Source organism: Taudactylus pleione, unplaced genomic scaffold (genome assembly GCF_031769625.1).
Source record: "Taudactylus pleione unplaced genomic scaffold, aTauple2 ptg000070l, whole genome shotgun sequence".
Lineage (NCBI taxonomy): Eukaryota > Metazoa > Chordata > Amphibia > Anura > Myobatrachidae > Taudactylus > Taudactylus pleione.
Window position 1 is genome coordinate 4,784,379 of NW_028284472.1, and position 144,179 is coordinate 4,928,557.

At 45.9% G+C, this 144,179-nt stretch overlaps 1 protein-coding gene across 1 annotated transcript; it reads right to left on the reverse strand.

The window, feature by feature from the left end:
- Window positions 1-6,798: 6,798 nt before the first annotated feature.
- Window positions 6,799-98,707, reverse strand: RHAG (Rh associated glycoprotein). The gene is made up of 10 exons (XM_088467320.1): window positions 98,471-98,707; window positions 63,085-63,268; window positions 49,041-49,188; window positions 47,539-47,686; window positions 32,638-32,804; window positions 28,312-28,449; window positions 26,368-26,489; window positions 25,517-25,590; window positions 23,979-24,052; window positions 6,799-9,404 (listed from the first exon to the last, which is right to left on the reverse strand). The coding sequence occupies exons 1-10, from the start codon at window positions 98,634-98,636 to the stop codon at window positions 9,333-9,335; spliced, it is 1,293 nt and encodes a 430-aa protein (XP_088323446.1). The 5' UTR covers window positions 98,637-98,707; the 3' UTR covers window positions 6,799-9,332.
- Window positions 98,708-144,179: the final 45,472 nt, after the last annotated feature.

Genomic DNA, 144,179 nt, shown 5'->3' on the forward strand with positions numbered 1-144,179 from the left:
TAGTCAGTATAACATAAACATTCCTTCTACTAATAGTCACTGTAACATATGCATTCCTTCTACTAATAGACACTGTAACATAAGCATTCCTTCTACTAATAGTCACTGTAACATAAGCATTCCTTCTACTAATAGTCACTATAACATAAGCATTCCTTCTACTAAAAGTCACTGTAACATAAGCATTCCTTCTACTAATAGTCACTGTAACATAGGCATTCCTTCTACTAATAGTCACTATAACATAAGAATTCCTTCTACTAATAGTCACTGTAACATAGGCATTCCTTCTACTAATAGTCACTATAACATAAGCATTCCTTCTACTAATAGACACTGTAACATAAGCATTCCTTCTACTAATAGTCACTGTAACATAATTATTCCTTCTACTAATAGTCACTGTAACATAAGCATTCATCCTACTAATAGTCACTGTAACATAAGCATTCCTTCTACTAATAGTCACTGTAACATAAGCATTCCTTCTACTAATAGACACTGTAACATAAGCATTCCTTCTACTAATAGTCACTGTAACATAAACATTCCTTCTACTAATAGTCACTGTAAAATAAGCATTCATCCTACTAATAGTCACTGTAACATAAGCATTCCTTCTACTAATAGTCACTGTAACATAAGCATTCCATCTACTAATAGTCACTGTAATATAAGCATTCTTTCTACTAATAGTCACTGTAACATAAGCATTCCTTCTACTAAATAGTCACTGTAACATAAGCATTCCTTCTCCTACTAATAGTCACTGTAACATAAGCATTCCTTTTACTAATAGTCACTGTAACATAAGCATTCTATCTACTAATAGTCACTGTAACATAAGCATTCCATCTACTAATAGTCACTGTAATATAAGCATTCCTTCTATTAATAGTCACTGTAACATAAGCATTCCTTCTACTAATAGTCACTGTAACATAAGCATTCCTTCTACTAAATAGTCACTGTAACATAAGCATTCATCCTACTAATAGTCACTGTAACATAAGCATTCTTTCTACTAATAGTCACTGTAACATAAGCATTCCTTCTCCTACGAATAGTCACTGTAACATAAGCATTCCTTCTACTAATAGTCACTGTAACATAAGCATTCCTTCTCCTACTAATAGTCACTGTAACATAAGCATTCCTTCTACTAATAGTCACTGTAACATAAGCATTCCTTCTACTAAATAGTCACTGTAACATAAGCATTCCTTCTACTAATAGTCACTGTAACATAAGCATTCCTTCTACTAATAGTCACTGTAACATAAGCATTCCTTCTCCTACTAATAGTCACTGTAACATAAGCATTCCTTCTACTAATAGTCACTGTAACATAAGCATTCCTTCTACTAATAGTCACTCTAACATAAGCATTCCTTCTACTAATAGTCACTGTAACATAAGCATTTCTTCTACTAATAGTCACTGTAACATAAGCATTCCTTCTACTAATAGTCACTGTAATATATGCATTCCTTCTACTAACAGTCACTATTACATAAGCATTCCTTCTACTAATAGTCACTGTAACATAAGCATTCCTTCTACTAATAGTCACTGTAATATAAGCATTCCTTCTACTAATAGTTACTGTAATATATGCATTCCTTCTACTAATAGTCACTGTAACATAAGCATTCCTTCTACTAATAGTCACTGTAATATAAGCATTCCTTCTACTAATAGTCACTGTAATATATGCATTCCTTCTACTAATAGTCACTGTAATATATGCATTCCTTCTACTAATAGTCACTTTTCAGTGAAAGAGGAAAAAAAACTACCAATGTAACATATTGTGCAGCTGCAGTTATACCACAAGAGAGTTACTTTTACTCTGTGGGAATACTAGCTCCTAGCTCTGGCTTTCATTTAGCTACAATGTGACATGCTATTGTTATTTAAATATACTTACATGCTAACAAAGTAATTTAAACAGGCGTAGATACTGTAAATTACCCTAATTGGGTTCTAGTTTATATTTGGATTACTACAAGAATAAAATCCAATATTACTCACAAGGATTTCAGATACCTATACAAGTGGAACATTTAAGCTGGGTGCACACAGTACAATGTGTAACCAGCAATGCGATCCACAACCGGAGGGCCGACATATCGAGCAGTCCCCACACAAGGAGCGATGAGATCGTCCGTCACTTCTCCAGATGGAATCGGTCAGGTAAATATACTTACCCACCCCCCTTCTTCCCCTAACCCTCTCTTCTTGTAGGCTAACCCTAACCCTCCCCACCTTGCACCCTAACCCTAGTTAGTGCCTAAACCTAAGTTTACCCTCTTCGTGCCATAACCTAACCCTCCCCCCATAGTGCCTAACCCTAACCCTCCCCCCTAGGGGTGCCTAACCCTAACCTACTCCCCCCAAAACCTAACGCTAACCCCGCTATGCTACCTAAACATAACCCTCCCATCGCGGCGAACACTAAGGGGTAAATTTACTACAGTGAGAGTTTTTAGAAGTGAGAGTTTTTAGAAGAGATGTTGCCCATAGCAACCAATCAGTTTCTACTTAACATTTAACTAGCACCTTCTAGAAGATAATAGCTAGAATCTGATTGGTTGCTATGGGCAATATCTCTTCTAAAAGTCACTTCTAAAAACTCTCACTTTAGTAAATTTACCCCTAAGGGTGCCCTGGATTTACCTAATTCGGGCTGGCGTCCTTCTGTGTTCTGGCGTCGGGATTAAGATAGGCATCTGTATTTCGACGCTTATCTTAAATCGCTTGTCGGGCTTCCCCCATCGGGATTTAGATCGGCGGCATCACAGCTGCCGGTCTCATAACTGCATCCCCTCCAGATCTCTTGTGAATGCAGAAAGATCTGAAGGAGCAAAGGACAACCCCATAGGGGATTGGCTGCTATATCGCTCCGTTTGGGCGGGCCTTTATAGTGCTGAGTGGTTGGATAACAAGGAAGACTTGGATTATAGTTACCAATTACTTACCTTTAACAGGAGTTACAAATAGACTTTTACAGTATATTTAAAATGAAAGAAGAAAAGTTCTTATTTGCATGAAAGGTTGTATTGTAACACATTGGTCAGATACAATTATAGATTTGAATATGTACCAAATTGTATACTTTAGTGACATGTAAGAATATAAATATATGTTCTTAGCTACTTGTATTTCATCTATAAAGTCAAGTTATTATTATTATCATTTATTTATATGGCGCCACAAGTGTTCCGCAGCGCCTTACAAAGTACAGAAACAAATTGTAGACAAGCGACTTACAGAACAATACAATACAGGACCAGGACATGGATAATATATATTGCTACATTAGCGACCATAACACCCAGATAAGCAACAGAGCATATACAACCAAGTGTTAGGTGCCCTAGTGGGGAGTAAGAAGTAGATGAAACTAAAGTAGGGAGAAGCACAAGAGGGTAGAGGGCCCTGCTCGTAAGAGCTTACATTCTAAAAGTTACATGCGTAGGTGATGGTGTTTATTATTTGGAGGTATATACAAGAATTCAAGAAAACCTGGTAAATATAATTATCTGGGTATAATATTTTAATGTGTTAAACTATCGTCTACGACAACACCCCCTTCACCACACATAGAGAAGGTTATTGGGCTTTTCCAAGCAAACCTAAATTATTTTATATGGGTTTTCCCATGGAGGCGCATCCATACAATCAATACTTGGGTAGAGGCGCTGATAACAGTATGTGTTCCAGTTAGTGGAAGTATAGGTGGGTACATTAGACCACAAGGGAATAAATAAGCCGGGAGTCCGTTTTAGAGAGTAAAGGTGGGTTACATCAGTGACCATACAGTGTGTAGAACATTGGAGCAGCTTAAAAAAAATTAGCTGCCAAGCTACCAACTGAAGCAAGAGATAGTAATAACCAACTGTAGTAATGAGGGGAAATGGAACAATTTACAGTATATGCTTTTGCAGCTGGAGGCATTCTAGACCTGCACATCAAGCCATGTACAGGGTGGACGTGTAACCTTACTGTCAGCATTATGCAAGATACTCAAAGCATTTCAACTGTTAACAAATTAAGGGCCTCATTTATCAACAAGTTTTATCAAATGCAACGAGTAATAAAACTCATTGCTTATGACAATGGTGCTCCAGCCAATCAGCTCCCAACTGTCATCTGTTTGAAAAATGACAGTTGGGAGCTGATTGGCTGGAGCACCATTTATCATAGCCAACAAGTTATATCACTCATTGTGAATGATAAAACTCATTGATAAATGAGGCCCTAAGTGAGTACAGATGCTGCCAGTCTGTGGCACGTCACATGGCTAATCAAAGTTCTGGAAAAGCAGCAGGAAAATCTGAAGGAGGATATGACAATCAGCAAATCTGCCAAGTTGGTATTGTGTGTGATATATATATATATATATATATATATACTGTATATATATATATATATATATATTTATAGTCAGTCAACCCGGCGGCACTCAGGACGACTTGTAATAAATACTTTACAGCCCGCTCTTGCTTGTCAACGTTTCAGAACTTTTAATATGTTCTTTCGTCATGATCCTGACGAAAGAACATATTGAAAGTTCTGAAATGTTGACAAGCAAGAGCGGGCTGTAAAGTATTTATTACAAGTCATCCTGAGTGCCACCGGGTTGACTGACTATATTCATTTGTCCCTCACTGGAGTGAGAGGTAAAGCGGAGGGCACCGGACGCAGCTGTATTTTCTTGGTAAACCAGGAGTGCCAGTCGACTAACATTGCTTTATATATATATTTATATATATATATATATATTGTTGACATTTCCATTAGGCTTAGGGTTAGCATTTGGCTTACCGTTTGGGATAGGAATACACTAAAAAGACTTTGTCGACATTTCAACAATGTCTACATGACATCAGTGTCGACATGATATATGCTAACATGGTTAATGTCAACATAATGAACATGTCAACAAGTTCAATGTTGACATAAAATCCATGTCGGCTTTCTCATGTCGCCCTAATGAATATCAGGATTTTGAAATCCAGAATTCAGTTGTTTGCTGATGAAGTGAGCCACAGACTGATGGAACGCATCACATCCTGTATAAGTGTGCTACTGTCTGTGTCATTACACCTGCACTTTTCCCCATTGTTCTCTACTTGCACTGTTGACCAAGAATGAAGTCTCAGGGTGGTTTTGGATTGGCCAAAAAACAAATGGATAACACTGTCAGTTGGACATCATGGTCTCTTTCCTTTCCTCTTTTCTGTCAGCTATATAACTGTATTTAGTCCAATTTATAACAATTTTAAGTCTTTTGAAAATAGGACTGCATAGAACCCAGTGTGCAGATGAAGTTAAGTAGATTACTTTAAAAAATTCTGTTTTGCACCATTGTGTAGACGTCACAGGGCCTGATGGGCGTAAATGCGACAGCAGCCGCGATTTTGTACACAATGCAGCTGCGAGAATATGCTAATGGTTGCAAAGATCACTTCAGCTTAGGGAAGCCGACTGCTACCTTCTCATCTGTGTACAACGTCACTTACCCGCGTAAATATCGGTAACATCGACAAGCATCAAGCAGCCATCTTGAGCTTGTGGCAGGTCTGACCAGCCTCAAACACTCTGCAGCTCCCCTCGCAGGCTAAGAGCTGACTACCAGTTGCTCACTCTGCGAGTGGATCCTCTGTGCATACGTAATTGCAAAGCAAACGCGGCATGTGCGCATTGCGACTTATGCACGTGCGCACTGGCTAACAATCACTCGATCTGCGTCCATCTCCTCTGAATCAGACCCACAGTTAATAGTCCTCCACTTCAAATGGAAATGTATGATAATGAATAATTTTAGTTTGTTAGAGAACTTCGGGCCTGATTCAGCAAGGAACGCAGTTGCTAGTACGCACGCAATCGGCCGATTGTTGCGTACAGCGCATGCGTATGCATTGTGGGTGGTAACGGGGGGAAGAGGTTGGCCGGACGCAGGCGTGCCAATGCTTTTGAACGGCGTTGCAGGGGCGTGTATAAATTAGCCCCTGCAATGCCCTACGCCGCTGAGACCTCATAGCATGCACTGAAGTTAGCAATTTCTGAGTAAGGTCTGGGCTTGTGCAAGTGTGCGTGAGGTTGCAATGGTACTCCATGTTACCGATGGTTTTGCAGCCTTGCTAAACATTACGGATGTGTGTAAGGTAAAGTGGGCGTCCTTATGTGTGCTGCCGTGGCATTGTGATCACAATGGATTAGCATACTATCGCAGTTGAACTCGCAGTTGCGTTCCATAGTGAATAAGGCCCTTAGTTAAATATTACTCATACAGTAAAACTTTTTCACCTGTTGGTAGGTTAAGTGAAAGTTATCCTTCTTCATTACACAGGTTATCACTGTACAGAGGAGGCCATTACATTTCTCATGTAAAATCATCTTGGGACTGATTCCAGCGCATTTCTTTTCATGAACGTAAATAGCGAGTTGTAGCGTACAGCGCATGTGCAGAAGCACATCTACGCATTTTTGTGTATATCCGGCCTATTATGAGTCACGCAAAAACAGCCATTTTGCATCCAACTCAGAGACAAACCCATTATGTCAACATTTTTCCATAAACCATTTAATAGCGTAATACAATGTTCTCCTATTCCCTTTCACACTGTGGTGCAGGTGATGTACACTTTATCCGCGTACAGTGTGACAAGCGACATGTTTGAGTTGGCATCAATTGCGGGACAGGCTGTAGTTAGATATTGCTGACGGCAGTTACTGCATTGTCATCTAGAATAAACAGAATTGCGTCACAGAGAATGGCAAGGCTCCAGGTCTTAGGAACAGCTTAGTTTATTTAGTACAGATGAGTATAACACATATACAGAAAACGACATTGAGGTACAGGTTGTTGTGAGTAAAAACAATTATTATATCATTATATAATTGTTCATCTAGCTGATAGTTTTATGGGTGGTTTCTAGGTTCCTATAAAAAAAAAATCACATTTAAGTAATATTTGCAGTAAAAAAGGTTAAAAAGGATTACATTTATTTTTTTGCAAAATTGTATTTAGCGTTGGATAGTGATTAGTCTACTGCAGTACTCCAATGCTATCCTCAACCCTTCATCAATAATGTTGTGTTATGACTGAAGGTAGAAAAGTGAATGCAAAGTATTCCGCCTTCTGATAATATTAGCAATTTTAACACTTTCAGATCAGTTTAATCAGGGACAATGTGCAGGTGCACACATATTTCACCATTACGGTACCAAATGCGTTGAATTTCCTGTGCAAAGTCACGATATCAGCAGATGTAATATGACATCCGATAGGCACGTTGCCAGCAGCAACACACTAACTGAATTGACCCCTTCATTTACTGTTTCATATTATAAAGCCACCAATGAACTTACTGGCGTCACTGGAGTCGGAGACACCTAGTGTGTGTGACCTCGCAGTGAAGGGGCGTGGCCTTGCAGCATGGTTTCATCACTATGGGGGCGTGCCAGCAGAGGCTCCTCCTGCACTGCCGGCTCCTCCTCATTGACTGGGAGCTGGGCACAGCACAATAACATCAGCCCCCGGATCCGGCATTTTGGTGTCACCCCATTGGAATGTGACACCCGTTGAGGTCCGCACCCTCCTAGTGATGCACTGATGTAACTGTGCATCGTTGCAATTGGTTTCATTCTATCAAAAACTTGTGTGAAACCCATTTTCAATTCTGAAAGGGTAAAGTTGGGGGCAGCACTGCTACCGCTGCTCTGCAATGCATAGCAGAGCGGCGGATGACTAGAAGCCATGCGCATGCCCACAACACCTGTTCACAGTCCAGGGACCCGAGCCTGGGGGCAACCCAGCATCTCTGGAGTGGTGCAAACTGGGGCGTGCCGTGAGGACACGGCCCTACTGGGAAGCCTTCTTTTTGGTCGCACAAGGAGTCCCGAATTGACTCTACAAAATGCTGGGAGTTGTGCATATCTGCTCATTCTAAACTAACATATATCATTAGTACATGGAAAAATCTATACATTAATCATGCCTGTATTTTAAATGCCTTGGTTTTCTTTTGAATTATAGGCATATTTGTTACCCTTCCATTAACTAATGGTAAATCCTCCCTAAAGTAAACGATACTGTACGATAGCAATAAGCGGGACTGCGATTCATCATGAATCCTAATATTTCAAAGAGAAGAAAGATGACTTCTTCATTACAAATATTCCCTTCTATCTCCTAAACCACAGCCTTCTACATGAATCATTTCTTTACTATATTATCTACATGGGTGCGTGCTGGCAGGTCCGTGCCAACGGCGGTGTGACCAGAACCTCCACGCAGTGCACAAGTCCACGGGTGCGGGCCGGTTGCTACCTTGGCGGCTCATGCTTCCGCATTGGGGGTGCGTTGTGAGGCGCGCTGCTGCCAGGAGAGGTGCTCAACATCCAGCTTCCTGCGCCTCTTTGCCGGTCCCTTATCATTACCACCCAGATAGCTGTAGTGCCCTGGTACGACACGGTAGCGTGAACATGTCTGCTTTAATTATTCAGTTACCAACATGCAAAGCTATAGGGAACATTACTCTAGGACAGGGATGGGGAACCTCAGGCCCGGGGGCCGTATAAGGCTCTAGGAATCATTTGGTCTGGCGCTCTGAGCTTTTTCTGGTAGCCTCATCTGGCTAGCAATGTGCCTAGAATGGCACCCTACAGCCAGAATCTATGTAGCAGTGCCACCTGGAGCGGCCTTAGAAACCTTCAGATGGTCACACCGCTGCTCTTACATCCCCCCGGAGCAACCTGAGATTGCCCTGGGAATTGTTGTAATCACCGGAGATTGTGGCCCTGCCCCTTATGACATCATACGGAGAGGGGGCGTGGTCTGCACCAGGCCCGTGAGTAATGTTATATATATCAACATGGCCCTTGGCAGAAAAAAGGTTCCCCACCCCTGCTCTAAGAAATTAGAATTGGAAGTTTACGTTAGTTGGCTTAGCATTTACGTGCGAGGGGTTTTGGGATATTACTGTATAATGTAAGCGAAAAAAAAAATTTCTCTTAAAATGTCACCCAGTGTTGACCAGTTACACCTTATGTAATAAAAAATAACAATGAAAGACTAACAACGTGAAATATCCTTGATGTGTAATATAGATGTAAACCTTCCCAATTCTCAAAATATAATGAATCAGGCACGGCGCTTTCCCAAGGACATAACTCTTGGAAGATGCATTTATACATTAATTAGTAGTCTGTCTTTTTACAGCTATCAGTATACTGTAAAACAGACAACAATTTAAGTCTTTACTAAACTCAGTTAAAAAAACGTCAGGGAGAGGACAGGAGCCGATAACGATGTTCCCGGTTTATGCGTCCACCTTGATCTTGCCATGTTCTCCATGATATTGGTTTTCTTGTTCATCCTCCTCTAGAGGAACCTAGAAGAAAACACAGCGTTACTTACTACCTTGGCTAGTGAAATCACAAGGAATAACTAATATGCAGTAATGTTAGGGCAAGTGCAAAAGGACAGATGGAAACAGGGCTGTAGCAGGGCTAAAATACGCCCTGTGCAGGCCCACTTCACGTGGAGAGGGCAGGGCCACCAAGATCAGGAGGAGTGTCCAGTATGCAGGAGAATGAAGGAGGGATGTACTGGGATTTTATTGTGCAAATCGCAAATCGATACTCGTGCATTTACGTTCTACCAAATGTCACTTTACTCATGTTCCCATCATTTGAAGTACATGCAATCCAAACTTTCATACCATTTTCTGTGTGTGTTTTTGCGATCTATTGTCCTCATGCACCAGGCCAACAATTCCTTTAGAATCTCTGTTTCCTTCTCGCATTTTTATTTATCCACTGACATTCTCACTGTCATTGGGGTCATTCCAACATTTCCGTTGAGTATACACTTACTGCTTGTGCCTTCAAACTATTTCCCCTGATCTCCTGCATCCAAAAACTTTAACAGAAGTGCCAGCGCTGCTCCCATAACACGCCCATCTCCGTACATGTTCTAAGCCACCTCCCTCTCACCGCCCAAGAACACCAGCTACAGTTTCAATATACTTCTCCCTGTGGGGTTTATTCATCATCACTTAATTTATAGAAAAGCAGGTGAAAAATAACATCATCACCTACTTTTGTATAATTTAAGTGTCAGCCCCATTCATCATTCCTGTAACGCAGGAGATATCTCCTGGTGACAACTGTGCCTCCATAATTTCCACAGTCCCTATACTTTAGTGTATACTTTAGAATGGGGATGTAGAAATTATGAAATTCATCAAGTTCTGAAAATGCTTTTTTTTTTCAGGTACTTGACTGAGAAACTGTACGGCACCCTAAGATGGCGTACAGCCCCCGATAATCTTCTCAGGCTGCTGTTTACACGGTAGCCTGTGAAGATTTACATGCAAGTCCAGCTAAAGAAAGTGGGGAATAGGTGGGGGGCAGACACAGTGAGGAAATGTTTATGGATACTTGTCCTGTATTGCTTTTCCATAAAACTGACTCCACAAAAACTGCAGATTTTCAGAAGTGATACTTTTGTTAGGGAGGCATGATGAATGAGGCATGATGAATGCCTCCAAAAGATTTTTTAAACACGCAGCAAGTTTAAATCGTAATTATTACTAGTGATAATAATGTCATGATGAATAGGCCCTAGTATGTCCCTGAAATTGCAACTACTACTCTGCACAGACACAATCGGGATGCACGCGTGGTGCAACGTAGAAGCGATTGCAGTAGCAAATAAATGCTCCACTACGTCGGACCTAGGCAGTGAGTCCACCTTGAATCGTGTCCCAGGTGTAATTTAGCCTCATGTATCAAACTCTGATTGTTCTATAGAGTGTAAGCTTGTGAGCAAGGCCCTACGACCTCTCTGTCAGTCTTGTTTTATTACTGGATTTGTACCTAATTGTAAAGTGCTGTGGAATACAGTATCTTGGCACTTATTATATATATTTATATATATATATATATATATATATATAAAATTATACTTTGAATAAATAAATGAGAAGTATCACTGACTATTAGGCTGCCATCATTAACAAAGTATGTCCACCCCCATGCGCTAAGACCTGTATTTGGGAGGGTCGGACTCGGCCATCACAGATGGTGTAACTGATCCAACCATTTTCTGTAAGAAACAAATCCTTTATGGTATGTTCAGCGTTCTGTAACCAACACCCTGCTTGTAATCCATCCAACAGTAATAAAAGAAAGTTTGGTGTTGCTCCAAAGTACACATTGAATGTGTTCAGAAAACAGTTTTCTATCACGCAAGTCCTCATGATTAAATTGGTCACTAGACCGTAAAACCAATGCAATTAACCATTATGGGTCTGATTCTGAGATCCACGTAGGCCGAATGCTTCTGGATTGGAAGGATTTAGGACGCCATTTTCAGACAGATCTCCTGCACCTGGCATGGGGCGGGGTGTAAGTGCCGATGACGATGATTGGTGCAATAAACGTGGGATGGTGCATTCGCAATCCCTCATTAACGCGTGTATAGCGCATTAGGATTCCATTTGCAATCCATTTGCACTCAGGGGTCTATTTACTAAACCTTGGAGAGAGATAAAGTGGATGACGATAAAGTACCTAGCAATCAGCTACTAACTGTCATTTTTCATAGCCTGTAAAAGTGACAGTTAGGGGCTGATTAGTTGGTACCTTATCTCTCTCCAAGGGTATATTTAATAAAGTGCGGGTTTTTAGAAGTGGAGATGTTGCCCTTAACAACCAATAAGATACAAGCTATTATCTTCTATAAGGTACTAGATAAATGATAAGTAGAATCTGATTGGTTCCTATGGACATCTCCACTTGTAAAATCTCGCACTTTAGTAAATATACTCCCGAGGCTTAGTACTCAGAGGACCTCATTCAGAGTCGGGAAAAGGGTCCGGATATGCAAATGATTCCCTCGCAAGTTGCGTCCCTAAGTTCTGATCGGTAGCTGGCCGACCAAGGGGAGGAAGTGGCCGGAATTAAAAAAAAAACTCCCCCTTCTCGTACGCATTGCACGTCATCTCCGGGCATATAAGGATTAATCAAGACCATCGGGAACTATCAGAACTGGTCGTAGAGCTTAAGGTTGACCATACCCTCTCTTAAGCTCTACGATCATGTCAGTGTAAAAACCTCCCATGTCACATGTGCCATGACGCTATTTTGTTAATTATGCACTCCCATAAACCGTATGCACTCCCATAAAACACCGTTCGCATAATGAGGCACGCCTGCGTTCGGATCTCCACTCCCCCGTTTTCAAGCACCTTCCCCTGTTACCACCCACAAACGCCTCCATCTGTCACTCAAACTACCGACCTGGCTGTGTTCAAGGAGAGAGAAATTTCTGATCGTAGCGGCTAGTTTGCGCACGCGCATTGCGAACTTTACGCATGCGCAGTACAGCGAACATCGATGACGTACGACCATGCGGCTGCTTTGACCGACTCTGAATGAGGTCCAGAATGTGGGCTCATTGGAAACCATGTGCAAATTAAGCTCTATAGGGCCCATTTATCAACAAGTTTTATCATACACAATGAGTTTTAAAACTCGTGGCCGATGAGAAATGGTGCTCCAGCCAATCAGCTCCCAACTGTCATTTTTCATAGCCTGTAAAAGTGACAGTTAGGGGCTGATTAGTTGGTACCTTATCTCTCTCCAAGGGTATATTTAATAAAGTGCGGGTTTTTAGAAGTGGAGATGTTGCCCTTAACAACCAATAAGATACAAGCTATTATCTTCTATAAGGTACTAGATAAATGATAAGTAGAATCTGATTGTTTCCTATTTACATCTCCACTTGTAAAAACCCGCACTTTAGTAAATATACTCCCGAGGCTTAGTACTCAGAATGTGGGCTCATTGGAAACCACGTGCAAATTAAGCCCTATGGGGCCCATTTATCAACGAGTTTTATCATACACAATGAGTTTTAAAACTCGTGGCGGATGATAAATGGTGCTCCAGCCAATCAGCTCCCAACTGTCATTTTTCAAACAGATGACAGTTGGGAGCTGATTGGCTGGAGCACCATTATCATACACAGCGAGTTTTATCACTCATTGCGTATGATAAAACCCTATGTGTGTCTGTTCCTGGAGTGAAGTGAATTCAATAACAGTGATAAGAGTGCAGCTATACCAAAAAATTATGCTTTACACTATATTGTGTGTTATTTGTCTGCATTTTGATTATCACACATATTATTGCTAACAAGTGTGTAATATAATGTTTGTAAGAATCATTCGCACAGAGCCGATAAAGCATGTTTTGTGATGAATTGCAAGTGTGTCTGTTTGTCCTCCCAGTGTGTCAGATTTTCCACTAAAAGCTGGAATATGAATATTTACTTATTAATATATGATAATCCCAGCAGTTACTTATTCCCAAGCTTGAAGGGATCCTGAATTCCTCCTATAGTAGTGTATTAGAACCCCCTAAGATCATTATATGGATATTATCTGACATCTTAGTGTCATTATTTTAGGGTCCTGGTAGATTTGGACTGAAAGCCTAGATTATTCAACTTCAATTCGAACCAACACCTTAAGCTGCCCATCCACTAGGCGATTAAACCTAGTGATTGAGCGATAACGACCGTCATTATCGCTCAATCACTTGGTAATCGCCCGCAAATCGGGCAGTAAAATGTTACAAACGACCAGCGATGCGCTTGTGCCCGCTGGTCGTTTTTAATATCTATCATCGCCTGAACATGACGGTCAACCTGACGACCGCCGTCAGGTTGCCGTGTTCGGGGATGATTGATCTGCATACACTGAAAGTATGAACATTCAGTGTATGCACTTCACCCCTAGGGGTACGATGGCACGATTATGATGTGGTAATCGTGTGGTCGTCCCCGCATCTAGTAGTGGATGGACAGCATTAGGCTTTTCGTCGGAAGAGATTTCCTACTTCATTAGGGTGACCACCATACACCTCTACCTCTCCTTACCTTCCGCTAGTCCCTCCCCCTTTCTTCAGGTTATTTTTTTCTGATATAAGTAAAGTAAGAAAGAAATAGTAATATAATAACATACATTTACTTCTGACTTATCCATTCAATTGTACAGTTTGGACTATGGGGGAGATTTAATAAGGCTGGAGAGAGATAAAATTGGAAATAAATAGTACCAACCAATCAGCTCCTAACTGTCATTTTTCAAACACAGCCTGTAAAGTGACAGTTAGGAGCTGATTGGTTGGTGCTATTTATCTCCAATTTTATCTCTCTCCAAGCTTTATTAAATCTATATGCTTTATATCCATAATGAAAATCTTTGGACGGTTACATCAGATTATTGATAAACGGATTCCTTGGCTGTTTGATCTGAATTTTATTTATTTTTCATTTACATTTTTGTCTTACATAACATTTCTATTATTTCTTTTGGACTGCTGTAACATAGATCTGAAAATCTCTTCTGTTAATATTAGTATTTTATTAGTGTATATCTTTTCTCATGTTACTGTTTACATTTCTAGTGATGGACTTATTCTATGGATATTTTTTATTTACTCCTGACATACAGTATATCTGTGTCTGATCAAATAGATTCTTTCTTTGAATATTAAATAAAAAATAACTAATTTGAAGTACAGACATAGTTTATGTCTGGGTTCAAGTATACTGAATATTATTATGAGGAATATGATTATTACTATTTGTATATATCTTGTCTGTCTTGATAAATAACAGAGTTACCATTTTTATTATCTTGGTGAAACAATGTGAATATACCTATTCGATCTGAATGATCATCCCAAGTGATATGTTTGACTGGTACTACATTTTTGGGATGTTTTATATAATTCTTGGAAATAATGTTTTTGTATTTATTTTGTATGGTGATACCTGTCTATTATAATTATTTTTCTTAGAATAATAATAATGCTAGTAAATTTTCTTTTTTCGGTTTTAATCCTCCCTATAACTAACCTCCCCGCCCTAGTGCCTAACCCTACTCTACCCCCGGGGGTGCCTAACCCTAACGCTCCCTTACCTCTCCCTAAACCTAACCATTTAGGCCTTGCGGCCACCGGTCACATGACTACATCCCACAGATAAGCCTCTTCCACTACAAGTCACAGTTGTCTGATTTGTGTCCATGTTCTAATATTACAATCTCTGGTGAATGTTCAATTTATAAACTGAGGTCGGTACTTTCTCTCTGCAGGTGACTCCAAATTCATAGGAGATTTAACACCGGTGTTTTATTGGGAAAATTCATATATTTTCCTTGAAAGCTCTAATTATTTTTTCACCAGATGAGATTATGTGCAAAAGGACTGAGGACCTCATTCAGAGTCGGTCGAAGCGGCCGCACGGTCGTACGCCACCGATGTTCGCTAAACTGAGCATGCGTAAAGTTCGCAATGCGCGTGCGCAAACTAGCCGCTACGATCAGAAATTTCTCTCTCCTTGAACACAGCCAGGTTGGTAGTTTGAGTGACAGATTGAGGCGTTTGTGGGTGGTAACAGGGGAAGGTGCTTGAAAACGGGGAGTGGAGATCCGAACGCAGGCGTGCCTAATTATGCGAACGGCGTTTTATGGGAGTGCATAATTAACAAAGTAGTGTCATGGCACATGTGACATGGGAGGTTTTTACACTGACATGATCGTAGTGCTTAAGTTAGGGTATGGTCAACCTTAAGCTCTACGACCAGTTCCGATGGTTCCCGATGGTCTTGATTAATCCTTATATGGCCGGAGATGACGTGTAATGCGTACGAGAAGGGGGCGTATTTTTTGTCTTCCGGCCGCTTCCTCCCCTTGGTCGGGCAGCTAACGATCCGAACTTAGGGACGCAACATGCGAGCACATTATTTGCATATCCGGCCCCTTTTCCCATACGACCGTGAGGCCGCTTCGACTGACTCTGAATGAGGTCCTGAGACCTGTTGAAATCCCTTTAAGCAATGGCTATTATATGCATATAAAATAAATCCAACCAGTTTGTTCTGACACTCAGAAGTGGGAGTGAGAGATTGGAGGAGTTACCATTCCCTTACATTGTATCTGTTTTAGGACACAATTGATACGAACTGGCAACAGTGGGCCTGATTCAGAGCCGCTCGTAAGAGGCCGCTCGTTCGCTCCGAGCGATGTTTGCACATCTGCGCATGCGTATGGGTCGTAATGCGCATGCGCCAACCAGTCAGTGCAGTCGGAAATCGTGTACTCGCAAAATAGCGAATGCCTGCTAATTTGAGTGACAGGATGAGGCGTTTGTGGGTGGTAACAGGGGAAGGTGCTTGAAAATGGGGAGTGGAGATCCGAACGCAGGCGTGCCAAACGGTCAAAACGGGCGTTTTAAGGGTGTGCATAATTAACAAAGCAGCGTCATCGACCACGTCACTTGGTTGTCTTTTAGCCTGAACTGCTCGCATTATTGCGGTAGGAAAATACTACCACAACAATAGCGAGCAGTTCATACGCCTTTCGATGTACTCGATTAATCTAATAAATAGCGGAGATGACGTATGATGCGAGCGGCCAGGGGACGTCTTTACAAAATAGCGAGCGCATGTTTCGTTCGCTCGTTCAGACATAGAGGCGTCAACAGACCGCAAAGAGTGAGCTCTCTATTTAAATATCCGGCCCCTTTTTCAGAACGACCGTCCGCAAATAGCGTCCGGCTCTGAATCAGGCCCAGTGTTCCAAACTAGCACAGATTAAATAAAAAGGGTCCACATGTCTAATTTAACTGTGAATGTGAAAGAAGCTTTTTACAATTCTAATCTGCATGTATTTTTTATTGTAATATTTGTATGTATTTTTATATTGCCTTTTTATTTGTTTTTTTGTGTTCTCTTACTATTCTCTACCTTTTTTTTGGTCCACCATGGATTACTAAACTGTTTTTATTGCCTATTTTCAGGTGTATTGATTAGGCCTATTTTGTGATAGCGCTCCATTGTTTGTGTATTTTATGGTGCAGATTTCTGCCTGGAAAACGGACGTGGCCTGATGTGTGGTAATAATTCATCACACCACTTCCGGGAGTTCGGTCTACTAATGCGTTTCTCAACCAATCGGAAATGGTAGTGTCACAGTGTGCCGGACACCGGTCATCACTTACTGGTTTGGGAAGCACTAGTTCCCCGGCGGGCAGGGAGATCCCGGTACCCGCTGCCGATGAAGCCCTCTATGGCTTCCTGTCACATTTCCTGTCACAGATGCCTGCTGCCTCTGGCTCCCGCTGTTGTGGCTGTGCGCAGGCGGCCGCGGCTCCCCTAGCGGCACGCACGCCGTCCTGCAGGTAGATTTAAAGGGACAGACGCACCAAACGAGAATCACGTTTGGCGCGAGATTTGAACTCCTCTCTATAAGACGGAGTCTCTGGCAACTGACAGGTGCCGGAGTATAGGCTCCAATTCCTTGCTCCAGCATTCCTGTGTATTTGACTTATGACTCCTGACCTTTGCTCTGCTTGTGATTTCGTCTGCTCCCTTGGTACTGTGTTTGATATCTGGTTCTGACCTCGGCTATCCTCCGTGACCCGCATACGTCTGCTCCCTGGTACCGTCTTGCTCGTTTGGTTCTGATCCGACTTGTCGACTATGCTTATTTTCACTCCATCCAGAGTACATCAGCGCCTGAATAAGGGAGCCTTATCTGAGTGCCGCGACCTGTGTGTTGGACGCAGCCAAGTCCATACCTTCTTGCGAGGATCCCTGGTGAATACCGCTGGCACATTAGACTCTGCTCCTCAGAAATAGGTTACGTCAATCCCTAAATATGGGTTGCATCCGCTACCCTCCTGTGAGTTGTGACACGTAGTTTCATCAGAGGACTAACTTACATATGGTGGAGTATGAAAATGGCTATTGGTACTTACCTCATGTCAGGGGAGTTTCTAGAGAGGAGGGGGCCCGTGTGCAGTCTCCGACATGGGCCCCCTCCTCTCCTCCCGGCGGCCGGCAGTGCACTGAGCTGTGCGCGCCCAGCGCCAGAGTAATGGACTCTGGGCACTAGAGTGTGCCCAGAGTCTATAGTGTATGCAAAGGTCACTGGGAAAATGGCTGCGGGGGCCATTTTCCCTGTACTGCGCATGAGCAAACAACGGGAAAATGGGCGCCGAGACCATTTTCCAGTCGTTTTACAGCCCGGACGCCCGCGCCAACGTGGGACTCCGGAGAGGTAAGTATTATTATGGGTGCAGGGTGTGCGGTGCGGGGCCCTCCTGGACCCAGGGGCCCGTGTTCCCCGCACACATTATAGATACGCCCCTGCCTCATGTACTACCACTGGCTTTAAGGTGCTCAGCTATATTCCATTGGAATCAATAGTTTTTTTTGTGTGTGCACACATTACACTTAGGGCTTGTTACAGAGATGGTCGGTATTGCACAGCAAGCGGCCTACGCAATACCATCCAACTGAAATTAAAATGCAGCATTTTATGTAGGAAATACACATCTCCTTGCTGCATGTGCGATTCGAGAGCATCGTCCACAGACACTGCCACAGATCGCCATCGCAGTCAGATCACCATTGCTGCTTTGGCCCGGCTGGTAATCCAAAGCTTGCTCAGCCTGGCGCTTGCAAGGCCAGGAAATCTGCGTCCTGAGACACAGGCCCTGATTCAGAGCCGGACATTCTGACAGAGTGCTCGCTCTGAATCAGGGCATCTTTTTTTTTATGGAGCGGCCTCCTGGCCGCTCGCATTGCTGTGGGTTGCCACCCACAGCTAATGCGAGCGACCAGGATGATGGTCGCGATGGTCAAGACCATCGCGACCATCGGGCTTGCGGCGAGACCCTTCTGGTAGGGTCTCGTGGCCGCAAGCCCCAGAGAGCTTTCGGCTCAAACAGAGCCGAAGCTCTCCCACTGACATCACTTGTGATGTCAGTGGGGCCGCCCCCAAACGGTAGGCATTCCCATGTGAACGCCTCCGTCTGGGCAGCCACCCCCCCGGCCTGCCCACCAAACGGGGCGTGCTGTCACTCAACATCGACAGCACTTTGGTGCGAGACCCGGAGCGAAGGATTGCCCGTCGCTATCTGGGTCTCGCGCATGCGCACGACGAAGCCGGCTCCGTCGTGTGCATGCGCTCTGGGCCACCATCGACCCACTTGCGAGCGCTCAGTGCTTGCGACCGGGTCTGAATCAGGCCCACAGTCCCTGGCACTCCCAGGAAAAAGGGGTGACATGCCTTCTCCCTGCCCCCCAAATGACACACTGCGGCTTGGGCACAGTACATGCTAACACCCAGGACTTGCTCCACACATGCGTGGAACAGTTCATGTGCATACCCTGTCCCCCAACAACTGGATTGTGTACACTCAAACCATCATGTCTGCGTACATTTCTGACTAAGGGGTCTATTTACTAAGCCAGCTTGGATGGAGATAAATTCAGCGGAGATAAGGTGCCAACCAACCAGCTCCTAACTGTCATTTGTCAAACTCAGTATGGGCAGGGGTTCTAGACTGCACCCCCTAATAGTAATGAGAGGTGCTATCATGCAGAGATTTTAAAGCTATATACACAGGAAAAGGAGTTGCAGATGCACTGTACGATCATTACTGTTCAAAATTAAATGTATTTCGTAATTAAACACAATTACATAGGTAGTTAGCATATCAGTGGCCAATGATACGGGCCTGCCCCCAGCATCCAGGTTACCTCGTCGTACAGGTCCCTAACACTCTGAGGTTCACATCTGGGGCGCAGGGCACCCCGAAAGACCTCCCCAGGGTATCACACGAAAAAATAGACTGCCAGTGAAGTGTTATGATGTATCAGGTGCGTGAAAGTAGCTAATGAGTGTTGGAAATAGTAATAAAGGTAAAAAATATATGTGAAAAAATACATGAATAATAAACAAATATAAGAAGTGTTATAAAAAGTGACTGTGTATTAAGTGGTGATGCTCTGAAGAGGCCCAGCCAGAACAGCTCAGGGGGCCCCACGCCCTAACGGTCACCCCAAATAAACTGACACTATATAAATATAGATAGGACTTTCTTTTGATTCTGCCTGTTACTTGGTGCAGTCAAATGCTAGGTCCCTGCATAAAAACACATAGAGGGAGGTGGGGGAGGGTTTTTTTCAAACACAGGGCCTGATTCAGACCCAGACGCTATTTGCGGACGGTCGTTCCAAAAAAGGGGCGGGCTATTTAAATTGAGCGCTCGCTCTTTGCAGTTTGTTGACGCCTCTATGTCTGAGCGAGCGAACGAAAACATGCGCTCGCTATTTTGTAAAGATGCCCCTTTGCCGTTGGCATCACACGTCATCTCCGGTATTTATTAGATTAATCGGGAACATCAAAAGGCATCTGAACTGCTCGCAGTGCTTATGGTAGCTTTTTCCTACCGCTATCACTGCGAGCAGATCAGGCTAAAAGACAACCAAGTGACGTGGTCGATGACGCTCCTTTACTAATTATGCACTCCCATTAAACGCCCTTTTGACCGTTAAGCACGCCTGCGTTCGGATCTCCACACCCCCGTTTTCAAGCACCTTCCCCTGTTACCACACACAAACGGTACATTCTGTCAATCAAATTAGCAGCCCCTCGCTGTTTTGCGAGCGCACGATTTCCGACCGCAATGACAGGTTTATGCATGCGCATTACGACCCATACGCATGCGCAGTTGTGCGAACAGCGCTCAGAGCGAACGAGCTGCCGCTTACGAGCAGCTCTGAATCAGGCCCACAGCCTGTGACATGACAGATAGGAGCTGATTGGCTTGTACCTTATCACCATTCACTTTATCTGCATGTAAGGCTTAGTAAATAGACCCCTTAGGGCCTGATTCAGAGCCGCTCGTAAGCGGCCGCTCGTTCGCTCCAAGCGATGTTTGCCCAACTGCGCATGCGTACGGATCGTTATACGCATGCGCGAACCAGTCAGTGCGGCCGAAATTCATGTGCTCGCAAAATAGCGAATGCCTGATAATTTGAGTGACAGAAAGAGGCGTATGTGGGTGGTAACAGGGGAAGGTGCTTGAAAACGGGGAGTGGAGATCCGATCGCAGGCGTGCTTAAAGGTCAAAACGGGCGTTTTATGGGTGTGCATAATTAATACAGCAGCGTCATTGACCACGTCACTGGGTTATTTTATAGCCAAAACTGCTCACAAAATTGTGGTAGCAAAAACCAACCACAAGAATAGCGAGCAGCTCATACCCTGGTCGATGTACTCGATTAAGCTAATAAATAGCGGACATGACGTAGGATGCGAGCGGCCAGGGGGCGTAGTTTCCCTAAAAACGACCACAAGTTTTGTTCGCTCGTTCAGACCTAGAGGCGTGAACAGACCGCAAAGAGCGAATGGTTCATTTGAATAGCCACCGCCTTTTTTTGAACGAACGACCGCAAATAGCGACCGGCTCTGAATCAGGCCCTTAGTTCATTGTGACATATTCACACATATGTACTTTCTGGTTCCTTTATTGTGAGATGTTTGTTATTATAATATGTATGTATTTTAAATTGTGTATCTAAATAACTAATGGAGTATAAATAACATTATTACCACAGTTTAGCGCTGCTCCGGTTTGTCTTTGGTTTTCCTCTATTTTTCATGGGTTCCGCCCTCCCCCCCTTCCCTTTTCATGTGAGTAGCAAGTGCTGTATGTGATAATTTATGATACTGTTGTGGTATTGAATAAACATTAGTGCCTGGTATCTCTATTGATGCAGGGTACAGCAGATCGTCAGTGGCAGTGTTACTTGTCAGCCTGTAGCTGGGAGTGGCAACATTTATCAGGTAAATTCCATAAATGATGGTTTACGTACAAATACGCTCTTTAGGACCATGTCTGCGTATTTGCAGAACGGGTTCTGCGTGATCGCTCGCAGTACCCTTAGCTGCAGTATGATTGTCGTGGCGTAGACCAGGAGCCGTTCTATGCCCCCCGTTGTGCAGGTATGCCGAGCCCAGAGTCTGCCATTGTCGAACGCAGAATTCCTGGACCCGGGTGACCAGTTTCTACGGCCAATCTGAGTGAGCTTCGGCTTACACAGACTGGCCGGGGGCTGCTACCGATGGTGGTGATGGAGATGACTTGGAGAGCAGATGCGTGCAGGTGTCGGGATATGGTCAGTGTCCCGAAAATGTGGATGCTGGCGCTTAGAATACCGGCGCCGGAGTCCCGATACCTATCAGAATCCTGGTGCAGCCATTCCGACAGCCGGCATCCCGGAGCTAAGTAACGAGGTTAAGGGGAGGATTAAGGTTAGGCACTAAGGGGGGAGGTTAGGTTTAGGGTGCTGGGAGAGGGAGGTTAGGTTTAGGCACTACGGGGGAGGTTAGATACAGAACTGGCTACTTGCCATTGCATCGCTGTATTTGATGGCGGAAATCCGGCAACCATGTGATACCGCGCTTCCAGTGTCCATCCCTGGGAGTTAGTCACTCTAGCGAAAACTCCTCAACAGGTCATCCCATACCCAACCCGAGGTGCTTATCTCCTGCACATGCCTTTTTGTGTACATTGGCAAAGTGAAGATGACGATCTTCACGCAACTTTACTAAAATCCTTTTGCCAGGAGACGGGTTTCGACAAGAGCCCGTCCTGGGCAGTGTGATAGCGTAATGCCATCCCCCTGCTTCCTGGCTCTGGTCCCCCACAGTCAATGTTTGGCTGTTGGAGATAACCTCAATGGTACAACGGGGAGGGTTCCTTAATATTTGAGGGTAACAGCAGTATTTGGGGGACATCCGGCAAATAGTAAATTATAAGTAGGCCCCAGAGCATGGGGTAGGGTAGGTGTAGAACATTATCTGATAATTAACTTGAGAATCGCGCTAGACATCTCTGCAGGCTTACCTTTATACCGAGTGACAGGGCATGCAAGGTGTTTGGGTGACAGTAGTACTGAATGTTTTATGAATATTTTATGAAGGTTGTTATTGGTTGCTACAGCCAGCCAATATTATGTTACTGAGTACCCAGACTTGTCTTAAATGCTTTCCATAGACAGCTAAAGCAACAACTTCATCAGGGTATCCTCCATAGCATTAAAGAGGAAGTGGCACTAGGGGGAGGGTTAGAGGTTAGGATTAGCAATATGAAGCATCAGCCAGTAGTCACCATCGGACCCGGAAGACACCGCTGCAACTTCCGGAACCACCGGAGCAGGTAAGCCACCACTAGGTGACCAGGGATGTTTTGTTGACATTCTAATCATGTCGACATTATATCAGTTATCAGCATATAACCTTTATTAATGTCAACATCATGAATGTTTTCAAAATATACCACATCTCTTCTATTGTGGTGTGTGGTCTTGATTGAAGAATGAATGTGTTTTGTGGTGGACAGCCCCAGCCATTTACCAAACAGTGTGTGGGCAACTCCGGACTCTGATTGGAGAATGGCCTGCTCTCTCCACCAATCAAGATGCTTGGAGCCATATACCAGAGATGATGGCGGCCATTATAGCTGGTAACTGTGTGGCTCATGGCTGCGTCCAGTACAAATGAAGCCTGCAGAAGATGTTCCCCCGCTGGTACTAATTAATCAGAGGAGGAGGAAGTTTCTCTCTGCATCCATGAACTGTCCAGCTGCAGTTTGAGAAGTTCAAGCCATAATCACCGAGTTGACCCTTGTCTGTATTCCTTCTCCCATTATTAGAAATATTATTAATCTGATTATTATTATTAATTATGCATTTTACATTGCAATTGGGGCTATTTAAATTGTGTGTGTGGGGGTTTCTTTAATGGCAGAACTATCACCACAGCATGGGATGCGGCTGCTACTGGACCCAGAGGTGAGGGGGGGGGCTTGCCAATGCCTGTGCCTTGAAGGCTGAGTAGGGGTTAGGTTGGGTGGCGCAATAGCACTGGGCCCTCCCCCAATTTTATCATGGGACCCATCAATACCGCGATCCGCAACCGAGGTTTCTTATTCAAAAATAGGAGCGTGAAAGCAGGAACAGAGCATTGCGGACACGCTCACAGTGCGACTTCAGTGCATGTAAGTCTAATTTTAGCCATTTTAATTGGACTTACTTCCCAGTAGATTGAATCATCGTAGCAGCTCTGATCAGGTGGCTGGCCCCAGAAAGGTAATTTTAGGATGAATCCTAGAGAGACAGACAATAGAAAATGTCATGCATATTCAATATACACTCATTATTTTGTATTCTATATAGTGATAGCTCTACCAAAGGCCTATAAAATATTTTAGGAGCTCATTCACTATTAAAGCAACGATACCGACCCCCAAAAAACAGAGACCCCCCACTTCTTCATATCACCCCCAGCTAGACAGTTGACTTTTCAATTTAAATTACGTGAAGATTTATAGTTGCAAAGTTCATGAGTGGCTGTACTGTGTTTTTAATAATTGCTGAGAGCAAAGGGACATCACTGTCGTACATAGGGCCTGATTCGGGTTGGTTCGCAATGCTGTGTTCCGATGTTTGCAATCTGCGCATGCGTACAAGACACAGTGCGCGAACAAGTCACTGCGATCGTGAAGCGATCGCAGCCAGTACACAGACGCTGTGCAAGCATGAGTGACAGGACGTGCAGTTTGTGGGTGGTGACAGGGGGTGGTCGATGGTAACGTGGGTGTGGTGGAGCGATTGCAGGCGTGTCTGTGCATTGGAACGCCATTTCAGGGGTGTGCATAATTAAGACGCAGTGTCAGCATACACGTCACGTGGCTGAATTACACACAGCAGCACTCGCAGTGCTTGCGCTAGGGTATGGTCAGCCACAAGTGCTGCGTATGGGTCCGATGTCAGTCGATGTTACCGATTGTTTCATACACTTCCTGGAGATGACGTGTATTACTAAGGGAAAGTGGGCGTCTTGTATCGGGCATCTACTTTCATACCCTGATCGCACGGCAAAACATAGTGGGTGTGCTAATGTATTCCTAGCGATCGCGGGATTTGCATACTTTGACTGTGGACGGCTGAGTGCGATCGCAGCATTGCGATCCAACCTGAATCAGGCCCATACACAACCATTAGCTGCGCTGATGGTTCACAGTTCGAATTTTGAGGTTTCGATGCGTAGGTAAATGAGTATTTAAAAAAATATTTACACAGTAGTTTAATAATATTTTGAAATAGTAAAAGAGGACACTTCTTATTTGAGCAGGAAACAGGGCTGTGTTTAAAGTTAAAGTGTCACCTTTTGAGTTTCAAAATATATTAGCTGTATCGTGATGGCCTGCGCACTCAATCAAGGGCGATCTGGCTCGTATAATGTACATTGACTTTCCATTGAGTTTTCTCATTTTTTAAATCTATTCCCGCAAAAAAAATACTCATTTATTTAAATGGGCACAAATATATTGTGTATAAAATATGCCTAATCCGCACGGTGCTCGGTGTCTGCTAGTTTGCCCAGTTCCTACCGTCGGAAGATGCAAAAATTCGCAACCGTCACAGATGTCTGTGCAGAACTGCGCATTGCCCGTAAGCACGTGTGCGATTCTATAGACGCCGTCAATGACATCAAAATACTTTTTTGCAGCTTCATAAAAGTGTTAATATGTCCTTATGCCAGAGAATACATCTCACACTTTTACACACCTGTAATAACTCCTCCAACAATAGCGATACCAAAGGTTGCAGCCAAAGCAGCTCCTTGAATGACGGGACTATATCTGGAAAACAGGTCACAAACAAGCACATTTAGACATCTGAGGACTGGTCCTGAATCGCACTGAGCTTCAGATGCTGTAAACGCCCATGACACTTATTCCAACAGGTCAGGTTCTGCGCTCTCGCATTGTCCTAGCCCAGCTGCTGTCCTGAATCGCCCCAATTTTACACAAAGTCAGATCTGTCCTTTGCGCTGTGAGAACTTATGATCCTGGAGTCCTTCTGTGCAGGTGCAGCCGTCAGCCAGCACATGTCCTGACACTGGGAGGGGTCCTATTGGATCCTTCTCGGAGAATTATGCGGTAAGAAGCTCATAGGCTTCTATTAGGCAACGCCATGTATAGATGGGTACAAGTTCCGGAAAGTTCAGTTTTCAGGAGCTTGATGTATATGGGGAATGCAGTCACACCTCCAGAAACAAAAGTTTTTCTAAATTTTGACAGCATTTTGCCGTTAGTACATCCCAGCCAGAATGAGATAACGCAGTCAGAACACAGCACAGCACAGCACAGCACAGCACAGCACAGCACAGCACAGCAAGTCAGACCTCAATCACGTCTGACTTGATTTCACAGAGCTTCACTCTACTTCTCCCTGTGGGGATCATAGCAAACTATGGTGATGCCCCCCCCCACAAAAAATAAAAATAAAATAACAATAAAAAAACGTTGATGTGAGCAATCACACTTCATTAACCCCCACTTAGAACCTCATTTCAATCAACTCTGACTGTACAGCTCCGCCTCCAGCGCAGTCTGAAATGAATGATGTCCACTCACTGGGGTTTGACTCCAAGTGCCGTGGCCACTACGCCTGCGAGACCTCCAAATAGTCCTGGCAAGCCGTGTAGGTTGTGCACGCCGCACGTGTCCTGGACCCTCAGCTTGGAAGCGACAATTGGCTGAAACACACATACAGTAATCTGATTATTGCATGTCACATGGGTTGGAAATTTCCATTGACAAAAATGGTTGAAGCAAAGGGGCTCATTTACGAAAACTAAAAGAACAGACACTGTAGGTCAGTGGTTCCCAAACTTATTTGAATCACGGCGCCCTACAGTATCAGCATTGTGTTCAGGGCACCCTTAGGCCAAACGTTTGTTATTGAGAAATTCAGAAAAAATTTAATAAAGTGAAGTAAATTGTGCTGACCTGTCATCCTTAGGGTCAGTTATGTGGTGGGGGACAGGTTTGATCTTCTGTTTGTCCACATATTTAAATTACATTGCCCTAAATAATTTTATTTGGTGCTAGATCACCAACTGGAGGCACCCCTGCAAGTGTCCCGAGGCGCCCCAGGGTGCCACGGTGCACAGTTTGGGAACCACTGCTGTAGGTGCTCAATGTTGTCAGAAATACTGCCTGTAACATGTACAGAGCTGAGCTTAGTCAGTAACTGGCTTTATACAGAAATAAATACTTTTTATTAGTGATAGGAGGGCCCAGTAACACATTTGTAGAATACTATTATTATTATTATTATTATTATTATTATATAACTAGTTTAACAAACCCTCGGTAACGTCAGTCTCCATCCCCGCTAGGCCCTGCCCCCTCTCTGGCTGGCTCCGCCCCTCTCTGCTGTTGCTCACTGAAGGGGAGATGTATTAAACCTTCAAGCATTACACACTGACACTATGCAATCCCCTAAATTTGAACTGCTATCACACTTACCTACTTGTAACTGCTCCCATTGGGGCTATGGCAGAGGGGAAGGTCTAGGATGGTGGTGTGGGGGGCTCGGGATGTGATCTACACCATCATTACCCTGCTCCCTCATCAAAATGGTATGATGCGTGGCACCCGCAGCACGGGATGGGGCTTAGCGACATGGTTCACAGAGAAACGTGTCAGCCCACTTCAGGAGGAAGTACAGTAGGTGGCATCGAGGAAGGTTGTGCCGCTCTCGCAGGTGGTAACGCATCGAAATTCTAGAGTTTTCCAAAAACTCTGGGGGTGAGGTGTTTCAAATCTTCGAAAAGGATAAAATGGAGAAGTTGCCCATAGCAACCGATCCAGGGTGTGTCCAGGGTGGGCCCATATCGCACACCCTGCACCCACACGTTTTTATACTCCCCTCTCCGAAGTCCCACGTCGGCCGAAATAGCGCTACACAGAACGCCTGGAAAATGGCCGCCGCTGCCAGTTTCCTGGCGTTTTGTCCATGTTCAGTAGGGAAACCGCTGGGAAAATGGCTGCCGCGCCATTTTCCCGGTGTCCTATGCATGCACAGTAGACTCAGGGCACAGACTAGTGCTCGGAGTCTACTGCTGCTCAGTTCGCTGGTGGCCGCCGGCGAGAGATGAAAGGGGCCCCGGACGGGAAATTAACACAGGCCCCCTCCTCTCTTAAGACGGCCGTGCTGGTATTTCCGAAACTGGAGTGAATAGAAACAGAGCCGTAGGTTACTTCCACGTCCCGTGTTGGCTGAAACTAAATCATGTACTGTTTGGGGTCCTGGGGTGAGTTTGGGAACCAGTGTAGTAATGAAATAGAATGTAAAGCAATAATTCTATAAACTTTAGGAACAGAAGAAAATAAATTTAAATAGTGGTCAGCCCCCCTTTTTCATGCCCTCTCCCTCGTCCCTATGTCAGGTATGTCACCAGGGCGGTCACAGCCTGTAGGATTGGGGACTGATGCAGTCCTGTGTATATACCGTGCATTAGGAGAAACAGATTGAAGTGTCGCTTTTATATAACGATTTCTGTGTAAACTTACAGTCAAAAACTTAAATCCCACGGTGGATATGATTCCAGCGATGAAGCCGATGATCATTGCCCCGAATGGCCCGATGTTCATATCGGCGCAGGTGCCCACCGCAACACCTCCGGCCAGGGTGGCGTTCTGGATGTGGACCTGCGTGTGGAAATGGCATTAATTAGCTACATGAAGAACGCTGATTGAAATAACATTTACTATTACATAACTGTTAACATGCTTAGGGAGTCTATGTACTAAGCCATGGAGAGAGACATGAAGTGGATGGAGATAAAGTACCATCCAATCAGCTCCTAACTGTCATGTCACGAGCTGGGTTTGAAAAATGACAGTTAGGAGCTGGTTGGTACTTTATTTAAATCCACTTTATGTCTCTCTCCAAAGTCTAAGCGGTCTATTTACGAAGCCTTGGATGGAGATAAAGTGAACGGAGATAAAGTACCAACCAATCAGCTCCTAACTTTCAAGTTTCAAACACAGCCTGTGACATGACAGTTAGGAGCTGATTGGATGGTACTTTGGGTCTCATTCAGACCCGCTCGCAAGCGTCTGAGCGCCTGAGTGCTCGCAAGCGGGTTGATGTTGGCTTCTGCGCACGCACAGCGGCCGCACTGCGCGTGCGCAAGCCACGGAGCGAGAGAGAAATTCTCTCGCTCCGGGGCTCACTACAAAAGGAGCGGCTGTCGATGGTGATCGACAGCTCGCCCCGTTTTGTAGGCGTGGTGGGGGGGTGGCTTCAAAAACGGAGGCGTTCCCAAATGAACGCCTGCCATTTGTGCCCGGCCCCACTGACATCACCAGTGATGTCAGTGGGAGCGCTTCCGGCTCTGTTAGAGTCGGAAGCTCTCTGGGGCTTGCGGCAGATGAGACCCTACCGCAAGGGTCTCGTCGCAAGCCCCGATGGTCGCGATGGTCTTGACTATCACGACCATCATCCTGGCGCTCGCTAAAGCTGTGGGTGGTCACCCACAGCTTAACGAGCAGACAGGAGGCCGGCTCTTTTTACAGATGCGGCCGCCCTCATTCAGAGCGAGCGCTCACATTTTCCGAGCGGCTCTGGATGAGGTCCTTTATCTCTACCTTATCTCTTTCCAAGACTTAGTACATCTCCCCCATAGACCCCTTACTTTGGGAGAGTCTATATAGTCTATATAGTCTGACATGATGCTGCTATATTATTAGCTTGGCCGGTAACTCAAACAACCGCAATGTATTATGCAGCGCCACCATAGCACTGCCCAGTGTATGTATAAAGTGCCTCCATTGTGCGCATAGACAGCACAGCCTGATTCAGAGGTGGTCGCAGATGCGGTGCCGGTTTTTGCCGCTTGCGAATACCACTACAAAGCCCTTCCCTGGTGTACATCCGTGCGTCCGAATGTGCAAGCACTGAGACGCCCTTGTTCAGCGCCCGTACACTGTAATGCCGCCTGGTCGTACCATCGAGACGTGCACCAGCCCTATGGCAGACGTAGTGTCTCTGTCCGAGTCCTCTGTCATAAGTGAGCGGTCGAACAACTGTGGGCCTGATTCAGCAAGGGACGCAGTTGCTTATACGCACGCAATCAGCCGATTGTTGTGTACTGCGCATGCGTATGTATCGCAGTGCGTGTGCGCGAACTAGTCACTGTGGGGGTCATTCAGACCCGCTCGCGAGCAAAGTTCGCTCGCTAGCGGGTCGATGTTGTGAGAATGCGCATGCGCACGATGGAGGGAGCTCCGTCGTGTGCATGCGCGAGACCCGTCGAAATACGTCGAAATACGTCGCTCGGGGTCTCACACCAAAGGGGGCGTGCTGTCGATGGTGACTGACAGCACGCCTCCTTTGGTGGGCGTGCCGGGGGCGTGGCGGCCAGACGGAGGCGTTCCCATAGGAACGCCTACCGTCTGAGTCCGGCCCCACTGACATCAGTAATGATGTCAGTGGGAGTGACTTTGGCTCTGATAGAGCCAAAATCACTCGTGGGCTTGCGGCAGCGAGACCCTACCGCAGGGTCCCGTCGCAAGTCCGATGGTCACGATGGTCTTTGACCATCACGACCATCATCATGGACGCTCGCATAAGCTGTGGGTGGTAACCCACAGCTATGCGAGCGTCCATAAGGCCGCTCCACATTTAAATAGGACGGCCCTGATTCAGAGCGAGCATTCTGCTCAGAGCGTTCAGCTCTGAATCAGGGCCCGTGAGCGGGTCAGTGATCGCAGAGGGTACGCAGACCGATGGCAGAGTGATTGACAGGAAGTGCCGTTTGTGGGTGGTGATGGTGGGTGGGGGTCGGGAGAACGCAGGTGTGCCAGCGTGTTTCAACGCCATTGAAGGGGCGTGCATAAATTAGCCACTGCGATACCTGAGGCCTCATACAGTAGCTTTCACTGAAGTAAGCAGTTCCTGACTGAGGTCTGGGCTTCTCTAACTGTCCGATGTTACTCGATGTTACCGATGGTTTCTCTATGTTGCCCAAGTATACGGATGTGAGTAAGGGGAAGCGGGCGTCCTTATGTCAGGCTGCGATCGCAATGCGAATGCAAACATTTACATGTCACAGCTGATTTTAGCAACTGCGTTGCGTGCATATAAGCAGAATAGCGATCCGTAGTGAATCAGGCCCAGTGTTCGCAGCTACTTTCACCATCACGCCTGCGACACTCACATAACATGCCCGTAAGACGGACCATTTCCGTGCGTCCGGGTAGTCACCGCCCAGGAACGCCCAGAACTTTTTCTGATACCATGCGTCTCAGGCGCAGATATGCTGGAGACATTCTGGAACGCAGTGACATACAGTGAGGTCAATGGCTGGGGAGGCAGACATGGAGATGGGTCTGAGTGCTGGGAGCGGGTCTGAGTGCTGGGAGCCTATCACACCCCCTACTCAGTGTAATTCTCCCCTCACTACACTAAGCTTCAGTGTCCATTGATTCTCCTACCTGCATCACTGTGTCTTCTCTTGCTGCTGCTACTGACAGCTCCGATCTCTAAACACTGCAGTGCACTTCCTGGTCACGTGACACATCCAAGGTGTCCATCAGTGCTCAAGGCACGCCTCCCATACTCAGAGGCATGCCTCTATTAGCTCTCTTTCTGTGCATCTTACTGCCTGTGGTGTGGCCCCGCCCCCAGCTTTGCAAACAGTGTCTGACTATACAGAGCTGTTGCTGCCTCATCTCTTGTCTCCCTGCAGTCCCAGGGAGCTCCACAAAGCTGGTGAGTGTTAACTATAAAAATGATTACAATAAACAAAGATGTTGTTATAAATATCTTGTTTGTATTATTCTAATCGTTTGTATATCAAATCTCAGGAGTATGACAGTGGAGGCCTACCCTGACTGCACGTCCCTGCTGGAATGCCGGTGAGTCTGACTTTTCAAACCATCACACATCGCCAAACGGTTGTCGAGTTAGTGGCTAACTCGCAGCCTATAGCAGACAGCGAGTTTCCACTGACACTCTCCGGAAACTCTCTGCATGTTCCAGTGACTTTATAATCGCTAGAAACCTGCACTCTATTTAATTCCTCCCTTAGCATTCAACACCCGTCGTAAGCACTTTCACGACTGTTCAATACTGCTGTAGGAGAGTACCACAACTGTACAGGCTATAAATGAGTATACTGCACTTAAATCATTTAATTATTTGCTAATAACACATTAATTAATAATAAGAGGTCCAACAAATACACATTATCCATATTTTTAAATATAGAAAATATTGGATCCATTCCAAGCCACACAACTATAAAGTGGGGGATGTACAGTAGAGAGAGTGGGAGGACCAAAGAGTTGGTGGCAGCCGGCAAGACCAATGTGCCGACATAGCTCATAGGCAAGTTGGTCGATTTAGGCTTATTGCTATTGTTCGCTCTCTGTAACTCAATAAATAAGCACATTTCTCTTTTCATTATAAAATATTGAAGCCTAAATTCAAGTCTAGAACTTACTTGTCTAATTCAAGTCTAGAACTTACTTGTCTAATTCAAATCTAGAACTTACTAGTCCTAGCTGGTAAATCTTCCATTCAAAATCCTCTTATCGCGCATGGCACGCGGGCCGGAGATGGCTAAACCCTGATGTAGATGGAGCTTAAGGCATCCCATAGGGAAACTATTATGTTCTGGATTACATTACTTACAGATGCAGTCAAATTATTAAAACACAGTATTTATTTATTTTATTCTTAGACACTGTACTGTAATATCACCTAGGAATTCAGCTTAGTAAATGGTTTTAGAGCTAATTATGTGGATAATCTGTGTCACTTTAGCTGAACGCTGCCGCCACCTGTATGTACAGTACCCAGCAGGGTTGCTGTTTCGCTCTTTGGCTTACCATGTCAAACTTCCCTTTATGTTCTACCAAGCTGGAGAAGGCATATGCCGCTAGTACACAGGCCGCCAATGAGAAGTACGTGTTAATAATGGCCATTTCTTGCTCAGCTCCATGCGTCGCAATGGCAGAATTGAAACTTGGCCAGAACATCCACAGAAACAGCGTTCCTGCAAATATCAGGGAGATTAGTTATTGCGTACAAATATAACGAATGTTCAGAATCCTTGTAAAGACAATACAGCAATGTTTAATTTAGTATAGACCGCCATCTAGTGCTGATATTGTCTAATTACTTCCTAGTTTCCATTCACTCTCAGAACTGCACCATGGAATATTCTCCTCATCATGCATTTGGCTGCAGAATTTCGTACATTTCTTTAGTGGAACTTGTCCATGGGAGGAGATGTATCAAACCTTGGAGGGAGATAAAGTGGAGAACTTGTACATATACACTTGCCTACTTTTGAAAAAAACATTTCAGGGAGATTGTGAAAGTAACACCTATGAGCACAGCGGTACAGTGGACTGTACTGCTACATCTGACAGGTGTGCCATAAAACTGACTTACATCCAAATGTAAATGGGTCCCAAAGCAGTTACTAAGATCTACGTGTTGATGAAAACTAGGGGTGAGCGGGTTCGGATTTCTGAAATCCGAACCCCCCCGAGCCCCCCCGATCCGAGTCAGATCCGAGTCAGGCTCGACTTTTCCCGCCTGACTCGGATCTGAAATCGAGGCAAAACGTCATCATCCCGCCTTCCGGGTCTCGCGGGTTTTGGATCCTATATAAGGTACCCACGTCGGCGCCATTTTCTCACTCAGCTGTGGACAGTGAAGAGGGAGGGTGGGAGTTAGGGCTGGCTGGGCTGTGTAGTGTAGTGTAGTGTAGTGCAGAGTAGTGTTGTGCTGTGCTGTGCTGTGCTGCTGTTGTCCACTACTTCAAAGTCCATAGGGGCTGGCTGTGTTGTGCTGTGCTGCTGTTGTTAATAGGGGCTGTGTCCACTACTTCAAAGTCCATAGGGGCTGGCTGGACTGTGTTGTGCAGTCAGTTCTCCATAGGGGCTGTGTCCACTCCAAAGTCCTGTGCAGTGTCCCAGTCCTAAAGGGGTGCTGTAGTGTTGTCCAGGGGGTGCTCTGTCCATCAGGGGTGCTCCCCCCAAGTGCTAACAAAATAATATTTTTTCTGCGTTTGTGAATTGTGTGTGCAGTAGCCGCACGTGCATCAACAAAGTAGTGCCAAGCGTGCACCTGTGTCATAAGTAAAGGGCCGGCTGGCTTGACCGTTAAAGGGTGCTGTAACCCCCAAAGTACACTCCAGTCCAAACCAAAATAAAAAATTTCTGTGTTTGTGAATTGTGTGCGCAGTAGCCGCACGTGCATCAACAATGTAGTGCCAAGCGTGCGCCTGTGTCATAAGTAAAGGGCCGGCTGGCTTGACCGTTAAAGGGTGCTGTAACCCCCAAAGTACACTCCAGTCCAAACCAGAAAGAAAAATATTTTCTGTGTTTGTGAATTGTGTGCGCAGTAGCCGCACGTGCATCAACAAAGTAGTGCCAAGCGTGCGCCTGTGTCATAAGTAAAGGGCCGGCTGGCTTGACCGTTAAAGGGTGCTGTAACCCCCAAAGTACACTCCAGTCCAAACCAAAAAAAAAAATATTTTCTGTGTTTGTGAATTGTGTGCGCAGTAGCCACACGTGCATCAACAAAGTAGTGCCAAGCGTGCGCCTGTGTCATAAGTAAAGGGCTGGCTGGCTTGACCGTTAAAGGGTGCTGTAACCCCCAAAGTACACTCCAAACCAAATAACAAAATATTTTTTCTGTGTTTGTGAATTGTGTGCGCAGTAGCCGCACGTGCATCAACAAAGTAGTGCCAAGCGTGCGCCTGTGTCATAAGTAAAGGGCCGGCTGGCTTGACCGTTAAAGGGTGCTGTAACCCCCAAAGTACACTCCAGTCCAAACCAAAAAAATATATATTTTCTGTGTTTGTGAATTGTGTGCGCAGTAGCCGCACGTGCATCAACAAAGTAGTGCCAAGCGTGCGCCTGTGTCATAAGTAAAGGGCCGGCTGGCTTGACCGTTAAAGGGTGCTGTAACCCCCAAAGTACACTCCAGTCCAAACAAAAAAAAAAAATATTTTCTGTGTTTGTGAATTGTGTGCGCAGTAGCCGCACGTGCATCAACAAAGTAGTGCCAAGCGTGCGCCTGTGTCATAAGTAAAGGGCCGGCTGGCTTGACCGTTAAAGGGTGCTGTAACCCCCAAAGTACACTCCAAACCAAATAACAAAATATTTTTTCTGTGTTTGTGAATTGTGTGCGCAGTAGCCGCACGTGCATCAACAAAGTAGTGCCAAGCATGCGCCTGTGTCATAAGTAAAGGGCCGGCTGGCTTGACCATTAAAGGGTGCTGTAACCCCCAAAGTACACTCCAGTCCAAACCAAAAAAATATATTGTGTGCGCAGTAGCCACACGTGCATCAACAAAGTAGTGCCAAGCGTGCGCCTGTGTCATAAGTAAAGGGCAGGCTGGCTTGACCGTTAAAGGGTGCTGTAACCCCCAAAGTACACTCCAGTCCAAACCAAAAAAAATAATATTTTCTGTGTTTGTGAATTGTGTGCGCAGTAGCCGCACGTGCATCAACAAAGTAGTGCCAAGCGTGCGCCTGTGTCATAAGTAAAGGGCCGGCTGGCTTGACCGTTAAAGGGTGCTGTAACCCCCAAAGTACACTCCAGTCCAAACCAAAAAAAAAATATTTTCTGTGTTTGTGAATTGTGTGCGCAGTAGCCGCACGTGCATCAACATAGTAGTGCCAAGCGTGCGCCTGTGTCATAAGTAAAGGGCCGGCTGGCTTGACCGTTAAAGGGTGCTGTAACCCCCAAAGTACACTCCAGTCCAAACAAAAAAAAAAAATATTTTCTGTGTTTGTGAATTGTGTGCGCAGTAGCCGCACGTGCATCAACAAAGTAGTGCCAAGCATGCGCCGGTATCATAAGTAAAGGGCCGGCTGGCTTGACCTTTAAAGGGTGCTGTAACCCCCAAAGTACACTCCAAACCAAATAACAAAATATTTTTTCTGTGTTTGTGAATTGTGTGCGCAGTAGCCGCACGTGCATCAACAAAGGAGCAGCGCCAAGCGTGCGCCTGTGTCCCATAAGTAAAGAGCCGGCTGGCTCATTTCTTAAAGGGTGGTGTAACCCACAAAGTGCACTACTCTCCAGCAAAAATAAAAAAATATTTTCTGTGTTTAGCCGCACGTATATATCAAATCGATATAACATAAATGGAGGACCAAACTTTCTCCGATAAAAATAAAATAGAGAAAGATCAAGAACCACTTCCTCCTAGTGCTGAAGCTGCTGCCACTAGTCATGACATAGACGATAACTTGCCATCAACGTCGTCTGCCAAGGCCCATGCCCAATGTCATAGTAGAGGGCACATACAATCCCAAATGACAAAGTTCAGGAAAATGACCTTGAAAAAAACATTTAAATCATCTGAAGAGAAACGTAAACTTGCCAATATGCCATTTACGACACGGAGTGGCAAGGAACGGCTAAGGTCGATCCCTAGTATGTTCATGACTAGTGGTTCAGCTTCACATGACGATGGAAGCCCTCCTCCCACTAAAAAAATCAAAAGAGTTAAGCTGGCAAAAGCACAGCGAAGAACTGTGCTTTCTAAGAAGATATCACAAGTCCCCAAGGAGAGTCCAAGTGTGGTGGTGGTTGCGATGCCTGACCTTCCCAGGACTGGACGGGAAGAGGTGGCTCTTTCCACCATTTGCACACCCCCTGCAAGTGCTGAAAGGAGCACCCACAGTCCACTTGCTGATATGCAAATTGAAGATGTCACTGTTGAACTACAACAGGATGAGGATACTGGTGTAGCTGGCGCTGAGGAGGAAGTTGGCGAGGAGGATTCTGATGGTGATATGGTTTGTTTAAATCAGGCTCCGGGGGAGACAGTTGTTGTCCGTGGGATGAAAAAGCCCATCACGGTCATGCCTGGGCAGAAGACCAAACATTCCACCTCTTTGGTCTGGCAATATTTCTATCCAAATCCGGACAGCAACTGTCTTGCCATATGTACCATATGTAAAGGTGGAATAAGTAGGGGTAGGGACGTTAACCACCTAGGAACATCCTCCCTTATACGGCACCTGCAGCGTGTTCATAATAAGTTACTGTCAAGTTCAGAAACTTTGGCTAAGACCGTAAGCAGTCCAGGGACACCTAAATCCTGTTGTCCTGTTGTATCCAAGCGCCTGCAAACCACACCGTCAACTCCCTCCTCGTCAATTTCCTCCTTAGTCAGGATCGGAAGTAGTCCTGCAGGCCATGTCACTGGCATGACTGACTCTCCTATCCGGGATTCCTCCGGAGGATCCTGCATTGCTACGCCTCCTGCTGCCGCTGCTGCTGTTGCTGCTGCTGGGAGTCGTTCATCATCCCAGAGAGGAAGTAGGAACACCACTACTTTTACTAAACAATTGAGCCTCCAACAGTCCTTAGCGAAGAGGATGAAGTACGACAGCAGTCATCCTGAAGCAAAACGTATAACTGAGGCCTTGACTGCTATGTTGGTGTTAGACGTGCGTCCGGTATCCGCCATTAGTGCAGTGGGATTTAGACAATTGATGGAGGTAGTGTGTCCCCGGTTCCAAATCCCGTCTAGATTCCACTTCACTAGGCAGGCGATACCGAGACTGTACAGAAACGTCAGAAAAAGTGTCCTCAGTATCCTGAAAAATGCCGTTGTACCCAATGTCCACTTAACCACGGACATGTGGACAAGTGGAACAGGGCAGACTAAGGACTATATGACTGTGACAGCCCACTGGGTAGATGTATCACCTCACGCAGCAACAGCAGCAGCGTCACCAGTAGCAGCATCTCAGAAACGCCAGCTCGTTCCAAGGCAGGCTACGCTGTGTATCACCGGTTTCAGTAAGAGGCACACCGCCGACAACCTCTTAGAGAAACTGAGGGAAATCATCGCCCAGTGGCTTACCCCACTTAGACTCTCCTGGGGATTTGTGATATCTGACAACGCCACCAAAATTTTGCGGGCATTACATCTGGGCAAATTCCAGCACGTCCCATGTTTTGCTCACACAATAAACTTGGTGGTGCAGAATTTTCTGAAAAGCGACAGGGGCATGCAGGAGACGCTTTGGGTGGCCCGAAAAATTTCTGGCCACTTTCGCCATTCAGCGACTGCGTGCCGAAGACTGGAGCGCCAGCAAACACTCTTGAACCTGCCCCGCCATCACCTGAAGCAAGAGGTTGTGACGTGGTGGAACTCAACCCTCTCTATGCTTCAGAGGATGGAGGAGCAGCAAAAGGCCATACAAGCCTATACATCCACCTATGACATAGGCAAAGGAGGGGGTATGCACCTGACTCAAGCGCAGTGGAGAATGATTTCCGTGTTGTGCAAGGTTCTCCAGCCCTTCGAACTTGCCACACGTGAAGTCAGTTCAGACACTGCCAGCTTGAGTCAGGTCATTCCCCTCATCAGGCTTTTGTAGAAGCAGCTGGAGAAAGTGAAGGAGGAGCTAAGACGGAGCGATTCCGCTCGGCATGTGGGACTTGTGGATGAAGCCCTTCATTCGCTTTGCCAGGATTCCAGGGTGGTCAATCTGTTGAAATCAGACCACTACATTTTGGCCACCGTGCTCGATCCTAGGTTTAAAGCCTATGTGGTGTCTCTCTTTCCGGCTGACACAAGCATGCAGAGGTGCAAAGACCTGCTGGTGAACACACTGTCAGCTGAAGCGGAACGTGACACGTCAACAGCTCCTTCTTCATTTTCTCCTGCAACTGGGGCTGCCAGGAAAAAACTTAGCTATCCTAAGCAACCCGCTGGCGGTGATGCAGGGCAGGCAGGACCAAGTTTGGACATCTGGTCCGGACTGAAGGACCTGGCAACAATTTCTGACATGTCTACTGTCACTGCATATGATACTGTCACCATTGACAGAATGGTGGAGGATTACATCGGTGACAGCATCCAAGTAGGCATGTCAGACAGTCCATACCTGTACTGGCAGGAAAAAGAGGCAATTTGGAGGCCCCTGTACAAACTGGCTCTATTTTACCTGAGTTGCCCCCGCTCCAGCGTGTACTCCGAAAGAGTGTTTAGTGCAGCTGGGAACCTTGTCAGCGAAAGGCATAGGAGGTTGCTTCCACAGAATGTGGAGAAGATGATGTTCATCAAAATGAATTATCAGCTCTTCCAGGAAGACCAGCCTCCAGAACTTACAGAGGGACCTGTGGTGGTGGATTCCAGTGGGGACGAGTTAATACTCTGTGAGGATGAGGATGTACACACTGAAGAGGGTGAGGAATCGGTGGATGAGGAGGATGAGGATGACATCTTGCCTCCGTAGAGCCAGTTTGTGCAGGGAACACATTAATTGCCAGCTTGTTTTGTGGGGGCCCAAACGAACCAATAATTTCAGCCACAGTTGTGTGGCAGACCCTGGCGCTGAAATGATTGGTTTGTTAAAGTGTGCATGTCCTGTTTATATAACATAAGGGTGGGTGGGAGGGCCCAAGGACAATTCCATCTTGCACCTCTTTTTTTTCTTTGCATTATGTACAGTTTGGGGCCTAGTTTTTCAAACTGCCATCCTGTCTGCCACTGCAGTGTCACTCCTAGATGGGCCACGTGTTTGTGCCGCCCACTCGTGTCGCTTAGCATAGTCATCCAGCTACCTCGGTGCAACCTTTTGGACATAAAAACACTATTGTGAGGTGTGAGGTGTTCAGAATAGACTGGAAATTAGTGGAAATTAAGGTTATTGAGGTTAATAATAGCATAGGAGCAGAAAAACCTACAAAAAAATACAGATCCAAAACACAAAACCCAGAACCCAAAACACGGAAGGGTGGTTTTGGCAAAACCAATCCAGATCCAAAACACGAAGAAAGATCCAGATCCAAAACCTAAACACAAAACACGAAAAGTGGCCGGTGCACACCCCTAATGAAAACACACTGATACTTTTCAGAAAATGCATGTAGCCATAGGGATCATTGTGCCTTATACCCAATGCAGGGAAAATATACTAATCATCCCATTTGAATGTACATAGCTGTTAGTTTCTTTTATATAACAGCTTCATAATAGGGGTAAGGTGCATTCAGGGAGATTGCTAGACTCTTCAGGGAGACAGGGAGATTGCTACTATTTCAGGGAGAGTTGGCAATTGTGTGTACATAGCAACCATCAGCTTCTAATAAGATGATTGGTTGCTATGGGCAATTTCTCCACTTTATCACTCTCAAAGGTTTGATACATCTCCCCTTATAAGTGTTGGAAAAGGAATTTCTCCTATGCTATTTTAGTTATACCCCCAACTACGCCATCATGCATTGACCTGTATCTCATCTCTTTCTATAGGCTATTGATAACTAAAACAGAATGAATTGTCATTTAGCAGAACAGCAAGGAAATAACGGAAATCAGAGATTATATTGGCAGGGCTTCCCTCCTTTACAAATCAGCACTTTCCACCCTGGAAATAGTTAATCACCCATCGCAGCATCACCCATCCTCTATGCTCCCTAAAATTATGGATAACAGAAGAGGACAATAGCTTTGTAATAGATATAAGGTAACAGATACAAAGGGGCCTGTTTATTAACATTATTTTTACACCCTTTTCACATTATTTTAGTTTCACCTAAAGTTACTAAAGGGCAATTGGAGTAGAATTCGTAAAATTCGACTCCAACCCCTAAGTATCACTTATTTTTAGTAATCAGATCGCATTTCCCATAATTGGAATGGGAAATGTGATCTGCCCAAATTTACTAAAAATAAAATGTGAAAAAATACAGGAGTAAGCCCTGTATTAATAACGCCACCTGGAGATGGCGGTATCTAGGGTTTCCCCCGGTTCCCCGACTCCTGCTCTGCTCTAACAGGCAGAGCAGAGCCGGGAGCCAGTGATCAGCTGTGTGCAGGGGTGTAGAGAGGCCGTCCGAGCCCGTGTGAGAGGAGGGGCGTGGCCTATTTGCAGGAGACGTGACCACGCCCCCTTAGGATTTGTTTACACACAAAAAAAATCTTGATCGCTCCCCCCCACTGAAGCCCAGCACACAACAGCTGTGTGCTGTTGTGTTTTAAGAGGGAGGGGGAGCAGCGCTGAGCCCCTTCAGCAGCCCAGGCCTGGGTAATTATCACACTACAAACGCATTTTAAATGCGATTGTAGTCAATAGGGACCAAAGTAACAGATGTACTAAGAGCAAAAATGTGGACAAACCCCCTGAAACTGGCGTTTTCGGGGGTTAGACCGCATTACTCATTTGAAACCAAGCTCCAGAATGCGAAACCTTCTGGAGCTTGGACCTGGTTACCCTATAGAAGCCTATGGGCATCTTATCTGAGGAGCCAACTGGATCCCTCCCAGCACCCACGGAGGCAAGCGCGGAATTTTGCGCATGTGCAGCAGGATCCCAGAGGGACTTCTGGGTCACAAACCCGGAAGTCTCTCTACCGCAAAGGACAGCTCTTATCGGGAGAGCTAGGTACATACCAGCGTAATTAATACCGGTATATACCCGAGAAGTGGCGGAATGTACGGCATTGTGCATGCGATGCTTAGTACATCCCGTACATGATCTTATATATTTTCAGTCTGTTCTCTGCATGAACAATTGTGCGGTTACAATGCTGAAAGTTTCAAATTGTATTATCTTATGAGTTATATTTAACACTCACTTAATATGATTCATGGCTTAAAAGATGCGGTTGGTCAATTGAAAGTTTCCCCTGTGATTAGAATTAGGCTTTTATGACCATACTCCAATTTTTACTCCACTGATTTGTTACTTCACTTTTCATTACATATTCAATTAGCCACGTTAAAATTTTGGTTTGCTTAAATGAAAGCGCCTATTGCTCTGGCAATATCACTTAAGGCAGCTATGCGTGCTAGCGCTTAACGCTCAATCCAATTGTAAAAGTTGGATGCGTGGTAATTTTCATGATGTTAGTAGCATTAAGTATGTGGTGAAATGGGGAAATCAGCCTGTACCCCAGAAAAGTGCAAACTAATATTGGATAACACCATAGACATATATTAGGGGCCAAATGCAAAGTAATTGGGGCTCCTAAAAGGTGTCAAATGGCAGATTTTTGCATTGTTTAATAAAACAATGAAACAAATGATAGGAAGCAGATATTTCTCAGCAGATTAAATAATCTAGATGAATTTTGGGTGCATAAAAATTCCTATCAGTTGATATGTTTATCAATTTAAGCAACTTTTAAACTTTTAAAAAACACCCCATATACCTGTCCCATCCATACAACACCCCCATATACCTGTCCCATCCATACAACACCCCCATATACCTGTCCCATCCATACAACACCCCATATACCTGCCCCATCCATACAGCACCCCCATATACCTGTCCCATCCATACAACACCCCATACACCTGTCGTATCCATACAACACCCCCATATACCTGTCCCATCCATACAACACGCCCTTACACCTGTCCCATCCATACAACACCCCCATACACCTGTCCCATCCATACAACACCCCCATATACCTGTCCCATCCATACAACACCCCCATATACCTGTCCCATCCATACAACACCCCCATATACCTGTCCCATCCATACAACACCCCCATATACCTGTCCCATCCATACAACACCCCCATATACCTGTCCCATCCATACAACATCCCCATACACCTGTCCCATCCATACAACACCCCCATATACCTGTCCCATCCATACAACACCCCCATATACCTGTCCCATCCATACAACACCCCCATAAACCTGTCCCATCCATACAACACCCCCATATACCTGTCCCATCCATACAACACCCCCATATACCTGTCCCATCCATACAACACCCCATATACCTGCCCCATCCATACAGCACCCCCATATACCTGTCCCATCCATACAACACCCCATACACCTGTCGTATCCATACAACACCCCCATATACCTGTCCCATCCATACAACACGCCCTTACACCTGTCCCATCCATACAACACCCCCATACACCTGTCCCATCCATACAACACCCCCATATACCTGTCCCATCCATACAACACCCCCATATACCTGTCCCATCCATACAACACCCCCATATACCTGTCCCATCCATACAACACCCCCATATACCTGTCCCATCCATACAACACCCCCATATACCTGTCCCATCCATACAACATCCCCATACACCTGTCCCATCCATACAACACCCCCATATACCTGTCCCATCCATACAACACCCCCATATACCTGTCCCATCCATACAACACCCCCATAAACCTGTCCCATCCATACAACACCCCCATATACCTGTCCCATCCATACAACACCCCCATATACCTGTCCCATCCATACAACACCCCATATACCTGCCCCATCCATACAGCACCCCCATATACCTGTCCCATCCATACAACACCCCATACACCTGTCCTATCCATACAACACCCCCATATACCTGTCCCATCCATACAACACCCCCATACACCTGTCCCATCCATACAACACCCCATTACACCTGTCCCATCCATACAACACCCCCATATACCTGTCCCATCCATACAACACCCCCATATACCTTTCCCATCCATACAACACCCCCATATACCTGTCCCATCTATATAACACCCATATACACCTGTCCCATCCATACAACACCCCCGTATACCTGTCCCATCCATACAACACCCTCAATATACCTGTCCCATCCATACAATGCTCCCATACACCTGTCCCATCCATACAACACACCCATATACCTGTCCCATCCATACAATGCTCCAATATACCTGTCCCATCCATACAACACCCCCAATATACCTGTCCCATCCATACAACACCCCCGTATATCTGTCCCATCCATACATCACCCCCGTATACCTGTCCCATCCATACAACACCCCCATATACCTGTCCCATCCATACAACACCCCCATATACCTGTCCCATCCATACAACACCCCATATACCTGCCCCATCCATACAGCACCCCATATACCTGTCCCATCCATACAACACCCCCATATACCTGTCCCATCCATACAACACCCCCATATACCTGTCCCATCCATACAACACCCCCATAAACCTGTCCCATCCATACAACACCCCCATATACCTGTCCCATCCATACAACACCCCCATATACCTGTCCCATCCATACAACACCCCATATACCTGCCCCATCCATACAGCACCCCCATATACCTGTCCCATCCATACAACACCCCATACACCTGTCGTATCCATACAACACCCCCATATACCTGTCCCATCCATACAACACGCCCTTACACCTGTCCCATCCATACAACACCCCCATACACCTGTCCCATCCATACAACACCCCCATATACCTGTCCCATCCATACAACACCCCCATATACCTGTCCCATCCATACAACACCCCCATATACCTGTCCCATCCATACAACACCCCCATATACCTGTCCCATCCATACAACACCCCCATATACCTGTCCCATCCATACAACATCCCCATACACCTGTCCCATCCATACAACACCCCCATATACCTGTCCCATCCATACAACACCCCCATATACCTGTCCCATCCATACAACACCCCCATAAACCTGTCCCATCCATACAACACCCCCATATACCTGTCCCATCCATACAACACCCCCATATACCTGTCCCATCCATACAACACCCCATATACCTGCCCCATCCATACAGCACCCCCATATACCTGTCCCATCCATACAACACCCCATACACCTGTCCTATCCATACAACACCCCCATATACCTGTCCCATCCATACAACACCCCCATACACCTGTCCCATCCATACAACACCCCATTACACCTGTCCCATCCATACAACACCCCCATATACCTGTCCCATCCATACAACACCCCCATATACCTTTCCCATCCATACAACACCCCCATATACCTGTCCCATCTATATAACACCCATATACACCTGTCCCATCCATACAACACCCCCGTATACCTGTCCCATCCATACAACACCCTCAATATACCTGTCCCATCCATACAATGCTCCCATACACCTGTCCCATCCATACAACACACCCATATACCTGTCCCATCCATACAATGCTCCAATATACCTGTCCCATCCATACAACACCCCCAATATACCTGTCCCATCCATACAACACCCCCGTATATCTGTCCCATCCATACATCACCCCCGTATACCTGTCCCATCCATACAACACCCCCATATACCTGTCCCATCCATACAACACCCCCATATACCTGTCCCATCCATACAACACCCCATATACCTGCCCCATCCATACAGCACCCCATATACCTGTCCCATCCATACAACACCCCCATATACCTGTCCCATCCATACAACACCCCCATATACCTGTCCCATCCATACAACACCCCATATACCTGCCCCATCCATACAGCACCCCCATATACCTGTCCCATCCATACAACACCCCATATACCTGTCCTATCCATACAACACCCCCATATAACTGTCCCATCCATACAACACCCCCATACACCTGTCCCATCCATACAACACCCCCATATACCTGTCCCATCCATACAACACCCCCATATACCTGTCCCATCCATACAACACCCCCATATACCTGTCCCATCCATACAACACCCCCATATACCTGTCCCATCCATACAACACCCCCATATACCTGTCCCATCTATATAACACCCATATACACCTGTCCCATCCATACAACACCCCCGTATACCTGTCCCATCCATACAACACCCTCAATATACCTGTCCCATCCATACAATGCTCCCATACACCTGTCCCATCCATACAACACACCCATATACCTGTCCCATCCATACAACGCTCCAATATACCTGTCCCATCCATACAACACCCCCAATATACCTGTCCCATCCATACAACACCCCCGTATATCTGTCCCATCCATACAACACCCCCGTATACCTGTCCCATCCATACAACACCCCCAATATACCTGTCCCATCCATACAACACCCCCATATACCTGTCCCATCCATACAACACCCCATATACCTGCCCCATCCATACAGCACCCCCATATACCTGTCCCATCCATACAACACCCCATATACCTGTCCTATCCATACAACACCCCCATATAACTGTCCCATCCATACAACACCCCCATACACCTGTCCCATCCATACAACACCCCCATATACCTGTCCCATCCATACAACACCCCCATATACCTGTCCCATCCATACAACACCCCCATATACCTGTCCCATCTATACAACACCCCCATATACCTGTCCCATCCATACAACACCCCCATATACCTGTCCCATCTATATAACACCCATATACACCTGTCCCATCCATACAACACCCCCGTATACCTGTCCCATCCATACAACACCCTCAATATACCTGTCCCATCCATACAATGCTCCCATACACCTGTCCCATCCATACAACACACCCATATACCTGTCCCATCCATACAACGCTCCAATATACCTGTCCCATCCATACAACACCCCCAATATACCTGTCCCATCCATACAACACCCCCGTATATCTGTCCCATCCATACAACACCCCCGTATACCTGTCCCATCCATACAACACCCCCAATATACCTGTCCCATCCATACAACACCCCCGTATATCTGTCCCATCCATACAACACCCCCATAAACCTGTCCAATCCATACAACACCCCCATACACCTGTCCCATCCATACAACACCCCCATACACCTGTCCAATCCATACAACACCCCCGTATACCTGTCCCATCCATACAACACCCCCAATATACCTGTCCCATCCATACAACACCCCTGTATATCTGTCCCATCCATACAACACCCCCATAAACCTGTCCAATCCATACAATACCCCCATACACCTGTCCCATCCATACAACACCCCCATACACCTGTCCAATCCATACAACACCCCCATATACCTGTCCCATCTATATAACACCCATATACACCTGTCCCATCCATACAACACCCCCGTATACCTGTCCCATCCATACAACACCCTCAATATACCTGTCCCATCCATACAATGCTCCCATACACCTGTCCCATCCATACAACACACCCATATACCTGTCCCATCCATACAACACCCCCAATATACCTGTCCCATCCATACAACACCCCCGTATATCTGTCCCATCCATACAACACCCCGTATACCTGTCCCATCCATACAACACCCCCAATATACCTGTCCCATCCATACAACACCCCCGTATATCTGTCCTATCCATACAACACCCCCATAAACCTGTCCCATCCATACAACACCCCCATACACCTGTCCAATCCATACAACACCCCCGTATACCTGTCCCATCCATGCAACGCTCCCATACACCTGTCTTATCCATCCAACATCTCCAATATAACAGTCCCATCCATATAACACCCTTATACACATGCGCCATCCATAAAACACTCCATATATGTGTGTGCCATCCGTACAACATCCCCATATACCTGTGCCACATCAATTAACCCATTATCTGGCATTTTACATATCATCCCAAAAGTGACATTCATTATAGGCCAAATTAAGCTAGTTAAAAACTTCTGCCTAATTCATAATTAAGGGTGCTGTCCCAGGTGTTAGGGATGTTCCCAAACTTTTCACCGCCCAGAGGCTGTGAGTAAAAAGCAGATTTAAATAATATGGAAAGTTACAGAGGGTTAATGTGCGGGACTAATTGTATAGCAAATAAACTCAAACAACTGCATTAAGTTGAATTTAGTAAGGTTGACCCCTGAAATCAGGTTAATGAGGCTAATGGAATATATCCCAATTTCTGAAATGTCACCATATCGGCAGACGAGCAGAAGACCTGGCTCCTTACCAATCATAGCAAATAGGTCCGAGTGATAGACGGATCCTTCGTTCTCGTGTCCTTTTTTCAGGCCAGATCGGTACAGAACTGCCGACACGGCCAAACCGAAGTAGGCTCCAAAAGCATGGATAACCATGGATGCACCAACATCAGTAGCCTGCAAAACCAGACGTGCATATATAACGTGTTGTTGGGACAACAAATCATACATAATATAAGGAGACATCATGCTACTACGCCATAATCCGCTGCGTCGCCATTTTCATAACGTTAGATTTCAGGTTTATGGCCCTCCAGTAGGTCTAATTGTCTAATTTAGCAAGAAGAATTTTATGACGATAAATACTACACTACACTAATAGTGTTCAATTGTCAGTTCTCCATATTACAATTGTTTGATTATTTAAATGTGATTTCCATCCGTGATTGGGATTGAGATTGGGAATTGTTATGTTATTCGATGGGAATGTTCCAGGGTCCCAACCTGGCTTCTCTATTTGCCACCCTTGTGTCCTGTGTCTCCAAAGAAATATGGACGAAAGAGCCGTGTATTTCCATTCTGTCCTCCATATTTGCCGCCAAATGGGCACTTTGGGGGTCATTCAGAGTCGGTCGCAAGTGCTTAGCGCTCGCAACCAACCCGATGTTGCCCCACTGGGCATGCGCGAGACTCGGCTAGCGACGGACGCTCCGTCGCTAGGGGTCTCGCAGCAGACGGGGAGAGCTGTCAATGGTGAGTGACAGCTCACCCCGTTTGGGAGGCGGGCAGGGGGCGTGCCTGCCCAAACGGAGGCGTTCCCGCCGGGAACGGTTGCCGTTTGGGGGTGGCCCCACTGACATCATTGCCCAGTGCCCAGACCCAACATTAGGATCTGGTCGTAAGCCCCGATGGTCGCGATGGTCTTGACCATCGCGACCATCACCCATGTCGGTCGCTAGAGCTGTGGGTGTTAACCCACAGCTTAGCGATCGACATGGAGGCGGCCGTTCAGGATGCAAGCGGCCGCCCTGATTCAGTGCGACCGCTTGGAACTAACGACCGCCTCTGAATGAGGACCATTGTGTGGCCATCCATTCGGGGCCTGGTAGGAGGAATAATCAGGTCTAAATGAGGGGGCTCACACAGCGGCGTAACGAGGTATTTGAAGGCCCCATAGCAGCTGTACACCTTGCACCTATGGTAGTTACACCCATGGCATTACACATGGTCAAGTAATGAAACATACACCCCCCATGCTGCTTGTTGCGTTGCTTCTAGGGGACCAGACCTGTACAACACACTTGTATGCTCCTGCATTAATGCTATCAGACCAGAGAACAACGGGCAGGGATAGAGAGCATCTCCCGTAAACCACAATGCCCAATGGCCATGTAACACCCATGGTTATATTATTTGTGGTGGACTTTTATGGAAAGGTATACTTGCAATTCTTCAGTTTCATACGGGGGTATTATACAGTCTCAACAGCTATGTCCTACACTGTGACACATGAATGACAAACACAACTTACCTGCAAGTAGGCTACAAGATGTTCATTACACGCAAACACAAAGATCTCCAGTACGGCCATTATCAGCATCTGGACGGGGCTGGTCTTCCCCAGCACTGCTCCAAATGATATTAACACTGTTGCAGTACTGAAGTCGGCATTTATCATGCTGGTAAGCCAAAAGAGAAGTTACAATTAGGAAACAATACATAAAGTGTACAGCACCTTGCTAAATATGTGACCTATATGCATGTATTGCGCTACCACAAGATACAGTGATTCAACAGCAGAACTTGGACATCAGAGATTATGTCGAAAAAATAAATTATTTCTGAAAGTTGATTAAAATAAATTCTACAGCGGATCATTTTTGACTGTGTGTATATAAAAATATTGTATAAAATTACCTTCAGGCTTTATTTATAAGGCGTATATGAAATATAAATGAATTTCATGTACTGTATGTACTAGGGGTGAGCGGGATCGGATTTCTGAAATCCGAACCCCCCCGAGCCCCCCTCGATCCGAGGCCGATCCGAGTCAGGCTCGACTTTTCCCGCCTGACTCGGATCTGAAATCGAGGCAAAACGTCATCATCCCGCCTTCCGGGTCTCGCGGGTTTTGGATCCTATATAAGGTACCCGCGTCGGCGCCATTTTCTCACTCGGCTGTGGACAGTGAAGAGGGAGGGTGGGAGTTAGGGCTGGCTGGGCTGTGTAGTGTAGTGTAGTGTAGTGCAGAGTAGTGTTGTGCTGTGCTGTGCTGTGCTGCTGTTGTCCGTAGGGGCTGTGTCCACTACTTCAAAGTCCATAGGGGCTGGCTGTGTTGTGCTGTGCTGCTGTTGTCTATAGGGGCTGTGTCCACTACTTCAAAGTCCATAGGGGCTGGCTGGACTGTGTTGTGCAGTCAGTTGTCCATAGGGGCTGTGTCCACTCCAAAGTCCTGTGCAGTGTCCCAGTCCTAAAGGGGTGCTGTAGTGTTGTCCAGGGGGTGCTCTGTCCATCAGGGGTGCTCCCCCCAAGTGCTAAAAAAATATATATTTTTCTGTATTTGTGAATTGTGTGCACTGTGGCTGCACGTGCATCAACAAAGGAGCAGCGCCAAGCGTGCGACTGTGTCCCATTAGTAAAGGGCCGGCTGGCTTGTCCGTTAAAGGGTGCTGTAACCCCCAAAGTACACTCTACAAAAAAAATATATATTTTCTGTGTTTGTGAATTGTGTGCGCAGTAGCCGCACGTGCATCAACAAAGTAGTGCCAAGCGTGCGCCTGTGTCATAAGTAAAGGGCCGGCTGGCTTGACCGTTAAAGGGTGCTGTAACCCCCAAAGTACACTCCAAACCAAATAAAAAAATATTTTCTGTGTTTGTGAATTGTGTGCGCAGTAGCCGCACGTGCATCAACAAAGTAGTGCCAAGCGTAAGCCTGTGTCATAAGTAAAGGGCCGGCTGGCTTGACCGTTAAAGGGTGCTGTAACCCCCAAAGTATGCTCCAAACAAAATAAAAAAATATTTTCTGTGTTTGTGAATTGTGTGCGCAGTAGCCGCACGTGCATCAACAAAGTAGTACCAAACGTGTGCCTGTGTCATAAGTAAAGGGCCAGCTGGATTGACCGTTAAAGGGTGCTGTAACCCCCAAAGTATGCTCCAAACAAAATAAAAAAATATTTTCTGTGTTTGTGAATTGTGTGCGCAGTAGCCGCACGTGCATCAACAAAGTAGTGCCAAGCATAAGCCTGTGTCATAAGTAAAGGGCCAGCTGGCTTGACCGTTAAAGGGTGCTGTAACCTCCAAAGTACACTCCAAACCAAATAAAAAAATATTTTCTGTGTTTGTGAATTGTGTGCGCAGTAGCCGCACGTGCATCAACAAAGTAGTGCCAAACGTGCGCCTGTGTCATAAGTAAAGGGCCGGCTGGCTTGACCATTAAAGGGTGCTGTAACCCCCAAAGTACACTCCAAACAAAATAAAAAAATATTTTCTGTGTTTGTGAATTGTGTGCGCAGTAGCCGCACGTGCATCAACAAAGTAGTGCCAAGCGTAAGCCTGTGTCATAAGTAAAGGGCTGGCTGGCTTGACCGTTAAAGGGTGCTGTAACCCCCAAACTACACTCCAAACCAAATAAAAAAATATTTTCTGTGTTTGTGAATTGTGTGCGCAGTAGCCGCACGTGCATCAACAAAGTAGTGCCAAACGTGCGCCTGTGTCATAAGTAAAGGGCCGGCTGGCTTGACCGTTAAAGGGTGCTGTAACCCCCAAAGTACACTCCAAACCAAATAAAAAAATATTTTCTGTGTTTGTGAATTGTGTGCGCAGTAGCCGCACGTGCATCAACAAAGTAGTACCAAACGTGCGCCTGTGTCATAAGTAAAGGGCCGGCTGGCTTGATCGTTAAAGGGTGCTGTAACCCCCAAAGTATGCTCCAAACAAAATAAAAAAATATTTTCTGTGTTTGTGAATTTTGTGCGCAGTAGCCGCACGTGCATCAACGAAGTAGTGTCAAGCGTAAGCCTGTGTCATAAGTAAAGGGCCGGCTGGCTTGACCGTTAAAGGGTGCTGTAACCCCCAAAGTACACTCCAAACCAAATAAAAAAATATTTTCTGTGTTTGTGAATTGTGTGCGCAGTAGCCGCACGTGCATTAACAAAGTAGTGCCAAGCGTAAGCCTGTGTCATAAGTAAAGGGCCGGCTGGCTTGACCGTTAAAGGGTGCTGTAACCCCCAAAGTACACTCCAAACCAAATAAAAAAATATTTTCTGTGTTTGTGAATTGTGTGCGCATTAGCCGCACGTGCATCAACAAAGTAGTGCCAAACGTGCGCCTGTGTCATAAGTAAAGGGCCAGCTGGCTTGACCGTTAAAGGGTGCTGTAACCCCCAAAGTACACTCCAAACAAAATATAAAAAATATTTTCTGTGTTTGTGAATTGTGTGCGCAGTAGCCGCACGTGCATCAACAAAGTAGTGCCAAGCGTGCGCCTGTGTCATAAGTAAAGGGCCGGCTGGCTTGACCGTTAAAGGGTGCTGTAACCCCCAAACTACACTCCAAACCAAATAAAAAAATATTTTGTGTTTGTGAATTGTGTGCGCAGTAGCCGCACGTGCATCAACAAAGTAGTGCCAAGCGTAAGCCTGTGTCATAAGTAAAGGGCTGGCTGGCTTGACCGTTAAAGGGTGCTGTAACCCCCAAACTACACTCCAAACCAAATAAAAAAATATTTTCTGTGTTTGTGAATTGTGTGCGCAGTAGCCGCACGTGCATCAACAAAGTAGTGCCAAACGTGCGCCTGTGTCATAAGTAAAGGGCCGGCTGGCTTGACCGTTAAAGGGTGCTGTAACCCCCAAAGTACACTCCAAACCAAATAAAAAAATATTTTCTGTGTTTGTGAATTGTGTGCGCAGTAGCCGCACGTGCATCAACAAAGTAGTACCAAACGTGCGCCTGTGTCATAAGTAAAGGGACGGCTGGCTTGATCGTTAAAGGGTGCTGTAACCCCCAAAGTATGCTCCAAACAAAATAAAAAAATATTTTCTGTGTTTGTGAATTGTGTGCGCAGTAGCCGCACGTGCATCAACGAAGTAGTGTCAAGCGTAAGCCTGTGTCATAAGTAAAGGGCCGGCTGGCTTGACCGTTAAAGGGTGCTGTAACCCCCAAAGTACACTCCAAACCAAATAAAAAAATATTTTCTGTGTTTGTGAATTGTGTGCGCAGTAGCCGCACGTGCATTAACAAAGTAGTGCCAAGCGTAAGCCTGTGTCATAAGTAAAGGGCCGGCTGGCTTGACCGTTAAAGGGTGCTGTAACCCCCAAAGTACACTCCAAACCAAATAAAAAAATATTTTCTGTGTTTGTGAATTGTGTGCGCATTAGCCGCACGTGCATCAACAAAGTAGTGCCAAACGTGCGCCTGTGTCATAAGTAAAGGGCCAGCTGGCTTGACCGTTAAAGGGTGCTGTAACCCCCAAAGTACACTCCAAACAAAATATAAAAAATATTTTCTGTGTTTGTGAATTGTGTGCGCAGTAGCCGCACGTGCATCAACAAAGTAGTGCCAAGCGTGCGCCTGTGTCATAAGTAAAGGGCCGGCTGGCTTGACCGTTAAAGGGTGCTGTAACCCCCAAACTACACTCCAAACCAAATAAAAAAATATTTTGTGTTTGTGAATTGTGTGCGCAGTAGCCGCACGTGCATCAACAAAGTAGTGCCAAACGTGCGCCTGTGTCATAAGTAAAGGGCCGGCTGGCTTGACCGTTAAAGGGTGCTGTAACCCCCAAAGTACGCTCCAAACAAAATAAAAAAATATTTTCTGTGTTTGTGAATTGTGTGCGCAGTAGCCGCACGTGCATCAACAAAGTAGTGTCAAGCGTAAGCCTGTGTCATAAGTAAAGTGCTGGCTGGCTTGACCGTTAAAGGGTGCTGTAACCCCCAAAGTACACTCCAAACCAAATAAAAAAATATTTTCTGTGTTTGTGAATTGTGTGCGCAGTAGCCGCACGTGCATCAACAAAGTAGTGCCAAGCGTGCGCCTGTGTCATAAGTAAAGGGCCGGCTGGCTTGACCGTTAAAGGGTGCTGTAACCCCCAAAGTACACTCCAAACCAAATAAAAAAATATTTTCTGTGTTTGTGAATTGTGTGCGCAGTAGCCGCACGTGCATCAACAAAGTAGTGCCAAGCGTGCGCCTGTGTCATTAATAAAGGGCCGGCTGGCTTGACCGTTAAAGGGTGCTGTAACCCCCAAAGTACGCTCCAAACAAAATAAAAAAATATTTTCTGTGTTTGTGAATTGTGTGCGCAGTAGCCGCACGTGCATCAACAAAGTAGTGCCAAGCGTAAGCCTGTGTCATAAGTAAAGGGCCGGCTGGCTTGACCGTTAAAGGGTGCTGTAACCCCCAAAGTACACTCCAAACCAAATAAAAAAATATTTTCTGTGTTTGTGAATTGTGTGCGCAGTAGCCGCACGTGCATCAACAAAGTAGTGCCAAGCGTGCGCCAGTGTCATTAATAAAGGGCCGGCTGGCTTGTCCGTTAAAGGATGCTGTAACCCCCAAAGTACACTCCAAACAAAATAAAAAAATATTTTCTGTGTTTGTGAATTGTGTGCGCAGTAGCCGCAAGTGCATCAACAATGTAGTGCCAAGCGTGCGCCTGTGTCCCATAAATAAAGGGCCGGCTGGATTGACTTCTAAAGGGTGCTGTAACCCCCAAAGGGACTCCAAACAAAATAAAAAAAAATTTTCTGTGTTTGTGAATTGTGTGCACTGTGGCTGCACGTGCATCAACGAAGGAGCAGCGCCAAGCGTGCGCCTGTGTCCCATAAGTAAAAGGCCGGCTGGCTTGACCGTTAAAGGGTGCTGTAACCCCCAAAGTACATTGCAAACAAAATAAAAAAATATTTTCTGTGTTTGTGAATTGTGTGCACTGTGGCTGCACGTGTATCAACAAAGGAGCAGTGCCAAGGGTGCGCCTGTGTCCCATAAGTAAAGAGCCGGCTGGCTCATTACTTAAAGGGTGGTGTAACCCACAAAGTGCACTACTCTCCAGCAAAAATAAAAAAATATTTTCTGTGTTTGTGTGCGCCTTAGCCGTACGTATATATCAAATCGATATAACATAAATGGAGGACCAAACTTTCTCCGATAAAAATAAAATAGAGAAAGATCAAGAACCACTTCCTCATAGTGCTGAAGCTGCTGCCACTAGTCATGACATAGACGATAACATGCCATCAACGTCGTCTGCCAAGGCCGATGCCCAATGTCATAGTAGAGGCCACATACAATCCCAAATGACAAAGTTCAGGAAAATGACCTTAAAAAAAACATTTAAATCATCTGAAGAGAAACGTAAACTTGCCAATATGCCATTCATGACACGGAGTGGCAAGGAACGGCTAAGATCTTTCCCTATGACTAGTGTGTGTCATACTAGTATGTTCATGACTAGTGGTTCAGCTTCACATGACGATGGAAGCCCTCCTCCCGCTAAAAAAAATCAAACGAGTTAAGCTGGCAAAAGCACAGCAAAGAACTGTGCGTTCTAAGAAGATATCACAAATCCCCAAGGAGAGTCCAAGTGTGGTGGCGGTTGCGATGCCTGACCTTCCCAGCACTGGACGGGAAGAGGTGGCTCTTTCCACCATTTGCACACCCCCTGCAAGTGCTGAAAGGAGCACCCACAGTCCACTTGCTGATATGCAAATTGAAGATGTCACTGTTGAAGTACAACAGGATGAGGATACTGGTGTAGCTGGCGGGTACAACAGGATGAGGATACTGGTGTAGCTGGCGCTGCGGAGGAAGTCAGCGAGGAGGATTCTGATGGTGATGTGGTTTGTTTAAATCAGGCTCCGGGGGAGACAGTTGTTGTCCGTGGGATGAAAAAGCCCATCACGGTCATGCCTGGGCAGAAGACCAAACATTCCACCTCTTTTGTCTGGCAATATTTCTATCCAAATCCGGACAACAACTGTCTTGCCATATGTACCATATGTAAAGGTGAAATAAGTAGGGGTAGGGACGTTAACCACCTAGGAACATCCTCCCTTATACGGCACCTGCAGCGCGTTCATAAAAAGTTAATGTCAAGTTCAGAAACTTTGGCTAAGACCGTAAGCAGTCCAGGGACACCTAAATCCCGTTGTCCTGTTGTATCCAAGTGCCTGCAAACCACACCTTCAACTCCCTCCTCGTCAATTTCCTCCTTAGTCAGGATCGGAAGTAGTCCTGCAGGCCATGTCACTGGCATGACTGACTCTCCTATCCGGGATTCCTCCAGAGGATCCTGCATTGCTAAGCCTCCTGCTGCCGCTGCTGCTTTTGCTGCTGCTGGGAGTCGTTCATCATCCCAGAGAGGAAGTAGGAACACCACTACTTTTACTAAACAATTGACTCTCCAACAGTCCTTAGCGAGGAGGATGAAGTACGACAGCAGTCATCCTGAAGCAAAATGTATAACTGAGGCCTTGACTGCTATGTTGGTGTTAGACGTGCATCCGGTATCTGCCATTAGTGCAGTGGGATTTAGACAATTGATGGAGGTGTCCCTGGTTCCAAATCCCATCTAGGTTCCACTTCACTAGGCAGACGATACCGAGACTGTACAGAAACGTCAGAAAAAGTGTCCTCAGTATCCTGAAAAATGCCGTTGTACCCAATGTCCACTTAACCACGGACATGTGGACAAGTGGAACAGGGCAGACTAAGGACTATATGACTGTGACAGCCCACTGGGTAGATGTATCACCTTACGCAGCAACAGCAGCAGCGTCACCAGTAGCAGCATCTCAGAAACGCCGGCTCGTTACAAGGCAGGCTACGCTGTGTATCACCGGTTTCAGTAAGAGGCACACCGCCGACAACCTCTTAGAGAAACTGAGGGAAATCATTGCCCAGTGGCTTACCCCACTTAGACTCTCCTGGGGATTTGTGATATCTGACAATGCCACCAATATTGTGCGGGCATTACATCTGGGCAAATTCCAGCACGTCCCATGTTTTGCTCACACAATTAACTTGGTGGTGCAGAATTTTCTGAAAAGCGACAGGGGCGTGCAGGAGACGCTTTGGGTGGCCCGAAAAATTTCTGGCCACTTTCGCCATTCAGCGACTGCGTGCCGAAGACTGGAGCACCAGCAAACACTCTTGAACCTGCCCCGCCATCACCTGAAGCAAGAGGTTGTGACGCGGTGGAACTCAACCCTCTATATGCTTCAGAGGATGGAGGAGCAGCAAAAGGCCATTCAAGCCTATACATCCACCTATGACATAGGCAAAGGAGGGGGTATGCACCTGACTCAAGCGCAGTGGAGAATGATTTCCGTGTTGTGCAAGGTTCTCCAGCCCTTCGAACTTGCCACACGTGAAGTCAGTTCAGACACTGCCAGCTTGAGTCAGGTCATTCCCCTCATCAGGCTTTTGTAGAAGCAGCTGGAGAAAGTGAAGGAGGAGCTAAGACGGAGCGATTCCGCTCGGCATGTGGGACTTGTGGATGAAGCCCTTCATTCGCTTTGCCAGGATTCCAGGGTGGTCAATCTGTTGAAATCAGACCACTACATTTTGGCCACCGTGCTCGATCCTAGGTTTAAAGCCTATGTGGTGTCTCTCTTTCCGGCCGACACAAGCATGCAGAGGTGCAAAGACCTGCTGGTGAACACACTGTCAGCTGAAGCGGAAGTGACACGTCAACAGCTCCTTCATTTTCTCCTGCAACTGGGGCTGCCAGGAAAAAACTTAGCTATCCTAAGCAACCCGCTGGCGGTGATGCAGGGCAGGCAGGACCAAGTTTGGACATCTGGTCCGGACTGAAGGACCTGGCAACAATTTCTGACATGTCTACTGTCACTACATATGATACTGTCACCATTGACAGAATGGTGGAGGATTACATCGGTGACAGCATCCAAGTAGGCATGTCAGACAGTCCATACCTGTACTGGCAGGAAAAAGAGGCAATTTGGAGGCCCCTGTACAAACTGGCTCTATTTTACCTGAGTTGCCCCCCCTCCAGTGTGTACTCCGAAAGAGTGTTTAGTGCAGCCGGGAACCTTGTCAGCGAAAGGTGTAGTAGGTTGCTTCCACAAAATGTGGAGAAGATGATGTTCATAAAAATGAATTATCAACTCTTCCAGGAAGACCAGCCTCCAGAACGTACAGAGTGACCTGTGGTGGTGGATTCCAGTGGGGACGTGTTAATACTCTGTGAGGATGAGGATGTACACAACACTGAAGAGGGTGAGGAATCGGTGGATGAGGAGGATGAGGACGACATCTTGCCTCCGTAGAGCCAGTTTGTGCAGGGACAGATTAATTGCCAGCTTGTTTTGTGGGGGCCCAAACGAACCAATCATTTCAGCCACAGTTGTGTGGCAGACCCTGGCGCTGAAATGATTGCTTTGTTAAAGTGTGCATGTCCTGTTTATACAACATAAGGGTGGGTGGGAGGGCCCAAGGACAATTCCATCTTGCACCTCTTTTTTTTTCTTTGCATTATGTACAGTTTGGGGCCTAGTTTTTCAAACTGCCATCCTGTCTGCCACTGCAGTGCCACTCCTAGATGGGTCACGTGTTTGTGCCGCCCACTCGTGTCGCTTAGCATAGTCATCCAGCTACCTCGGTGCAACCTTTTGGACATAAAAACACTATTGTGAGGTGTGAGTTGTTCAGAATAGACTGGAAATTAGTGGAAATTAAGGTTATTGAGGTTAATAATAGCATAGGAGCAGAAAAACCAACACATTCTGTGATTTTAGCTGTTTTTATGCTTTTTTTAAAAAAAAATACAGATCCAAAACACAAAACCCACAGCACAAAACACGGAAGGGTGGTTTTGGCAAAACCAATCCAGATCCAAAACACGAAGAAAGATCCAGATCCAAAACAGAAAACACGAAAAGTGGCCGGTGCACACCCCTAGTATGTACACAAACTTTGTTTGAGTCACAATATTATTGAAAATATTGTATAAAATTACTTGCAGGCTGTGTGTATAAGGTGTGTATAACACATAAATGCTTTCTCTGTTTCATTATGGTACGCAAATATTCCAAAATATGGAATATTCCGATATCCAAAATTCCCTTGGCCCCAAGCATTTTGGTTATGGGAGACTCAACAACTATAGGCAAAATCTTGCAAGGAATGAAATTAAAAACATAATTCAGTGGTTCAAATCTGTTGGTCCCTTATGGAATAGAGAGGGGTGTGGGAATGCAGATCCCATAGGGAGCAGGAATTAGTACTTTGTGATTGTGATGATAAGTATATCACTGATAGCACCATTCCTGAATGCCGAAGACAGAGATAAAGGCCTATAGAAGGTTATATCTGTTCCAAGGTGAAACAGTTCCCGGGAAAGGACGTATCCATTGTTTTGTGGGTGACAGGTAATAGACCGGTGAGAGAGCTGTTGTGGAGAGGTTTACGGCTAAGACTGGTGACTTGTAATATCAATCTGCAATGAATAGGAAACCAATGGCGGAATCATCGTAAAGCAGCTCAGAGAAAATGCGCCTGACAGACGCGGCTGATCCCAGATTGTCTATATGAGAAAATAAAATGCAGCTATTGTTGCATAATATAATACACAGCCCTCCATTATAATTAAACACTATAGGGTCTATATACTAAGACTTGGAAAGATAAAGTGGACTGAGATAAAGTACCAACCAGTCAGATCCTAACCTTCAATTTAAAGGCCGTGTTTGAAAAATGACAGTTACTGTAGGAGCTGATTGGTTGGTACATTATCTCCGTCCACCTTATTTCTCTCCAAGGCTTAGTACATAGACCCCTATGCGTAATATTTATTAAGGCCTTTTTGCAGAAAATTCTCAGATGACCGCTGTTTTCAGAAGATTTATGAATTCATTAGGTTTACCCTGAATGTATTAAGAGTGCCCCTCTAATTTCAGTTGCAAATACAGTAGCCATAGAAGTCTCGCACGGTCGCGAATGTGGAGAATCTTTGTCGGGTTCAAGAACCGGAAGTTATATTTTTTATATTTGTATGACATCGTTCACACATTGCCTCAATGATTCTTACTGCCGCGATATATGGCGAAAATAAACTACACTTAGGGGTAAATTTACTAAGATGGGAGTTCTATTAAGAAATGATGTTGCCCATAGCAACCAATCAGATTCCAGGTATTATCTTCTAAAAGGTGCTAGATAAATGAGAAGTAGAATCTGATTGGTTGTTATGGGCAACATCACTTCTTAAATGTACCCCTTACTGTATTAGGGTTTTTTTTTTTTTGCTGGGCTTGAACAATTTACCCCAACGTCACAGAGCAATTTTATCTGACACCATTTCTCATCACATATTAAGGTTATATTTTACAGAAGTGACATCACTACTCACCAAACATAAGTATATATTCTGCAGGATATTTTACATTTGTTTATGCGGCTGGTACGTCCCTTAGCTTTGGGCCTGATTCAGAGCCGAACGCTCTGACCAGAGCGCTCGCTCTGAATCAAGGCCCTCCTCCATGAAAATGGAGCGGCCTCCTGGCCGCTCGTATAGCTGTGGGTGACCACCCACAGCATATGCGAGCGGCCAAAAAGATGGTCGCGATGGTCTTGACCATCGCGACCATCGGACTTGCGACGGAGACCCTACGGTAGGGTCTCCCTGGCACAAGCCCTGGAGTGATTTTGGCTCTATCAGAGCCAAAATCACTCCCACTGACATCACTAGTGATGTCAGTGGAGCCGGCTTCAGACGGTAGGCGTTCCCATGGGAACGCCTCCATCTGGCCGCCACGCCCCTGGCACGCCCACCAAAGGGGGCGTGCTGTCAATCAACATCGACAGTACGCCCCCTTTGGTGCGAGACCCGGAGCGATGGAAAGCCCGTCGCTCCCCGGGTCTCGCACATGCGCACTTCGGAGTTCCCTCCGTCGTGCGCATGCGCAGTGGGGAACATCGACCCACTTGCGAGCGTACTGCCGCTCGCGAGTGGGTTTGAATGACCCCCTTTGTCTTTTCATGCTGGAGTGGTATGTTCCTATACAGGATCTAACCTCAGTCTAGAAACCCAGTTACGCTGCCCTGAGCGACATGGTGATGTCGTATGTAAGTGAAACAGTTACACATTATAAAAGATGCTTATACCCAAACTGCATCGTGACTGCTTATGTGTCTGCCACTATTAAGGCCCCCATACACACTGCAATTTTTTTTACATGATTTGGCCATTTTCGATCGATCAGAACGACCAACCGTGTAAAAAAGTGCCGTCTGTGTGGACGATCACGATGCCGATGCGTGTCCACGGCGTCGTGTATCGTCATCGTAGATCAACTGAACATGCAGTAAGATTTCGACCTATCGTACAAGATTTGACACACATCGTTGCGGTGGACGATGGATGATGGACGATTTGCCGTCACTGATCCAGGCCACTCCCCTTCACTGATCTTAAATGTTCCAGCAGATGAATTGTGAGGTTGTTTTTTTGCTACAAACTATATATCGTCTATAATCTGCAGTCATTTACAACCCATCTATATGGAATGGTCATTTGTACATTCGTGTGTGTGGGCACAATATCGTATGACCGGGAGAGTTCAGGAATTCAAGGGAAATCGCAATCGAGATTGGATCGTTAGCACATCGCACCATGTATGGGGGGCCTTTAGACTGTGGAGCTCATTCAGAGTCGGTCGTGAGCGCTGAGTGCTCACGACCGACTCGATGTTGCCCCACAGCGCATGCGTATGATGGAGCTGGCTAACGACGGGTGCTCAGTCGTTAGGGGTCTCGTTGCAGACGGGGCGAGCTGTCGATGTTGAGTGACAGCTTGGCCCGTTTGCTGGGCAGGCCAGGGGCGTGCCTGGCCAAACGGAGGTGTTCCAGTAGGAACGCTTGCCGTTTGGGGGCAGCCCCACTTACATCATCAGTGATGTCAGTGGGGAGCTTCCTGCTCGATCAGAGCAGGAAGCTCCCTGGGGCTTAAGGTTGACGAGACCCTATCTTAGGGTCTCGTCGTAAGCCCTGATGGTCACGATGGTCTTGACCATCGCGACCATCACCCTTGTCAGTTGATAGAGCTGTGGGTGTTAACCCACAGCCTAACGACCGACATGGAGGCGGCCGTTCAGGATGCAAGCCGCCGCCCTGATTCAGAGCGACTGCTTGCATCTAACGACCGCCTCTGAATGAGGCCCAGTGTGCCTAAGCTCTACCGCACTATTATTTTTCTACTATCTCCCAAAGAAATTTCTTCAAAATCGTCTCCCTGTCCGCATTTTTATTATTATAATTATCTCAATCTCCAAAAGGAAATCCAGTTTCAGAACTACTCTGCACAATTGGGTGCAGTATGGTGCCAATTCCAAACTTTGCTAGAAACTCCTTCCCTATGCCCAAAGCTGGGTACAGACTGGAGCGATGAGCATTCATTATGACATTGGAACGAATGCCCTTGAAAGGGGATTGCCCATACACATTGGAAAGAGGTAATGAACGACGGAACGATTACTGGGCCTGATTCAGAGCCGGACGCTCTGAACGAGCACCCGCTCTGAATCAGGGCGTTTTTTTTTTATTGTTGCAGCCTCTTGGCCGCTCGCATAGCTGTGGGTTGCCACCCACAGCTTATGCGAGCGGCCATGATGAAGGTCTCGATGGTCAAGACCATCGCGACCATTGGGCTTGCGACGAGACCCTTGCGGTAGGGTCTCACTCAACATCGACAGCACGCCCCCTTTGGTACGAAACCCGGAGCGACGGCTTGCCCATCGCTATCCGGGTCTCGCGCATGTGCACGACGGAGCCGGCTCCGTCGTGCGCATGCGCACTGGGCCACCATCGACCTGCGCTCGCGAGTGGGTCTGAATCAGGCCCACTGTTCCATCCTCCAGTAACTTACTACAAGTCGCTAGCGATAGTACTAGGTTTGATGTGCAGCACATCAAACCTAGCGACAATTGCTAGCGACAGTGTGAGCGCGCAATCGCTGGTACACACTGAGCGATGTAGGTGTTTTGTCGTTAGGAAATGGCAAATTGGCCCGACATCGCTGCAGTGTGTACCCAGCTTAACCCCGCAGCAAATTCTGTTCTGTTGCTCTATAAATCCAAATGCCTCAGTGGAAATCGTGGTGCGCTTGTGTTAATTGGGCTGCTCAGTATTTCAGCACTGTCTAATTGATGTATCAGATCCAGTGATGGACTGTGTCATGAAGGGAAGACCAGGGAATGCAGTGGTAGGAGCTCAAGCTTAATAGGTGTGTCCATCCACCACAGAGATACTTGGCCAACCAATAGAGAGGACATGCAAAGAAAAGGGCCCCTCTTATATAAGAGGGGACAGGGGGTGTGTCAGGACAAAAGACTTTTATTGGCGTAGAAACAAACCAAACACCCAAGTTCATCCATGATCATGCTCCACCAAGTTACTGACCCCTAGAAGAGGTGGTGGGGCCCTCACACAGTGGGACCCACCAGGTATTTACCATGTCCGACACTGATCAGATCTACCACTCTCATCTAGGAGGTTCCACAAATAACTTCTGTTGTAAACAATAATTGTTTATTTATAAGACTTTCTTGAAACAGTAAAATACCTTTTAATACCAATTTCAATTTTCCCAGCATGGAGATGCCAGAAGCCTTGCATTAGAATTCCCCACTGGAGCCCAAAAGCTGCAATAAGTAAGTTGATTCCGACACTGCTGAAGCCATATCTTTTCAGAAAGGTCATCAAAAACCCAAATCCGACGAAGATCATCACGTGAACGTCTTGAAAAACTGAGAAAACAAAGAAGATACATAAAATAATGTTTCAGCAAATAGTAAAGCATATTTTGGAGAAGGAACTTTTCTCAGTGTATCACATCTTGGTTTCACCTCCTGATATTTGTTGTTTAACCGATGAGAGGGCATAGCCTCTGTAAAATGATCACATAGCTGCGGGCATTGGGGGTGTGGATTGGCAGATTGGTATCCAACGCACCCTGCTACTGCACTCATTGTAAAAGTCTGAGGTTCCTACCTGCTTTTACATTGGTTTGCAAGAACTATAGCTAGTCTGCAGAACTTTTGACAAAAGGTGTAGCCAGCTTTTGATATGAGGGAAGGCGAAGTTAGAAAAATATCTATATACATTATTTGCATCCAAATTACATGAATAATTGCATCTGACATTACAATAATACCCCCACACCCACCCACACACTACAGAAACAATAAAAAGCAACACAGCCAGAACTGATCGCCATACAGTACACACAACATTCCAGTGACTGCCATATAATACACACAGCATTCCAGTGACTGCCATACAATACAAAGCGCATTATTCATGACTGCCACAAAATACAGAAAGCATTTTCTTGGAACCGCCATACACTACAGAAAACTGTTTTGAGACCCATTCAATATAATTAGCCCCTTAAATAATTAAATCCCACACTTAATAATTAATTACTCCCTGCATCATCAATTAATTTAATCTATATTCATTAATACCCTCATTACCACAGTCTAATAAAAAACCTTCACCCTATTTAATCCCAATAAAATAATTTATCCCTTCATCTTAAAACATTTTATTAAAATATTAACCCATTAATCCCTTCACCCTCATAATAAAATCCAATTAAAACTTACTGCCTTATACTTATTAACTTCCTTAAACTATACACATTCTACCCCTGTCCAGGTTCAGGCTGGTCCATGGGGGTTCAGGGGAAATCCTAGATGGGTTCCACTGCCTAAGGGCCCCACCCCCTCCTCTAATGTCAGGTTCCAGACCGTAGACTTGAATTGTACATTGTTACTCTATGATAGGGTCAGTTAACTGATACAACAAGAACATGGATGAACATGGTTGCTTGCTCTGTTTTTATTGAAACTATAACGAGTTCCAAACTCCTACCTATCAAAATTAGTGGTTGGGTCAGATCTGGGAGATGTTTAAGCCTTGGGGAGAGATAAAGTGGAGAAACCCAAATCAACCAAACTGCTTCTACAGTAACTGTTATTCATTTAACATACTTTAAAACATGACAAAAGCTCATTGGTTGCTATGGGCCACACCACTACTTGTCTGTTTTAGAAACTTAAAAAAATAAAAAAGTAACTAACACTTACAGTAAGGCTGGGTACACACCTAAAGATTATCTGTCCAACCATCCAACTAGTTGATTGGTTGGAATGAAAATCTGGTAAGGTATGAGAGCAAATGACAATCAGCAATTTGCTCAAAAAAAATTTGTTTGAACAAATTGTTTAGATCAAACATTTAACAAACTTGTCTGACCGACCATTTTCATCTGTTTTCCTGCATTTAGGAGCAAATTGCTGATCATCAGTTACTCCCATACCTTACCAGATTTTCATTCCAACTAATCAACTAGTTGGATGGTTGGGCAGAAAATCTTTACGTGTGTAGCCAGCTTAAGTCATCCCAGTGGTAATAATACATATAATTTGGGTTGGGTGTGGATTGCTGGCGGTCGCGATGCTGCTGGTCAGAATACTGACACCCATAGGTACTGTATGTATGCTAGCACTAACTCTAACCCTCCCTCCCCGGTGCCTAAACCTAACCTTCCCCCTAGTGCCTAAGCCTAACCTCCCCCTCCGTGTACCATAACACTCCCTCCGGGGCCTAAACCTAACCTCCCCCTTAGTGCCTAAGCCTAACCTCCCCCTCCCCGCACCCTAACCCTCCCTCCCCGGTGCTTAAACCTAACCTCCCCACCTAGTGCCTAAGCCTAACCTCCCCCTCCCCGCACCCTATCCCTTCCTCCCCGGTGCCTAAACCTAACCTCCCCCCAAGTGCCTAAGCCTAACCTCCCCCTCCCTGTACCATAACACTCCCTTCGGGGCCTAAACCTGACCTCCCCCTTAGTGCCTAAGCCTAACCTCCCCCTCCCCGCACCCTTACCCTCTCTCCACGGTTCCTAAGCCTAACCTCCCCCTCCCCGCACCCTATCCCTTCCTCCCCGGTGCCTAAAGCTAACCTCTCCCCTAGTGCCTAAGCCTAACCTCCCCCTCTCCGCACCCTAATCCTAACACTCCCTCCCTGGTGCCTAACCCCATTCCCTCCACCTATTGCCTAAAGCTAACCCCACACCCTAACCCTCCCCTAACTGCTGATACTTACCTTCTGGATGCCAGCGGACGGGATACTGGTGCCGGGATCCCGACGCTATAGGGATTTTGGCGCTGGTATTTAGATCGTCAGCATCCCGCACACCAGGATGCTGACTACATCACGATAATTCAACCTTTTTTCTTTAACTGTAATGCAATTCTCGTTGAAGAGGAGATGTAGTAAGTCTAGACACTGGCTGGTGTGTACAGGGGTCCCTTATCATATAGGGCCTGATTCAGAGCCGCTCGCATTTAGCGCTCGCTCGTTCAGAAAAAGGGGGTGGCTATTCAAATGAACCATTCTCTCCTTGCGGTCTGTTGATGCCTCCATGTCTGAACGAGCAAGCAAAACATGCGCTCGTTTATTTGAAAAAAACGCCCCCTGGCCGCTCGCACCATACGTCATGTCCGCTATTTATTAGATTAATCGAGTACATCGAACAGCGTATGAACTGCTCGCTATTCTTGTGGCTGGTTTTTCCTACCGCTATATTGCGAGCAGTTCTGACTTTAAAACAACCAAGTGACGTGGTCAATGACGCTGCTGTATTAATTATGCACACCCATAAAACGCCCGTTTTGACCTTTAAGCACGCCTGCGTTCTGATCTCCACTCCCTGTTTTCTGTCACTCAAAATAGCAGGCACTCACTATCTAGCGAACAAACAATTTTCCGCCGCACAGACTGGTTCGCGCATGCGTATTATAATCCGTACGCATGCGCAGTTGTGCAAACATCGCTCGGTGCGAACGAGCAGCCGCTAAAGAGCGGCTCTGAATCAGCCCCATAGTGCATTACTGTGGTACATATAGACAGGATCAGGGGTGCCAAGGGGGAGGGGCAGGGACTAATTACCCGGGCTTGTTGGAGTGGCCCAGTGGGGGCCCTGTTCATACACTTCTACATGTACAGTATATGTTATCTTTTATGAATATGCTACAAAATGTAGGAACACTTGTAAAATTAACTTGAATTGCTAGTCTTGTAACGCCGCTGATTCTTATTGGCACACAGCTGCGACGACTTTGGTGTCTTTTGTTGTAGTCGTTCTTGCAACTTTATTCTAATGCTAGTACCAGCCCTTCCCCTGGTGTACAGCCATGTGTCTGTGACTATATGCTAATGCTGGTATCAGCCCTTCCCCTGGTGTACAGCCGTGTGTCTGTGACTATATGCTAATGCTGGTATCAGCCCTTCCCCTGGTGTACAGCTATGTGTCTGTGACTATATGCTAATGCTGGTATCAGCCCTTCCCCTGGTGTACAGCCGTGTGTCTGTGACTATATGCTAATGCTGGTATCAGCCCTTCCCCTGGTGTACAGCCGTGTGTCTGTGACTATATGCTAATGCTGGTACCAGCCCTTCCCATGGTGTACAGCCGTGTGTCTGTGACTATATGCTAATGCTGGTATCAGCCCTTCCCCTGGTGTACAGCCCTTCCCTGGTGTACAGCCGTGTGTCTGTGACTATATACTAATGCTGGTATCAGCCCTTCCCCTGGTGTACAGCGGTGTGTCTGTGACTATATGCTAATGCTAGTATCAGCCCTTCCCCTTGTGTATAGCCGTGTGTCTGTGACTATATACTAATGCTAGTATCAGCCCTTCCCCTGGTGTACAGCTGTGTGTCTGTGATTCTATGCTAATGCTGGTATCAGCCCTTCCCATGGTGTACAGCCGTGTGTCTGTGGCTATAAGCTAATGCTAGTATCAGCCCTTCCCATGGTGTACAGCCGTGTGTCTGTGACTATATGCTAATGCTGGTATCAGCCGTTCCCCTGGTGTACAGCCGTGTGTCTGTGACTATATGCTAATGCAGGTATCAGCCCTTCCCCTGGTGTACAGCCGTGTGTCTGTGACTTTATACTAATGCTGGTATCAGCCCTTCCCCTGGTGTACAGCCGTGTGTATGTGACTATATGCTAATAATACTGGTAATCCTTTTTTTATTGAAAAACTTGCAGCGTATAAATAAATACATAAAAATACTGCACTTCAACAAAAACTTTGCCATATAAACATGCTCAACAAGATTTTTATGATCAAAACATACAGGCTCTTTTAATACTCTCAAAGAGCCACCAAAAGGATAAACATCATAAACATAACACAACACTCGCTCCACCCAAACAAGACAATGTGTAAGCCATCACCCATCATCAATACAAAATCTAACACAATAAACACTAAATACTACTTCAAAAGACTTTAATTATCACCAACACTAACTCCATAACATAGAAAATGTGAAGGAGCTGTTTAGGCGCATGAAAATCATTCCATACAAAAAAGCAGAAAAGTCCAAAATCTACTACGGAAGTGAAAAGGAAAGCTTCAAGCCTATAGAATAAACAGGAAAAGGACTATCCACCACCCTCTAAGGGTGCTTCAGGTGCCTCCATCTCCTTGACCACCCAACGGCATCCAGTCTTCTCCTTTCCATCACCATCAGAGTCTTAACCTCGTGAAGAATATTACATGCCACCACCTCACAGGGAAGGAATTTGATTCTAGTTGTTACTAAGCACCGTGCGCTCCACGTGTGATACCTAACCACTAAGCTGACTACAAAAATAGTGACCAAATCATAACGCCCATACCCTTTGAATGCTCCGTAAACCCACTCAGGGTAACTGAGCCCCGAGAGGCACGGAATGCGTAAGGCGCTTGAAACCATCTTATAAATCTCAATGTTAAAAGGACATTCAAGCAGGAAGTGGTCCATGGTCTCCTCCTCCCCTAGACATTCCTCCCGTGGGCAGCCACGATTATCGGCGCTTCTCCACCTGATGTGCCCTCTAACATAGAGCCTTCCTTGAAAAGAGAGCCAGGCCAGGTCCCTGTACTTCAATGGAATCCTCTCTGAACAAATCAAAGAGATCCCATCTGAGCAAACCTTGCCTGGGCAGTCCCTTAGTGATAGCGGGGCATAGAAGTGAGCCCGCAAAATGCCTCTCTCCAACTCCCTCCTAGAAAGGGTTTTGACATCACCCGCCGCTATTCCCCATTGCCTTGTCACTCTCAAGCACAGGATGACATAGATCGGAAGACTGCCAGACCTGCCTCTGAAGGCTTTAACATGGCCGCCGTCATACCAGAGTTCAAGGAAAGGAGACACCTAGGCCTTAAAACTCTCTACCCACCAAGGAGAAGTCTCCAAAAACAGACTTCCAAGATTCAGCTTAATAAAAGTTGTGGCAAAAAATACCACTGGATTGACCATACCCAATCCACCTTCATTCCTTGGTCTGTAGGTTATGCCCCTCTTGACAATGTTCATCCCATTCCCCCAAAATAAAAGGAAGAACAGGGACAACACTTTAGACCACAAAGATTGTGGCAAGAAACACACATAGCTGACATAAAGAAATATAGGAACCAGGAAGGTTTTCCACAGATGAACCCTTTCCCTGTAAGAGAACTGCCAAGTTCTCCAGGACTGCACTTTCCTGTTGGCTTCCTCTATCCTCCTTTCCCAATTTCGAGTGGCATAATCACCACGATCGAATGTGATGCCTAGAATTTTGATCTGAGGACTGGCCCGGGGGAGGCTGTCCGGAAGGTGAAATTCATCACCTTCCTCCCCCATCCAGAAAGCTTCACATTTGTCCTGGTTTACTCTGGAGCACGAGGCTTCAGAGTAGTCGGAGATCAGGTGTTCTATGCACTGTGCCTCTGCCATGGAGGACAAGACCACAGTGACATCATCCGCGTAGGCCACTACTCTCAGTGGAGCCTCTGGGCCCAGCTGCACCCCTCTCAATGCACTACAACCAATCCTCCTTACGAAAGGATCAATTGCAAATACATATAAGAGCGGGCTCAGGGGGCATCCCTGATGGACACCAGAGTCAACCTTGAAAGCAGGGCCCACCCAACCATTGACAAGCGGGAAGCTCTCGGCCTGATTGTACAAAACACGAAGCCAATCCACCACCCTCACTGGAAAACCATACCATTCCAGAACAGCCCACAGGTACTTGTGGTTCACCCGGTCAAAAGTCTTGGACTGGTCCAATGCCAGTAAGTACTTGCCCCATTTTTCAGCACGACATCGCTCCACGGCCTTTTTTAATAGACAAACCGTCTATAGCCCTCTTGACTTCTTCCACCGTCACATCATCACCCAAGGAGTCGAAGGAGGCATCAAGCTTCTCCAGCCCCGGTGTTTCCCTCAGAAAGGACTCCATCCTCTCTCTAATGAGGGGTTGCTCAGACAGAAGGTCTGAATAATAGGACCTGATGACCCCCAGGATGCCATCCCTGTCTTTACAGAGAGTACCCTGCCCATCATACAGGCCCCTCACCTCCCTTAGATCGACCGACTTCCTGCAAATCTGGTAGGGATCAGGCGAGTGGTATTTACCATAATCCCTCTCCAAAGTCAAGGAAGTCAGGCGATCATATTGGAGCTCCCTCAGCTGGGCTTTCACCCGGGAGATATCCCCACTATCTCCACACTCAGAGATCAGGAAATCAAGTTTCTTTCTCAAACTCTGGTAGACGCATCTTTTTTTCAAGTTTTTGTGTGCTACCAGCCTCTGGAAAAGCCTCCGAGTCCTTTTTTTGCACTCTTCCCACCACTCAGACCTAGACCAACCAGCCTCCAGAAGTGTCTCCTGTAGTTGGAAGAAATCCCTAAAGGACTGGCTAACACTCTCTTCTTTCAGAAGTTCAGAGCTCAAACGCCAAAGGCCCCGCCCTCTCTGAGGAGTTTCCGAAGCATTCAACGCGACACTCAGGAAAACGTGGTTGGAAAATTCTACAGCCCTTACCTCAGGAGGCAGGGTTTTTGAACTTGCCTTAACAAAAAACCTGTCTATCCTAGACCTACGACTACCACAATGATATGTGTAACCCGTGAGGTCTGGACTATGGCGAATGTGCACATCGACCAGACCTGCCTCTCTAACCATACTAACTAAAAACCTAGCATAATAGCCCAGGGTTGACTTTGCACCCCCCCTGTCTTTGGGCCTTACAATGGTATTGAAATCACCACCAAAGACAACTTGCCGGGCTGTAAAAAGGAATGGTTTTATCAGCCCAAAGAGGCACTTCCTATCCCAGGCCGACTGCGGTCCATAGACGTTAATCAGCCTGAGATCATGCCCCCTTAGGCTAACATCCAAAACCATACACCTACCTACCTGTAATTCTATAATCTTGTGTACAGTTATCATATTGGTAAAAAGTACCGCCACCCCACCGTACGGCTCGGCCGCAAGAGACCAGTAGGACGGCACGCTCCTCCACTGGCTTTTGGCCCTACGGAGTGTGGACAAGTCCCCTATCCTGGTCTCTTGCAAAAACAAAATATCAACATCAATCGTATAGAAAAAAGAGAAAGCCATGAAACGAGCTCGTTTGGAAAAAGCGGAAGCCACATTAATGGTGGCGCATCGTATAGGGTGGGAAGCCATAGTTCTAGATTATAGAGATAGGGCCCCATTTCACTTTTACTTTGTCGTGCAAGAAGACTCCCCCCCCTTCTTGCTTACAGGGCACCTCAGGAGTGATACCCTCACCAGACGACGACACAACCAAACACTCACACTCCACCACATCCTTGATAGAAGGTACAATATCCACAGTTGGTTCACCCGGCCTATCAGCCCCAACCGCAGACACCAACCTCTCTTCCTCAACAACCTGCATATCCCCATCAGCCAGAGGGCCAGAGACAGGATCCGGATCAGGGTCAGGATCTGGTGGCTTTGGATCCACCGAAGTGACCGGAACACTTAGGCTTGGAGGGATCTCCCCCGAGGAACCCGAACTTATATTGAGCACGGGTTTCATCCACGACATCTGGCTCTCCTATAGAAGCCACTTTTTCCACTCCCCCCACTTTCTCTGACCCCGATAATTCAAGGTTTGATAAATCCCACTCCAAACTACAGCCACACACCACATTTTTGGACTTTACCGTAACCTTGCCCCCTTGTTTCTTTCTAGTTTTTGCCTTGGCCCCTTCCGCAGCCTCACCAAAGGTGGTCTTCTTAATGACCCTTTTTCTCTGAGAGGCCCTAGGCCCTTGGACCAACTCTCCATTCTCCTGCATTCTTACCTCCTCATCCCTCACCTCCTTTTCCTCCTCTGCCTCATCTTCAGCCAATGAGAAAGTGAATCTATTTGACAGTTGAATGCCCTCCTCTTTTGGCCCTGCTCTTCTCTTTCTGGATGACTTGACTACTGAGAAGGAAGACTCTCCCTTCTCCACCGGCACTTCTTTTTGGACCTTAGAGACCACTTGCAAACCTCTCGTACCCTTAACCACCTCAACCTCATTGTCACTCATTATACTTTCTCCTTCTCTTAGCAATACCACAGGCAGCTCACCAATATCCCCACCTGACCCCTCATTGTGTGAAGCAGATGGGCAGCGGCTGTATGGGTGACCAACACACCCACAAAGGCTGCACTTTACAACATTGCACTCCTTTGATAGGTGGCCCAGCTCACCACAAAGAGCACATTTCACCTCAGGGCAGTTATTCGAAAAGTGCCTGAAACTGCTGCATCTGTGGCATACTCTAGGCTGTCCTGGATAGAACGCCTGAATTTTATCGTGACCAATGAAGGCTGCAGCCGGGATGTGTTTGGTCTCAATGCCCACCCTGTTTAATCTAACAAAAACTGAGTAGGCACCTCCCCACACCCCCTTTGTATAATCGATCTTTTCTAAACATGGGGATAGAACTACACAAAACCGGGAGAGCCAAAAAAGAATATCTTGAGCTGGAAGGCTCTCATTCCTCACCAGGACAGTGACAGTGACTTTGACCCTATCCTGGCGACAAACCATCTGAGACCTGTAGTTAATGAAAGGGACCTCCTTCTTTTTCTCCTCCCATTTAGTTGCAAACGCCTGCAACCCCCGCAAGGTCTGAAAGCTCAGATCGTATTCAGGGGTATGCACTGGGTGGATGCAAGCAAAAAGATCCAAGGGCGAGAAACCTAAGGAAAAAATCATTTCCAAAAATTACCCTTTGCTTGGTGGAACTCCTACAGCTACCCACCTCAGCTGTACTACGTTCCGCCTCCTTATTTGAGCACCTCCACTCCCACCACTGTCACCAATAGTTGTAGCACTAGGGACCCTTGGTGCTCCCCCACCAGACACCACTCTAGCATAGGACCTTGGTACAGATTGGCCCATACTCTCTAGCCTTGCATTATTTGCGGCTATTAACTCAATCGCCGCTCTGACTCTTTCAGGCCCCCCCATATCACCATACAGAGAGTCCACCACTTTTGACTCTTCCTGAGTCAGAGTTGACCTATCCAGTGGGGGAAGTCCCTGCACCAAGCTAGAACCTGTTACTGGCACCAGAGCCCCTGACACCACAGATGTAGCTAGAGTCACATCTGCTTCCACCTTCTCAGCCAGCAGTAGCATCTCCGCCTCCAAAGACTCATTAATCAGTTCAGCCGTCTTCAACCTTTCTCCACCGGCAGCTGACAGAACTGACACAGGCATCAGTATAGCACCGGCAGGCAAAGGAAGTGCATCGGATCCCCCAGGAGCAGTGTCCATGCTCACCATGGTAACCATGACCACACCCCCCTCCACCACACGCCGGACCTCCTCTCCTCCATCCAGCTCCACGACCCCAACAGCGGCAGTCTCCATAGGCACTTCCGCCTTACTGCTGTGAGCCGCATCGTGAACCGCAAGCATCAAGATCCCCGCGGCCATCTTTGGAGCTCCGTGAACTGGCTCTACCAGGCTCCCATCGGCTACTGGATAGCCCGCCTCCTCCTCCATTTAAATCAGTGCGCCTTCTCTTTCTCCAATATCGGCGTTCCCTTCCACCACCGGCGCCATCTTGGGAGACCCGCCGACCACAAGATTCCCCGATCTCCAGGCTCCATCACCGGCCTCTAGGAACTCCACTGGGGTAGCATCAGCCGCCGCCGGACTCGCCAGGCTTTGCAGGTACAGCACTCTTCTTTTATACTTAGCCAGCCTGTCAGCCAGCATCAGCAGCTCGTCGCAGATGACAAACCGATCCTAGCCGACACTCGCGCCACTTCCTTCTTCAGGGCCGGGACATCCATCGCCAGGAAAGCCTCTTCCTCAGCGGCAGCGGCAGCAGCCACTTCTCTCTCCAATACCTCCGAATCGGATTCCCGGCAGTCGTCCATCAGGCCCTGAGCATCAGGGCAGATCTCCTCCTCCTCCATGCGGTCGGTAAGTAGACCCGAAGTAATCAGCTCTCCTTCTGGGGTTACTTCACTCCCAGGGGAGCCTTCCTCCATCTTATACCCTAGAGTTATAGTGCCACTCATAGGGGAGCACTGCGTAAGCTCACACGCCACTCACGGGGGAACCATGCAGCATGGGGTCCAAAGTCAGGCTTTGACTTCCATCTGAGGCCGCATCCAGCTGGACAATCATTACCACTGGCCGGCCAGTACCTTCAGCAAGCTGGGAAAGAGGCCCTCCACCACCTCCGGATCCGGGCCTACAGAGACCTCCAGGACCCTGGGATCTCCTCCACCATCTTCCAGCGGGCCTTCCATCCTCCCTGGGGAGGGATACTCCAGACAGTCCCTGGTTGCAAATGACTTCCAGGGGCCTAAGAGCAACTGCACAGACAAATGCTGGTATCAGCCCTTCCCCTGGTGTACGGCCGTGGGTCTGTGACTATATGCTAATGCTAGTACCAGCCCTTCCCCTGGTGTACAGCCATGTGTGTGTCTGTGACTATATGCTAATGCTGGGATCAGCCCTTCCCCTGGTGTACAGCCGTGTGTCTGTGATTATATGCTAATGCTGGTATCAGCCCTTCCCCTGGTGTACAGCTGTGTGTCTGTGACTATATGCTAATGCTGGTACCAGCCCTTCCCCTGGTGTACAGCCGTGTGTCTGTGACTATATGCTAATGCTGGTATCAGCCCTTCCCCCGGTGTACAGCCGTGTGTCTGTGACTATATGCTAATGCTAGTACCAGCCCTTTCCCTGTGTGTCTGTGACTATATGCTAATTAGGGATGTGCGCCGGACCATTTTTGCCGGATTTGGATTTGGTTCTAATTCGTTGTCCGGTTTTGGATTTGGATTTGCCAAACTGCGGTGACTGGCTTTGGATTTGGATTTTTTTACAAAAATTTACAAAAAAAAGCTAAAATCACATAAATCGGTCTTTTTTTTCTTCCTAGAGTATTATTAACCTCAATAACATTAATTTCCAGTCAATTTAGACCACCTCACAGCTTATAATATTGTTTTCAACATTATTGGGCAAAGGTTGCAGTGAGCTGACTGGTTACTAAGCGACAAAGCAGCGGCACAATGACACAGACACCACAGTATAAAGCACATCTATGACACATTGCCTCACAGCAGTGGCAGAAATGAAAAGTAGTGCACCCACCCAGTGGGGTACGGCCAGCAGAATCACAGTACTTGTTTACATAGTGGGCTACGGCCCAAGGAGTCACAGTGCACAATCTTATTCACATTACACCGCACATAGGGCCTGATTCACATTACACCATAAAGTAGTGTCTCTTATTTATGTTACGACACACAGTAGTGCCCCTTTTACACAATGCCCACAGTAGTGACCCTTTTACACAATGCCCACAGTAGTGCCCCTTTTACACAATGCCCACAGTAGTGCCCCTTTTACACAATGCCCACAGTAGTGACCCTTTTACAAAATGCCCACAGTAGTGCCCCTTTTACACAATGCCCACAGTAGTGACCCTTTTACACAATGCCCACAGTAGTGCCCCTTTTACACAATGCCCACAGTAGTGGTGTCCCTTACACAATGCCCCCAGCAGTGGTGCCCCCTATGCAGACCCCTTAGTAGTAGGGTCCCCTATGCAGTACCCCCAGTAGAATGCCCCCAAGTAGTATGCCCCCCATTAGCAGGCCCCCCAGTAGTATGCCCCCCAGTAGCATGCCCCCCATTAGCAGGCCCCCCCAGTAGTATGGCCTCCCCAGTAGTATGGCCCCCCAGTAGTAGGCTGCCCCAGTAGCAGGCCTCCCCAGTAGTAGCCACCCCTGTAGTATGGCCCCCCTGTAGTATGCCCCCCCCAGTAGCAAGCCCCCCCAGTAGTAGGCTGCCCCAGTAGCAGGCCCCCCCAGTAGTAGCCCCCCCAGTAGTATGGCCCCCCCAGTAGTATGGCCCCCCCAGTAGCAGGCCCCTCAGTAGTATGGCCCCCCCAGTAGCAGACCCCCCCAGTAGTATAGCCCCCCCAGTAGCAGGCCCCTACAAGTAGTATGGCCCCCCCGCACCCCCAGTAGCAGACCCCCCCCAGTAGCGCCCCCGGCCGTTACACAAGTAAAAAAAACAAAAAAAAAACGTACCTGTATCCCCGCTCCCGCGCCGTCCGCTCTGCTGTCACACGCTGAGGAGGGAGCTGGAAGACGGAGCTCATGTGTGAGCTCCAGCCGGCTCTCTCCGTGCAGCAGCCAATGAGAGTCTGTGTGACTCTCATTGGCTGCTGTAACAAACACACAGCTGCCGCTGGCGGCTGTGTGTTTGTGTCTGTGTAGGGCAGACCGCTATCACAGCGCTCTGCCCTACACAATAGGAGCCCTGATGTTGGATTCTCTAGTGAGAATCCGACATCAGGCGGCCGCCGTTCGGCCCCAAACGAGGATCCGAGTCAGGCGGTGAACACCGGAACAGGGTTCGGGTGGACTCGGATCCCCAATGTTTGGAGCAGTTCGGATTCCACAGAATCCGAACCGCTCATCTCTAATGCTAATGCTGGTATCAGCCCTTCGCCTGGTGTACAGCCGTGTGTCTGTGACTATATGCTAATGCTGGTACCAGCCCTTCCCCTGGTGTACAGCCGTGTGTCTGTGACTATATGCTAATGCTGGTACCAGCCCGTCCCCTGTGTCTGTGACTATATGCTAATGCTGGTATCAGCCCTTCCCCTGGTGTACAGCCGTGTGTCTGTGACTATATGCTAATGCTAGTACCAGCCCTTCCCCTGGTGTACAGTCGTGTGTCTGTGACTATATGCTAATGCTGGTATCAGCCCTTCCCCTGGTGTACAGCCGTGTGTCTGTGACTATATGCTAATGCTAGTACCAGCCCTTCCCCTGGTGTACAGCCTTGTGTATGTGACTATATGCTAATGCTGGTATCAGCCCTTCCCCTGGTGTACAGCCGTGTGTCTGTGACTATATGCTAATGCTAGTACCAGCCCTTCCCCTGGTGTACAGTCGTGTGTCTGTGACTATATGCTAATGCTGGTATCAGCCCTTCCCCTGGTGTACAGCCGTGTGTCTGTGACTATATGCTAATGCTAGTACCAGCCCTTCCCCTGGTGTACAGTCGTGTGTCTGTGAGTATATGCTAATGCTGGTATCAGCCCTTCCCCTGGTGTACAGCCGTGTGTCTGTGACTATATGCTAATTCTAGTACCAGCCCTTCCCCTGGTGTACAGCTGTGTGTCTGTGACTATATGCTAATGCTGGTATCAGCCCTTCCCCTGGTGTACAGCTGTGTGTCTGTGACTATATGCTAATGCTGGTACCAGCCCTTCCCCTGGTGTACAGCCGTGTGTCTGTGACTATGGGCTCTATTTACTACAATCCGCATTGGTAATGCAGATTGTAGTGTGATATTACCGACTGAATTCGCATTGCGAATTCAGGCAATATCACAGGGATTTACTACAAATCCCTTGCAGGGACAGAGCTTGTGATAAAGCTCTGTCTTTGCGAATCCCCCTCGGAGCCTTATCACGGTATTTTCACAAAAAATACCGTGATTAAGTGCCCGCGCATGCGCCGACCGGTCGCCGCTGCTAACCCCCTCCGGCACTAAGCTCCGCCCCCGGTGCTAAGCCCCGCCCCCGCAATCACGGACCCCCCGCGACCCCCCCTCGCAACCCCACCCTCCCTTAATTACACTTACCTGCATGCTCCAGGCCTCCGGTGATGGTCTCCATTCCTCCAGTCAGGTGATCTCCCATACTGCACTGGGGCCCGATCACCTGATGACCGGGCAGCAGTGCACTATGGGAGACCAGCTGACTGGAGGGGAGACATCACTGGAGGCCCGAGCACCGGTCCCTGGAGTCAGGTAAGTAAAAAATTTTTTTTACTATTTATTTTTTCTTTTTTTTACAGTAATCAGCTTGCGGTCTGTTTAGACCACACAGCTGATTACAGGGACCGACTCCTGGCTCTGCTCTCCCCGATAGAGCAGGGTAGGAGGCCGGTAGCCGGGGGAGATCCTGGATAACGCCACCTCCAGGTGGCGTTATTATCGCAGGGCTTTCACCGATATTTTTTTCACATTTATTTTTAGTAACTCTGGTCGGATCACATTTCCCATTACAGTTATGGGAAATGCGATCTGCTTTACTAAAAATAAGTGATACTTATGGTTTGGAGTACAATTTTATGAATTCTACTCCAATTGCCCTGTAATAACTATAGGTGATACTAAAATAATGTGAAAAGGGTGTGAAAACACCCTTTTTCACATTATTTTAGTAAAAATAATGTTGATAAATAGAGCCCCATATGCTAATGATGGTATCAGCCCTTCCCCTGGTGTACAGCCGTGTGTCTGTGACTATATGCTAATGCTGGTACCAGCCCTTCCCCTGGTGTACAGCCGTGTGTTTGTGACTATATGCTAATGCTAGTACCAGCCCTTCCCCTGGTGTACAGCCGTGTGTCTGTGGCTATATGCTAATGCTGGTATCAGCCCTTCCCCTGGTGTACAGCCGTGTGTCTGTGGCTATATGCTAATGCTGGTATCAGCCCTTCCCCTGGTGTACAGCCGTGTGTCTGTGACTATATGCTAATGCTGGTACCAGCCCTTCCCCTGGTGTACAGCCGTGTGTCTGTGACTATATGCTAATGCTAGTACCAGCCCTTCCCCTGGTGTACAGCCGTGTGTCTGTGACTATATGCTAATGCTGTTACCAGCCCTTCCCCTGGTGTACAGCCGTGTGTATGTGACTATATGTTAATGCTGTTACCAGTCCTTCCCCTGGTGTACAGCCGTGTGTATGTGACTATATGCTAATGCTGTTACCAGCCCTTCCCCCGGTGTACAGCCGTGTGTCTGTGACTATATGCTAATGCTGTTATCTGCCCTTCCCCCGGTGTACAGCCATGTGTCTGTGACTATATGCTAATACTGTTATCAGCCCTTCCCCCGGTGTACAGCCGTGTGTCTGTGACTATATGCTAATGCTGGTATCAGCCCTTCCCCCGGTGTACAGCAGTGTGTCTGTGACTATATGCTAATGCTGGTATCAGCCCTTCCCCTGGTGTACAGCCGTGTGTCTGTGACTATATGCTAATGCTGGTATCAGCCCTTCCCCCGGTGTACAGTTGTGTGACTGTGACTATATGATATTGCTGGTATCAGCCCTTCCCCTGGTGTACAGCCATGTGTATGTGACTATATGCTAATGCTGGTATCAGCCCTTCCCCCAGTGTACAGTCATGTTACTGTGACTATATGATAATGCTGGTATCAGCCCTTCTCCTGGTGTACAGCCGTGTGTCTGTGACTATATACTAATGCTGGTATCAGCCCTTCCCCTGGTGTACAGCCGTGTGTCTATGACTATATGCTAATGCTGGTATCAGCCCTTCCCCTGGTGTACAGCCGTGTGTCTGTGACTATATGCTAATGCTAGTACCAGCCCTTCCCCTGGTGTACAGCAGTGTGTCTGTGACTATATGCTAATGCTGGTATCAGCCCTTCCCCTGTTGTACAGCCGTGTGTCTGTGACTATATGCTAATGCTGGTATCAGCCCTTCCCCTGGTGTACAGCTGTGTGTCTGTGACTATATGCTAATGCTGGTATCAGCCCTTCCCCTGGTGTACAGCCGTGTGTCTGTGACTATATGCTAATGTTGGTATCAGCCCTTCCCCTGGTGTACAGCTGTGTGTCTGTGACTATATGCTAATGCTGGTATCAGCCCTTCCCCTGGTGTACATCCATGTGTCTGTGACTCTATGCTAATGCTCAGGGCCGGTTCTAGACATTGTGGAGCTCAGGGAAAAAGTTCCCAGTTGCGCCCCCCCCCCCAAAAAAAAAAGAAAGAACTTTTTTTTTTAGATAACATAACCTTATGCCACACGCAGTAATGGCCTTTATAACACATTATGCCACACACAGTAATGCCCTTTATGACACATTATACCACACGCAGTAGCCCTTTATAACACTCTATGCCACACGCAGTAATGCCCTTTATAACACACTATGCCACACACAGTAATGCCCTTTATGACACATTATACCACACGCAGTAGCCCTTTATAACACATTATACCACACGCAGTAATGCCCTTTATAACACATTATGCGACACACAGTAATGCCCTGTATAACACGTTATGCTATATGCAGTAATGACCTGTATAATGCATTGTGCCACACACAGTAATTACCTTTAAAATACATTATCCCCAATTCAAATTACACCACACAGTAGTCCCTTATGTTATTATGACACAAAGTGGTGCCCCTTTTACATAATGCCAAAATTAGTGTACCTTATACACAAGGCCCACAGTAGGTGTGCCCCTTATACAATGGCCCCAGTAGTGGTGCCCCCCATGCAGTGCCCCCATTAGTAGTACCCCCAGTGGTAATGCCCCCAGTAGTAATGCCCTCTATAGTAGTTCCCCCAGTAGTAAAGCTCCACAGTAGTAATCCCCCAATTAGTAATGCCCCCTATAGTAGTGCCCACAGTAGTAATGCCCCCATTAGTAGTGCCCACAGTAGTAATGCCAGTAGTAATGTCCCTTATTGTAGTTCCCTCAGTAGTAATGCCCCCATTAGTAATGCTCCCCAGTAGTAATGCCCCCTATAGTTGTGCCCCCATTAGTAATGCTCCCCAGTTGTAATCCCCCAATAAGTAGTGCCCCCATTAGTAATGCTCCCAATTAGTAGTGCCACCATTAGTAATGTCCCCAGTAGTAGTGCCCCCAGAAATAATGCCCCCTGTAGTTATGCCCACTAGTAGTAATGCCCCTATAGTAATGCCCCCCAGTAGTAATGTCCCTATAATCGTGCCCCCAGTGCTGGTGCTTCCGACTGTAAAAAAACCCCAAAAAACACAATACTTACCTTTAGCCGCGCTCCTGCTTCCGCTACTGCTGCCATCTGGTCCGACCGCGGCTCCTCGGATCTATGGGGAGACGTCATGACATCATGACGTCCCTCCCATAGTACTCTTTCTGCCGGAAGCCGGAGCTCAGGAGTGAGCTCCGGCTTTCGACTGCCGTTGCAGGGAGAGAGCTGGGTGCCTGCTGATAACAAATATCAGCGGGCACCCGGCAAATGCAGCCTCCCAGCGGCGGCGGTTGGGGGGTTGGGATCGGCGCATTTTTTTTTTTACTTCTAGGTTTTTTTTTCGGGGGGGGGGGGACTCAGTGGCGCCCTCTAGGTGTCGGTTCTCCGGGCGGCGGCCCTGTTAGCCCGCACCTAGAACTGCCACTGCTAATGCTAGTACCAGCCCTTCCCCTGGTGTACAGCCGTGTATCTGTGACTATATGCTAATGCTGGTGTCAGCCCTTCCCCTGGTGTACAGCCGTGTGTCTGTGACTATATGCTAATGCTGGTACCAGCCCTTCCCCTGGTGTACTGCCGTGTGTCTGTGACTATATGCTAATGCTAGTATCAGCCCTTCCCCTGGTGTACAGCCGTGTGTCTGTGACTATATACTAATGCTGGTATTAGCCCTTCCCCTGGTGTACAGCCGTGTGTCTGTGACTATATACTAATGCTGGTATTAGCCCTTCCCCTGGTGTACAGCCGTGTGTCTGTGACTATATGCTAATGCTAGTATCAGCCCTTCCCCTGGTGTACAGCCGTGTGTCTGTGACTATATGCTAATGCTGGTATTAGCCCTTCCCCTGGTGTACAGCTGTGTGTATGTGACTATATACTAATGCTGGTATCAGCCCTTCCCCTGGTGTACAGCCGTGTGTCTGTGACTATATGCTAATGCTGGTATCAGCCCTTCCCCTGGGGTACAGCCGTGTGTCTGTGACTATATGCTAATGCTAGTACCAGCCCTTCCCCTAGTGTACAGCCATGTGTGTGTCTGTGACTATATGCTAATGCTGGTATCAGCCCTTCCCCTGGTGTACAGCCGTGTGTCTGTGACTATATGCTAATGCTGGTATCAGCCCTTCCCCTGGTGTATAGCCATGTGTCTGGGACTATATGCTAATGCTGGTATCAGCCCTTCCCCTGGTGTACAGCCGTGTGTCTGTGACTATATGCTAATGCTAGTACCAGCCCTTCCCCTGGTGTACAGCCGTGTGTCTGTGACTATATGCTAATGCTGGTATCAGCCCTTCCCCTGGTGTACAGCCGTGTGTCTGTGACTATATGCTAATGCTAGTACCAGCCCTTCCCCTGGTGTACAGCCATGTGTCTGTGACTATATGCTAATGCTGGTATCAGCCCTTCCCCTGGTGTACAGCCGTGTGTATGTGTGCATCTTTATACTGCCTGGTGCATCTTTAGATGAACCATTCGGGTGCACCATCGAAACTTGCACCTGCCCCAAGATAGGTGTAGATTGCCCATCAGGGTTTGGTGTCTAATGTAAGCAACTAAGCACCTGAGTGCCTACACCCCACCTTCAGAAATGTATGCAAACCATCGGTACCCCACCATCAGAAATGTATGCAAACCATCAGTAACCCACCATCAAAGATGTACGCCAACCATCGGTACCCCACCATCAGAGATGTACGCAAACCATCGGTACCCCACCATCAGAGATGTACGCAAAGCATCGGGCACCCCACCATCAGAGATGTACACAAACCATCGGTACCCCACCATCAGAGATGTACACAAACCATCGGTACCCCACAATGATAGATGTATACAAACCTAAAACCTATTTGCAAATTGTAGTTTCAGCATTCCTCCCAGTTATTAGTGTACAGCGGCCTGTGCAAGCCCTGAGACGCCCACTTTTAATGCTTGTGGACAGTGCAACCCCGCCTGCACCATTACTTGCACCATCGACTTACGGCGCAGTGTCTCCTTCTGAAAATCCTCTAAACATGGCCTCTGTGGTTGTGGATGTGCCTATGAGAACGCTGCCGAGTTCTCTGACCTGCCTGTGACACTCCCATAATATGATAACTACGAGACACCCTTTTTTCGGGTTCACTTCAGGTCACTTCGCAGTAACCTCCCAGGAACGCCCATGGCTTTCTGCCTAAAGCTCAAATGGGAGTGATACCAGATGCACCAGCAGCCTCTGGGTCTGATTTAGAGCCGGACGCTATTTGCGCTCGCTCGTTCAGAAAAAGGGGGTGGCGAACAAAACATGCGGTCGTTTTTTGGGAAAAAACGCCCCCTGGCCGCTCACATCATACGTCATGTCCGCTATTTATTAGATTAATCGAGTACATCGAACAGCGTATGAACTGCTCGCTATTCTTGTGGTTGGTTTTTCCTACCGCAATCATGCGAGCAGTTCTGACTAAAAGACACCCAACTGACGTGGTCGATGACGCTGCTGTATTAATTATACTCCCGTTTTGACCTTTTGGCACGCCTGTGTTCTGATCTCCACTCCCCGTTTTCAGCACCTTCCCCTGTTACCACCCATAAACGCCTCATCCTGTCACTCAAATTAGCAGGCATTCGCTATATTGCGAGCACACGATTTTCGGCCGCACTGACTGGTTTGCGCATGCGTATTACAACCCGTACGCATGCGCAGATGTGCGACCATCGCTCAGAACGAATGAGCGGCCGCTTACGAGCGGCTCTGAATGAAGCCCTCTGCGCACACTCAGTGGTGCACGTGTGTCGTAGAGGGTTTACAGAACATTTTGCGCAAAGACTTTTTTCCAACAACAAACTTGCAATGCAAAGGTACACTGATTACAACTGCTGGCATTCTACGCACTTCTGTGTGCGACTAAGGGCAGCTGCGTCTGCGACTTTATGCAAATGCAGCTACAAAGTCCTTCCCTGGTATACATCCCAGCATTTCCCAACCTCAGAAGCTCAATTGGGGAGAGGATGGACAGGGTATGCGCCCCAGGTGACCTAAAGGGGGGACGTTGGCGCAGCGCGTTCAGTATGCAGGGAGCTGGGAAGGTGGAGACGGGGCTGTGCATGCACTGAGGGTCTCATTCAGACCCGCTTGCATGCACCTATGCGCTTGCAAGCGGGTCGATGTTGGGGCCCTGCGCAAGTGCAGCGGCCGCACTGCGCGCAAGCCCTGGAGCCAGAGAGAAATTCTCTACCTCCGGGGCTCACTACAAAAGGGACGGCTGTCGATGGTGATTGACAGCTCCACCCGGTTTGTAGGCTGGGCTGGGGGGGGTGGCTACACAAACTGAGGCATTCCCGAAGGAACGCCTGCCATTTGTGGGCGGCCCCACTGAGATCACGAGTGATTTCAGTGGTGAGCTTCCGGCTCTATTAGAGCTGAAACCTTACTGGGGCTTGCGGCAGACGAGACCCTACCACAAGGGTCTCGTCACAAGCCCCGATGGTCGCGATGGTCTTGACCACCGCGACCATCAACCTGTCCGCTCGCCAAAGCTGTGGGTGGTCACCCACAGCCTAGCGAGCGGCCAGGAGGCCGAGTCGGAAAATAGATGCGGCCGCCCTCATTCAGAGCGAGCGCTCGCATTTTGCAAGCGCCTCTGAATGAGGTCCTGAGTGTTATTCAGATGGCCGCAACATTCAGCTGAGGAGCCTGGCTGGAGCCAGCACTTCATTGCTTCCCACTCTCAGACGACAACTGTGTGAATGACCTATGCACAGCTGCACGCATCACATGTTAACTTAAAATCAGTATTATTTTGTTTGCTATCCTAATCTAAATGGCAAATACAAGAAATATAAGTCTCTGGTGCCCTATCCTGTATTTCGCCTGAGTAACAATATATTCTTGATAAAAGATACAAATGTAATAGGGTGAGATTTCAGAAAATGTCAGAGAAAACTGACACATTTTTAAACTCAGCCAATGTAATATAGTCACAGAACATGGAAACATGTTTTTCAGACTCAAAAAACTCTCAAGATTTAAACTCTCATCCAGGTGTTTCCTGTGTTGAAAATACGACTCGATCAATGTATTTGTGTGAGAAGTTTTACTGCTTAAACTCACATTTTCTAAACGCTCAACCTATTACTTTGGCCCACAGAGAAGTATGAAAGGTATTGCTAATTTTTGAGTCTAATTTAACAAACCTGGCAATCTTTGGCCCTCATTCAGAGCCGCTCGTTAGCGGCAGTACGCTCGTTCCGAGCGATGTTTGCACATCTGCGCATGCGTACGGTTTGTAGTACGCATGCGCGAACCAGTCAGTGCGGCCGAAAATCGTTGGTACGCAATATAGCGAGGGCCTGCTATTTTGAGTGACAGAATGAGGCGTATGTGGGTGGTAACAGGGGAAGGAGCTTGAAAATGGGGAGTGGAGATCCGAACGCAGGCGTGCTTAAAGGTCAAAACGGGCGTTTTATGGGTGTGTATATTTAAAACAGCAGCGTCATTGACCACGTCACTGGGTTATTTTATAGCCAGAACTGCTCGCAAATTTGTGGTAGCAAACACCAACCACAAGAATAGCGAGCAGTTCATACGCTGGTCGATGTACTCGATTAATCTAATAAATAGCGGACATGACGTATGGTGCGAGCGGCCAGGGGGCGTTTTTAACAAATAAACGAGCGTATGTTTTGCTCGCTCGTTCAGACTTAGAGGTGTGAACAGACTGCAATGTGCGTACGGATCATTTGAATAGCCACCCCTTGTTTTTAAACGAACGACCACAAATAGCGAACGGCTCTGAATCAGGCCCTTTGCTAGGTGTATTAAACACCTGTATCCTCTTTGTATTGTATAGCTTTCACAACTACTCTCTGTATTGTATAGCTAACTACTCTCTGTATTGTATAGTGGTCACTGATGCTCTCTGTATTTTGTGGCGGTAAGTGCTGCTTTCTATGGTGGTCACAGCTGCTCTCTTATCACTGTGACATTCTATTTATTATATTGTGGTTACTGCGATGCTCTGTGATGGGTGAGGTCAGGGCGCTAACTAGGAGTGTACACGTGGTGCTTTTGTAGAGGAATTGGGGTAATTATATTGATCCATGAAATGCACATAATCAGTATGGAAAGGAGAGGATTATACTAACAAGCATCGGCTTATTATTGTCTTAGAAAGATCCTTTAACCTCAGCACAAAAGGAGTCACCGTGTCAGAAGCGTTTCCATCCTCGCGATGCCAGAAAGGAAAGGAAAATCTAGCTGAAGGAAAGGCAGAGCCATTTGTCCCCCATTCTCTGTGATTAAATAATAATGAACAAATGCTCCCTAGTGCATTAACGTCTTATTGTTTTTAATGATTTCACAATTTAGTGGATGGGAAATAACATTACAAATTCTTTTTTTTTAACACGAGGCTGTTCTAATAAATCTGGTGTCAGAGAAGGAGCCCAGAGTAGAAGGGATCAGGAATGAGCCAAGGTCAGCGCAGGAGTTGAGCGCAGATAAACAAGCTGACGTCAGTACACGGGTAATCCAGAAGACATGTAGTCATGTACAAGATGGTTCCCTACACAGGTAACCATGGTGGAAGTAATAAGGCAAGATGGTTCCCTACACAGGTAACCATGGTGGAAGTAATATGGTTCCCTACACAGGTACCCATAGGTACAAACCACAATAATCACACAAGAGAAACAGAACGTTGCTGGCTTTAAATGGCCCAGTATTTATGGGGTCTATGTACTAAGCCTGGTTGAGAGAAAAAGTGGATGGAGATAAAGTACCAACCAACCAGCTCCTAACTTTCATTTAGCAAACACAGCCTGTAAAGTGACAGTTAGGAGCTGATTGGTTGGCATTTTATCTCCATCCACTTTTCTCTCTCCAAGGGCCAAATGTAATAGGGTCTGAGTTTACAAAATGTGTGAGTATAGCGCTATGTAATAGGGTGCGAGAACATGCAAACTCACATGTTTCTCACACTCCTGCAACTTGCAACGGCAAACTTTGTATCCAGATGTTTTGCCAATACATCTCGGGCAATGTAATAGAGTGCAAGTATAGAGTGTGAGTGTTTAACACGCACACTATTACTGACCTAAAACTCGTAAAATAATAGACCTACTCACAGGGGTTAAAGTGGGCCAGAATGGGGCGGAACTCCGTTACTACAGGGGGCACCACTCCTGGGGGCACTGCATAAGGAGCACCAATCCTGGGGTCGCTGCATAAGGGGCACCACTACTGGGGATACTGCATAAGGGGCACTACCACTACTGGGGGAACTCCATAAGGGGCACTACTACTGGGGGCACCACTACTGGGGTCACTGCATAAGGGGCACTACCATGGGCACTGCATAAGGGGCATTACCACTACTGGGGGCACTGTATAAGGGGAATTACCACTGTGGGCAGTGCAGAAGGGGCACTACCACTGCTGGGGGAACTGAATAAGGGGCACAACTACTGGGGGCACTGCATAAGGGGCACTACAACTACTGGGGCCACTGCATAAGGGGCACCACTATTGGGGGCACCACTACTGGAGGCACTGCATAAGGGGCACCAATCCTGGGGGCACTGCATAAGGGGCACCTCTATAATGGGCATTGCATAAGGGGCACTACTGCTGTGGGCATTATGTGTAAGGGGCACTACTGCTGTGGGCATTGTATAAGGGACACTGCTACTGTGGGCATTATGTGTATTAGGGACACTACTACTGTGGACATTGTGTAAAAGGGGCACTGCTGTGTGTCATGCATGAATAAGGGACTACTATGTGGTGTAATGTGAAGCAGGGGTGAATCAAGATTGTACTACTGTGTGGCGTAATTTGAATTGGGAATACTATTGTGTGACTACGCCCTTTCTTTTAAGACTGAGGATGTGCGTGCTAACACCCAGGTGTCACCCTCAGAGGGGGTGACACCAAAATTTTGGCTCCTTGGCAGTGACAGAAGTTGAGTGCTGCAGTGTGACATTCTCGCAGCACCCGGCTGAGATTTTATAGAGAAGAGTGTGTTGCGTGTAGATACCAGCTACTGCACTGCTTTGGAAGACTTTAGAGGAGATAAACCTTCACAGGATTGCTTACATTCCATTGCTGGGTACATGTTCCTCTTCCAGTTACTACACTGCCTGGAATGGATGCAAATTGGGATCACACATCTGACCATGTCATCTGCGCCTCAACCTCATTGCCAGTTTAACAAAATTTAACACATAACATAACACACCGAGCACTTCAGAGAACTAAGGAGTTTGGATCAAATCCAAACCGAAACATCTAGATTGCCAGTATAACCTTCTATATCTTCCAAATGATGACTTTAACTAGTTAAAGGAAGAATGACTGTAACTGGCATTACCATTGATGTTCCCTTTGCCATTCTCAATGCTCCACCAGCTGGCCATAAATTACTAAACGATGGATTGAGATCCTGTGTAGAGTCTATATGGGGCAGATTATCCTCAATGATCTCATCTAGACACTTGCAGGACCTATGACGATGGCAGCCATAATGTAATCTGTGTCCTTACCCCAATGCCAGAAATCAATTGTGTAATCCAGGGCAGGACTGACTGTAATCACTACAATATTTTTCTGGTAGAACCACTTTAGGCTTGTCACAGTGTGCCGGACTCCGGTCATCACTTACCGGGTCCGGCAGCACTGGTTCTCTGATGGGCAGTGGGCGGGGAGATCCCTGCGCCCACTGCTGACGAAGTTCTCTCCGGCTCCTGGGGGATCCTTTGGCGAGCGGCAGCAGGGAGATCTCGGTGCCTATGGCTGTACAGCTCCTGCTGTTAGAGCTATTTCTCATTATCCGGTTTTGGCCGGTCAGGCAAGAAACGGCCGGTAGCCGGCCGGCTTTTTTCTGGCACTCAGTGCCTTTCATAAGCAGCGTTTTTTTTTTCCCTATTGGGCATGCGCAGCAGCAGCGCTGCTGTACAAGCCCGGCCGGCAGAAGCCAGTGTGTGTGAAAGGAAGCATTGTTTCCTTCACACTACTGGTGTGCAGGGACGGCACGGCCACAGCACGGCACCATCCTGCATAGTAGTTTTTTCCGGCTATATCACGGCGACCGTGCCGTGACCGTGTCATGTGAAAGGAGCCTGTCCTTTCCCTGCAGTACTATATTTCACAGCCGGTCACTGGCATGTGTGAAATAGCTCTTAGGGTATGCGCAGACGGCCGCGGCTCATCCTAGGGGCGTGCGTGCTGTACTGCAGGAGGATTTAAAGGGCTAGTACTCTTCTGCATGACTTCACAGTAGGCGCCTCATTCAAACCTGCCTATAAAAGGAAGTTCCTGGGATCACTCCTGTGCCAGAGTATAGGCTCCATTACCATACTCCAGCGTTCCTGTGCATATGCTGATTATTGGTTCTGACCTCGGCTTGTTCGTGACTCCAATTCTGCCTGACCACTGGTTCTGCCTTGATATCTGGTTCTCACATCGGCTATTCCTTGTGACCCGTTTACGTCTGCTCCCTGGTACCGTCTCCTCCGTTTTGTTCTGACCCGGCTGGTCGACTATGCTAAAGTCTTCTGCACTCCTACCAAGTTCACCAGCACCTGTATAGGGAAACCTAACCTGAGGGCCGCGACCTGTGTGTTGGACGCAACCAAGTCCATACCTTCTTACGAGGGTCCCTGGTGAATACTGCCGGCACATTAGACTCTGCACCTCAGGAATAGGTCTAGCCAATTCCCTGAATACGGGTTGCATCTACAATCCGTCCGAGAGTTTGTGACAAGGCTCTAGAGAAACACCTACAGCTAGGCATGTGGATGCACAGGTGGGAATAGCCTAGGTGGCCTAAAATTCATCGAGTAACTGCAACATAGCTGCGGAGTCTATTCTAGATACCCACTGGATCTATATAAGGTCATTAATATAGCTATCATGTTCCCCATGGACACTGCTCCATACAGTAGGTGCCATTGACTTGAGTTTGCGCTCCTGTCACCTGTGGCACCCACTATTCCCATAAAGCAAGATGACTTTACTAGAACTCAGCTGTCCCCAAGACTAGTGATCATATCAGATGTCTTTATGACATAAAAGCCAATACTGGGATGTGACAGCACAAGGAGGGAAGTTGCCAATGGCAGGAAGTGAGACAAGGACACACGGTCAGGGACGAAAGTAACAATGTCAAAATTGGAGATGGCAGCCAACCAAGCCAACGTCATACAAGGGAGACTAGACAGGAAGAGTTGCTAGATTACAGGCAAAGGATGTACAATAATCCAGCAAAGATACCAGCTACTGGACTGCTTTGGAAGACTTTAGAGGAGATAAACCTTCACAGGATTGCTTACATTCCATTGCTGGGTACATGTTCCTCTTCCAGTCACTACACTGCCTGGAATGGATGCAAATTGGTATCACACATCTGACCATGTCATCTGCGCCTCAACCTCATTGCCAATTTAACAAAACTTAAGGACATTAGTAACAGAGCCAACAATTAACAATTTAAGGCATGCAGGACATATTAATGGTGAGGTCAAGTAGAGAAGTAGCCTGCTATCCCATATGAGGACTGTGCCAACTAACATCTTCTGTTAACAAGAAGAGGACTCAAAAGACATTTTATAAGTCCATATAAAGATTGTGTGTTGACAACTGTGACATGCCAAGCATTAAAGAGAACTGAGGAGTATGGACCAAATCCAAACTGGGACATCTATGCCCTGGAAAAGGGAATTACACAAGGACGATAATACTAGTCTAACATGGTGGTGTTTGACCTGTGGTAGGTCACACCTGACTATAGAACAATAAAAATATACTGCGCTTAGGGGTCTATTTACTAAGCAGTGTTAGGAGACAGAGTGAAAAGTGACAAGAAAGTGATAAGGTGCCAGCCAATCAGCTCCCAACTGTCATCTCACAGGCTGTGTTTGAAAAATGACAGTATTCTTATCACTTATTCTTATCACTTTTCACTCTGTCTCCAAACACTGTTTAGTAAATAGACCCCTTAATCTCTCATGCTGGGATAAATGTGCAATCTAAGGACCAAAAAAAGGAACAGAATAAAAGTGATTTTAATATATGACCTATATATCAAAATATAAAGAATGAATAAACATACATATATTGAACATATAATCAAAGACATAAATAACACGATGCTAAATACATATTATGCACATCGTGTTGTGACTAAGCATAAAAAATACTAAAGCACAAGGAAAAGAAAATGAGAAAAAAAGAGTTAATTAGACTCCCAAAAAGAAAAAAACACAATTGTTATTAAATGTACATTAAAATGTATCAACAGAGGTATCAGCTATAGGAAAACAAGTTGTTGCTGTTTAGGTAACAGATTCCTGATTGTGGTTTATCGTTGCCACATAACTGATACTTGAAAATAAAAGTCTGAAGGGTGATTTCCTGGGGATACTCCCTCATTCCATTATGAAATAGGCAGTTTGGATGTCAGTACTCCTTCTGAATGTTGAGAAATTGAAGAGGGCAAAAAAGAAGAACAAATAACCCGTCTAGATTAATGTAAGGATAATGAAACAACAATCTGGCTTATCTGCCATGTGACAGTTCAGCCTTTATGCCGTTTAATAGAATGTCCAATGTCACCCAGAAACATCTGTGTCTGAGGAGCATTAAAAGATGGAGGCTAGACTCTGCCTTGCCGCTGTCCCACCGCTCCCCAATGTTGTACCTGTAGTGGCTGCAGTGGCGTAAATTCATCCCAGATGCCCGGAGGCAAGTTATAATTTGGTGCCCTCCCCCAGTCACAGCCGCTGACACTGTAATGTAGCAATGCGCATGCAGACAAGCTATAGATAGACGAATGCGGCAGCTGATGGTCTAACATGGAGCTCTCCACTAGTGTATGGTGGCTTCTCATGTTCCCGGGAAGAGGTGCCATGTATTGGGCGGCCCTGACGGTACACTCCGGGTATATAGTTACAGCCCTAAGTGGGGTGAATATGTTGTGGACAATGGAGGAGGTGCCCCTTCAGAGCTGGAGCCCGGCGGCAGGCGCCTCCATTGTCTCCCATAGTTCTGCCCCTGAGTGTGAGCCTAGCGCTGGATGGTAACACTGTGTGCCGGGAGTCTGTGATCGTAGGCAGCGTCCGTCTCCGTGTTAGCCTAAAGCGTGGGGAACACAGCGGACATCAGTGAGCGGCCAGCTTCCGTAATCAGCTCCGGTCTCAATAGTAGCCAGGCTGTGTAGAGTTCACAGCGGGAGGTGGGTACTTGGTGGTGATCACACAGTGGACGATCAGCGGGCATCGGCAGTGTAGCCGGATCCCCAGGAACCTTTGAAAGAGAGCAGCAACGCGTTTCAACAACCACTGTAGCCTTTTTCAAGCTGGGGCGCTCTGTTCCCTTCACTAGGTGGTTTAAATAGCACCTGGGCAGAGGTCATTGGGTGATTTTTTCAACACATTTAACTATCACAAGGCTGTCTTCAATTCAGCAAACAGTGAACCCAGTCATTCTCCATTAGACACCCAAGTCCACAATTAAACACAGATCCCAGAGATACTAGCACATCCTTATATGTATTTAAAGACATATATAGATTTACTGAACATGTCTTTTTTATATATTATTATTATTATTAGTAGATTGCATTATATAGTATTAAAAACACATTAAATCAACATATCAAATATATAGAACCTAGTATAAATATAAATTAAAAAATAAATAATAATAAATTAAGACAAATTATATATATATATATATATATATCCAGAAGGATGGTCAGCACTCACTCGGAGCATTAGACAACACGGCCTGGGGTGACCATTCAACGGTACCATAAGGCACCAATCAATATTCTAGTCATATAAAAAATGCACTCACCAGGGTTTCTCTTTTCAAGCTTTTCAAGCTTTTCAAGCAAGTCGACGTTTTGATCGCATAAACGCGGTCTTCCTCAGGACACCACCAGTGTGACACAGGACATATGTCCTGGTGGTGTCCTGAGGAAGACCGCGTTTATGCGGTCGAAACATCGACTTGCGCCACTTGATTATGTCGTGACCCTCTAAGTAGGTTTTGTCTATTTTTCATTATAAAAGCTTGAAAAGAGAAACCCTGGTGAGTTCATTTTTTATATGACTAGAATATATATATGTATAGTTAATAATTTATATTTTATATGATCTATTTAATTAATTCTATAATATTTCATTGCACATTATCCCAGCATAAATATGACATATCATGGATAAGTATTGAACTATATGGTAACAGGGAGAGGAATAATATTAAATGAACAACTAATTTGTGGAAGATATATTTACCGATCTATCTGCAAGATCTTAACTAAATATTGTAAAAGATCTATATGTCGGAATGTAAACAAAACATGTCCTGAAGAACGTGTTAGATTCTGGTTATATACTATATCCTCTAACTAGTGTCTTGTGACTGAGTGCCCCAAATGAAGGGGCAAAAACTTATATATCTCATATCGCAAGGACAAATATGATTATCATTTAACTTTCTAAAGTTAAATGATAATCATATTTGTCCTTGCGGTATGAGATATATAATTTTTTGCCCCTTCATTTGGGGCACTGAGTCACAAGATACTAGTTAGCCCCACTTACCATGTCCGGTGGTGCCATATTACCACAATTAAAGACCAAGCATCATCTAGTCATGGCAGCAGCAAGTATAAAGAAACTGCCAGTAAACATGGGCGTGGACATATTGGATTGTCATGTGACTCACTGGTTCTCCCAGTGTACAGCAGCCATAATCACCTGATCTGCTCCACCTATGGACACTCACAGCAACCTATTTAAACCAGCTCTGGAGTTCAGCCGAATGCCAGAACATTGTGTTTCCTTCCTAAGGATATTTTTTGGTTCCAGGGCTCCAGTTGCAGTCTGCATTGTTCATATTTACACTTCTGTGATCCCCTAGTACTCTGCATTATTCTGGGTAGGTGTTCTGCGTGTCCAGTCTCTGCAAATACCTGCGTGCCTGTCTTCATCACCTGCCTCCAGTGTCTCAGCAGTTGCTCCAGCAGTCCCTGGGTTATCATCTGCTCCGGGGGTCCTATCCTTCTTGCCAGAATTATCGGCTGTCTGTCGAGGTCTCCAGTTACATACAGTACTATATGTCTGGTTAGTGACAGGTTTACCTGTTCTGGGGGTCTTGTGGCTAGGGCTGCCTCTGTGTCTCGCAGAACCAGCTCTAGTGCTGTGGATCAGAGTGTGGGTGTCAGGTTTGAGCAACTGTGACAGTCCCGAATTGCCTATTTCTGGGTTTTCAGTTGATGAGTTCTGAGTCTGGGTTCCAGTTCCGGTACTGGGGTCTGGGTAAGGTTTCAGAGTTCTGAGTTCCCGATTCCAGGCCCAGTACTATATGGTTATGTGTTTCTGTTGCATCATTACCTGAGTTCCCAGAAGTGCATTCAAACTTTGTGTGCCTGGGGTCTGGGCGCGAGGTTGCATACGCTACAAATGGTCCATGTTTTCACATTTATGGATTCCAGTTCCATATCCTGGTGCAGCTCCTGGTCAAAGAATTCTATCCAAAACCGCTAGTGGCTTTTGGCTGTCCGTACTCGCTGCCATAAAGTCTCCTCACTTCACCTACGTTGCAGTTAGGCCCAAGGGTAATCAAAACCCTCCAATCATAACAATGTATTTCCATTAAATATCTCTATGGGTTTGCTAACCCTACTCAATGGCCTTCCACTCATCTAACTTTGACTAGTCCTGTGTGGTTTTGCAGTTTACAAGCTGCCGGATAACTTTTCCTTCCTTTTTGGGAAAAGGATAGCTGGAGAAAGTCTACTTAGTTGAAGGGCAAATCCGGCTGCCAATTAGTAAGGCTTACTTTATACCAGCAAGAAATGATGGTGCATATGTAGCTCTGAGAAGAAGGGGCAGATGGGATGCATAAAGCAGGGGTCTGTAAAACATATCCATGCAATACAGAAAGCTCAGATCACGCTTATGTTCAAGCCAGTGTTCTGTTATACATCCAATCCCTCATTAATGCAGAGACACCTCCTATTGTGCTTCTGTAGCTTCTGTAGTCTGGGGGGGGGGGTGGTATATACAGTAAAGTAGATATTCATAATTTTGGTGGTCTAGTGGTGCCTTACCTTCTCCCGGCATTTCCAGAGATGTTTTTTGGGTCCCAGAGGCAACGTGTGGACGGGGCCGGTGCATGGTTTCAGGGCGCCCTAAGCAAAGGTTCACAATGCCGCCCCTGTTTCCCCCAAAGCCTCCACCCAGCTCACAGACACATTCACAGTGTCCTAATAATATTCACATGACCTGAATTAAAGGGATGATTCCCCCTGCAGTGCCCCCAGTAGTAAGGGCCCTTGTAGTGCCCCCAGTTGTAATGCCCTTGTAGTGCCCCCAATAACAATGCTCCCTGCATTGCCCCCAGTAGTAATGCCCTTGTAGTGCCCCCAATAGGAATGCTCCCTGCAGTGCCCCCAGTAGTAATGCCCTTGTAGTGCCCCCAATAGTAATGCTCCCTGCAGTGCCCCAGTAGTAATGCCCCTTGAAGTGCCCCCAGTAGTAAGGGCCCCTGTAGTGCCCCCAGTTGTAGTGCTCCCAATAGTGACCCCATATGATGCCTCCAGTAGTAAGGCCCCTGTAGTGCCCTCTGTTGTAAGCCCCCCCACATACAAAAAAAAATACTTACCTTAAACCCCGCTCCAATGCCTGCTGCTGTCCGTCCCCGGTGCCCGCCCCTCGGAACTATGGGAGTGACGTCATGACGTCACTCCCATAGTGCACTGCCGGACCCGGAAGCCGGAGCTCAGGAGTGAGCTCTGTCCTCCAGCTGCTGCTGGTGCCGGGGGGTGGATGGGAGAAGGAGCTGGGAGCCGCTGGTAACACAATCTCAGCGGGCGACCGGCAAATGTGGGGGTGCGATAACTGGGCTGGCGGGACCCTTAAGCCGCCGGGCCCCATAGCAACTGCACCTCCTGCACCCTCTGTAGTTAGGCGGACTCAGGAGTGCCCTCTAGTGTCCGGCACCCCTAGGTAGCTGCTTAAGCTTGCCTAGTGGTAGTGTGAAACTTTAATAGCTGCGCTAAAAAATGCTATACAATTAGGCATGTGTGTCTGTGAGACTGGAAAAGCGCTGCCTCGGAAGGTGCCAGAGCGACACTGGCCTTAGGGGGAAATGCATCAAGCCATGGAGAGAGATAAATTGGAGGTTTTGTTCAAATCGACCAATCAGCTGCTAACTGTCAGTTATATTGCACAGTCTTTGAAATGACAGGAGCTGATTGGTTGCTTTGCTCAAATGCTCCACCTGATCAACCTCAAAGGCTTGATATATGTCCCCCTAAGGGTGACACCCACCGTAAGGGGAATACTGGAGATTTGTGTGCCCAGCATTTATTAGCGATAGGAACCTGATGTGAGTCTGCCCATTACAGTGCGGGAGAAGGTCACATTTCATTTCACAATACGGGTAGTATGATGTGAGCTAATCTGCGGAGCAGTCCCAGGAGCCCTGTGTGACACTGCCTGCACGTGGAAGACATGCAACAAATACATGCTGGGTTCCTGTGACTGCTTAGTGCTGGGCACACAATGTGCCAGTGTGCCACTACATAATAATAATGTCACAGATACACTATTCCTCATAGCGTCACGTGTTTATCTATAGCAGCACACAGTATTACTGTAAGTATACACCAATGGTGGAACGCCTAGATACAGTATATATGTAATGACAGTAAACAGCAAGGACGCATATTACTAATGTCATCTTATGCACCTGTGATTAAAACTGCAAAACCTTTAGGACATCATAGCTATGTGCATTCAAGTGTTCACTCTGCATAGTTATATGGACAATATTTTAAAGGACAATTTAACATAAAATGCAAAAGGGATCTAATATATATAAACAAATTGTGACATTTTTCACATATATAGTATATATAAAAAGAGACTCAAACTGCTGCCGGGTAGCTCAGTAATCTGATATTCTATATAACCTTTAATCCATGTCACGGCATGGAATATAATACTATAATAATAATAATAATAATAATATTGGACGATTTAGGCGCATACTAGAATCGTTGCGTTGCCTGCCTGCTGCAGTTGTGGCCTCATTCACCTAGGACCCGGTGCTTCCGATTGTGTTTATGACTGAAACTTAAAATGGCAATGGTTTTACTAGCCATGTTTAGCTAGTAAAATCAATGCCCTTTTCAATGTTGGGCATAAAACCCGATGCATAGAACCCGAAGCTTAGCAAATAAACCCCCTAATCTCAAATTGCACCAAATATACCAGCTTGGCGTGCCATGAAAAATGGCAGCGTCATGTGTCCCGTTGCTCAGCATTTTTACTGACTTTGTATCTTTTTTAAGCTGCTAATACTACAAAAGCACAAAGTATGTGCAGCCTTGCCTCTGAAAAATAGGCAAGAGAACCAATATGTCTGAGCTACTGTATGTCATGTGACCCGCCATGCAACATCCTGCTGCAAGCGCGTGAAGGGTACACATTCTGTAACTCCAGTACACTACAGCCGTGTATTTTTGCTGTGGTACAAAAAAGACGGTAAGGCCTGAAAATCTGATACTAACTATCCTTGGTGAGGCATCTACTGTAAGTCGCATCGTGCTTCCAGCGCCTTAACACTAAGGTGACTAAAGACACAGCTGTATAAAGTCTTATATGCAGGGCAGCGGATTCATGTCACTGGGCGCTTCCTCCTGCAATAAATTATTTCAGCGCAGTTGATCAAGGAGCTGGGGGCGATGGGAGAATGAAGTTTGGGACCATGAAGCAAGGTGAGAGCCTTGCATATGCTACCTCTAGGATTTTGCCACCTGAGATGAGTTTTCACCTGGCCTCATGGGAGGAATGGCCCTGGATATTTACTAACTTGGATTTAGGTACAAATTTACACCACACCACATTATCCAATGTGACATTTACTTTCACTGTCTAACTTGCACAAGATAGAGAAAACCTAATTGCTGACATGATTTAGTACGTTTGCACCTAAATGTAATGTTAGTAAATAGCTGTCATTGTTGTACTTAAAAAAAAATCTACTTAATTGCACAAAACTAAAATCTAAAAAAAAAATCACTCCATACTGTATATACATTGAGTTGTTAAAAATATATGTTTTTAAAAACGTTGACAACAATGCATGTGGTTAAACGGTACACACAATAAGAACACTTTTAGTCGAGGGTGCTGCTCTCCATATATAAATTAAGGCATGCAAAGTTATCACTTAGGAGGAAATCCTGCTCCATGGATGTAATTAGACACAGGCCGTTTTCTTTTGCCAAATTTCCTGTGATAAGGTGTGTGACAGTAAAATTTATTGTTTTTTTTTAGGGCAAAATTTAGATAATAACAAAAATAAATAGGTATGGAAAGCTAAACAAATTACATTGATCAATTACTACTATTAATTCAAAAACAATAGTAGTAATACAATTATTATTATTATTATTATTAATAATAATAATTACTATTATTATTATTATTATTATTATTATTATTATTATTATTATAATTTTGATTTAAATGTAACAGAACAATCCACAAACTAAAATGCAAAAACCATCACATTTTATATATTTACTTTTAACATAGAGACCTATTTACATTTGCCCTATGTAACAAAAAAGATTACAATATTTAAAAATGTTTGTTTAACAAATCATCACAATTGGTCTATACACTGATGCATATTTTAATTTAAATACATTTTACTTAGTACATTTAAATTAAAATATTTCAGTTATGTTTTCTGCAAAAAAAGAAATTAATACAAAGTATTGTTATAGTATTTTTAAGGAATTAATGAACTGAAAATCATACTTACATGGATATAAGTCAATGAATGCGTCATCTCTGTGTGTGGAGTTTTGGGGTGTTGAATGATGCTGTGTATCATATCGCACAAATATCCCAAATAAAATTATTAGGATGACCTGAAGTCCAATTGCAAGTATGGAAAATTTAAACCTAATATTAGTGTCAAATGACATGATGAGAATACTGTAACTACTGTAGGTTCTTGTCAAGTCCTGCAATGAACTGATAAAGAGAACCTTGCAGCTTCTATTTAATGGGCAACACTAGATATAGATGACACTGCAGAAAGAAAGGGGTCTGGTCAGAGAGACACTCCCTCCAAAGTGTGTCTCTCTCAAATACTTGTTGTATGTCAGGAACCATGTAGTACATTTGCAAAGTTTTTAGCTGATATCAATTATAAATATGTGTAACTGATATCTTTTTTTTTGTTAAATATGATTAAGACAAACAAGAATAAATTCTGTTTATAGGAGTAACTACTGAATATTTTTTTTGAAATACTGTACAATTTTCTTTAAAGTTTGTGTGATGGTGTCTATCTGTTTCTATACTCCACTCACTTCATATGACACAACCTTGTGTTTTTTTCCCAAAAACATGTATATGTCCTCTATAGTACAAGGAAAACAGGGGCTAGGAAGCCATCCTATTATTACAGGTTAAAAGACGTAACATTGAAAACTATTTGTTGTATATCTTATTTAAATTAAATATAGTCATTTATTTACCAAAATCCTACATCATTTTGATTAACAATAGTGGTCTATTTATCACTGGTGACAGTGGGTCATGTAGACTATTATTTATTATTGACGCATTTCGCAGTGATAACAAATTACTTTTTTGGGTGAAAATGATGACTAATCCTCTGCCGGAAAAATGACGTCAAAAAAGAGATTGCACTGGTGAAGAGGAGTGCAGTAAGGTGATAGCGATCGCTAGCACGTCACTGCCAGTTCTGACTCTGTGTGGCCATGAGGATGTGCATGCACTGAACAAAATTGCAGTAGGGCAAGGGTAAGGCTAGGCTTTCTGTCACCCTGGGCAAAGACTTATAGTGCTTAAATCCATAGTCAAAGCACGCACACGATTTAAAGCTTGCTGAAATGCAGGATTTCTACTGGGGGTTTCCAAAGGCTTGATTAAGAAGGGGGCATAACCATCTCATGTAGGGGGCATGCCACTTAATGAGCACTGGTTCATCATCTGTAGCCCACAACATTCTCCCTTGTAATGCCACACACATAATTTTAATTTTTAGTGCATGTACAGTAGTTCACCCTTCAGTAGACACATTTCCCAACTGTCTAGTGGGATTGGATCAGAATATCTCTGCCACCACTATTCTGTAATTAATTTTCTCACTGTCCTGAAGATATTCTTGGAAATGGATTTCCCCTCCCCTTCACAGCCACCCATGGGAGGTTTATTGCAATTATTTCTCATTATATACCCTTATTGAGGGATCTGGTCAAGATCTCGACAGTGGAGATGCCGGCGCTTAGAATGCCGGTGATAGAATCCCGACACCTGTCAGAATCCCGGTGCCGGCATCTCAAAGGTAAGTAGCGGGGTTTGGGCAGTGGCGTAACTATAATTTTGTTCTCCCCTGCCAAAACAGTTTCTGCCCTCCCCCTATGGCATTTTGGTAAAACTAATATGGGGCCGTTTCTAGGCAATATGGCTCCTAGTGTGAACAATTAAAAATGTGCCCCCACCCCTCATAGACAGTTTACATTATTTGTAATTTTCCCTCCTTATAGCAATGCCCCTTACACATTATGCCACACACCATAATGCCCCTTACACATAATGCGACACACTGTAATGACCATTACACAATATGCAACACACCGTAATACCAATTACACATTATTCCACTCACCATATTGCCTATTGCACATTATGCCACACATCATAATGCCAATTACACAGTATGCCACACATCGTAATGCCCATTATACCATATACCTCACACCATAATGTCATACACCATAATTAACCTTACACATTATTCCACACTGTAATGCCCATTACACATTATGCCACATACAGTTATGCCCCTGACACCATTTTATGCACCACAGTAAAGCTTCTAATTACTTTTAAATTACCTGCGTGTTGTCAAGGGTTTTATGCTCTGGGTTCCATACCCGTTACAGGGGTTTCATGCTATGGGTTTCTATGCTCATTGTCAGGGGTTCCATGCTCGTTGCCCGGGGTTTCAAGCTAGTTGTCAGGGGTTTCACGACTGAAGATGCATCTTCTCCCAGCAGCGCCAGCATTCCCGTCACTTCTGGGTAACACTATGTGCGCTGGGCTGTAGTGTAGCAGTTGGACTCAGAAGCATAAGCATCTATTCAGTTGCACGGTTTTGGTTCAATAAATTGACCACCAGATGGTCTGACATAAACTACGGGTACCGTTTTTTAGATATCAAGTACGAGGTTTCACAGTTTCTGATCCAAAGAATTGCCTAATTTTGAGTATACATTAAGTACATGTGTATACATCAATATTGAGATCTACCCTTGAAGAAGTCTCATAAAGAGACGAAACGCGTAGGGTTTTAATGAAAGGTGGACACTACATTTAAACAGGTGTACGATATCCCTTTCCTAAGATTGGAAGGCTGTGCATTACCAAATTGTGTAAGATTGTCCATCTAGCATACTGTTAAATTTTAATAAAGAATCATTTTACTTTCTATTTTTCAAATTTTTATTAACATTGGCCTTGGGCCTGTGTTTGGGTGTCTTGGTACGAGGGTATCTTTTTTAGAACTTCGAGGAGGACTTAATGCGAACTCATAGTTTGGACTAATTGAACAAAATTGAGAACGAGTAGGAATAACGGTGAAGTTGTCTCTTCAAAAGAAAAAGAAGACGTATAAGCCTTTGGAGAGATTGCATTGTATTTTAAAAAAATTTAAATAAATTGTGTTGCGATTTAGCGCCCCATCAGTAATCCATTTGTATATCTTTGAATTAGTCCTTCTAACAGGGGACTTACTGAAGGGTGCTGCTGTATGTGAATTGATCAGCGCAGTTTGGGATTTTTTGTGGTATATATATATATATATATATATATATATAATTATATATATATATATATATATCATAGCTCCCAACATTTTCAACTATAGAAGCGGGACTTCCGCATGCCGGAGATGCGTATTTCCATAAAAGGGGTGTGGTCTATCGGGAAAGGGGGCATGGCCTCGCGACCTTGTCCCCAGATCCCCACTAAACTACTGTAAATACAGTAGCATACATACCAAATTTGGGTTGCCAGTATTTCAGATCCAGGGTCAGCAGTCAGGTCTCACTCTCTGATCATGCAGCGGACCCTCAGCTGCATGGCATTGCCCAGCCCCACCTCCTCTTTCTCCCAGCCACACCCCCCATTCTGGCCCCACCTCACAGCCAGAAGATCAGTCTCCAGCGATGGTCTCCTCAAAGTGACAGGACAGCTAACACCATCTTCAGGTACAGTAGCGTTAGCCATCGGGTCCAAGCTCGGAAGAACAGAGCTTTTCAGAGCTTTTAAACTGGGCCACAGTACAAAAATGTAAATAGAGTATCCCGTTATCACCAGTTGTTTAAATTGCCCAACTAGTTGCTGTAAGTAATACTGATTACTCATTTTTTGTTCCTCCATCCGTAATGACAATTAAAAAAATAAATAGACCATTTTAATTGTCTACCCTCCGCATGCTACAGTACTTACAACAAAAGATAAAGAAATATACTAGAATGTATCCCCACCAGTGGCGGATCTACCATGGGGACGTGGGGCCAAATGTAATAGGGTGAGAGTTTAGAATATGTGAGAGTTTTCTCACATTTTTTAAATTGGGCCAATGTACTACAGTCTAAGAACAAAGCAACAGAGCAAACTCGCATGTTTTTCAGACTAAAAAAATTCTCACGATTTAAACTCTCATCCAGATGTTTTCCCATTTTGAAGATAAAACTCGACCAATGTGAGAGGTTACTGCTAAATTCTCACATATTCTAAACTCTCACCCTATTACATATGGCCCCCGAACACCCTGCATCCATGTTTAATACCTCTCTGGAGGCCCACGTCAGCGGCGATGCCCAAATCACTGGGAAAATGGCATGGCGGCCATTTTCCCAGTGATTTGCGCAGGTGCAATAGAAAAATCACTCTGCTGGCCATGTTCTCAGAGACCTGCGCACAGTGCCAGTGTGCCAGAGTCTACAGATCTGCGCCAGCAGTCAGGGAAAACGGCGCCCACATGGTGGCTACACACAGACCCCCTCCTCCATTCATATGACCCTGCTACGCCCACCCTGTTGTGTTATTCATTTCAAGGATTTATGACAACTGTTGCAAAGGAAACAACTGGTATTACACAGACATTAGATACATCAGAAGTTAGTTTTTATTTTACTAAGTTAAACTTTTGACCTTCATTGTGTGCCAGTAATAAGTACTTCCCTAAATATCTTCTTTCCAGAGACATTCTATCAGCGAATACACTTTGGCTCTTGAAAAGACATTTGCAAAGTGCATGATATGCTGGAGCAGATAGTTTTCCTGTCTGCGTAAATACACCTATTTGACCAGCGCATTGAAAGGTTTGGGAACCATCACCAGATAATCAATATGCACCGGCTTTTTCAGACGTTTATTAATTATAACCTAATACTTTTGTTCTTAAATAAAAAAAAATTGGTTTAGCCTCATTTATATCTTAAATTAGTAATGAGAGGGAGGTGTCTTTGCTATCTGAACTGATGAAAAATGTCAAATGGAAGAATAGGCCAATACTTCTGTGAAAATTAAGAAATGGTCTGTGGTCCCCTGTTAATAGGTATTGTAGATAATGTTGGATCACCAAAAGATGACAAGATGACTAGCTGCAGAAAAAAAAACGTCTTTGCTATTGGTATACAGACACTGGGCTGACAAACAAAATGGCTGCCGGGTAGCACTGTGAGAAAGGGGCAAGGAGCATCAGCCATAGTCACAATAACTTTATCAACATCCCATTTTTAGAAAAATATGGAACATAACAAACCGCAGTTGGTGTAGAACAGCGTGTCAAGAGTATACAACTATAAAACTTTCATACAAGTAATTGCCATATGAAGGTAAATATCAAGTGACAGAGTCTTGGAACTTGGGGTGTGGCATTGAAACCCTGCCAGATATCGGAATAATGAATGGGGCCAATTGGGAGCATTCCTCCTGGGAATCATCTACACTTTTAATAGGTGGAGTGTCATCTGGGACCATGGAAGGTGTTTTGGGTACAGAATTCCTGTATGGAGAAGCATGATCCCTGCCATGATTGACCAGTGGAGCTGAATAGGGTTTCAGGGACACTCAGTAACTGGTGCCTGTTGTGCTTATATATAGGGCTCCATCAGCATCGACGGTGTAGCTGTTGGGCCTATGGACCAAACCTTGCCAAGCTTATCAATTCCAACTGGGGTTTCCATATGCACTGGTTGATCAGGTTGCAAGTGACTCAGATGGTGGGTTGCAAGTGACTCAGATGGTGTGAGGATCTGTCAAAAGATAACCCTGAGGCTAATGCGCGTTAGCCGATAGATTCCAAGTTAAGTGTGTTTAAGACCTGCAGAATCTTATTTGATTGTTTATTCAGGCCTACAGTTATATATGGTAGTTTTCAGAGTCAGTCCCATATCCCTTAGAAGGTGAGTGTGCTCCTGGATTATTTTGTACAGTTATTTTGTACAGAGTCCGGATAGGTGTAGAGATGTGTACCGCTGGGGACATGTCTTTTTCTGGCACTGAGCATTAGATTCCAGTGCCGATGGAGGAACTGCTTTTCAAATTTGGAGCTGGCAACCAAGGAGTGGCTGTGGCAAGCCAATCAGCCAAAGCGCATGATCGCTTCACCCACTTGTTCCGGCTTTTATTATCTGGTGCGCGTGGCACAAAGCAAGTATGATGGCAGAGGGAGAGAATAGAGATCTTCTGAAGAGGTGCAGAAGATGCAGCACCAGGTGACAGAAGACCGGAAGAGGCAGCAGTAGGAAGATAGAAAATTCCTGGTCAAAACAGAAGACTACAAAAGGCCTAAGCCTTGGCAACAAGGGGGCTCTGGCAAAAAAGCTTATATTGCCCCCTTGCTGTTAAGGTGAAGTCCAACAAGAGTCACGTAGCCGGTGGTGTCAAGCCAGTGCCAAGAGGCAATAGAGGATCCAAATCTTGACAAGCTGAGGTGTGGTGCTGACCCCTATGGTAGACCGGATAAGGTCCCAGTGGGACACATTTTACTCATTATCAACCTAGACCTCCAGGATGTTTGGCATTAGGTCCGTGGTATGTAGTTGCGTGGTAGGCCCACAGGCATGGTGAGGGAGGCACAGGGAGGCACTTTCAATTTTGAATGGGCACTAAATTGGGCAGGGCCAACCCTGGCCAGAAATATGTCTTTGCAAACTCTTACAAAGCAGAGGTGGGAGATAATGCTGGTTAGTTGAAGTGAGATGGGCGCAAAAGGCATTAATCAGGAAAGGAAGCTGAGAGTAGTTAGTGTAGGTGCATAAAATAGTGTTGTAAGGAAAACAACTCCAGATAGAAGCCCCTTAGAGCTGTATGGGTATTAGTAATGAATGATAGTAACAGATCCTGAAATAAGCAAGGTTAGCAAAATAGAGAATACTTAGAGATGATACTGTATTTATATGCTACCATTAGTAGTCAGGATGTGATATGATAAATTCTTATGTTCATAGGTTACACTGTAATATTTCATCGTTGATTGGGGACTGAAAACACAAGCATTTGGAGATGAGGATTAGTGGGATGGATAAAGTGTTTGGAGATGAGGATGGATGAATTGTTTGGAGATGAGGATTAGTGGGATGGATGAAGTGTTTCGAGATGAGAATTAGTGGGATGGATGAAGTGTTTGGAGATGAGGATGGATGAAGTGTTTGGAGATGAGGATTAGTGGAATGGACCAAATGTTTGGGGATGAGAATTAGTGGGATGGATGAAGTGTTTGGAGATGAAGATTAGTGGGATGGATGACATGTTTGGAGATGATAAAGTATTTGGAGATGAGGATGGATGAAGTGTTTGGAGATGAGGATTAGTGGGATAGATGAAGTGTTTGGAGATACTACCATTAGTAGTCAGGATGTGATATGATAAATTCTTACATTCATAGGTTACACTGTAATATTTCATCGTTGATTGGGGACTGAAAACACAAGTGTTTGAAGATGAGGATTAGTAGGATGGATGAAGTGTTTGGAGATGAGGATTAGTCAGATGGATGAAGGTTTTGGAGATGAGGATGGATGAAGTGTATGGACATGAGGATTAGTGGGATGGACCAAATGTTTGGGGATGAGGATTAGTGGGATGGATGAAGTGTTTGGAGATGAGGATCACTGGGATGGATGAAGTGTTTGGAGATGAGGATTAGTGGGATGGACCAAATGTTTGGAGATGAGGATTAGTGGGATGGACCAAATGTTTGGGGATGAGGATTAGTGGGATGGATGAAGTGTTTGGAGATGAGGATCAGTGGGATGGATGAAGTGTTTGGAGATGAGGATGGATGAAGTGTTTGGAGATGAGGATTAGTGGGATGGACCAAATGTTTGGGGATGAGGATTAGTTGGATGGATGAAGTGTTTGGAGATGAGGATGGATGAATTGTTTGGAGATGAGGATTAGTGGGATGGATGAAGTGTTTGGAGATGAGGATTAGTGGGATAGATGAAGTGTTTGGAGATGAGGGTGGATGAAGTGTTTGGAGATGAGGATTAGTGGGATGGATGAAGTGTTTGGAGATGAGGATTAGTGGGATGGATGAAGTGTTTGGAGATGAGGATGGATGAAGTGTTTGGAGATGAGGATTAGTGGGATCGACCAAATGTTTGGGGATGAGGATTAGTGGGATGGATGAAGTGTTTGGAGATGAGGATTAGTGGGATGGATGAAGTGTTTGGAGATGAGGATGGATGAATTGTTTGGAGATGAGGATTAGTGGGATGGATGAAGTGTTTGGAGATGAGGATTAGTGGGATGGATGAAGTGTTTGGAGATGAGGATGGATGAAGTGTTTGGAGATGAGGATTAGTGGGATGGACCAAATGTATGGGGATGAGGATTAGTGGGATGGATGAAGTGTTTGGAGATGAAGATTAGTGGCATGGATGACATGTTTGGAGATGATATAGTGTTTTGAGATGAGGATGGATGAAGTGTTTGGAGATGAGGATTAGTGGGATGGACCAAATGTTTGGGGATGAGGATTAGTGGGATGGATGAAGTGTTTGGAGATGAGGATAGATGAATTGTTTGGAGATGAGGCTTAGTGGGATGGATGAAGTGTTTGGAGATGAGGATGGATGAAGTGTTTGGAGATGAGGATTAGTGGGATGGACCAAATGTTTGGAGATGAGGATTAGTGGGATGGACCAAATGTTTGGGGATGAGGATTAGTGGGATGGATGAAGTGTTTGGAGATGAAGATTAGTGGCATGGATGACATGTTTGGAGATGATAAAGTGTTTTGAGATGAGGATGAATGAAGTGTTTGGAGATGAGGATTAGTGGAATGGACCAAATGTTTGGGGATGAGGATTATTGGGATGGATGAAGTGTTTGGAGATGAGGATTAGTGTGATGGACCAAATGTTTGGGGATGAGGATTAGTGGGATGGATGAAGTGTTTGGAGATGAGGATTAGTGGGATGGATGAAGTGTTTGGAGATGAGGATAGATGAATTGTTTGGAGATGAGGATGGATGAATTGTTTGGAGATGAGGATTAGTGGGATGGATGAAGTGTTTGGAGATGAGGATTAGTGGGATGGATGAAGTGTTTGGAGATGAGGATGGATGAAGTGTTTGGAGATGAGGATTAGTGGGATGGACCAAATGTTTGGAGATGAGGATTAAGTGGATGGACCAAATGTTTGGGGATGAGGATTAGTGGGATGGATGAAGTGTTTGGAGATGAAGATTAGTGGCATGGATGACATGTTTGGAGATGATAAAGTGTTTTGAGATGAGGATGGATGAAGTGTTTGGAGATGAGGATTAGTGGAATGGACCAAATATTTGGGGATGAGGATTAGTGGGATGGATGAAGTGTTTGGAGATGAGGATTAGTGTGATGGACCAAATGTTTGGGGATGAGGATTAGTGGGATGGATGAAGTGTTTGGAGATGAGGATTAGTGGGATGGATGAAGTGTTTGGAGATGAGGATAGATGAATTGTTTGGAGATGAGGATGGATGAATTATTTGGAGATGAGGATTAGTGGGATGGATGAAGTGTTTGGAGATGAGGATTAGTGGGATGGATGAAGTGTTTGGAGATGAGGCTTAGTGGGATGGATGAAGTGTTTGGAGATGAGGATTAGTGGGATGGACCAAATGTTTGGGGATGAGGATTGATGAAGTGTTTGGAGATGAGGATTAGTGGGATGGATGAAGTGTTTGGAGATGAGGCTTAGTGGGATGGATGAAGTGTTTGGAGATGAGGATTAGTGGGATGGACCAAATGTTTGGGGATGAGGATTAGTGGGATGGATGAAATGTTTGGAGATGAGGATTAGTGGGATGGATGAAGTGTTTAGAGATGGGGATTCTGGGGAATGACCAAGTGTTTGTAGATGAGGATAAGTAGGATGGACCAAGTGTTTGGAGATGAGGATTAGTGTAGTAGATAAAGTGTTTGGAGATAGGGATTAGTGGGATCGCTCAAAAGTATAGAGATGAGGAGTATTGGGATGGATCAAGTGTTTAGAGATGATGAGTATTGGAATGGATTAATTTTTAGATATGAAGAGTATTGGGATGGATCATTTGTTTACAGATGATGATTAATGGGATGATCTCAGGGGTCTATTTACTAAGCAGTGTTAGGAGAACACAGCCTGTGAGATGACAGTTGGGAGCTGATTGGCTGGCACCTTATCACTTTTCACTCTTCACTTTTTACTTCTCCTAACACTGCTTAGTAAATAGACCCCTTAATTTGATAATTCAATTAAGTTATACAGTATATTCAGTTAGAATGAGTGGTAATGGTTAGTTTTGGGGCAAATGGAATATGGCCAAAAAGATTAATTGAACCATGACCGCTTCAAGATCAGACCCACATTCATGGTTTTGAAGGAAATTATATTTTTATTAATTAAAAAAAAAAAAGCAATATTTGCTATATATTTGTAGGAGAATATGGAAATTTAATTTAAATCCATAGAAATAAATAACTAGTTTCGTATTTTAAATTATTGCTGCTTTAAATCTGTAAACTTGCTCTGTACATTCCCTTAAAATCATCCACATACATTTTTTTAGATTCTGACATTCATTGTTCCTTGAGACTGGATAGACATGATGGAGGAGTACAGTAAGTGTGTGTTTGCCTAATTCCAAACAGTTGCAGACCGGAAAACATAGGTACATACTGTATGCACCTGTATAATCATTTACAGGTACCATGCACTCAGGCAGCACTTGTGGACCCCTTCTGAATGGCTAATTGTGATAGATGTTTTCTTTGTTGCTTGATTATCTTTTGGTGTGCATGTTTTTGCATTATTAGATTTTCTTTCCCATACACAAGCTGAAGATTTTTTTCTTCTGTAATTGAGAGGTTTGTTTTTTATTTTATTTTTTAAACCTAATAGTGAATAGGTATTTCACAAGCAAAACAAATTGTTAAAACACATGGAACAATGGTGTAAGTGTATGTGATGTATTGTACACTGGATATGGCGCTTATACTATTCAGACCTGTACGCATCTTGTAATAGCTGCAACTTTGCATTCAGTATGCACCCAACTGTATCCAACTTAGTGACCGCCTCATAATGTGTCATAGCTGGAGTTCTGAAAGTATGTCAATCTTCTGGACATTCTATGGAGTCTCCTGGACATTATATGGAGTCTCCTGGACATTCTATGGAGTTTACTGGACATTCTTTGGATTCTCTTGGACATTCTATAGAGTCTTCTGGATATTCTATGAAGTCCCCTGGACATTCTATGGAGTCTCTTGGACATGCTGTTTCGCCTGACAACAGTGAGCTTTATTTGGAATAAATATACAAATATGACATACATTAAAACAGTATACATAATAACAGGAATGTGGGGACATGTAAACTTTCCAATAACAAATACCATAATAAAAAGGAAAAAAACAGCATAAGACATAAAAGTAATAATAAAAAAAATTGTGCAGAGCTCCAGGATGTAGTAAATCTGTCTCTACCTTCCGAAACTTCACTTAACCTCCTCTCCCAGACAGTACATACGTCACTAGAGCAGATGTTAAAGTGCTGCCCATGGAAGTATTGTGTGAAATGGCAGCCAAGGCGCCAAACATTTTCACAAGTGCTTACAGCACCATGGGATTCCTGCAACGCATTGCCAGCATGTTTGGCTTTCTCTAGGTGGAGTGAATAAAGTTGTAAAACTTTAAATTGAAGGAAATAATTTCAACGCTAGATGGTTTTATGGTCGTATTCAAAGCATTCTGGCAGGAAAAGGCTACTTCTCTTCATTCTGCAATGTGTACACAATTTTAGGAGTTTGAGTTTGTCTCTATAAATTATTTTCAGTTTTTACAAGCGGACATTGGGTCTTTGCCTTTGTTTTTTTATGGAAAATAAAAGCCTAATAACAAAAAAACAGACGTTCAAGTTCAGCTGACAATTAGTTGTAAATGTGTAAATCTACATAGTACTATTTAAAAAAAAATTTGTTATGTACCTACTTTTGCACAAATGCTGGAGGAGTTATGGGTTTACAATAGAGATGAGCGAGAACCAGACCCACTTGAACTTCGAACCAGACCCACCTGAACTTCACAATCCGGGCCGGTATCCGAGTCCGGCTCGGGTTTTTCCGCCTAACTCGGATCCCAAAACGAGGCAAAACGTCATCATCCCACTGTCGGATTTTCACAGGTTTTGGATACTATAAAGGTACGCGGTCATCAGCGCCATTTCACTCTGGCTGTGGAGAGTGAAGTGAAGAGACGTCGTGTATCCGGCCAGGGGCAGTGGCTGCTGTGTCCATCCAGGGGCTGCGGTGTCCATCAAGGGCAGGTGCTGCGGTGTTCATCCAGTGGGTGCTGTGTCCATCCAGGGGCTGCTGTGTCAATCCAGGGACAGTGGCTGCTGTGTCCATCCAGGGGCTGCTGTGTCCATCCAGGGGCTGCTGGGTCAATCCAGGGGCAGTGGCTGCTGTGTCCATCCAGGGGCTGCTGTGTCCATCCAGGGGCTGCTGGGTCAATCCAGGGGCAGTGGCTGCTGTGTCCATCCAGGGTCTGCTGTGTCCTTTCTGGGGCAGTGGCTGCTGTGTCCATCCAGGGGCTGCTCTGTCCATACAGGGGTTCTTTGTCCATCCAAGGGTGCCCAGTGTAAAAAAAAAAAAAAAAGCTAATAAAAGCTAATTATATCATTTTTTTTGTGCTGTACCCCAGTGTACTATATATATATATATATATATATATATTTTACTGTGTTTCTGCTAGTCAGACCACAGTGTAATATTCATACACGTATTGTGACACTATATGTCGTAGCGCAGTATAATATTCATACACTTATTGTGACACTGTAAGTTTAACCACAGTGTAATACACACGTATTGTGACACTGTAAGTGGTAACGCAGTTTGTTATTCATAAAAAAAATTGTGACACTGTAAGTGGAAACAAAGTGTAATGTTCAACACGTATTTTGACACTAAGTGGTAGTGCAGTGTATTCATAAAAAATATTTTGACACTATTGGAAACTAGAGATGAGCGGGTTCGAATCTCAGAGAACCGAACCCACCCGAATTTCGGGGATCCGGGGTGATCTGAGTGCAGCTCGGATCTCCATGCCTGCCCCGGATCCCTGACATGAGGCAAAACCTTGCGACCACCCCCTGTCGAGTTGCGAGGTTTTGTTTTGAGCGGGCTTAACGCTGATTGGCTGAGAGAGCCGTCTGTCACGGCTCTCAGCCAATCAGCATTAAGCCCATTGAAAACAGCACAAAGGATAACGCCGGCACCCCCTGCTGCCGACACCCCCGGCACCCCACTGGCAGCATCCCCCACTGCTGACACCACCGCTGACGACACTCCTGCACTGCTGCCCAACGTACTGAGGACGCCGTCAGCGGCCCCCACACTGCCGACACTCCCACACTGAGGACACCACCAGCACCCCTGCACTGAGGACACCGCTGGCAAACCTGCAACGAGAACACCCCTGCCCTGCCGACACAGCGAGCAAACCTTCACTAAGACACCGCTGAACCCCCACACTGCCGACACAGCCAGCAAACCTGCACTAAAGACACCACTGGCATCCCCGCACTGCCGACACAACCAGCAAACCTGCACTAAAGACACCGCTGGCACCCCTGCAGCAAACCTGCACTAAAGACACCGCTGGCACCCCCGCACTGCCATCAAAGCCAGCAAACAAGCACTAAAGACACCGCTGGAACCCCCGCACTGCCGACATCGCCGGTACCCTTCACTGAGGACACTGCCATTCCATGTACTGAGGACACCGTCAGCAACCCTGCTCTGCTGACACTGCTGTCACAGTAAGTGCACTATTGGTGTATCCAACCCACACTGTATCTGTGTTGGAAATTAGAAGCTTAACTGCCACATGTTAGTGCCGCCCACTGTGTCACTTAGCTTAGTCAGCCAGCTAGCTGGATGCAACCTTTTGGCCTTAACTAGATGAAGCAAATAATATTGTGAAGTGCTCAAAATTTATTGGAAGTTACTGGAAATAAATGTTATTGAGGTTAATTATACTGTAGGAACATAAACAGGCCCATTTTATGTGATTTTAGCTATTTTTATGGTTTTTTAAGAAAAAAATCCAGATCAAAAACCATAACACGAAAACAAAACACCAAGGAACACCAGATTCAGATCCAAACCAGGGGAGTTCCAGATCCAAAACCAAAACACGAGGGTCGGCGCACATCTCTAGTGGAAACGCAGTATATTATTCATAAAAAATATTGTGAAACTGTAAGTGGTAGCGCAGTGTATTCATAAGAAATATTGTGCACTGTAAGTGGAAATGCAGTGTAATATTCTACATGTATTGTGATACTGTAAGTGGTAGCGCAGTGTATTCATAAAAATATTGTGACACTGTAAGTGGAAACGCAGTGTAATATTCATATACGTATTGTGACACTGTTAGTGGAAACGCAGTGTAAAATTCACAATTTTACAATTCAATAACACAAAATTAGCAATAAAAAAAATGAAACTTTTTACTTATTTCCGCAATCGTGAATAAATGATTGTAGCCCAGGTCAGAAGGTTAGGGTTAGGGGATGCAATTTAATTACCGGCCTCCGGAATGCCAAATGACAGAATCCTGGCTCTGGAGGCCTGACCTGGTACTAAAGATAGTTGTCTAAATCCCGATGCCTATCTTTAGCCAGATGCAGAAATCCCAACGCCCAGCATCCCAAACAAAGGTAAGCTGGGAACCATAGCATGTAGCCGTGGGGAGGAGGGTTAGGTTTATACACCCCAGGGGGGACTCCGGGTTGCCTCCCCCTGGGGAGGGTTAGGCTAGGGGGAGGGGGGTTAGGGTTAGGCACCCTGCTTGGGAGGGTTAGGTTTAGGGTACAAGGAGGAGGGGCTAGGTTTTGGCACCCCCGGGGGTCTTAGGGTTAGGCACCACCCTGGGAGTTTTAGGGTTAGGCCCCACTAAGGGAGGGGAGAGGGGAGGGTTAGGGTACTTACCTGCCCCAGTCGGGATCTTCATGTTTCGGCCTTTCCGGCATTGGTATTTCATCCGCCGGGCATAGATCCATCACATACCGATTCCTTCCATACTGCAGCTGTTCCTCCTGTAGCCCAGATCAGAAGATGTGTAGGGGGTTTGGTGATATGGACTAAAATTGAGCACATCTGTAATTTATACACAACACAGGATGGGGGGGACGATATAGGCGTGGGTGCTGGTTTAATCTGGGGTGATGGTATAGGCTGGGGTAACGATATAAACTGGGGTTGTAGGCTGGGGTGATTATATAAACTGGGGTGACAATAAAAAATTAAAATGGGGTTACAGGCTGGGGTGACTATACAGGCTTGGGTGATGGTATAGGCTGTGGTAATGATATAAACTGGGGTTATAGGCTTGGGTGATGTCTGGACATAAGACCATAAAAGCCACATCTTGGGTGTGGAATTATTTTTACTCAAATCCCAATAACAGTTGTGAAGGCATCTGTACCATTTGTGAAGCCAAAGTTAGTAGAGGTAGAGACATTAACCATCTAGGCACCTCCTCCCTGCTATGTCATGTGCAGCGAGTTCATGTAATTTATTTAACAAAATTATAATAATTTGTAAATTAATAACAAGCGGTCCAGTATCAGCTACCAGCAGTTTTGACCAGCACATGCAATCTCCACCACCAACACTCTCATCGTCAACCTCCTCCTTAATGATTTGAGGTAGTCCTTCCAAAATATTGTTCAGCCACAAAAGTGTCAGTCCTAGTCGCTAAAGTGCTTGGTTTGTTAAACTATGCATGTCCTTTTTAATATCTCACATAAGAGTGTGAGGGAGGACTAAGGACAATTCCATCTTGCTCCTCTTTTCTTTACATTTTGCACAATTTGGGACATTGACGACTGACATTATTATAATTTATGAAACTGCCATCCTGTCTGCCACTGCTGTGTGGTAATGTTTATTAGATGTCCTATATTATTTTAAACTGCTGTGCATTTTTGCCGCTGCTCTGACGCTTACTTTAGCCAGCCAGCTCGCTGCAGCCTTTGGCCTATATTGGTGAAAAAAGTTGTGAAAACAATATTGTGAGCTGGTTAATAATGACTGGAAATGCTTGAAAAGTATTGTTATTAAGGTTAATAATACTGCAGGAACAAAAACAGACTCAAATTATGTGGTTTTAGCTGTTTTTATCATTTTTTGATAAAAATACAGATCCAAAACCAAAACACGCAAGGGTGGTTTTGCAAAACCAAATCCAGATCTAAAACCTCAAAGGAGATACAGATCCAAAACCAAAACACATTGGACGGCACACATCCCTAGTTCACAAGTAACATTTTTGATAGAATGAATTAAGAGGTTTGAGTTGTGCTTTGATAAGTGCCGGTTAGGTGAACTCAAGCTCCTAGGATTTGCAGCAGGCCCTTTAATACTCATGTCTGTTGCTAGGCAACTTTTACGGTGTCCTAGGAATCACCATGTAAGACCCCTTCTGCCAATAACAGCCACTTGCTGTTCCCTTGATATGATCATTGGTACTTAGGTGGCCGCCTTGTCTTAATCTCTGGATAGTAGGGGCTTATACGGCTATCCTGAGGACAACTAGATGCAATCTGGCTGGTAATAGTTCTGGATGGTGGATTTGGCCTAATTTGTCTAGGTGTGGCTTAGAAAGTCAAGATGCAGCTTGGAGAACCGAGGAGCAGCCTAGAGGGCCGAGATGTGACATGACTTGAGGGTCGGGTTGCAGCCTTGAGGGACAAGGTGCAGCACTGATGACAGGATAGTGTATGACCTTGAGGGTTGAGGTGTGACCTTGAGGGTCGAGGTGCGGCACTGGAGGCAAGGTGCAACCCTGAGGGTCGAGGTGCGGCCTTGAGGGCCATGGTGCGGCACTGGTGCTGAGGTGCGACCTTGAGGGTCGAGATGACCAGAACTGAATGGAGGCCGCTAGATGGAGTAGCCGCATAAGCGGCGAGGAGGCACACATCAAACTAGAGATGACCGCTGCTTGTTGCACGCCTCCCATAAACAGGTTCACAGCTCTGGATGATACTGTGAGAGCAGAGTGTTGGAGTAACAACAAGACAGTGGTCGCATACAGACAACGGGCACAGACAGGCAGATGCTCGACTGGTAGGAACCAGGCAGATACGTAGGGATACTCTATATCCGGCAAGATGGTGCTGAACCAGCAGGCTTACAAAAGATAAAGCACCAATGGCATGCAAGGCAGCAGATTGGGAATTAGCCAATAGGTGTAAGAGAACACGTCACTGTAGGTGCCATCCCAGTACAGCATCTATGTTGCCCAGCAACCAAGGGAACTGCCTGGAGATGTGGTGCTGGCATCACTCGGCCAGCACTACTGCTGCAGTCCTGGCTACTGGGGTCATTGCTATGGCATCTCTTCTGCTTCAGGAAACTTTGCTCTGTTCACTGATCATGTGATTATGTGAATTCCCTGGCTTCCAATTGGGCACTAAGCATTTTCCTACCCCTATCAGGTTTTGAACTCTCCAGGGGGTAAATTTACTAAAGTTCGATTTGGGATTCATTTTTATGAATCTCTTAAATCATCTGAAATCGAATTGAAATCGAACTGCAAAATCTCTTAGCAAATCTCAAATTTACTAACATTCTATTTTGCATTCGATTTTCAAATCAAATTAGATTTTGGTCGATTTTAAGAAGGGATTTGATGTTCGATTTTGCATGCTCATGTACAAATCGAACACCAAATCCCACTCAAAAACTAACTTTAAATCCCCAAATGAATAGACCTGCTTCATGCTTTCATTTTTAGCATGAGTAGGTCTGATTGACACAGATGCATGCATATATTAGTGAGATACATGCACGTATCTTAGCGTAAAAAGTTTGTTAAGTGTTAATTGAAAAAAATATTTACATGGGGTCCCCCCCTAAATGCACAACCAGCCCTGGACTTTTCATAGCCAGTCCTTGTTGCTAAGGACGGTAACTCCCAACTGACGGCCTGAGCTGCGGCATTTCCCTTAGAAGTGCCAGGGCTGAACATTCATTGGCTGAGAGAGGTGAGCCTCTGCCTCTCTCAGCCAATGAACGGCTCCCACCATTGACTTCAATGGTGAGAACCGCAGGCTAACCTTTAGTAACCTTGCCATCATTCAGGAGGTATTCACTGAGTTCGGGACTTTTAGTTTTTTTATTTTCAGAAGACAGTGGATGCCTACAAGGAGAAGAGGACCGGTCCAGGTATTGTAGGTGAGTATGTGTGTACTAAACATATACTGTCATGGTGTGTGTGTATTGACTTTATTTTAACATCTCTTTACAGGTGAACTAGAGGTACCAGCAGGCCCTTAATGCCCCGCATGCTGGTACTTGTGGTTCTCCAAGTACCAGCATGCGGGGAAGGCTTGCTGGGACCTGCAGTTCTACTGTTAAATACACTGTTTTCACTTATATTTTTACACACATCTTACACAATCAACCCGGCACCCACCGCCCAGGGGTGCAGGGGATAGCCCCAGGCTATCAGCTTAGGCCTGGGGTGTCCTGGAGCGGGGGACCCATTTATTGGACCCCAGCTCCCTGGGGATCCCCAGCTTGGGCTGACTAGCGGTCAAGAGTAATGCTTTGGCCGAGGGACCCGGTGATAGGGTTTTCCTGGCTGTGGCATTACCCCCCCCCCACACTAGAAATAGCCAGGTGCTGGTTATGGAAATTACAGGGGAACCTTACACTTTTCTCCCCTGTATTTCCAGAGCCAGGACTGGCTCAGGGCCTGGTGCTGGTTGCGCTAAGTACAGGGGAACCCTATGCTTTTTTACCCCTGTATTTACACAACCAGGACTGGCTATGAAAAGTCCGGGGCTGGTTGTGCTTTTAGGGGGAAACCCCACGACAATTTATTTTAAATTTAACACTTAAAAGCTTTTACAGTTAACTCACTGATCTGTGCATGCATCTGTGTCAATCCGACCTGCTCATGCTAAAATCGAAAGCATGAAGCACTTCTATTCATTTGGGGATTTGAAGTTCGATTTTGAGTTAGCTTTACATTCGATTTGCAAATTGAATGTTAGTAAATGAACGGATCCTATATTCTTCTATGGGAAAATATCGATGTTTTGCAGAAATTCAATATGAAATTAAATTCATTTTTCTGTTCGATTTGATATTCGATTCAGGCTTTCGTAAATCTCCTCTAAGAAAATCGAACCAAAATCGAATGGCGAATCAAACAGAATCCAAAATGTAACCTTTGTAAATATACCCCCAGGTGCTTATAGCTGATGGAAATGAGGCCCTCATCAGATACCTTTAATGGGACATATTTTGTGCCTTGCATTTATTACTTTTGCAAAAAATCCTATTTGCTGTCTCACTTCAAGAAATGTAAATAAAAAAAACATTTACAAGTGACATAATTGTCACTGAAACTACATTTCACTTTCCATTGTGTGCATTTTCATGTGAATCTGCAAAACTACAAAACTATCCCCAGATCTATTATCCAAGGCAGCGGCCTAAACTGGGAAGTGGGCGTGCACCTAGAAATGCATGGGCTGGTCAATTAGATGCACTTCCACCAATAAGAGGATGTGTAAGTCCACATTTGCTGTACTTTGCAAAGTGGTCAAAAGGTGAAATGTAACAGGCTGCAATTTGTGTGAGCCGATGTGGTGTCGGCAAGATAGTAATTAGATGTAAAGCGGCAATTAGTTTGAAGGCAAAAGCAATCTGGTTTTGCCTTTAAAATAATTGCTGCTTTAAATCAAATGACTATGGGCCTGATTCAGACCTGAGCGCTGAGCGCTCGCAAGCGGGTCCTTGGTGGCCCAGTGCACATGTGCGCGACGGAGCTGGCTCCGTCGTGCGCATGCGCGAGACCCGGATAGCGACGGGCAAACCGTCGCTCCGGGTCTCGTACCAAAGGGGGCGTGCTGTCGATGTTGAGTGACAGCACGCCCCCTTTGGTGGGCGTGCCGGGGGCATGGCTGCCCAGACGGAGACGTTCCCATGGGAACGCCTACCGTCTGGAGCCGGCCCCACTGACATCACAAGTGATGTCAGTGGGAGTTCTTTCGGCTCTGTATGAGCCGAAAGCACGCCAGGGCTTGCGGCAACGAGACCCTACCACAAGGGTCTCGTCACAAGCCCGATGGTTGCTATGGTCTTGACCATCGCGACCATCTTCCTGGCCGCTCGCATAAGCTGTGGGTAGTCACCCACAGCTATACGAGCGGCCAGGAGGCCGCTCTAAATATCAAGTAGGACGGCCCTGATTCAGAGCGACCGCTCTGTCAGAGCGTCCAGCTCTGAATCACGGCCTATATCTTTGGAATTGTACCGGCTCCTGCAAATCATGGTTATAAGATTGGGCCAAAAGTGCTGGAGCCAGTCATTACTGAAAATATTTACTGCTCTCTCAGGATTATGTGCCACCTCAATCAAACCTTTATGTATAGTAACTGTATTCTATTAACCTATGTGTGACCTATTGTGTGTGCCCAGATGTACAGTTAAGTATCTGATGAAACACCTGCTCTGGGCAGTCTGCATGTTTCCAAGCTCCAGCACCATTTCTGGCAGGTTGTAACCGAGGGTGCACTTCAAACAAAATCCTGGTTACCTCTAGGGGTGCCTCGACAATGCACACAAAATAAACAAGCCCAAAAACAAGTCACCTTAAAAAAACAAGCCCAAAAACAAGCAACAAGCAACTTGCAAAAAAAACAAGCCCGATTCCACTTGTTATAAGCGGACTTGGCAACTATGGTCACAGGTGATCGCAGGGACTAGAGAAACAAAAGCCCCAAGGCAGCAAACTGGGGTCTGGCAGACCAGGGAGGCGTCCCAGGCGGTAGTGAGTATGTAGGGGGACAGAGACGCCCGGACGAGATCCAAAATGGTGGCTGTGAGCAGGGTGTGTGCAGCGTGCGGGGAGCCTCACTTTTCCCGCTGCTATCTCCGTGACCGGGTGGTGGTATAGCAGGTTTTGGTGCTGCCAATGGTATACAGGCAGGGAACTGCGCAGGACGGAGAGCTCTGTTAAGATGCGGCCATGCAGCTGGGTCCGTCTACCGGAAGTCCTTTATATATATATTTTACTTTATTTTATTTTTGAGAATGCAGAGTATGGTATATTCTGATGATGATGGTGAAACATCTCTAATAAATCCATTTTGATTCCATGATGTAGGAAAATAAAATGTCAAAACCACCAGAGGGGATGAATAATCTTTATGGCCACTGTATGTTACTTAATCTCTCTGATATAAAAGACATCTGTCCGGGTCAGCCGGTTGGCTGTAATCATTTCTTGCACCTAATAAATGGAATGCTGTAAGTGATAAGGGGATTCCAGAACAACTTCTGGGCTCAAACAATTATTAAATTCATTTGTATAAAGTAAACTCTGCAGATAATAGTAATATGTTTTGCAGCTATTTGGAACAGCGCAGGGTCTTACACTAGGAAATCAATCTCCAAAATGAACGTTAATAATATTATATATACATTTAACAGCAGCCAGTAGGTTAGATGATTATAGTCTATTTATTTCAGGGTTTCCACTTTCAATATTTCAGGAACAGCAATTGTCTTCCATTGTGCCTGCGTAATTCACATATGTAGTCCTCAGAGGGGTTTGGTATGTTAGCGGTCATTCTACAGACACAATAATGTCGACAGTTACAAAATGCCGATACATTTAGAATGCCAGTTACCTCAGTATTGACTAACTAAATATTGATACTGACAAAATGGTGACATGTCCAAAATATCAACAGGTACATTATATCGACACCCAATTTTAAGCCTAACCTTAACCCTGAATGTGAATGAAATGTCGACAGCAAATTTGTCGACATGATATGAATGTTGACAATCAGGTTGTCAACAGGTTTAGAATGTCGACATTTAACAAGTCACTATGTGGACATTAAACACGTCGACAGTCATAATGTTGACACTGTTATTTTAGCCTAACCCTAATTGCAGCCTAACCCTAACTGCAGCCTAACCCTAACTGCAACCTAACCCTACCTGCAGCCTAATCTTAACTGCAACCTAACCCTAACTGCAGCCTAATCCTAACCCTAACTGCAGCCTAACTCTAACTGCAGCCTAACCCTAATCCTAACTGCAATCTTACCCTGCACCTAAGTGCAACCTAACCCTAACTGCAGCCTAACTCTACACCTAATTGCAGCCTTACCCTGCACCTAAGTGCAACCTAACCCTAACTGCAGCCTAACACTACACCTAATTGCAGCCTAACCCTAACTGCTAACTGCTGCTTAACCCTAACTGCAGCCTAACCCTAATCATAACTGCAGCCTAACTCTTACCCTAACTGCAGTCTAACCTTCACCATAACTGCAGCCTAACACTAACTGCAGCCTAACCCTAACCATAACTGCAACCTAACTCTTACCCTAACTGCAGTCTAACCTTAACCCTAACATCAGCCTAACCCTAACCATAACTGCAGCCTAACACTAACTGCAGCCTAACCCTAACCATAACTGCAGCCTAACTCTTACCCTAACTGCAGCCTAACCCTAACTGCAGCTTAACCCTACACCTAATTTCAACCTAACTCTAACTGCAACCTAGCTCTAACTGTGGCCGAACCCTAATTGTAGCCATACCCTAACCCTAACTGCAGCCTAACTCTCGCTCTAATTGCAGCCTAACCCTATACCTAACTGCAGCCTAACCCTGCATCTCATTGCAACATAACCCTAGCTGCAGCCTAACTCTAACTGCGGCTTAACCCTATTTGTAGCCTAACCCTAACTGCAGCCTAACTCTCACCCTAACGGCAGCCTAACCCTAACTGCAGTTTTACCCTGCACCTAAGTGTAACCCTAACCCTGCATGCGGCCTAACCCTAACTGCGGCCTAACCCTTACTACGGCCTAACTCTTACCCTTACTGCAGTCTTACCCTGCACCTAATTACAACCTAACCCTAACTGCTAACTGCGACATAACCCTAATTGCAGCCTAACCCTAATTTCATGACTCCACATTCTGATTTGTTGACATTTAGACCATGACGACATTATCCTGTCGACATTGTGAATGTCAATATTCTGACTACATCCCCTAGCCCTAAACCCTATCGTTAACCCTAAACCCTACAATTGTGCTGGTGTTGACATTTTGCAGAAGTTGACCTGCTGGGTGCCAACATTTTAACCATGTCGACTTTATAATATTTGATATTATGGCTTCATCCTTTATACTGTTGACATTGCGATCATCAACATGAGCTGATTGGTTGGGACTTTATCTCCATTCACTTTGTCTCCATCCAAGGCTTAGTAAATGACCCCTTGGTGAGTCACAGTCCGGGCACCCGCTCCCCAGCCATATAGGATAAGTGTTCTGTGGGCATGTTGGAGGCATACTGACATAATAACGGGCCGATCAGAGGTGAGTATATGCAGAGGTCCCCCGCTTTCACTCAGATATCTTACACCAAGGATGGAGCTGATGATGGAGACTGGCGCCATTTTCAGACGATTTCTCTACTGCGCGTACACATACGTCTCGGAGAATAACTCCAGCTGTATTTTCCCAGAGATGTGGCCACAAAGTAACTATATTGGATGGCTGTAGGGCACGTTGTGTGGGTCCCCTCTTCTGAAGGGCCTATGTGCACCCTTTATAGTTATGCCAGAGCCTGCAGAGTCGAGACATGCATGAGGATGTACCAGGCAGTCTTTTTTGAGAAAAGTTTAAATGAATTGACTGGGTCCAAAATTAACAGTATTCACGTGACAGTGTTACTCTTTCTGTCATGTACTTTTACAGGGAAGCCCCCAGTCCCCCAGACACAGAGGAGTGTTCCTGGTGCAGTAGACAGTGGACGGAGATAACTAGGCAATAGCTCACTTTGAGCCATGGTAAATCCTGTACGGAAGGTGTCCTGTATTGCACAAACTCACAAGTGTGTCTATATATTCTGCTGTCAGATTTCTTCCTTATTATCATCTTGTATTTTCACAAGGTTAAAGTGAATCATTTATTAGTGGTAGGAAGACACTATATCAGACCTCGGGTATATTTACTAAAGTGTGCCTTTTTAGAAGTGGAGTTGTTGCCCATAGCAACCAATCAGATTCTACTTATCATTTATATAGTACTTCCTAGACGATAATAACTAGAATCTGATTGGTTGCTATGGGCAACATCTCCACTTCTGAAAACCCGCAGTTTAGTAAATATACCCCCAAGTCTCTTGGGAGGTTCCCATTTGTTGATGATGACACTGGCTGGCTCCTTAATTGTGTATTACACGTGTGTTTGTTATCAGTAAAAGTGATATAAATAACATAAGTTGCCCTTTTCTGAATTGATTCCACTACAACTGTTTATTCACAACTACTATTAATTTCAACTAAATTTAATACAATTTTAATTGAAGTTTAAAAAGATCCTGATCAAAAAGGAAAACTCTTTATCCAATAGTATGCACCTGTCTGGGCAGAATAAATCCATTACTCACTTTCTTGTGAGTCATGGAACAACCAACTGTAACTAAACTATTTATTTATGAAAAAGATAATAATAAACATGCACAGGTATGTAGAACAGTCTCAGGAGTTTATCCGAAAAGAAAATACTTTAGATAAAGTTTGTTATATTTGGGGAAACTTTTTTCCTACCCTCAGTAATCCTGTGGTCTCAGCAGAGCAGACAGCATCTTGAAGTCACCCTTTGTAAAAAAATAAAAAAACAAACAAAAAGACTTGCACCATGCAGAACATGAAATGTAAACTAATGTTATACACCTAAAGTTCTGTACAGATACGGTATGGGAAAGTATACAGTACAAGGGGTAGTGAACTGCTAAATCTAAATGTCGCCTTAACGAAAAGAGCTATGAGTAATAACTATAAATCTATCTATCTACCAACCCATCCATCCATCCATCCAATATCTATCTATCTATCTATCTATCTATCTATCTATCTATCTATCCACCATCCCATCCATCCACCCATCCATCCATCCATCCATCCATCCATCCATCCATCCATCCATCCATCCATCCATCCATCCAATATCTATCTATCTATCTATACAACTATACATCTCATATCTATCTATCTATACATCCCATATCTATCTGTACATCTCATATCTATCTATACATCTCTCTATCTCATATCTATCTATACATCTCATATCTATCTAATATCTATCTATCTGTCTATCTATGTCATATCTATCTATCTCATATCTATCTATCTATACATCTCATATCTATCTATACATCTCATATCTATCTATCTAATATCTATCTATCTATCTCATATCTATCTATCTATCTATACATCTCATATATATATATATATATATATATATATATATCTATACATCTCATATCTATCTATCTATCTATCTATCTATTTCAAATCTATCTATCTATACATCTCATATCTATCTATACATCTCATATCTATCTATCTATCTCATATCTATCTATCTCATATCTATCTATCTATCTATCTCATATCTATCTATCTATCTATCTATCTATCTATCTATCTATCTCATATCTATCTATCTATCTATCTATCTATCTCATATCTATCTCATATCTATCTATCTATCTATCTATCTAGCTCATATATATCTATCTATCTACCTATCTATCTATCTATCTCATATCCATCTATCTATCTATCTATCTATCCACCATCCCATCCATCCAATATCTATCTATTTATATATCTATCCACCATCCCATCCATCCATCCATCCATCCATCCATCCATCCAATATCTATCTATCTATCTATACATCTCATATCTATCTATCTATACATCCCATATCTATCTATACATCTCATATCTATCTATACATCTCTCTATCTCATATCTATCAATACATCTCATATCTATCTAATATCTATCTATCTGTCTATCTATCTATCTCATATCTATCTATCTATACATCTCATATCTATCTATCTAATATCTATCTATCTCATATCTATCTATCTATCTTTACATCTCATATATATATCTATCTATACATCTCATATCTATCTATCTATCTCATATCTATCTATCTATATATCTCATATCTATCTATACATCTCATATCTATCTATCTAAAATCTATCTATCTCATATCTATCTATCTATCTCATATCTATCTATCTCATATCTATCTATCTATCTCATATCTATCTATCTCATATCTATCTCATATCTATCTATCTATCTAGCTCATATATATCTATCTATCTACCTATCTATCTATCTCATATCCATCTATCTATCTATCTCATATCTATCTATCTATCTATCTATCTATCTATACATCTCATATCTATCTATCTATACATCCCATATCTATCTATACATCTCATATCTATCTATACATCTCTCTATCTCATATCTATCTAAATATCTATCTAATATCTATCTATCTATCTCATATCTATCTATCTGTCTATCTATCTATCTCATATCTATCTATCTATCTATCTCATATCTATCTATCTATACATCTCTTATCTATCTATCTATACATCTCATATCTATCTATACATCTCATATCTATCTCATATCTATCTATCTATCTATCTATCTATCTCATATCTATCTATCTATCTATCTCATATCTATCTCATATCTATCTATCTATCTAGCTCATATCATACATACCTACCCTCCCGGTTTTCGCGGGAGGCTCCCGATTTTTCGGGTAACCCCCCGTTCCCCCAGAAGGGTAGGCATTTCTCCCGCATTCTGCCCACTTCCTAGTGAAGTGGGCAGAATTAGGAGAATACCCGCGGCAATCGCGGGTCTCCGTGAAGGGGGCGGGGCTTAAGCTGTGATTCTGCATGAATCACATCATTTGGCCCCGCCCCCTACGTAAATTGTGCCCAATCGCGGCAATTTTACCGTGAGGGGGCGGGGCTTAATGACGCGAATCATCAAGCCCCGCCCCCGTCGGCCCCCGTCGGCCCCCTGCTGCATCTCTTACCCGGGCTTCTCCCGGGAAGAGAATGTTAAAGGTAAGCAACCCTGGCTCATATCTATCTATCTATCTATCTATCTATCTATCTATCTATCTAATATCCATCTATCTATCTCATATCTATCTCTTATCTATCTATCTATCTATCTATCTATATATCTATCTATCTATCCTGACAGCCAGTATATCATATGTAAGCATAGCAGGCAGGGTTAGGTTAATGCACAGTTGGGGGGGAGGGTTAGGTTTTGGCACCCTCCGGGTTATGGGGGGTTCGGCTGCAGGGGGGGCCGAAGGTTAGGGTTAGGCTGTGGGCGGGGGGTTAGGTTTTGGCACCAACGGGGATAAAGTACCAACCAATCAGTTCCTAAATGTCACTTTACAGGCTGTGTTTGAAAAATGACAAGTAGGAGCTGATTGGTTGGTACTTTATATCTCTCCAATACTTAGTACATAGAGGACCTTATTCAGATCTGCTCACAAGCGCTGAGCGCTCTCAAGCGGGTTGGCTGCACTGCGCGTGCGCAAGCCCCGGAGTGAGAGAGAAATTCTCTCGCTCCGGGGCTCGCTACCAACGGGGCGGCTGTCGATGTTGATCGACAGCTCGTCCCGTTTAGTAGGCAGGGAGGGGGGGTGGTTTCACAAATGGAGGCATTACTTAACGCCTGCCGTTTTGTGGGCGGCCTCACTGACATCAGCAGTGATGTCAATGGGGAGCTTCCTGCTCAATCAGAGCAAGAAGGTCCCTGGGGCTTGCGGTTGCCAAGACCCAACCTTAGGGTCTAATCGCAAACCCCGATGGTCGCGATGGTCTTGACCATCGCAACCATCAACCTGGTCGGTCGCTAAAGCTGTGGGTGGTAACCCACAGCTTAGCTAGAGACCAGGAGGCCGCAATTCAAAACACAAGCGGCCGCCCACATTCAGAGCGACCGCTCGCATTTTGTGAGCACCTCTGAATGAGGGCCAGACTCCTTAGTTCTTTACTGAGAACCTTGTTTGGCACTCCCCTTCAATACATTGCTTAGACTGATCATACCCTACTGGGGTCAGCAGCACTGCTCTACTGAGCACGTCTTATACAGTATGTATTGGTATAAGTGTTGCATAGCTCTCACTAACTTGCCATAATGTAAGGGATAGTTGGGTCTTGCAAGTCGTGGTTGACATCAAGGGGTAAATTTACTAAGATTCCAAATAGGTCGAGATGACCAGCTCGGGTGATTTATTGCTTTTTTCCCTGCTTGCAAATTTACTAAAGGTAAAGTCGGGTGAGTTAGAGAGAGATTTCTCTCATCTCACTCATAAACCTCGGGTGACATAGCAATCTCGAATCTTATCACCATCGGGCCAAATCAGAAGTACTTTTCACCTAAAACATACATCTCTCAAATGTACCAAAACTTGGGATGATAAGCTCGGGTGAGATAGGAGCAAACTCTCTGTCAAAATCACTTTTCAAACTCTCAACTCCCTGAGCTGCGAGATGGTCAGAAACATACAGAAATCATTGTGATTAGTGTGTGTTTCTTTCTGTAACTAGAAAAAATAGGGATAATTTGTAAAAAAAAAGACGTGAGGTCCCCCCCAAAAAACACTAACCAGCCTCAGGCTTGCCAGCCTGTCCAGGTTCTTAACATTACAGGGAAAAAAATGTGTATGGATCCCCTGTAATGTAAGAACCAGCACAAGGCAGAGCTGGTTTCAAATATACGGAGAAAAAAAATGACGTGAGTTCCACCGTATATTTAAAACCAGTCCTGGACCCTTTCTAACGGGGGACTGATGCCACAGCCAGGGGTGCCCTTTCACCGGGCCCCCCAGCCGCAGCATCAGCTCTGACCGTTAGTCAGCCCAGGCCAGGGATCCCTGAGGAGTTGGTGACCCTCAAGTACCAAGTTTCTAAGGGAGTTGGAGAACCACAAGTACCAGCATGCGGGGCATTAAGGTACCTGTACTTCACCTGTAAAGAAATGGTTAAAAAAACACACCTGGAAAATAAAGCTTTATTACATACATACATACACATACATACTCACCTGTTTCCAGATGTTGACGTCCACTTGTCAACGTAAAGTATCCATTCGAAATACCTGTAAAAAAAGATCCAATACTCACCTTTATGTCCCAGGATGTTCTCCGCAGAAATCCAAGAGGGGCCCCGGATACAATGTAACAGCATAGTACTGCATGCTGTTACACTGCGCTACTGTCTGCTCGTGGGAAAGAGCAGACTTCAGTCCCGGGCCGCCGGCCAATCAGCGGCGACTAACATTAGCGGCCGCTCATTGGCTAAGCCCACGCGAGTCCCATCCAATGAGCGACCGCTAATGTTAGCCGCCGCTGATTGGCCGGCGGCCCGGGACTGAAGTCTGCTCTTTCCCACGAGCAGACAATAGCGCAGTGTAACAGCATGCAGTACTATGCTGTTACATTGTATCCGGGGCCCCTCTTGGATTTCTGCGGAGAACATCGTGGGACATAAAGGTGAGTATTGGATCTTTTTTTACAGGTAAATCGAAGGGATACTTTACGTTGACAAGTGGACGTGAACATCTGGAAACAGGTGAGTATGTGTGTATGTGTATGTATGTATGTAATAAAGCTTTATTTTCCAGGTGTGTTGTGTGTTTTTTTAACCATTTCTTTACAGGTGAAGTACAGGTACCAGTGGGCCCTTAATGCCCCGCATGCTGGTACTTGTGATTCACCAAGTACCAGCATGCGGGGTAGGCTTGCTGGGACCTGTAGTTCCACTGTAAAGACAATGGCCCTCATTCAGAGCCATACGCTCTGAGCAGAGCGCACGCTCTGAGTGAGGGCCGCCCTCCATAATTCTGGAGCGTCCTCCTGGACGCTCGTATAGCTGTGGGTCACCACCCACAGCCTATACAAGCGTGCAGTTTGATGGCCGCGATGGTCGTGACCATCGCGACCATCGAAACTGCGAGCCGGAGCCTGCGGTTGAGGTTTTCAACCGCAAGGCCCGGAATGATTTTGGCTCTATCAGAGCCAAAATCACTCCCACTGACATCACTAGTGATGTCAGTGGGGCCGGCTTCTGACGGTAGGCGTTCCCTTGGGAATTTCTCTCTCGCTCCAGGGCTTGCGCACTCGCAGTGCGGCCGTTGTGCGTGCACAGGACCAAAACATCGACCCGGTGGTGAGCGCTCAGCGCTTTCGACCTGGTCTGAATGAGGGCCAATGTCCTCTTAGTGGGCTGGGCTCACCATAGAGACTGTAATCACTGCCACACACGCAGCGTAGTTTCAAAGAGAAAAAGGAATTATACATTTAAATGGCTCTCCCCTAATAGAAGAAAATAAAAATAATCAAACAAATATTTTAAAAATGGAAACGTTATTTAGAAAAACTTAACGCCCAAATAGATATGGATGTTATCCAGGCCTGCAGTGGTACATAAAACTGAAGGTTAACATATCCGGAAACCCTAAGCTCATCAGTCACAGAATACATCTAATTTTAAGATAACATTGTTTTGTAATGTTCGGAAAGGATGGAATCATTAGTCAGTGTAATGTGCAGTACACAATGTAGGACGTGTGTGGTTTCTGTTGGTTTGTAAGCACACGTGTGAAAAACCTGTCGTGTGATATTTCTGGCCTCTACACACTTTTAGGGGTAGATTTACTAACGCTTCTAAAACTGAACAGTGGTGCTGTTGCCCATAGCAACTAAATAGATTCTACATTGGTTATTAATTCTCTATTACATCTCAGAAAATAATATAAATTATCTGATTGGCTGCTATAGGTAACATCTCCATTTTTGCATGTTTAGAAGTTTTAGTAAATATACCCTTTCATATGAAATTATCTGCAAAATTTAGTTAAATTTTTTTTTTTTTGTATCATTTTGGCCAGAAATAGCAGTAGCATTGTGCCAAGTACAGGAATATCAAGGCTTGTCTTAAATTGCAATGATGTCTACTGTCATAAAATAATTGGTTTGGGGGCTTTAATGAAGATCTACAACACATGTCTTATTGGTGCATGGGAAAAGTGCAGACCACCAGCAATTAAACTAATTAATTGTTTACCGTAACTTATGTGTAAGCTTCAGTCATGCCAACTCCAGTGGTGCACGTAGGGGGGGGTTGTGAGTACCAGACCTGTTGGACTGTCTGTATTTTTTTCTGAGACATAGACAGTCTACGTCTGTATGTCTGTACGATGATTTACTGATGTATTGGGGAGGCGGGGGTAGGCAGGCTCGTCTGATTGGCTCATGTGCAATATGTGCAGGAGCTATATTTTACTGGTCAGTTTAGATCATGCAGCTAAGCAGATCTATGTAGTATGTGGCTGCACACTACATAGATCTGCTTAGCTGCAATGGTTCGTTTTTGAGAAAACTGAACCCACTTGAACTTTGCTATTCTGATGGGACACGAGACCGGGCTTGGGTCTTCCTAACTGACTCAGGGCATGATTCAGACCCGGTCGCAAGCGCTGTGCTAATAGCAACGGGCACTCCGTCGCTCCGGGTCTCGCAACAAAGGGGGCGAGCTGTCGATGTTGAGTGACAGCTCACCCCTCTTTGGTGGGCGGGCCGGGGAGTGGCTGCCCAAATGGAGGCGTTCCCATGTGGTGATTTGATCACATTCCTGTATGTTTCTTTATTTGCGTGGAGTGCCGCCTATTGGGATTCTATATTGGGGGACAATCACGATTGTCTTTCTGTGGAGGGCACCTGCTACATTACCTCTTTTATTGGGAGTGCCACCCGCGGACTTTCTATATATATATACCAAATCGTCCACTTGCAGAGTTATCCACTAGGGGCTCAAACAAAGACGAGGCCAGCACTCACAATCCATTAAGATCACCAATAATGTAATCCAGTGATATAGTTCGATATAGTTCATTGCAGGTACATGAAAGTAGGAAAGACTTTCATACACCCAACACAAGGAGTGTCTTATCAATTACGACACAGGATGACATGTGAGACTAAGTTTGTCACTTATGTTATTCAATGCCCTTGCAAAAAAATTGTATGCGGGTAAAACCATACGTATGGTGAAGGAAAGAATAGCGATGCATCGCTGCTACTATAATAGAGATGAATACTCCGCCAGTTGCAGGACATTTTGCACAATCCGGACACACCATCAAGGACTTTTATGCCTTTGGATCGTGTACCCCCACTACGTCGTGGTGGAGTTAGGGGTAAAATATTACTCAGACAGGAGTGTCGTTGGATTTACCAACTTGCATGTATGGCACCGATGGGACGTAACGAGGAGTTATCTTTCTCATCTTTTCTGTAGTATATTGAGGACTCCTATATTGTGATGGCCATTGACACTGTGTTTGTAGTTTAGGTTGTGGTTATTTACTAAATGTTTTCTTTTTTATATGCTTTTGCTTTCCCTTTTTTTGTTTTCTTGTGTCATTTTTGTTTATATATTTAATCAATGACAGCAGCGTGGGATTATTCTTAACCCTTTTTTGGGGGACTAGATGACCCCATGAGATGATTTATCAGTACACAGCTCTGTTTATGATAGCTTATATGTGCTTAGTTTAATACGTTTTGATGAGCTGTCCTCACTGCTGTATAGATATTTGTTTTTGTCTGATTACCATGGGGACGCGGGACGCTCTCTGTCCGTCCGATCTGTTGTGCGGCTGCCGTCTGCTGTCGACTGGCAGTGATTGACAGTCTGCTGTCGTTTGTGGGTGGGGAGGGGGCGGCGATTCCCAAAAACAGAGGCGTGTCATCGCTGTTGGGGGGGAGGGGAGAGGCCAGGATCTCCGTTGGCTGATGGAGATTTCCTGGCTTCTTCCTCTCATCTGTGGCAACCGGCTGCGGGACCCCATGGGTCACCTTAGCCGGCCGATGTCCCGCAGAGTATCCGATGCTGCGTTGGACAATGCAGATCGGATACGTAATGCAGCAGGAGGGGTGATGCCGTCTGTGCATTACCATATCTGATTGTTGATTGACAGCTCGCCCCGTTTTGTAGGCGGGGAGGGGACCGAGACCCTCGCGCAGGGACTTGACGCAAGCCCGATGGTCACGATAATCGCGACCATCGCAAACAGCGAGCCCCTCTGAATCAGACCCTAAGTACTAATAATCGCGGACCAGCCGTTATTATTATGTACCTAACTCATTACATCAGTACCTAACTGTAATGAAAATATCCCGGCTATGTACCATGGGGAACTCGCAGGGACAGCAGTTGCGGTAACCAGTGTCGGACTGGTACATGAATGGCCCACCAGGGGAATAGAGTGGTACGGGCCTATTCTTAAGGTGTGTGGTCATCCACCAGAGGGGGTGTGGCCATCCATCACAGACGCTTGGCTAACCATTAGGCAGTTCTTTGTGTAGTTTCTATAGAAGGGAACCAAGCCCAAATGCTGATCAGTGGTCCTGTCCCATCAGGTAACTGTCTGTCTAATAGAGTCAAAATCTATAATTTGAGGTCTGGAACCAGACACTTAGAGGACGATGGTGGGCTCACAGACACAGACGGATTTCCCCTGTACCCCTGTGGGCCAGTCCATCCCTGGCGGTAACGCTGTGCGTGCAAGTTATGGGCCTAATTCAGACCCACTCGCGAGCGCTGATTGACAGCACGCCCTCTTTGGTGGGCTTGCCGGGGGCGTGGCTGCCCAGACGGAGGCGTTCCCATGGGAACGCCTACCGTCTGGGGCCGGCCCCACTGACATCACTAGTGATGTCAGTGGGAGTGATTTTGGCTCTGATAGAGCCAAAAGCAGTCCAGGGCTTGCAGCAGCGAGACACTACCACAGGGTCTCGTCGCAAGCCCGATGGTCGCGATGGTCTTGACCATCGCAACCATCATTTTGGCCGCTCGCTATAGCTGTGGGTGGTCACCCACAGCTATGCGAGCGGCCAGGAGGCCGCTCCAAAAAGGAGAAGGGACGGTCCTGATTCAGAGCGAGCGCTCTGTCAGAGCGTCCGGCTCTGAATCAGGGCCTATATCCCTGGCATTTAGGAGAAGTCTTAGCAGAAGTGAAAGATTTCCCCCGAAGGGAAGCTGCCAATACACATGCGCACAGTGACAGATTCCGAAGCCGGCCAGGGGCTGCGGGGGAGAGATCGAAAGCTCTCTCTCCTGCCCCTGGTGCACAGTAGTTTACTCCATCTGAAGATGGTATATAGACTACCGGGGCTAAACTCCGAAAAGCTTTTCTTTTTGAAATTTACCACATATGGGTCAGATTGTGGTCCCCATTGACAGTGGCGTAACTATCAATTTTGCTCACCCCTGCCAAAAGAGTTTCAGACGAAACCCCCCCCTGCCATAAAGCAAACACACCCAAAGATGACGTTTAAGGTGTGTAGTACAATGATACAGTAATGTCCCTTATGACACAATAAGTAATGCCCCTTATAACACATTTTGCTGCACCGTAATGCCCTTACACATTATGCCACAAAATAATGCCACGTATAACACATAATGACACACAGTAATGCCCTTATAACAAATGATGCCACACCGTGCCCCTTATACAGTGCCCCCTGTAGTCCTCCTGTAGTTGTGCCCCTTATGCAATGCCTCCTGTAGTAGTGCCCCTTATGCAGTCCCCCTGTAGCAGTGCCCCCTGTAGTAGTGCCCCTTATGCAATGCCCCCTGTTGTTGTGCCCATATACCGTGTCCTTTGTAGTTGTGCCGATATGCCATGTCCCCTGTAGTTGTGCCCATATGCTGTGTCCCCCGTAGCTGAGCCCATGCCATGCCCTCTGTAGTTGAGCCCTTATGCCATGCTCCCTGTAGTTGAGCCCATATGCCGTGTCCCCTGTAGCTGTGCCCATATGCCGTGTCCCCTGTAGTTGAGCCCATATGCTGTGCCCCCTGTAGTTTTGCCCATATGCCGTGTCCCCTGTAGCTGAGCCCATATGCCATGTCCCCTGTAGCTGAGCCCATATGCCGTGTCCCCTGTAGCTGAGCCCATATGCCGTGTCCCCTGTAGCTGAGCCCATATGCTGTGTCCCCTGTAGTTGAGCCCCCACCCACAGCCGTGCACCTCATTCAGGTGATTCGGCCGCTGCGTCCGCCTGCTCCTGTGTAAGCATGCTGCTCCTCTTCGGCTGAGCGCTTCTCCTCACAGGCAGAGAGCGTGCGTAATGGGTGGTCCGATGCGGTGGCGGTGGAGCTGGCCTAACAGACACTAGAGGTCCAGTTGGACCTCTTGCATCTGTCTCCTCCTAGGCGGCGGGCATTTTTGGAGGGACATTTTCAGCTGATTTCATGTGGTAAGTCAGCAAGAAATCTGCAGCCCCCAAGCCAATGCGCCCCATAAGTCTCCGTGCCCCCAAGCCACTGCGGGGTATACGGGGGTTGTAGTTACACCACTGCCCATTGATAATAACGGGGACTGCGATCTGAAGTGGTAATTAGCACTTTGTGAGAGATTTCTGCTAAATGTTACAGTATGTAAAAAACAGCTTGATACATAGGCCTCCGAGGCTTAGTAGTAGTACATCTCCCCCATAATGTGAATTGGAGAAGTTGAAATTTATGAAAAGGTGATGTTTTCCCTCTTTTCACCATCAGCATTTCCAGAGGGACCCAGAAACCTACAAATGAAGATATAGAATCAATTATTTATTTTCCTGCGGAAATTCCAGAAATGGGAATGACAGTATGGGTGCAGCTAATTATAGCTGTACGATGCTTTTATTTCATCCCTTCCCATCTGCTGTGTAGTGTGTCACAATAAAGGTGCCAACTTCGTAATTCAACTATGCCAGTCTACCTGTAAAACTAATGCTCCACCGCTTTGTTACTTTGTATCACAGAGGTGACGATTAGACAGCGGAAGAATTCTGAAAAATATGTTCTGAGAAGACGATAATTACTAATTTGTTTACGTTTGAGTCTGGTTTTAAATAAATATTGTAACACGGCCAAGGTGATGCTAGGTACAGCATTTACACGGAGTCTTCACATATTTCCCCATAATCCTCGGACAAGATAATGAATATATACAAGCCAGATAACATTATCATTACACCCCTGGATCACATCATTGTTGGTGATAACGTTGTGTGGGCTAAATTTGTTATTTGCACGTCCTCAACTAACTCTGTGTGAGAAAATGTTGGATTGTCTGAATACAAGAGTGATACATTTATAATCGCTGTTAGTGAGGCGCCACGGAACCTGACAAGCCCGGACAGCACGAATTACACAAATTAAAAATCGCACGTAAGCACCAGACAAATTGCTTGGAGAAGGAGGTGCAGACGTGACACAGACGGTAGGGACTACTCTGAACGTGAGAGCTTAGGGCCCCATTTAGCAATAAGTTTTATAATGGGTGCAACACAAACTTACCGAAATTAAAGTCGGTGCAGCGGGGAAGGGGGGGGCTTAAGTGGTCGGTACGGGGGCGTGCCAGTGCGATTGCATCACTGCGGCCCGGCCTCCTGCTTTACAATTCTGATATTGCCAGCAATGTAAAGCAGGAGGCGGAGCTACGATGACGCAATTCAGTGCAAATTGCGTCATCGTCTCCCCGGACCGTCCACTCTCACTCGCTAAGTGGGTGCGGGTGCAGGGGGCACGGGGGGTGGCGACAATTCTGGGAGACATGCCTATTTTTTGGGGGGGCTGGGAGTACCACCTGATTTTTGGGAGTCCCCGGAGAGTAGGCAAGTATGGCGCAATAATGTTTTTTCAATGTTTTTTTTTTACTTGTATCTAACACTGTCCTGCGCGCTGGTACGCAGCTGTGTTTCTCTAGGAAGCGTGAATGATAACAGTGCCAAATAAAGAATGGACCCTTGAGGACAATATAATGCTTAAAATTGAGCGCCAAAACGTGTTTATGAGATCAGGATAAGTAATATAATAAAAGAAAAGAAAAGGATCTAATTCATGTAAACAAAGTGAAAAGTGCAAAAAATGCATTAAGTAGCATAAAGCGGCAATTAGCCATAAGTGCTAAATTCAGAGGGCGTATCCCCTAGACAGCAAAAAAAATCCACAATAGATCTACACAGCAATAACTAAGAAGATGGAAGCTAAAAAAATATAGGCCATTTATAAAAAAAAAAAAGGTTATATATACACACAAGACAGCACCAACATATCACATAACATAAGCATAAGACAAAGAAATTCATATATAGTGTTCTTCTAGCACCATGCAGCCAGAGGCGTTTCTACAGAAGAGGGGGCTCGTGTGCAGTCTCTGTCCGGGACCCCCTCCTCTCTCTCAGGCTGCACTCAGCGGTGAGTGCCACACCTGTAGACTCTGGAGACTAGAGTGTGCCCGGAGTCTACAGCACATGCACAGGTCACCGGGATAATGGTGCCATCACCATTTTCCTGGTGTTTCCCCTACTGCGTAAGTGCAAAACGCTGGGAAAATGGCAGCGGCGACCATTTTCCAGGCAATTTTGACAGCGCTGATACCGGCGCCGATGTGGGACTCCGGAGGCAGAGAGGTAAGTATTAAAAATATGGGCGCAGAGTGTGCGGTGTGGGCACCCCTGGACCCAGGGTTCCGTGTGCTCCACACACCCTGCACCCATTATAGATATGCACCTGTTAAAACCTGTGCAGTTCCTCCATACTGCCTGGGGTGTCGCTCTCTGCTCTGATGCTTCTAGCACACAAACTGCTGTATTTCAGTAGTTTGTTGCATCAGCTGAGTGTGCTAGAAGCACCAGAGCAACATCCCAGGCAGGAAAGAGGAACTGCACTGGTTGTAACAGGTGCAGGGTGCTAGAATGAAGACTATAAATATGAATAAATACTCGTAGATAAAAGAGTAGGAGGGAGGGGGCGGAGAGCTAAAGGGAGGGGGCGGAGAGTAGGAGGCGGAGAGTGGAAGGAAATGGGCGGAGAGCGGGAGGGTAGGGGCTGATAAGGAGCTGCTGCATTGCATTGTGGGTAAGGACCCAGATGCTGCAGTCTACCCACTGGGCCCTTAGTGCTGGTCAGTGCAAGATAAAAGTTGAAGCACCCTTGAGAATTTCAATTAACACAACAAGCGGTAAGTTAAAAAAAAAAAAGCTTGTTGTTAAATGCCAGATCCATACATTACGTGTGGGCAGAAGTAGACTGACTAGCGCAGCTGCCTGTCATTAGGAAAACAGCCCTATCAGCACTGATAGATAGCAGCAGCTGCATGTAACATTGGGGTAGATGTATTATAGCGGCACTTACCGTGCCGCTATAACGCTTCCCGCTTCGCCTCTTTACCGAGGAGAAGCAGGAAGCACTACCGATGAGATGTAAGAACATCTCATCAGCCGGAGAGGGGGAGTGTTAACTCCCCCCACAGGCGCTACCCGCTAGAGACTGCAGCGCATCAGCCTAGTGCTGATGCGCTGTGTCTCTGTCCCGGCCGGCTCCACTGAACATGCGCGGGATCTCGCAAGTATCGCGAGATCCCCGCGTGGAGCCCTGGAGCCGGCAGCCGCCGCAGCAGGGACAGCGCTGTCCCTGCTGTGGGGATAGGCTAACGCCAGGCTGTAGCTGTCGATAACGACAGCTACAGCCGGCCGAACGGTCATGCGTTATGACCGTTCGTACATAGCCCAGGCTATCAGCGCTGCTATCTTGTAGATAGCGCCGATAATGACAGGGGCGCATAGCACCCCTGTCATTTACCGCCCAGACCCCCGATCATACATCGGGGAGAAGCGGTATCAGCGCACATAACAGCTGTCCCTGCTGTGGCGGCTGCCGGCTCCAGGGCTCCACGCGGGGATCACGCGATACTTGCGAGATCCCGCGCATGCTCAGTGGAGCCGGCCGGCTGATGCGCTGTGGTCTCTAGCGGGTAGCGCCGGAGGGGGGAGTTAACGCTCCCCCTCCCCGGCCGATGAGATGTTTATACATCTCATCGGTAGTGCTTCCTGCTTCGCCTCGGTAAAGAGGTGAAGCGGGAAGCGTTATAGCGGCACGTTAAGTGGCGTTATAATACATCTACCCCTATGGTCCCTGTTTCTGAGCCGCATGCAGTGTCCATGCCCCACATAGTTGGCCGATGTTTTAAGTCAGCGCTTACGTCCTGATTGGAGCGCAGCAGCGATGCTAACAGCGTGCAACCCTGCATCAGTCCCTATATCACTATTGGCTTTCTCTCTTTGGTGAGGTCAGACCAGGTAACAAAGGCTGATGGGTATCGCTGTCTATACCTATAGGCTGCTGCTCCTTATTCCTAGTTACTTCCCACAGGTTAACAGCCACCAGTCTAACTTAGGGGTCTAGTTACTAAGCAGTGTTAGGAGACAGAGTGAAAAGTGATAAGGTGCCAGCCAATCAGCTCCCAACTGTCATTTCACAGGCTGTGTTTGAAAAATGACAGTTGGGAGCTGATTGGCTGGCACCTTATCACTTTCTTATCACTTTTCACTCTGTCTCATAACACTGCTTAGTAAATAGACCCCTTAGTGGTGTCCTACATTGACCTGACAGTCTTCTCTGATCTGATAGGGCAGAGGTTCTCAAACTCTGGCCTCAGGACCCCACACAGGTCACTTTTTCCAGGTCATCCAGCAGGTGCACAGGTGTATTCATTACTCACTGGCACATTTTAAAAGATCCACAGGTGGAGCTAATTATTTCACTTGTGTTGCTGTGAGGAGACCTGGAAAACATGCACTATTTGGGGTCCTGAAGACCAAGTTTGAGAACCTATGTCATAGGGTGAGGAACTTTACCTGAGGCAATGTCCCGACAATAATGACAGCTATCGATTTTGTCTGGTGGTTGAAAGAAATTATACATATATTATATATATGTATATACACATATATATACACTAGTGACCCGCTTCGGCTTCGCACGGGAGAAATTTTGAATATACGGCGATAGTCTTTTTAAACCAAGGTCTTGTAAGATTGCCTTGTAGAAGACATTAGTAATTTTTCCTCCTGGCGTCAACAGAAAGCGATCTAGGGGTCTATTTACTAAGCCTTGGATGGAGATAAAGTAGCAGCCAATCACATGGAGCAGGGTGACATGTTCCCGGAGACCTGCACATGTTCAGTAGACTCTAGGATAGTACCAGAGTCTACTGTGAAAAGAGAGAGGAGGGGGCCCACACGGAGACTGCACAGGACCCCCACCCCCCTCCTCTCTCCCCAGACAGCGAAATGGTCAGATATACTGCTGCAGGCCATAGAAGCTGTGAGAAATAAATACAATTCTAAGATTAGACAACCCAGGTAATAGATGCATAAAGTAAATAAAGTAAGTCATACTAGGCAAAGAGTATTTTTAAACAGAGATGGTGCCGTCCCCTGCCCGGTGTGTAAGAGGTTTTACACACATCGTGATATAAACCCAGACAAAACCCAGATTTTGATATATAAACCCAGGCTGGGCAGATGATATAAAATGAGTGGATCTGTCCATTGGCACAAAGTGACATTACACTGTATTCTGCTTTCTGTGATCACTTCCAGGTTACCAATGACAACGGCCTGTGCACATTACTAGTCATACCTCCCAACATGACCCTCTCCAGGAGGGACACAATGCTCTGGTCCTGGACTTCCCTGGTAAGAGGCGGGGCTGCAGCAAAGTTCAAAATTCAAATAGGGGAGTCACACCAACTGTCATGTCACACGCTGCCAATCATCACCGGCTGGGACTCACTGGCAGTTGGTGTCACTCCCCTATTTGAGGTTTGGACTGTACTGCAGCCCCGCCCCTGGAGCCTCCACCAATCATAAATTACCAGGAAAATCCAGGACCAGATCATTGTGTCCCTCCTGGAGAGGGTCATGTTGGGAGGTATGAGTAGTGATTGCTCTGTGCAGCACTTATAGAACTGAACGCTTTAGCACTTCCTTTCTGTGCATAGTGATGAATGTTATCCTTTATTTATATTAGTCATCAGAGGATTGGAGATAATCCCAGCACAGTATGCGACGTCCCCACCATATATCGGCGATCACATTTCCTCTCAGCGACAATGCAGGTCCATAGGAAACCATGTTTCCCTCTAATACCCCTTTTCCACCTAAATTCCGGCTCTGACCCGGAGTTTGAACAAAGTTCCTATCCGGATCAGACCCAGAATTTTGGCGGCGCCGACTCGGGATATTCCCGAGTCAGCCCCGCTCACACCGCAGTCGGGTCTGCATAGACCTGGCTTTTGCGGAGTGAAAGTGGTCGCTTGGAGATGACGTCATCTCCAAGCGCCACTGAAGCCGGACCAATCGGCCGGCTAGCACCGCACTCCAGGTCATCGTGACCCGGAGTGGGCTGTTCTCACAGCAGGGTTTCACGGGCCACGTCCATGTTAAACCCTGCTAGTTACCTGGGTTGGATTGCCGGGTCACTCGACTCGGTGATCCAACTCTCTCCCCTTTTACACCAGGGAGCTGTCTGGGTTAACCCTTCAAAAACCCGGGTTTTAGCTCCGGTGTAAAAGGGGTATTACAGGGCAATTCAATTTGGAGCGAAAAGTCAGTTTTTGCGATAATTTCGCACCGATGACGTCATTTTCGCTGGTTTTGGTTTTACACCGTATTCAATTTCAAAGACTTTTCGCAGGTTCGAAAAGTCTTTGAAAAAAAAAAACGGGGATAACTTTTCACCACTGAATAGGTGGCGAAAAAAAGTATAGAATTGGGGTTTAGGGGTGCAGGCTTAAAAAAATAGCCTGCATCCCTGGGAATGTCATTTTAAAATGAACTGTGTCAAAAAAAGTTTAAAAAAAAAAAATAGGGACACCCCACAAATAAATTATTGAAATTTTTGGGTGAAAAAAAAAAAAAAAAAGGAAAACAATTGTTTAAAAAAAGGGAAATAGGTTCAGGGCTATCCTGCAAATATGCGGCAGGTGTATTCTAGAATAGGCTATTAGCGGCAGGTGCATATTTGCAGAATTTTTAAATAAAGATTTTAGGGACAAAAATATGCTAGTACCCATTTTCATGTACCCCAAATTTGATGGGACCACTTAAAAAACCGAAGAAAATAACCTAAGTGCTCTTCTGCAACACTTCTTCAATGTTAGGAAAAAAACACCTGCTGCGGCTATTTAAAACCCCGACTTTCATTTGCAGGCTAAAAAAGGGGTACCCATAGTGAGCCCCCATGTTTTTACAGCTTTAGGGGGGTCCTACAATTTATTCCAGGAAAATTTCGTATTTTTTCGCAGACCCCACTTCGCAGGTTCCCGATTTCGTAGCTTTTATATTGAATACGGGGATAAAGCGGGCGCGTGCCCGATACTTTATCCCTGGAAAATCTCTGATGTGGAGCGAAAAGTCCAGCACGGACTTTTCGCTCCCATATTGAATGCCCCTATTAATCACATAAGTTTATTTTAATTTGTGCGTAAATACTATTATTATTATTATTCTTAGTAAATGGGAGCAGTCAGCATGAATTAAGTATCACACATTGCAAGTGCAAAATAAAATTCCTTTCTACTGTAATTAGGTTTTCCATCAACAAAACCCAGAGCAAACCCTCTGGAGTTGGTACAAATTGGCCATGGCGGGGATCCTTCAGGCTGCAGGGAAAAAGTTTGAGAAAGTAGAGAAGTTGCCCACAGGGCCGGTTTGAGACCAAGGGGCCTATTCATCAACACTAAAATAAAGTTTTTAAGGACATTTTCCTTAATTACCGTTATTTTAGTATTCATGAAGACACTTAACACACTGATATCTCCTGGCTAAGTCCCCCTGCGTTAATTTCCACACTCCCCAGTACATTAGTACATTAGTACATTAGTATGGGTCTGTAGAAATTAGGCCATTCATCAAATTCAGAAAATTATGTATTTTCGGAATTTGATGGTGTTACTATACGCCACTCTCAGGCAGGCCCGCCATGAGCAGCATCGGACCCGGGTAAAAAGGGGATGTGGCCTAATCGCTTGGAGGCGTGGCCATGCCCTATAAGGTAAAAAAGGAAAAAAAATCTGCGCTGGCGAGGGGGGTGCAGTGAGTCCCCTCAGCCCAGCGCATAACCAGTGGGAGGCGCGATCAACTTTATCGCTCCCCCCCACAGGCATAGGAGACTGCTGTGGCTGTTGGGCTGCTGTGATGTAAGAGGGGGTGGAGCGGTGCCAGGCCCCTCCAGCAAGCCCGGGCCCGGGTAATCGGCTCCCCTGCTCTCAGGTGGCGTATAGCGGGTCAAACTTACCTGCTGTCAGTGTGGGCAGGTCCTCGTCAGCTCCCCGCTCCTTCCCTCGGCTCCGGTGGCTGCTCTGACACTCTGTTCTCCCGGCAGAACACAGTAAAGTTTAGAAGCAAAAAAAAGGTTTTTTTTTTCTACCTGTGACCAGGTAGGTGGGAGACAAGGAGGTGAGCGGAGGGGTGGCGGGGGAGGTTGGGGGGGACACACAGTTACCGCAGCTGTAGGCAGTGCTGCACATGTGCTGTTTTTACGCATGCGCTGCGGTAAGGTAGTGTAGAGAGGGAAAAGTATCCATTTCCCGAAAAGCTGTCATCGCAAAAATGACAGCTTTTCGGCATAGATAGTTATAGGTAGGAGGAATTATGAAATCCACTGGTAATTAAGTAGAACTCCATGCCAGTTCTAAACCCATAGTTGCCGACTTTCTGGCTGCTCCTTCCGGGAGGGAACAGTCAGATTGGCAGGGCAGGGGGGCGGGGCCAGCAAAAGAGGGCGTGGCCAATGACTGCCGTTTGTGGGCGTGATGGGGACAGGGTCACACGATCACACGATCACGTCATTTTAACCCCATTCCCGCTACACAATGCCATAATTCAGCGTGAGTCGCGTCGCCGCCCCCCCCCCCGCAGCAGGGGTTTTACAGTTAATCGCGGTGGGGGGCTCTGGGGGATTGGCAGCCGCCAGGAGGCTTACCTGCCTTTCCGGGGGGCCAGTAGCTGCACCCGATTATCGGGAGGCTCCTGGCCGAATTGGGAAGGTAGGCAACCCTTTAACCTAATTACCTTAATCAAGTTTTTAGTAGGGGTGTGCACCGGCCACTTTTCGTGTTTTGTGTTTTGGTTTTGGATCTGGATCTTTCTTCGTGTTTTGGATCTGGATTGGTTTTGCCAAAACCACCCTTCCGTGTTTTGGGTTCTGGGTTTTGTGTTTTGGATCTGTATTTTTTTTTAAAAAAGCATAAAAACAGCTAAAATCACAGAATTTGTAGGTTTTTCTGCTCCTATGCTATTATTAACCTCAATAACCTTAATTTCCACTCATTTCCAGTCTATTCTGAACACCTCACACCTCACAATAGTGTTTTTATGTCCAAAACGTTGCACCGAGGTAGCTGGATGACTATGCTAAGCGACACGAGTGGGCGGCACAAACACGTGACCCATCTAGGCGTGAAACTGCAGTGGCAGACAGGATGGCAGTTTGAAAAACTAGGCCCCAAACTGTACATAATGCAAAGAAAAAAAAGAGGTGCAAGATGGAATTGTCCTTGGGCCCTCCCACCCACCCTTATGTTGTATAAACAGGACATGCACACTTTAACAAACCAATCATTTCAGCGCCAGGGTCTGCCACACAACTGTGGCTGAAATGATTGGTTCGTTTGGGCCCCCACAAAACAAGCTGGCAATTAATGTGTCCCTGCACAAACTGGCTCTATGGAGGCAAGATGTCATCCTCATCCTCCTCATCCACCGATTCCTCACCCTCTTCAGTGTGTACATCCTCATCCTCACAAAGTATTAACTCGTCCCCACTTGAATCCACCACCACAGGTCCCTCTGTACCTTCTGGAGGCTGGTCTCCCTGGAAGAGCTGATAATTCATTTTGATGAACATCATCTTCTCCACATTCTGTGGAAGCAACCTCCTACGCCTTTCGCTGACAAGGTTCCCGGCTGCACTAAACACTCTTTCGGAGTACACACTGGAGGGGGGGCAACTCAGGTAAAATAGAGCCAGTTTGTACAGGGGCCTCCAAATTGCCTCTTTTTCCTGCCAGTACAGGTATGGACTGTCTGCCATGCCTACTTGGATGCTGTCACCGATGTAATCCTCCACCATTCTGTCAATGGTGACAGTATCATATGCAGTGACAGTAGACATGTCAGAAATTGTTGCCAGGTCCTTCAGTCCGGACCAGATGTCCAAACTTGGTCCTGCCTGCCCTGCATCACCGCCAGCGGGTTGCTTAGGATACCTAAGTTTTTTCCTGGCAGCCCCAGTTGCAGGAGAAAATGAAGAAGGAGCCGTTGACGTGTCACGTTCCGCTTCAGCTGACAGTGTGTTCACCAGCAGGTCTTTGCACCTCTGCAGGCTTGTGTCGGCCGGAAAGAGAGACACCACATAGGCTTTAAACCTAGGATCGAGCACGGTGGCCAAAACGTAGTGGTCTGATTTCAACAGATTGACCACCCTGGAATCCTGGCAAAGCGAATGAAGGGCTTCATCCACAAGTCCCACATGCCGAGCGGAATCGCTCCGTCTTAGCTCCTCCTTCACTTTCTCCAGCTGCTTCTGCAAAAGCCTGATGAGGGGAATGACCTGACTCAAGCTGGCAGTGTCTGAACTGACTTCACGTGTGGCAAGTTCGAAGGGCTGGAGAACCTTGCACAACACGGAAATCATTCTCCACTGCGCTTGAGTCAGGTGCATACCCCCTCCTTTGCCTATGTCATAGGTGGATGTATAGGCTTGTATGGCCTTTTGCTGCTCCTCCATCCTCTGAAGCATATAGAGGGTTGAGTTCCACCGCGTCACAACCTCTTGCTTCAGGTGATGGCGGGGCAGGTTCAAGAGTGTTTGCTGGCGCTCCAGTCTTCGGCACGCAGTCGCTGAATGGCGAAAGTGGCCAGAAATTTTTCGGGCCACCCAAAGCGTCTCCTGCACGCCCCTGTCGCTTTTCAGAAAATTCTGCACCACCAAGTTTATTGTGTGAGCAAAACATGGGACGTGCTGGAATTTGCCCAGATGTAATGCCCGCACAATATTGGTGGCGTTGTCAGATAGCACAAATCCCCAGGAGAGTCTAAGTGGGGTAAGCCACTGGGCGAT

Bases quoted from the DNA above. Each gene is read 5' to 3' on its own strand.
- RHAG (XM_088467320.1), bottom strand. From the start codon at position 98,636: ATGTCATTTGACACTAATATTAGGTTTAAATTTTCCATACTTGCAATT. The intron at 25,591-26,367 runs GTGAGTGGACAT...CCTGTTTTCCAG, and splicing joins GCACTTGGAGTCAAACCCCA to ATATAGTCCCGTCATTCAAG. The intron at 9,405-23,978 runs GTAAGTCCAATT...GTTTTCTTCTAG, and splicing joins ATGATTCAATCTACTGGGAA to GTTCCTCTAGAGGAGGATGA.